We start from the raw sequence: 144179 nt of genomic DNA, 5'->3' as shown, positions 1-144179 counted from the left end.
GTATACAGCTGTTCTGTAAAGCCCTCAGAGGTTTGTTAGAGAACCTTAGAAAACAAACAGCATCATGAAGGCCAAGGAACACACCAGACAGGTCAGGGATAAAGTTGTGAAGAAGTTTAAAGCAGGGTTAGGTTATAAAAAAATATCCCAAGCTTTGAACATCTCATGGAGCACTGTTCAATCTATCATCCGAAAATGAAAAGAGTATGGCACAACTGCAAACCTATCAAGACATGGCCGTCCACCAAAACTGACAGGCCGGGCAAGGAGAGCATTAATCAGAGAAGCAGCCAAGAGGTCCATGGTAACTCTGGAGGAGCTGCAGAGATCCACAGCTCAGGTGGGAGAATCTGTCCACAGGACAACTATTAGTCGTGCTCTCCACAAATCTGGACTTTATGGAAGAGTGGCAAGAAGAAAGCCATTGTTGAAAGAAAGCCATAAGAAGTCAAGTTTGCGAGAAGCCATGTGGGGTACAGAGCAAACATGTGGAAGAAGGTGCTCTGGTCAGGTGAGACCAAAATTGAATTTTTTGGCCTAAAAGCAAAATGCTGTGTGGTAGAAAAATAACACTGCACATCACCCTGAACACACCATCCCCACTGTGTAACATGGTGGTGGCAGCATCATGTTGTGGGGATGCTTTTCTTCAGCAGGGAAGCTGGTCAGAGTTGATGGGAAGATGGATGGAGCCAAATACAGGACAATCTTAGATGAAAACCTGTTAGAGTCTGCAAAAGACTTGAGACTGGGGCGGAGGTTCACCTTCCAGCAGGACAACGACCCGAAACATACAGTCAGAGCTATACACCCTGTTCCAAATTATTATGCAAATTCTATTTCAGTGTCACAAAGATTAAAATTTTTGTTTTTCAGTTTAACTCATGGATGGCTTTGTGTCTCAGGGCTCTTTTGGTCACTGAAAACAATCTCGGACACCTGTGATAATTAGATTGACAGGTGAGCCCAATTAAAGGAAAAACTACTAAAGTAGGGTGCTCCACATTATTAAGCAGAGCACCATTTTCAAGCAATATGGGGAAGAAAAAGGATCTCTCTGCTGCCGAAAAGAATCAAATAGTTCAATCCCTTGGACGAGGTATGAAAACATTAGATATTTCACGAAAACTTAAGCGTGATCATCACACTATTAAGAGATTTGTGCTTGATTCAGAGCATAGACGGTTTCGTGCAGATAAAGGCACATTGAGGAAGATTTCTGCCAGATCCATGCCTCGGATCAAGAGAGCAGCTGCTAAAACACCATTACATAGCAGCAAACAGATATTTGAAGCTGCTGGTGCCTCTGGAGTCCCACGGACATCAAGGTGTAGAGTCCTCCAGAGTCTTGCAACTTTGCATAAACCTTCCTTTTGGCCACCACTAACCAATGCTCACAAGCAGAAACGGCTGTATTGGGCAGAAAAATACATGAAGACTAATTTTCAAATAGTCCTGTTCACTGATGAGTGTTGTGCAACCCTGGATGGTCCAGATGGATGGAGTAGTGGATGATTGGTGGACGGTCACCCTCTTCCAACAAGGCTGCAACGTCAGCAAGGTGGTGGTGGAGTCATGTTTTGGGCCAGAATCATGGGAAGAGAGCTGGTCCCCGAAGGTGTAAAGATGACCTCTGCAAATTATGTGGAGTTCCTGACTGACCACTTCCTTCCCTGGTACAGAAAGAAGAACTATGCTTTCCGTAATAAAATCATCTTCATGCATGACAATGCACCATCTCATGCTGCAAAGAATACCTCTGCATCAATGTCTGCTATGGGGATAAAAGGAGTGAAAGTCATGGTGTGGCCTCCATCCTCTGCTCACCTCAATCCTATTGACAATCTTTGGAGCATCCTCAAGCAAAAGATCAAATGATCGTCGGAAATATTTAGAACATGTTCCATTTCTAGGTCCGTCAGAATTTTAGAAAAAAAAAACAGTGCATTGTAAGTTTTTTTATTTTGAAAAAAAAAAAAAACTGTTATCATTAGGAGGTTTGTTCAATAAAATTTGAATTGTACTCTTAATAGTTGATAACATGAGATTTATGCTGACTGTTGTTTACATCAATTATTTAGGTAAATGAGAAAAATATCATTGGCATAATAATTTGGAACAGGGTGTAATGGAATGGCTTGGATCAAAGCATATTCATGCTTTAGAATAGCCCAGTCAAAGTCCAGACCTGAATCCAAATGAGAATCTGTGGCAAGACTTGAAAATTGTCCCTTTTTCGGGCACCAGGCACCTGAATTCCAGCAGCAGGGGTGTTTTTGAAGCACCTGATTAGAGCCATAGTCTCTAATAAGAGTAAAAAAATGTGACCTGCAAGCGCCATGCTTGGCCCTCGCAGTTCACCCAGGTGTGCTAGAACAGCGAATGAATATTCACTTTTCTAACACTGAAGAGCCTCTCTGCCAATCAGGTGCTTGGGTCTGTTAACCTTCACCTGATTGGCTGAAACAACAGGAGCTGTGATTGGATGCCTATCAGGAGGAGAGGAGGGGAGGGGATGCATGGAGGACACCGCTCGCCGCCGTCACCTGCTGCCCCACCAAGACAGGGTAAGTGCTGGGCAGACGGCGAGCGGGCGGGGGGGTCACAGTGGCAGCATTCGATGGTAGAGTGGCAGCGTTTGATGGGCACAGTGGCAGCATTCTATGGGCACAGTGGCAGCATTTGATGGGCATAGTGGCTGCATTTGATGGCACAGTGGCAGACTTTGATGGGGCACAGTGGTAGCATTTGATGGAGCACAGTGGCAGCACTTGATGGCACAGTGGCAGACTTTGATGGGGCACAGTGGTAGCATTTGATGGAGCACAGTGGCTGCATTTGATGGCACAGTGGCAGCATTTGATGGGCACAGTGGCAGCATTCTATGGGCACAGTGGCAGCATTTGATGGGCACAGTGGCTGCATTTGATGGCACAGTGGCTGCATTTGATGGCACAGTGGCAGCACTTGATGGCACAGTGGCAGACTTTGATGGGGCACAGTGGTAACATTTGATGGAGCACAGTGGCTGCATTTGATGGCACAGTGGCAGCACTTGATGGCACAGTGGCATACTTTGATGGGGCACAGTGGTAGCATTTGATGGAGCACAGTGACAGCATTTGATGGGCATAGTGGCAGCATTTGATGGCACAGTGGCAGCATTTGTGGGCACAGTGGCAGCATTCTATGGGCACAGTGGCAGCATTTGATGGCACAGTGGCTGCATTTGATGGCACAGTGGCAGCACTTGATGGCACAGTGGCAGACTTTGATGGGGCACAGTGGTAGCATTTGATGGAGCACAGTGGCTGCATTTGATGGCACAGTGGCAGCACTTGATGGCACAGTGGCATACTTTGATGGAGCACAGTGACAGCATTTGATGGAGCACAGTGACAGCATTTGATGGACACAGTGGCTGTGTTTGATGGCACAGTGGCAGCATTTGGCACAGTGGCAGCGTTTGATGGCACAGTGGCTGCGTTTGATGGCACAGTGGGTGCATTTGATGGCACAGTGGCAGCACTTGTTGGCACAGTGGCAGACTTTGATGGGGCACAGTGGCAGCATTTGATGGGCACAGTGGCTGCATTTGATGGCACAGTGGCAGCATTTGATGGGCACAGTGGCAGCATTCTATGGGCACAGTGGCAGCATTCTATGGGCACAGTGGCAGCATTTGATGGGCACCGTGGCTGCATTTGATGGCACAGTGGCAGCACTTGATGGGGCACAGTGGTAGCATTTGATGGGCATAGTGGCAGCATTTGATGGACACAGTGGCAGCATTTGATGGGCACAGTGGCAGCATTCTATGGGCACAGTGGCAGCATTTGATGGGCACAGTGGCTGCATTTGATGGCACAGTGGCATCACTTGATGGCACAGTGGCAGACTTTGATGGGGCACAGTGGTAGCATTTGATGGGCACAGTGGCAGCATTTGATGGACACAGTGGCAGCGTTTGATGGACACAGTGACAGCGTTTGATGGCACAGTGGCAGACTTTGATGGGGCACAGTGGTAGCATTTGATGGAGCACAGTGGCTGCATTTGATGGCACAGTGGCATACTTTGATGGAGCACAGTGGCATACTTTGATGGAGCACAGTGACAGCATTTGATGGAGCACAGTGACAGCATTTGATGGACACAGTGGCTGTGTTTGATGGCACAGTGGCAGCATTTGGCACAGTGGCAGCGTTTGATGGCACAGTGGCTGCGTTTGATGGCACAGTGGGTGCATTTGATGGCACAGTGGCAGCACTTGTTGGCACAGTGGCAGACTTTGATGGGGCACAGTGGCAGCATTTGATGGGCACAGTGGCTGCATTTGATGGCACAGTGGCAGCATTTGATGGGCACAGTGGCAGCATTCTATGGGCACAGTGGCAGCATTCTATGGGCACAGTGGCAGCATTTGATGGGTACCGTGGCTGCATTTGATGGCACAGTGGCAGCACTTGATGGGGCACAGTGGTAGCATTTGATGGGCATAGTGGCAGCATTTGATGGACACAGTGGCAGCATTTGATGGGCACAGTGGCAGCATTCTATGGGCACAGTGGCAGCATTTGATGGGCACAGTGGCTGCATTTGATGGCACAGTGGCATCACTTGATGGCACAGTGGCAGACTTTGATGGGGCACAGTGGTAGCATTTGATGGGCACAGTGGCAGCATTTGATGGACACAGTGGCAGCGTTTGATGGACACAGTGACAGCGTTTGATGGCACAGTGGCAGCGTTTGATGGCACAGTGGCAGCATTTGATGGGCACAGTGGCAGCATTTGATGGACACAGTGGCAGCGTTTGATGGCACAGTGGCTGCATTTGATGGGCACAGTGAGGCTGCAATTAATGTTTTTTTTTTTTTTTTTTTTTTTTTTTTTAGAGTTTTTCAGTTTGTTTGCACCCCCCCAAAAAATGTTGAGCACCAGCAGCCACTGCTCTCCATCCAATCTGACAGAGCTTGAGCTATTTTGCAAAGAAAAATGGGCAAAAATGTCACTCTCTAGATGTGCAAAGCTGGTAGAGACATCCACAAAAAGACTTGCAGATGTAATTGCAGCAAAAGGTGGTTCTACAAAGTATTGATTCAGGGGGGCTGAATACAAATGTACCCCACACTTTTCACATATTTATTTGTAAACAATTTTGAAAAACATTTATCATTTTCCCTCCACCTCACAATTATGTGCCACTTTGTGTTGGTCTATCACATAAAATCCCAATAAAATACATTTAGGTTTTTGGTTGTAACATGACAAAATGTGGAAAATGTGAAGAGGTATGAATCCTTTTTGAAGGCACTGTTCCTTTTTTTTTTTTTTTTTTTTTTTAAATATAGAGTTTCATAAACAAAACGAATTAAAATGTCAAACACGCCATATAATTGGATGCCACATAATTGCACCGAATCAACAAATGTATAAATATACATATAAGCCTTCTACAAGCCAGCTCTCTACATTCTTGCCTTAATACACAACGGGGGTTATTTACTAAAGGAAAATCCACTTTGCACTGCAAGTGCACTTGAAAGTAAAGTCACTGTAGATCCGAGGAGGACATGCAAGGAAAATAAAAAACAGTATTTTAGCTTGCACATGATTGGATGATAAAATCAGCAGAGCTTCCACTCATTTCAGATCTATCCCCCAGATTTAGAGCGACTGCACTTCCAAGTGCACATGCAGTGCAAAGTGGATTTGCCTTTCTTAAATAACCTCCAACGTCTCTTATTTCAGTCGGCCTTTTACCAGATATGCAGTACTGTTTAAAAGGTTTCAGGCAGGTGTGAAAAAAATCTGTAAATGGAGAGTGCTTTCAGAAATAGATGTGTTAATAGCTTATTTTTTATCAGTTAACAAAATGGAAAGTAAATGAACAGAAGAGAAATCCAAATCAAATCAATGTCTGATGTGACCACCCTTTGCCTTCAAAACAGCATCAATTCTTCAATTCTTCTAGGTGCACTTGGAACTCTGCAGGTAGGTTGTCCCATACATCTTGGAGAACTAACCACAGATCTCATGACTAAAATCCTTCGGTCTTTTCATGTAATCACAGACAGACACCATGATGTAGAGATCAGGGCTCTGTGGGGGGCAAACTATCACTTCTAGGACTCCTTGTTCTTCTTTACACTGAAGATAGTTTTTAATGCATGTTTGGCTGCAGGATTGGGGTGGTTGTCCTGCTAAAGGATAAATATAGGGCCAATCACATGCCTCCCTAATGGTATGGCATGATGGAAATTATCTGCCTGTATTTCTCAGCATTGAGGACACTATTTGCAGAAATACAGCCCCCAACGTGCAGGGAACCTCTACCATGCTTCACTGTTGACAAATATTTCAAATTTTGAACCATCGGTCCAAAGCACCGTGTGCCATTTTTTGGCACCGCAGTTCCTATGTTTTTGTGCATAAGATGTGGATACAAGGCTAAGCGGCTCATCTATGCATGAAAAGATAGGAACTGGGGTGTCAAAACAATGGGAGCCGGTGCTCTGGACTGATGAGTCAAAATTTGAAATATTTGGCTGTAGCAAAAGGCAGTGTGTTTATGAAGGGCCTAAAGACCATTACCTGATGATGTACAGAAGGATCAAAGACCCCCGATGGGGCAACTTTTTCATTAGAAAGTGTGAATACCCAAGAAAATCCATAATGGAGCAGATGCACCATCTGTATCATATCTGCTGTGAAAGTAAGGTGAGTTATGCTGTCTCTTCTGCACTGAAATCCCAAGTAGTGTTGTCAGCCCTACCTGAGTTCTCCTCTGCTAGATTACAACATACCTCCTCTTGGAGTAGAGCTGAGGTGGGAGGGAAGTAATGTGTAGTCTTTTGCCGCGTACACACGAGCGGACTTTTCAGCATCAAAGGTTCGACGGTCTTTCCGACGGACTTTCGACGGAGATACAACGGACTTTCGGACGACCGGACTTGCCCACCCACGAACGGACTAAAGTAATTCGAAAGTTCGTTGGTTTGAACGTGATGACGTACGAAGGGACTAGAATAAGGAAGTTCATAGCCAGTAGCCAATAGATGCCCTTGCGCCCTTTTTTGTCCGTCGGACTAGCATACAAACAAACAGATTTTTCGACCGGACTCGAGTCCGTCGGAGAGATTTGAAACATGTTCCAAATCTAAAGTCCGTCTGATTTTCGACAGAAAAAGTCCGCTGAAGGTCCGATGAAGCCCACACACGGTCGGATTGTCCGACGGATTCGTTCTGTCGGACCAGTCCGGTTGAAAAGTCCGGTCATGTGTACACGACATTACAGGAGAGAACTGAGCAGGGCTGACAACAGTGCTTTGGATTTCAGTGGAGCAGGAAGAGTTGTCAGCTTGTAGGTGGGGTGCGGTGTGGTGCGGCGGCAATAATTCACAAAGTCGGAGGCAATGTAAAAGTCGTATTGAGGTATGAGGTAGTGTCTGCTGAGAGGGGGCAGAATGTTGCCTGGCCATCTCATGCCCAATTGGAAAGGTGTACATAAGAAATGCAACCCAAGCTTTCCCTCATCAGGAACCTTTCTCTAGCACTAGTTCTGTCCCTCACAGACGGGGTACCAGTTCCTACTCTACCAACTCGCCAAAAATGCGCCAAAACCTGGGGTGCCAGGGCCTTAAAAAGGGGTGGCGGCAGCATACATTCGGATCGCTTCGCCAGTGACCCAGGAAACCATAGAGGAACCATATTCCTCCTGACTTCCTCTCCATCTGCAGTGCTGCTGTGGATAGCACCAACTACAGTGGAGAAAGTAGACTGCACCTGCCTACAAGCTCATGCAGGAAGTTAGGAGCTAGTCATTTTTGACAGGATCAACAGAAAATTTTCTGTGAAGCATTCCAAAAAAAGACAAAACGTGGGGAAATGTCTGTGTGTTGCAACAATGTACAGAATATTTTTTTTTTTGCACAGACATACAAAAAATATATTCTCATCTTCTCTTCACCAGGCATTGGTGACTATATTACTTCCCTCTGACTAGCTTGAGAAAGATATCAAATTGTTGGAGTCTCGTCTGGACAATGTGGGACAATCAATCAATTGCACTATTCTGGAACCTGCCGAGGTGCTCAAACTCTTTGATGGGACAAAGACCAAAGAAGACCTGTTTCCCGGGGATCTCCTGGTGCAGAACTGGCTTCCTCTTACCACCCACAGATCCAATTTGGAGATGCTTTTTGAAAGGGGAGTCATTTGGATCTACTCCGAAGCATGTAATACGAGTGGATCTTCGGAACTGTCTGCTGAAACCTCGGCTGGCAGTGCAGACGGATATCAAACTAACGATGAAAACTTTGTGAGCAGAGGGCCATCAACTCAGCCACCTTCTTCTGCTGGGTTCCTCAGCCTTGGCACCCCAGCTTTTCCAGTGGCTTATGCAAATGCCACATATGTCTTCCACACTGACTTGTATGGCGTTGACCCAGCAAGTCTTAAAAGACATGTCTTAGAGCAGATTAAGCTGTGTATACAAACCTTACCTGCAGGGAGCAATATGTTCTGCTGCATGTACACCGAGCAGAGTCTCCGAAGTGAACTCATCCACCTGTGTGAAGGACTGAAGTCTTTCTTTTTACTTAAGGAGCAGATGATCCTAGAAATGGACATTTAAAGCACTTTGTGACAATTTCCCAATTATCATGGGACTCTTTGAGTAAACCTAAAACAAAAAACTGAGGTATGGGGCATATCAGCCAATAGGAATCAGGAATCATTTTCCAATCTGATTGACTGCTATGACCCATCTCACCTATGGTTTTTACTCTGTATGTGTCTGTTAAACCTTTTAATGAACGGAATAAATGGTTCTTGGCTAAAGACAGAAGGAAAACCACAGAAAATCATCACCAACGCTTAAAGCGTTATTAAACTCAAAAGCAAACATTTATTATTATTTTTACCAATTCTTAGATGTGACGGCTGCTTTAGTTTTCTTTTTTTAGGCTTGCTTTCTTTTATATTCACCTGGTGATCTGTCAGTAAGTCTGTTGTTTTTCAAAAGAACAAGCTCTCCTGCAGATGTGGCAGTTATTGGGATGAGACAAACCATTTACCACTGACTGGGGTGCTTACAATTATTAGATTTTATTTATTCATGTAAAACCCTTAATCCAAAAGGAAACAATTTCCCGTAACTACTTATAAAGTATTAGCTGGAGTTTGGCTTTAATTTGTTAGTGTATTTAAATGTGCTAGTACATCTAACACTCCCCTCCCCCTGACTGACAATGCTGCTGTCCAAAGGTGCCCCCTGTGCTCCTTCATCCAGAATGGGGGCACTCTAATACAGGAGGTGTGTTACTGACCAGATCAGCAGGTGAAAAAAGTCTAAAAAAAAAAAAAAAAAAAAAGAAAACAAATGCAGCCACCACATCGAATGATTGGTAAGCTGCAATATATTACATTTTGGGTTTTGGGTTTAATAATACTGCCACAAAACTGCTCAAACAACGTGTCTCAGCTCTCACACCTGTGTACACACCCATCTACTAGAGCAATTTTTACATTTATTCTATGGGCCTATTGATTTTGCAATAACGTTTTGATTACTTTAAATAACAAACAAATAGATACAAATTATCTTTTATTTTAACACATTCGTTTGGTCTTGTACCTTTTATGAAATTTATCACAAAACGAAAAAACAAAAACAAAACAAAAAAAAAAACATTTTTTTCTAAATTGATTAGTGTTAAAAAAATAGCATTACTGCAGGTAAAAAGTATAGACTTTATTATATCATTTGTTCCACTTAAAATGATTGTTTTATTAATATTCTGATACAAAGCCTTGCAAAGTTATTTTACAAATAAATCAAAGTGTTTTTTTTTTTTCAGTTGCGTGGGTTTTGTTAGGCAAAAAAAAAATGAATAAACAAAATGAGTAAAAATGTAAAAAGTTTACATTTTAATGGCTAGAATAACAGAAATAAAAGATCATCAGGAAAATGATAGTTTTACGTGTTACTAAACCCACAACGGTAACATCAGTCTGTACATGCGTTTTATATTCACTGTGGAACCTAAGGGGTTAATACTCCACATTTTGTAAAAAGGCTGTTTAATCCTGACCTCCCCTTCTTTTACTGTCCCCAATACATCTGCTGATAGTACAGAGCCTTGGGTGTACTGTGCACATGCTCAGTTTGATGTGTATTGCTAGAGAGTTTTCTTTTTTTTTGGGAAGGGTGCATGTGATCAGCACAGGGCTAATCAGCACTGTCCAGACAGAGGGTCAGGGGTCATGCAGCCTCATAGGATAGTCAGAGGAGAATGAAAACTCATACAAGATTTAACCAGAGCCCAGCCGGACACTAATAGAAGTCACAAGACTGCTATATACTGCTGATGAGAAAAGGCATTTAGCAGTTTATATTTACTAAAATAATTGCATCTCCATGTTCTGTGTACTGCGGGAGACCAGATATAGCGAATGCAGGGTCCTGGGTTTAGTAACACTTTAAGGGGACAAGGGGAAGAAGGAGTTATTAAGGACTGATTAGGGTTAATAGGGGTTAAATAGAAACACACATTTTTTTTGCTTTTTTTTCATATTTTTACTTTTCAGGTTGCTTTAATTGACATTATACAGTGGATATAAAAAGTCTACACACCCCTGTTAAAATGTCAGGTTTCTGTGATGTAAAAAAATGAGACAAAGATAAATAATTTCAGAACGTTTTCCACCTTTTTAATGTGACCTATAAACTGTACAACTCAATTGAACAACAAAGTGAAAACTTTTAGGTGGAGGGAAGTAAAACTAAAAAAATAAAATAATATGGTTACATAAGTGTACACACCCTTAAACTAATACTTTGTTGAAGCACCTTTTACTTTTATTACAGCACTCAGTCTTTTTTGGGTATGAGTCTATCATCTTGGCACATCTTGACTTGGCAATATTTGCCCACTCTTCTTTTCAAAAACACTCCAATCTGTCAGATTATGAGGGCGTCTCCTGTGCACAGTTCTCTTCACATCACACCACAGATTTTCAGTGGGATTCAGGTCTGGGCTCTGGTTGGGCCATTCCAAATCTTTAATCTTGTTCTGGTGAAGCCATTCCTTTGTTGATTTGGATGCTTTGGGTTGTTGTCTTGCTGAAAGATGAAGTTCCTCTTCATGTTCAGCTTTCTAGGAGAAGCCTCAAGGTTTTGTGCCAATATTGACCGGTATTTGGAACTGTTCATAATTCCCTCTACCTTGACTAAGGCCCATGTTCCAGCTGAAGAAAAACAGCCCCAAAACATGATGCTGCCACCACCATGCTTCACGGTGGGTATGGAGTTCTTTTGGTGATGTGCAGTGTTGTTTTTGCGCCAAAAATATCTTTTGGAATTATGGCCAAAAAATTCAACCTTGGTTTCATCAGACCAGAACACATTTTTCCCACATGCTTTTGGGAGACTTCAGATGTGTGTTTGCAAAATTTAGCCCGGGCTTGGATGTTTTTCTTCATAAGAAAAGGCTCCCGTCTTGCCACTCTACCCCACAGCCCAGATATATGAAGAATACAGGAAATTGTTGTCACATGTACCACACAGCCAGTACTTGCCAGATATTCCTGCAGCTCCTTTAACCACTTGCCGCCCGCCCACCGACAAATGATGGCGGGCGGTGCGGCTCTCGTTCTGGGTGGATGTCATATGACGGCGCCCAGAATGGCCGCTCTCGGGGGCGCAAGGTGATCACAGCCACGCTGTGTTGCTAGGAGACGGCACGACCCCGATCTCTGTAAAGAGCCGCGGCTCTTTAACCATGTGATCGGCTGTGTCCAATCACATCCCATCACATGTAAACACGGAGATGCCGGTAATCAGCTGACAGAGTGTGAGGAGAGGAGAGCCGATCAGCGGCATCTCCTCACAGAGGACATCTAGGCAAGCAATCAGGGCACTGATAATCAGTGCCCTGATTACAATAAAGCACCCACAGTGCCAGCAGTGTGCCCACCAGTGCCATCAGTGTGCCCACCAGTGCCAACAGTGAGTGCTCACCAGTTCCAGCAGTGAGTGCCCACCAGTGCCAGCAGTGAGTGCCTACAAGTGTAAGCAATCAGTACCCATTAGTGATGCCAGTCAGTGCTGGCTATCACTGCTGCCCACCACTGCTGCCCATCAATACCTATCACTGCTGCCCATCAATGCACCCATCAATGCCCATCAGTGCCGCCTATCCGTGTCACTTATTTGTGCCCACCAGTGCCGCCTATCTGTGCCCATCAGTGCCCACCAGTGCCACCCATCAGTTCCCACTAGTGCCCCATCTCAGTGCTCATCAGTGCCCATAAGTGCGGCATATTTATGCCTCCTCATCAGTGCCACCTAATCAGTGCCCATAAGTGCCATCTCATCAGTGCCCATCAGTGAAGGAGAAAAATTACTTATTTACAACATTTACTGACAGAAACTAAGAAAAACTTTTTTTTCAAAATTTTCAGTCTTTTTTTTTTTTTTTTTTTTTTTTTTTTAGGAAAAAATAAAAATACCCAGAAGTGATTAAATACCACCAAAAGAAGCTCTATTTGTGTGAAGAAAATTATAAAAAATTTAACATGGTTACAGTGTAGCATGACCGCGCAATTGTCATTCAAATGCCCCGTACACACGATCGGACTTTCCGACAACAAAACCGTGGATTTTTGTTCAAAGGTTGTTGGCTCCAACTTGTCTTGCATACACACGGTCACACAAATGTTGGCCAACAATTCCGAACGTAGTGACGTACTAGACGTACGGCGAGCCGATAAAAAGGAAGCTCAATAGTCATGTGATATCTCCATTACGAACGCTAGTCTTACAAGACCGAGCGCTTCCGGCTCGTACTTGATTCCGAGCATGCGTGGACTTTTGTGTGACGGACGATCGGAAAGTCAGACAACAAAAATTTTTTGGCGGAAAATTTGAGAACCTGCTAGCCAACATTTGTTGGCGGAAATTCCACCAACAAATGTTCGATGGAGTGTACACACACTGCAAGACTTTCCGCCCACAAGCGGAATGTTAACAGATTCCATTGGCCAGAGTATTCATTTATTCTGGCCATTGGAATGCAATAATGCTCAAATGCTTGCCATGCCTAAACCCAGCATTCAATGCGTTTAGGCACATCAAGTGTTTTTTGTAGGTGTAGGGTTGGTGGCGATGCCCGTCACCCGAAGAGAGATCCTCCACAGTGAATCACTCTTTTGGGGTGAGTGTGCAAGAAAGAAACGGCTCTTTCCAATGCCAGTCATTGCCAGACCATTCCAAATAGCCCCCAGACTACATAGCAGGCCCTTGGAGGGGTCTGTGTTCTGTTGAAGCTGGCAATGAATTTAGTTTGCCGGAAATGTAAAACCTTTTTTCCTTTGTAAATGGCAGTGCTGCTTCATCACTTTCTGTACATCAGAGATGTGCCTCCTGTACAGGCTGGGTTAGGGCACTCCCAGCCATGTTATCTATGTCTGGTTCACACTGAATGCAACGTCAAAGTGGTGCAATTCAGTCCAATTTAAGTGCAACTTCAATGCGATTTTAATGTGATTTTTGACGATTTCAGTCTTCTGCGACTTGGCTATGTTTAATCAAAAAAGTACAGTGTGTGACATAATTCCAAAAATGAGAAAAAAAAAAACTGTGTGGGTATGGTGTGGATTTTAAAGGTAAACCGCACCAAAATTTGAAGAAAAAAATGGCACGAGGTCCCCCCAAAAATCCATTCAGATCCTTGTCCGAGCATGCAGGCTGGCAGGCCAGGAAAGGGGGGAGGGGACAAACGAGCGCCCAACCCCAACCTCCCCTGAACCATACCAGGCTCCATGCCCTCAACATGGGGGGGTGCTTTGGGGTAGGGGGATTCTAACCCAAAGCACCCAACATGTTGATGATGTTTTTTTAAAAAAAAAAAACATACCCGCACAGCGGGGGATTAGCCCATTGGTACACAGAATTGGTCCCCACCCATTGGTCCCCACTCGCTTTAACTTGAGCCCCCCACTCAGGCTACAGAGTCCGGCCAGGACAGGGGGCTGGAGGATGGTGTGGTATAAACGGTGGGGGTGGAGATGGGGGCAGAATTGGCAGCTGGTGGGAGGAGAGGAGGAGGCGGGGAGCGGAATCTCCAAATAGGGAAAGGTTTCTTCACAGTAAGAGCTGTGAAAATGTGGAATAGACTCCCTCCAGAGGTGGTTCTGGCCAGCTCAGTAGATTACTTTAAGAATGGCCTGGATACTTTCCTAAATGTACATAATATAACTGGGTACTAACATTTATAGGTAAAGTTTATCCAGGGAAAATCCGATTGCCTCTCGGTGGATCAGGAACAATTTTTTTCCCCTGCTGTAACAAATTGGATCATGCTTTGCTGGGGTTTTTTTTGCCTTCCTCTGGATCAACTGTGGGTATAGGATTGGGTATTTGGGATTGTATATTTTTTATTTTATTTATTTATTTTTTTTTTATAGTTGAACTAGATGGACCTGTGTCGTTTTTTAACCTGATTAAGGCCCCTTTCACACTTATACGACTTGTCCCACGATTTTGTACTGCAAAATCGTATGACAAGTCATTCTCCATGATTTTCAATGACTACCATTCATATTGGCACGACTTTAAGTCGTGCCGACTTGAAAGTAGTCCCTGCACTACTTTGGTCCAACTTCCATGCGAGTTGTACTCCATAGACCTCAATGTTAAACCCTGAAGTAGCATGCAAGTCGTGCCTGAATAATTTAGACACGACTTCAGTACGACTTTGTAAGCACAAGCCTGGCTCGCTATTCGGGAAAGGAAAACTTTTTTTCCTTTCCCGATGAGCGACAGGCAGTGCTGACAGCTGTCTGGTATGAATCCTGAGGGGGAACACCGCGCCAAGTTTTAAATGAAAAAACCGGCGTGGGTTCCCCCCCCGGGAGCATGCCAGGCCCTTAGGTCTGGTATAGATCTAAGGGGAACCTCCTACGCCGAAAAATCGGCGTGGGGTCCCCCCCAAGATCCATACAAGACCCTTATCCGAGCACGCAGCCCGGCCGGTCAGGAATGGGGGTGGGGACGGGCAGACGCCCCCCCCTCCTGGACCGTACCAGGCCGCATGCCCTCAACATGGGGGGGTGGGTGCTTTAGGGCATGGGGGGGCGCCCTGCCGGCCCCCCCCACCCCAAAGCACCTTGTCCCCATGTTGATGAGGACAAGGGCCTCTTCCCGACAACCCTGGCCGTTGGTTGTCGGGGTCTGCGGGCGGGGACTTATCGGAATCTGGGAGCCCCCTTTAATAAGGGGCCCCCAGATCCCGGCCCCCCACCCTATGTGAATGAGTATGGGGTACATGGTACCCCTACCCATTCACCTAGGGAAAAAAGCGTCAATAAAAAACACAGTACACAGGTTTTTAAAATAATTTATTAGGCAGCTCCGGGATCTTCTTCCGACTTCGGGGGTCCTCTTCCGACTTCGGGGGTCTCTCCGCCGTCTCCTCCCGGTGTCCGCATCTTCTGCCGGCTCCTCCGCTATCTTCTGCAGCTCAATTGCTAGCGGTGGTCCGGACTTCTGCCTTCTTCTTTTCTTCCAGAGATGTTGACACGACGCTCTCTCCAGCCAGAATGGTCTCTGTGCGCTCCGCAAGGGACTTATATAGGCAGTGGCCCCGCCCCCTTATGAGGTCACTGTCCCGGGGCATGCTGGGACTGTGCCGTCATAAGGGGGCGTGGTCATCACCCGGTGACCACGCCTCCTAAAACGTCACAGACCCAGCATGCCCAGGGACTGTGACGGCATAAGGGGGCGGGGTCACCGCCTATATAAGTCCCTTGCGGAGCGCACAGAGACCATTCTGGCTGGAGAGAGCGTCGTGTCAACATCTCTGGAAGAAAAGAAGAAGGCAGAAGTCCGGACCACCGCTAGCAATTGAGCTGCAGAAGATAGCGGAGGAGCCGGCAGAAGATGCGGACACCGGGAGGAGACGGCGGAGAGACCCCCGAAGTATTATTTTTCCCTAGGTGAATGGGTAGGGGTACCATGTACCCCATACTCATTCACATAGGGTGGGGGGCCGGGATCTGGGGGCCCCCTTATTAAAGGGGGCTCCCAGATTCCGATAAGTCCCCGCCCGCAGACCCCGACAACGGCCAGGGTTGTCGGGAAGAGGCCCTTGTCCTCATCAACATGGGGACAAGGTGCTTTGGGGTGGGGGGGGCCGGCAGGGCGCCCCCCCCATGCCCTAAAGCACCCACCCCCCCATGTTGAGGGCATGCGGCCTGGTACGGTCCAGGAGGGGGGGGGCGCCCGCCCGTCCCCACCCCCATTCCTGACCGGCGTGCTCGGATAAGGGTCTGGTGTGGACCTTGGGGGGGACCCCACGCCGATTTTTCGGCGTAGGGGGTTCCCCTTACAATCCATACCAGACCTAGGGGGCTGGTATGCCCCTGGGGGGGAACCCACGCCAGTTTTTTTATTTAAAACTTGGCGTGGAGTTCCTCCTTATGATTCATACCAACTAATGTATGTTTTAATTTGTTAATGCCAAAAATGTGACAAAGTAGCACTGCTCCCAAATCGCGGCAAAATCGCGGCCGCAAAATCGCGGTAAAATCGTGCGACTTTGAAGTCGTATAAGTGTGAAAGGAGCCTAACTATGTAACTGTAACCAAATGAAATTGTCATCATTTTTTTCCCCACAGATAGAGCTGTCTTTTGGTGGTATTTGATCACCTCTGGGTTTTTTATTTTTTGTTAAAAAAATGAAAAAAGACCGAATGATTAAAAAAAAAAATACAAAACAGTTTTATAATTGGTTATAAAATTTTGCAAACAGGTAATTTTTCTCCTTCATTGATGTACGCTGATGAGCACTGACAGGGTGCACTGTTGGGCACCGATAGGCTGCATTGATGGGCACTGATAAGGCAGCACTGATGGGCACTGATAGGCGGCACTGGTGGACACTGATAGGCGACACTGGTGGGCACTGAGAGGTGGCACTGATTGGTGGCACTGATGGGCGGCACTGAAGGGCATTGAAAGGTGGCACTAAAGGACACTAATAGATGGCACTGATAGCTGGCACTGATGGGCACTGATAGGTGGCAGTGATGGGTGGCAGTAATGGGCACTGGTAGGTGACACTGATGAGGCATTGTTTGGCACCACTGGTGGGCATTGATAGGTGACACTCATGGGCATTGATAGGTGGCACTGATATACACTGGTGGGCACTGATATGCACTGTGGGCGCTGGCAGGTGGCACTGGCAGGCAACACTGGTGGGAACAGATGAGGTGGTTGTGCCTCTTTCTCTTCAAGACAGATGTTCCTTACACAGAAGCCGATGATCAGCTTTTTTTTCTCCTCCTGACAGCGTGAGGAGGAAAAAAAATTATTAGCAATCTTCTATTTACATCATGTGATCAGCTGTCATTGGCTGACAGCTGATTACGTGGTAAGGGGCCGTGATCGGCCCCTTACTCCCATCTGTGATCTTCCGAGTCTCATTGACTCGGTGATCACAGAGCGTGCCGCGCGTGCCCTGCAGGGGGTGCACGAGGAGCGTGCAAAGGGGAGGACGTCTATTGATGGCCTCCTGGCAATGTAGGTCCGCGCTGTAGCCATCATTCAGCTATAGCGCGGATGGAAAGAGGTTAAGGATGCTCGCTCGTTAACAAACGATAATTGCCGGCTTGCTTTTCTTTACATTTTTAGCTGTTAGCGGGGAAATTCCACTGACAACTGAAAGAACTAAACCAGAAGGTATCAGTTTCGAGTATCTGACCATTTGCACAAGTACCAATACTAGTGTAAATGCTTAGTATCACTAGGGTATCGGTGCAACCCTAGTGGATGGGTGGCATTTCTCTACATCTACGGTACAGCATATATTCCTTTACCGATTTAAAGTGTATGTATAGCCATAATTCTTTAGTCGGGTAGAGTAGGGAAGAGTTCAAACCCCTGCCCTGAGTTGTGAAATCTACACAAAGTGAAGGTAATTATCACCTTGGACAGTTGTCCCTGTTCCAACATTTCCTCTTGATGGTCTTGATGGTCACCCAAGGTAGTCACAGGACAAATAAGAAGGGTGAATGCACCCAGTGGTGACAGAGATTAAATTAGGTGACTTCTGAAGGCAATTGGTTCCACTAGATTTTAGTTAGGGGGTATCAGAGTAAAGGGGGCTGAATAGAAATGCACGCCACACTTTTTAAATATTTAGTTGTAAAAAACTTTGAAAACCATTTATCATTTTCCTTCCACTTCACAATTATGTGCCACTTTGTGTTGGTCTATCACATAAAATCCCAATAAAATACATTTACGTTTTTGTTTTTAACATGACAAAATGTGGAAAATTTCAAGGGGTATGAATACTTTTTCAAGGCACTGTATGTTGGCCTAAGTGAAAACTGTGGAAATGGGAGTGTGTACCTGTCAGAAAAGGGTACCCAGACAAAAAAACACCACTAAATTTGGTGTGTGGTGAGTGGGAGAGGATGAGGGGAACTTTAAATGGAAGGTGTAACTGTAGAGAGACACAATGGGGGTTATTTATGAAAGGCAAATCCACTTTGCACTACAAGTGTACTTGGAAGTGCAGTCGCTGTAGATCTGAGGGGTAGATCTGAAATGAGGGGAAGCTGTGCTGATTTTATCATCCAATCATGTGCAAGCTAAAATGCTGTTTTTTTATTTTCCTTGCAAATCCCTCTTGGATTTACAGCGACTGCACTTCCAAGTGCACTTGTAGTGCAAAGTGGATTTGCCTTTTGTAAATAACCCCCAATGTGTGTAGCTAGTACAGATCTGCCAGAACAGCATCGTGGAAACAATCGCGATCCCTATTAAAGAGAAGTGAAATATCTCAGTTGCTAAGATTTAGGTGCATTCTCCTTTAAGTACAGTCAACACTTTTTTTTTCTTACATGTCTGCTAATAATAATTCTCCAGCTACAATGTTTTACTTGTCATACTTTAGCTGCACAAAACAAACTTGTGGTGCTGCAGAGCCACCTAGTGGTTGCTATATATTATTAAAAGATTGTTACATTGGCGTCAAGCCAATTCAATTATTATAATGCCATTTGTTAATTTATGTAATAATATATTTTTTTTTCACTGAGAGGCTTAGTTCTCAAACACAAGTGTAACATTGCGGAATTGTTATTCTTTCACATTACAGTGGTTCTAAAGCCTTAAAATGATTGTAAAGTCTTGTTTTTTTTGTCAAAAATAACAAACATGTTATACTTACCTCCTCTGTGCAGTTGGTTTTGCACAGAACAGCCCAGATCCTCCTCTTCTCAGGTCCCTCTTCGCTGCTCCTGGCTCCTCCCTCCTGCCGAATGCCCCCACAGTAAGCAGCTTGCTATGGGGGCACCCGAGCTGAGCCGCAGCTCCCTGTGTCCATTCAGACGTGGAGCCATGACCTGGCCCCGGCCCCTTTCTCTTCTTGTTGGCTGACGGACTTTTATGGACACCAGTGGGAGCCAATGGTGCTGTTCTGCTGTCTCAGCCAATGAGGAGGGGAGTCCTGGGCAGCAGAAGCACTCCCACAACATCGCTGGGGGGCTCAGGTAATTATTAGGGGGGCTGCTGCATACAGGAGGATTTTTATCTTAATGCATAGAATGCAGTAGCCACCCCCTGCGTCCGGCCCCCTAATCTACATACAGGGCACCATGCGCCAGACGCATGGATTCCAATGGGGGGGGGGGGGAGGTTTAAGAACATGATTAGAGCCAGAGGCTCTAATAGGCTTCAAAGAAAGTTGGGCTCTGGGTGCAGAGCACTGCGCTCTGAGCCCACCCAGTTGTATGAGAATCGCTATTCTCACACTGATCCTCCTCCTGGCCAATCAGGAAGCGGGTCCTGAGACCCATCACCCGATGGGCTGAAAGGACTGGCGATCCTATTAGATGCCTAGGAGGAGGAGATGCACGGCAGAAGCCGCTGTGATGGAGAGGAGGAGGAGACGCCCGCCCATTGCCCATAGGAGCACTGCCCACCTGGAACCTAGATGGGGTAAGTACAGGGCTGGATGACCCACTGACCGCGAGACCCCAGCCACCACTGATAGAATTCATTAAGATAAAAAACCTTTTGCCTTTACAATCCCTTTAAAGGTTTTCACCTTAATGCATTCTATGCATTAAGGTGAAAAACTTTCTTTGCTGCAGCTCCCCCACAGACCTCCCTTTTCCTTACCTAAACCTGATCTGATCCAGCGATGTGTACCAGCGCAGCGGCTCCCGTTGCTGTCTCTCTCCTCATTGGACAGGTTAATAGCAGCGGGAGAATTAGCTGCCACTGCTGTCAATCAAATCCATTGACAGGGGAGCGGGGGGTGGGGCCGAGTAGTCCCCCTGTCTGTGTCAATGGATGCAGCAGCAGGACTCGGGAGCAAGCATGCAGGGTGCCCCCAAGCAAGCGGCTTTCCCTGGGGGCACCAGATGAAGAGAAGGGGCCAGGAGTGCCAGCGGGGGACCACAGAAGAAGAGGATTGGGGCTGCTCTGTGCAAAACCCTTTTACAGAGCGGGCAAGTATAGACATGATTGTTATTTTTATGAAAAAAAAAAAAACTCAAAGCTTTAGAACCACTTTAAAGCCTGAGTTTATAAAAAAAAAATCAACACAAAAGAAGATCTGAAATTAATCAGAATGTACCAATAATGTTTGATTTTAGCATCCAGCATAGACAAGTAGAAAAAATCATCAAGAAACACTGGGGAATATTAAAAGCCGATCGGCATCGCATCTGGGACAGGTACTGCCGAACATTCCAAAATGTACTTATAGGAGGGCACTCACCGTTAGGGATATTATAGCTAAGAATATGGTAGACCAACCCCCGAAGAAGGGATTCAGCTTCTTTAAAGGAAAAGGTTTTTATCTTTGTAAAACGTGCTACACATGCAAGCACACAAAGGGGAATAAAAAGAAAAATAGAAGACTTTAATGCTACTTTTATGGGTAGGAACTACAAGATTAAAGAATTTATATCCTGAAAAATGGACGGTTGTATATGTATTGAAATGTCCAAGCTGCCTCCGATATGTAGGAAAAACAAAGAGACTGGAAGCGGCTAAGGGATATGCAAAATATAAAGAAGGATATCCAAAGTTTGTCCGAATCATGTTGGATATACGAAATGCAGACCCTGACACCGCTGGGTCATAATGTAGAATTCAACATTAGTTGCTTCATTTCTGATTTTAAAACTTCAGTAGTTTACTCTCCTCTTTATGTCCTCTCATTAAATGTGTATATAATAATACTCACTACTAATCTCTTGGTTGACTGAGATAACATTTGGTTTATGATTATTATGAGGTGGTAGTATTATTCAATTTATCCACTAGATGGCGTTATCAGCATACACTCTCTAGAGATGTATTATAATCTTGTTTTTTCAAAATTTTTATCTACTAGATGGCATCTATCCTAAGTTCTTTTTATAACGTTTATCCATTAGATGGCATTTATCCGTCTTTTTAGATCACAATTATTAACATTTTACATCAGAAATGATGTATGTTTTTCTTTAGTATGTTTAATATGGTATGGCTATTATGTTTCAAGTGGTGTATTTAAAAACGTATTAAGTAATACATTCAGCACGGATATCACGTTTTGGGTTTTCATACTTGATCTATATGTACTATTATGATTATTTAGCTTGCTTTCCATATTCATGTGTAATTGCTGTGAGGGATTATTTGATGAGAATCATGTTATTTGAATTGCGGGGTACTGTTTATGTTGGTTACTATGGTAACCTCACTTATGTATAAGTCCTGACAGCCCTTGAGAAGGTCACGTATTTGTGACGCAACATGTCAGGAGGAGCCGGGTAACGTCACTCCTGGTCGTGGCCGAGAACGGAAGTTTGGAAAAGATAGCGATTGTACCCTGGAGGACCCTCGCAGTTTGTTACGCTCGCTGATGAGTGTTATTTTAAATGTGAGTTTTCACAATTTTTTAATGAAATTTTAAAGAATTACTACACTATAAGGATCTTTAGCAATATTACATGTGATGGCGAATTGAGAGGAGAATCTGTGAGCCTTACATCGCTAAATTGTGTATGAAGACTTTTTATTATCTATAGAAAAGCGCAATGTGACCTGTATGCGATTATGGGTCCACTTTTCAGGTGAGCTGCTACTTTGCACATTGGTGGGGCGCAGAATGAATTGGAGTAAAGTCACATAACTAAAGAATCATTATTCCACCATTACAATACACAGAATCTGATGGGACTTTTTATTAGGGATGCACCGATACCATTTTTTTTAATAGCAAGTACGAGTACCGATATCAATTACTGATACCTACCGCAACTGTTTTGTTTACACTTCAGCTGTCAGCAATGGTACAAAGCATTGGAAAGTTACTTACAAATTAAATACATATTTTTTATAAAATGTTGCATTTTTTTTTCAATGTGAAACGTGTAGACATATGTTAAAGGTGTAAAAATATTAACAAACAAAAAAAAAAGTTTTAATTGTTAATGGTTTAGTTTATAAAATAGAAGTGAACAAAAAAAAAAATCAGCAGGAAAATAATAATTAAACGTTGAAGGAGAATAAGGAGTTAATTAGGGCCGATTAGTGTAAACTAAGGGTTAATAAGAGGTAAAACAAAAGAACATTTAATTTAAAAAAATATTTTTTTTACTTGACAGGTTGCTTTAAACGAACTTCATCTGCAGATTGAAGTTCATCACTTTGATCTGTAGATAAATAAACAGAAAGATACAAGATGATACAAGGTTTCTTTTTATCCTTCTCCGTCTCCTCTTTTAGTGACTGAGCAATGTTGTTGATAAACATTGCCTGGCTGCTTTTTTATTTATTTGTTTGACAGCTCCAATTGCCGGGACTTTCTTTACACTTCAGCTGTTTAAGGGGAACCCCACTGACAGCTAAATGAGCGGGCCGCTGCTTCCTTAAAAGAGAAGTAAAGGATTTTTTTTTCAGTTTCCTACTTACCTAGGTGGATACAGCATGGGTCCGATGCTTCATCTGTCCCCCGGTGCCTCCACACTGAAAACCGAGCAATCGAACATCGCCGGTTACTCGGTTCTCACAACTCCCTGAGCAGAGAGCTGCTGACTATCAATCAGTAGTTCTCCTCTTTGCCCCCTCCTCGCTCACTGGAGTGCTAAGCTGTGGAGGGGAGCGGCCGGCGCAGTCTCTCAGAGGTTTTTTGTGAGGCTGAGACGGTCCAGGCACCTGGTGGATCCAGACTTCCATTGTCAGGATGACGCGGTGCCTGGACTGATTCCTGTGACGTCAGCAGCGAGTGGACTGCAGACCATTCTCTGCTGAAAATGGGTCACAGGAGTACAAAACGAATGACACTCCTGTGACCCAGAGGAGAAGTACAGACAACAAGCTTTGGCTATACTTCTCCTTTAACAACCGATAATTGCCAGCTTTTTTTTTTTTTACATTTTAGCTGTCAGTGGGGGAACCCCGCTAACAGCTGAAAGAACCGAGCCTGAAGGTTTCAGGTATTGGAGCATTTGCACGAGTAACGATACTTGTGCAAATGCTTAGTATCAGTGCAACCCTACTTTTTACGTTTATGAACTTTTTGGAATTACAGAACTGGTGACTGGGGTCACTGCCCAGTAGTGCATTTGAATATTTATATATTTTTAGTATTCTTTGATGTTTATTGTATTTATAGTTTAACTACTATTTTGTAACTATTTTGATTTATTTAGAGCACTAATGTTCGTTTTGGTGTTACCATGTCTAGTATATAACTTAACTTATGCATACGTTCCGCCAAATTTATCACATACCTTAGACTATTATCCAAATAATATTTTTTATCTTATTGGTGGTTTATTGGGGATTTAGCACCACACTGTATATCTTAATTCAGTGATTTGTTTTGTATGTAAGGACACATCAAGTGTTGCCAGCGATATCCTTTATAATATTATTTAAATCTAATATTGGGCAGCGCATAAGTGATCTCTCTTCCCTTTTTCAGTCTATTAAGGAATCACCCCCTTTAACCACTTCTCGCCCAACATATAGCAATATGACATGCGCAAAGTGGTTCAGTTATCCTGAATGAACATTATATGACGTCCAGCAGGATAAGCCACGATCACGCGCCCGCAGAGGAGCGCAGCGTGGCGATCGGTGGTGTGGTGTGTCAGTCTGATACACCGCATCTCCGATCTGGGTAAAGAGCCTCTGATGGAGGCTCTTTACCACGTGATCAGCTGTGTCCAATCACAGCTGATCAGTGTAAACAGAAAAAGCTGTGTATCGCAGTCCCATCATGCTCCGGGACTGTGACATCATAAAGGTAACAGCACCCGGTGACCATGCCCCATGCCTATATAAGTCATTGCGCACCGCTCAAACGGCATTACAGCGGGAGACAGCGTCATGTCAACATTTTAAGAAGAGAAGAAGGAACAAGACGGCGAAGACCGGGCCACTGCTAGCAAAAGAGCTGCAGAAGATAGCGGAGGAGCCCGGCAGAAGAAGCGGACACCGGGAGAAGAGGCCGGAGAGAGCGGAGAAGTCGGAAGAAGACCCCCGGAGCTGCCTAATAAATTACTTTTAAAACCTGTGTAGTGTGTTTTTTTTATTGACACTTTTTCTCTAGGTGAATGGGTAGAGGTACGATACTCATTCATATAGGGTGGGGGGCCGGGATCTGGGGGCCCCCCTTTAAAGGGGGCTCCCAGATTCCAATAAGCCCTCCGCCCGCAGACCCTGACAACCAACGGCCAGGGTTGTTGGGAAGAGGCCCTTGTCCTCATCAACACAAGGAGCCCCCTGCCCCAAAGCGCCCACCCCGGGCTGCGTGCTCGGATAAGGGTCTGGTATGGATTTTGGGGGGGGGACTCCCACGCCGTTTTTTTATTTAAAATTTGGCGCGGTGTTTTTCGGCGTAGGGGGTTCCCCTTAAAATCCATACCAGGCCTAAGGGCCTGGTATGCACCTGGGGGGAACCCATGCCATTTTTTTATTTATAATTTGGCGCGGTGTTCCCCCTCATGATTCATACCAGACATCTGTCAGCACTGCCTGTCGCTCATCGCGAAAGGAAAAAACAGTTTCCCTTTCCCGATGAGCGGGCCAGCGCGAAATGTACAGTACCCCGTCACCGAGAACCAGCACGATGGGATTGCGCTGGAAACACAATCTCGCGGTCAGGTACTGTATCAGTGCCGCCTATCAGTACCCATCAGTGTCACCTTATCAGTGCCCATCAGTGAAGGAGAAAACTTACTTATTTACAAAATTGTATGATAGAAACAAGGAACAATTTCAAAATTTTCGGTATTTTTTTTGTTTATAGCGCAAAAAATAAAAACCGCAGAGGTGATCAAATACCACCAAAAGAAAGCTCTATTTATGGGAACAAAATGATAAAAATTTTGTTTGGGTACAGCATGACCACGCAATTATCATTTAAAAAGCGACAGTGCTGAAAGCTGAAAATTGGCTTGGGCAGGAAGGGAGAAAGTGCCCTGTATTGAAGTGGTTAAAATAATCACATTTTTTTCAACGTATAACATCCAAGTGAAAGATATAACACCAACATGTAAAAAAAAATAAAATAACATTCAAAACAGAATGACTAAGGAAAAAGGATCGTCCGCTCCTACAAATGAATTGTAAACTCAATCAGGTAAAGCTATGCGCCTTCTCAATGGCACACAAAGCCATTTGACTTTCAACTGTGATTAGCTTTGGTCATTTTGATTATCTCAGCATGAAAAGAGCTTTCCTGGAGCATTTCATTCCCTCATAGTGAAACTGAAGCAAACAATCAAGTGGCAAGGAACTGTCAAAAGATCTCCGGGATAAAGTTGTGGACAGGCACAAGTCAAGAGATGGATACAAAAAAAGTCAAAGGCTTTATCAATGCCTAGATGCACAATGAAGTCTATTAAGTGGAAGGTATTTGGTACAACACAGACCCTCCCTGGATCAGGATGTCGCTCCAAACTGGATGAAGGAGCCAGGAGGAAACTGGTCAGAGAGGCTACCAAGAGGCCTACAGCAACTCTGAAGGAGTTTATGTCAAAGAGTGGTCATTGTGTGCATGTTGACGACAATATCACAAATTCTCCAACCAAATAAGGCTTGTATGGGAGGGTTGAAAAAAAAAAAGCCATTCCTCAAGAAAGGACACATGCAGTCACGACTGAGCTTTGCCAAAACACACCTTGAAGATTGTGAGGCCACATGGAAAAAGGTGTTCTGATCAGATGAGACTATAATTGAATTATTTGGCCTCAACACCAAACAATAAATCCAATAAATACAGCTCACCATTCAAATAACACCACTCCTACAGTAAAGCATGGTGGTGGTAATATCCTGTTATGGGGTGTTTCTCTGCAGCAGGGATTGGAGCACTTGTCAGAATAGAAGGAAAAATGGATGAGGCAAAATACTGTCAAATTCTTGAGGAAAATCTGCTGCCCTCTGCCAGAAAGTTGTCAATGGGAAGAAGGTTTACCTTCCAACATGACAATGACCCAAAGCACACAACAAAAATAAGCACACAGCAAAAATGAGCACACGGTGGTACAAGAAGAAAAAGGTGAATGTCCTTGCATGACCTAGTCAGAGCCCAGACTTAAACCCCATTGAAAATCTGTGGTATGACTTGAAGACTGCAGTCCACAAACAGTCACCATTAAATTTAACTGAACCTGAGCAGTTCTGCAAAGAAGAGTTGGCAAATACTTTAGATGTGCAAAGTTAGTAAAGACATAGCCCAACAGACTAAAGGCTGTGATTAAAGCAAAAGGTGGTTCAACAAAATACTGACATAAGGGGGGGTGATCCTTTTACCAACCTGTTTTTGAATTATTTTTATTTTTTTCTGACAAGTTGATACTATATCTTTCACTTGAATGTTATAAGTTGCACTAATAAATATAGCTGGATAGGATAAAACAAAAACTGTGTCTGTTGTCATTTCAGGCTGCAAAGAAACACAATGTGATTATTTTTAAGGGGGGGGGGGGGGGGGTTTATTCTTTTCTATACCCACAGTATCTGTTTAAAGATATTGCTGTAGGTAATAGTCCCGTCTAATATTTGCCCACCATAAATTTTTAAACTCCTTTCTTGGCAGGTATGCTGCTATGTCCCTTAATATGAGCCCATCTTCTGTCGGTTGCAATGGTCTGTCCTCTTTGAGAGATGGTCCACAATCTCTTGCCTTAGTTATGTAGTGCCTACCCAACTATTTTTACTTATGTAATGCCTGATGGTGACTACCAGAGGTAGGTAGACATACTTCCTCAGGGTACAGGTTACTAGGCATAGTGGGCGATGAACAAGAAAGAAAGTTTATTTCTCAAACAAGAAAAATGTGGGAGAGAGGGGATAGGGCACAGGACACACTTAGTAACGATCAGCAAACAGGCAGATTGGCAGACTCCTTAGACAAAAGGTGAGATAAGGTAGACAGCAGTACAGGAAAAGAGCCTTTAAGCTGAACCAGCACATCAGTACTTCGTAGAATAGGCTGTCTCCTATGATAACTGAACTTAACTCATGGAAGGTGCAGGAATTTTATGGATGATTCTGTCTTGATGCTTTCCCAGGCTCTCCATTGGTCCTCAGTCCATGCAAGAGTCACCTCTGGTACTTCATCTCAGGTCGCCATCCTTTCCTTCATGCTTCCGAGTAGTGAGCAGACTCTCCCTTGCAGAACCTTGAGCACATGGCTAGGCCTCAGGCCTACCCAGCAGGAGATGTTCCACACGTAGCCACCACAGCCTGGGCGGGGAAGACCTAGATCACCTGACTTCTTCTAAATAAATAACCTCTTCCAGTATTCAAAGCAGCCAGTCTGATTGTCTGGAAAAAAGTATGTTTATCCATAATCTGAATTAACTGTAGCTCATCATACTAATGTCAAAGGCAACAGTGCCACCTACTGACAAAAGGGAGAAGCCACAACTGAACAGGATTAGGAAGGAAGCCATTTGACCACTAAACACTACCAATTAGCCAGGCTAGCTACCACCTAGCAAAGCTAAATTTATGAGGATTTTCATAGCTGCTTTTACTTATCAAAGACAAAACCTGTTCTTTTACCTGGAGAAGGTATGCCATACCTCTGTCCTCTGCATTGCATACTTCTTCTCCATGCAGGCGTTTCATGATGTACTCACAGATCTCCATCTTACTTGAACCTGTGGCCTGAAGAATCACTTCACCTTCTTTTTCCTGCATCAAGATAGCCAGTGAGTGCAGCTGACTCTCAGACAATGCGTGCAATAGCTTCTGAATGTGCCACTGCCGCTTCTTTACTGATGTTGAATTAGCCATTTTGTGTTCTGTGCAGCTTCCCTGAAGTCTGTCACTTTACTGTAATAACCGCTTCCCTTCTCTGTGACCTGTGGCACTGTAATAGCACCAATCCCGGATGAGCCCCCAAATGTTACAGGATTATCAATGATCTGAGTGCAAGGTATGGCAGCCTGCAATATCTGTATCAAAAAGGAGACAAAAAACAAACTGTTGCTCACTTGCTTCCCAAGTTTGTGTTAAACAGAAAAGGTTTACATTACACAGAAGATTACTTTCTTTATGCAGTGCAGGCCACATGGAAAAGCACATCAATTTGTCTTAGTGAGTTACCAGTACTAACATATAAGATACTAACAGAGAAAGTGAATGTCAGAATAAACACACTACTGAACAAAGATAGCATAAACAAAGTGTGACTAACCTGTATCAAAGAGGAGACACAAAACACAGTGGCTCACTTGCTTTCCATGTTTAATGTGAACTTGTTGTTTTTCAGTCTCCTGAAGTCACACTACAAATCATTGGAGCTCCCTCTAGCTGCAGCCTAGTAATATCATTACTGGGAGGTTTATTTATTTACTTGCTACAATGATATTAACAATGGTCCATCTTAAAGTGGAACTTTACCCATAACAACCTGATAAAAAAATAATGTTCTTTAGCAAGGAACATATATTCCACATTAATTACGCTACCAAAATTAGCGTGTGCTGTAAATTTCCTCCAGCGTTGCTCCTGTTGCTTCTTGCTGGAGGCTGCCATTTTGCTGAAGCCCGGAGCCCCTGAACAGCAGTAAATTATAAAGTGGAACTAAACCCATCGATTCAACATTTAAAAAAAATAGTTAGCAATCACAGAATTCCAGGAATGTAACTGTCACATTTGCTTGTGTCCTCAACCAAACTGTCAAACCATCAAATGGCTAGTGTCATAACTGATCACATGTGCAACACCATGGCAGTTGCAGATCAAACAGAAGCAGCTTCCTTGGATGTAAAGGATAGAAGGGTTTATTTCAAGGCTGTCAGCAGGTCAGCCTCTACAAACTCGGCAGTGCCTAAAAATGTCTAAAATGGAGAGCAACTGAGCATGTGCAGAGTAGGGTGAGGCAGTGTATTACTGGATTTTAAACAGTATAGGCACTTATTTTTGATGGTTTACATAGCTATACCTGCAGCCTGAAGTGATCTAGCAGGACTTAAAGTAATTGTAAAGTCTCGTTTTTTTTTTTTAATAACAAACGTGTTATACTTACCTGCTCTATGCAGTTGGTTTTGCACAGAGCAGCCCCGATCCTCCTCTTCTCGGGTCTCTCTTCTGTGCCCCCTGCCCCTCCCTCCTGTTGAGTGCTCCCACAACAGGCAGCTTGCTATGGGGGCACCCAAGCGGAATCACAGCTCCCTGTGTCCATTCAGACACGGAGCCATGACCCAGCCCTGCCCTCTCTCCTGATTGGCTGACTGATATTGATTGACAGCAGCGGGAGCAAATCACGCTGTGCTGCTGTCTCAGCCAATGAGGAGGGGAGTCCTGGGCAACTTAGACACTCCTGCAACATCGCTGGATAAAGATGGGCTCAGGTAAGTATTAGGGGCGCTGAGGGGGGCTGCTGCACACAGAAGGTTTTTTTAACCTTAATGCATAGCATGCATTAGGATAAAAAAAACCTTCTGCCTTTACAATCCCTTTAATTTTCTGACCAAAATTTCACTTTAACTGTGGGTCTACAACCCGCTCACCACTCTCTCTCTCACTGGAATCCTCCTGTGGCAGTTGGTTGGAATGATGGAGGGGCCCTTTGGTTGTTGACAGCTACTTGTGGCAGGAAAGATTACAAATACCTTGGTGGTTCCTCCAGCTTGCCCAAACATCAGTGGCCTGGGCCACAAACTGGCGATTCAGTACAGGTACCGGAGCAGCCAATTCCGCAACAAAACTTTTATCAGTCCAGCCACCCGGATCAGGATGCAATAACATACAGCCACTCGCCAGGTCTCTCGTCTTCCAGCAAGACACATCACAGCACTTCTTCTCAGCCTCTCTCCAGTTGGCACCCTCCTGCTCTCATGTATCACTGGATATTGTAATTGATTTCCCAGTGATGGCAGTTATTCCGATCTTCCTCCAGACTACACCTCCTAGAGTGATCCAGCCCAAAGTAAATCACAGGCTAAAGAAATGCACTTGCTGCTGCCATCTTGTGATGAAAAAGAGTCCTGCAGAGTCAGAAACATTAGCCTCTGTTACATATATGATAGCTTCCCACACAGTACTGTACCACTGACCGAATTCAGCTGTTGGCCAACAGATTCCCCAGCTGAAAGCTAAATGTAAACAAAGGGGCTGGAGATAGTGGTGATGTCATTACCCTAATAAGGCAATGTCTGTGTTTTGGAGATGACTTGCCTTGGGTGGGTGGAGCCCGATGAAGAACTGACATGCCAACCTCAGTTCGGGCACTGACAGTTTTGTGTACCTGGACAGGTACATGAATCAAACTCAAGCATCAACACTTTGGTGTTTCGCCCTGATGAAATTGTAAAGGGTGTCCCTTTACAATTGTCCCTCCTAAAGGGACACCCTTTATGAGTGCCCCAGATTATGTTATGTAGGTATCTCTTCAACCATAGGTTCCCTCTCCCTGCTAATGGACCTTGGGTAGAACCTGAAGTGTCCATCTATCTTTATGCTTAATTTAGGAATTAAATCATGGTTGGGCAGCCAGGATTTGCCATTATATACAAGTATACAGAGCATACCTGCACCTTATGACTTATTCACTTCTGGGCCTGCTCTCTTCCAGCGATGTAAGGTCCAGGATCCCCACATCAACTCCACCACCCCCCATTGTCACCATGTTATTCTCCGCTTCTAGAAACACCGGCTTGCTTCACTGACTGAGCAGGAACTGATTATGTCTGAACATGCATGCTGGGATTTCATTAGCCTGGCACCTGGATCCTTGGAAGGACATGTGCAATAAAGTGTAAAGTCCCAGCATCTTGAAAATATCGGGACTGTACATTGTACTACACATACACAGAAGTCAGTATACAGATTTTAAATAAAATTGCCAGTGGGTAAGTAAAAACATTTTTTTGGCCCAAAATACCTATAGATCCTCTTCCTTCAAAAGACCCTCCCTGCTGAAAATACTTAGTTTAAAAGGTTTACATCCACTTTAAATGGGACTTTTACTAGGCAGTTATCAAGAGGTTGAAGGGATTGGTTAAATCTCCAAGGGAGGAAGGAAGCCACTTTAATGCTATTCAAAATTCAACTTTTCAGGCAGAGATAGGTTCGGATTCTGGGAATCAGCCTGGCTCCCAGGAGATCAGCTGTTTGCATGCCATCTTTTTTCAGAAGACATCTGTGCGCTCTCGAGATCAGTCTGGGAGCAATCAGATGCTTTATTTGCAACACTAGGCTGTCATTATTCCTGATGAGCTGTTTGTGGCTTCATCTGAAGGGCTCTATAGAGACCTCTTATTTCTGGCACTGCGGCTTCTGAAATAGGCTCTGCCGCGTCATGTATAGCTAAGACGTCAGAGGTACCGGGAGCCCCATTCATGGCCCGGGTGGTGAAAGTAAAGGGCTCCTAGCAGTGAAAAAGATATGAATAGTTCAGTCATTCATTTAATCATCTCAGAAAATAATGTCTTACAGTTGGAGGCCACGTTCTTCAGGAAATGTTATTTTAGGTGAATCTCATGATGTAGGTTACAATTTCTCTCTTTGTTTGTGTACATGGGTAACAGTAACGTAAAAGCTTTCCTGATAATCGGTAATCCAGAGAAAGACAAAGCAAAAAGTCCAACAGGTCTTCTGCATAACAAAACAGCAAACAAAACAAACCTATCCCATTTGGACTTTTGCACATGGTCTTGCTTTGGCTTATGGGGGGTGTTACCACGCATTCTATATCTCCATTTTAATTAATGACTTTAAATTTTTTACTGTTATTGTTATGATTAATGCTTTTCTTCCTTTCTATTTGTAGTATGATAATGATCTCTGTTCTATAACACCATATGCATGAAAAAAAGCTTCTGAAGAAGCGGTGACTATTTCCATGAAACATGTCAAGCATGCTAATGTACAGTTGTTATAGGGTGAATTGGTAATATCAGCCTTTCCAGTGTCACCTTATCTGTGAATTTACAGAGTTACATACCCTTTTCTTTTTTCTTTTAAATAAACTATGTATGTTTTTCATATGTTGTTGTAAATTAAATAAAATTCTACTTTTTATATCTATTCTGTGTATCCCAAGCTTTTGTATGGTACCATAAAATTCCATTGTCACCTCAATTCAAATTTCTTTATACATGACTGTTAGGTCGTAGGTACCCTTCACTTTTTCTTTATATTTACAAAATTTTTGGCACTCCATTTAACAAACAAAACAGAAAGTGTTGTATGAACTTTGGGGGGGGGAAAAAAAAATCAATAGATAAAATGGTGTGGGGGGGCCCTAAAATCCATACCTGAAATGTTTGCTATGAATCCTTGGAGGAACCCCACACTTTTTTTGTTTTGTTTATTGTTTTGATATGCAGAAGACCTACTGGGCTTTTGCCTAACAAAACTATCACAAACCGAGAAATAAAAAAAAAATTGGGGTTACCTCCGATTGGGGTTAGTTTCTAACTGTCCCTGATTTCGAGGTACTGTCCCTGATTTGAGACAAAGTCCCTCTGTCCCTCTTCATTTTGGTCTGATCTATATAGTTGTATATAAAATGCACTATTTTTATCTTTCAAAATGTGTTTCCTAGTGCTAAACTTTTCATCTAATTTTTAAATTGCTGCATTTGTAAAGGTCAACAGTCAGTATAAAGGAATAGTAGTGGTAAAAAAAAAGCACTATTTTTTTTTTTTTTTGCACAATTGTCCTTTAAGGGGGATATGGCAGGGTGTGTGTCTTAAGCCTACATACTATATGTTTGTGGGACAGCAGTGTGGTTGTTTGTCACCTCCTCCATGTTTTCCCATTAACTCATTGGGTGTCAAGTGCTGGGTCACATGGAAAGGCCTACCCCACGTCGGTTCTTCTGGGTTACGTTAGGCACTTGGTTACAGAGTCACTTTACACACACATGGGGTACCTTTGCTTTGTGCCCTGTTCACCAATGCCTTGGGACAAGGCTGAAGCTGTAGTGGGGGAATACTCTACACTTAGAGATGAACGTACACCAGGTACACTGTAACTGTTCTCTAGTTTAACTTTCAGTTCCCTGTGACAAGGTACACCTTCTTTGTAATGTGCATTTAGGAGGGATACTCTGAGCCTTGTCCACAACCACCTGTCCAGTGTTCCAGTGGGCCCCTCCAGTCCAGTCTGCCTCACCACTGTACCCCCTGCACATCTGCCCCACCACTGTAACCCCCTGCACATCTGCCCCACCACTGTACCCTGATGCACATCTGCCACACCACCGTACTACCCTGCACATCTGCCCCACCACTGTACTACCCTGCACATCTGCCCCACCACTGTACACCTGCCACACCACTGTACATCTGCCCCACCACTGTACCCCCATGCTCTTCTGTCTCATTACTAAATCACGTTCTCATCTGTCCTAACACTGAACCCATCTACTCATCTGCCACACCAATGTACCTCCTGCTCTTCTGCCCCACCACTGTAACCCCCTGCTCATCTGCCCCACCAATACACCTCCTTCCACATCTGCCCCACTGCTTTACCCCCCTGCTCTTCTGTCCCACTGCTGAACCCCCTTTTCATCTCTTCCACCACTGTACCTCCCTGCACATCTGCCCCACCGCTGTACCTTCTTCTCATCTATGATATGTGTGAAATGAAAAGTGGTGAAAGGAAGCAGAGATGAGACACATCTACCTGTCCTGGCACACTCATTCTGCTAATCCACCCATCGCATCCAGCCCATGTGGATGTATGGGATGTCACATACAGAATGGATGCGCAATGATGAGCTCAGGCCAGGAGCATTTTCTGAAAGCAGTGGGCCTGTGTGTAGGATCATAAGTTGGGCCCCCTGCAGCTGAGAAAAGGTGGGGCGCTCTGCGCCGCAGCAAACATTGGGTGTGATTTTCATCGTACTGAATAATGGCTCTGGCTTAAAGGGACACAGAGTTCAGGGGTTCAGTACTAAGTAAGGCAAAGGTTCAGGAATAATTTCAACAAAGTTCCCAGAAGCTCAACAGTAATTCCTGATTGTGGTTTTCTCAATCACAGTGAAATCTCTTCTTTCTGAGATTGGTAGTGGCAACCAAGCAAGTCATCTTCCTCCAGATGGTGGGCGGGGCTAGCAGGACTGTGATTGGCTTTAGCAGTGGCCAATGACAGTCCTCTTCCTGGAAACAGGGACCACCCCCCCCCAGCAGAACTGCACCCAATCTCTTCCCCATCACAAAAGCTCACGATCGCAGCTACAGCAAAGTTAGAGAACCAAACAATGTTTCCCATCTTTTACAATGTGTGGGGCCACAGTGCCTTCCCCTCAGTGCAGTGTGGGGAATTCTGAAATTGGAATGTATTAGTGTCTCACTGACACTTCCCTGCACTGCTCTGCTGATGGGGAGGGAGTGCCGGTGTTCTGCCAAGAAAGTTCCCCTCGGCGGATAAGGACCCCCCTCTACTGCGCAGGCGCAGCGCTTGCACAGTAGGAGCCAGCGGAAATAGGCGAAGCCGAATAGTTGTAAATCAGCAGTACACGGCGCCTGTAAGAGGGCCGCTCACCACCCTTCGGGCATGGCCTTGCTTCGCTCGGCACTTTTTTATTCTCCTTCTAAGTCCACTTGGAAGGTGGGGCTTGAACCTGGACCCAGGGCGCAGGCACTGTGTACAGCTGATTGAAGGTTTTCAGCTTAGGCCATTTTCGGCAGCTCCTTAGTCGTTCGTACTGCGCAGTACAGGGGGGTCCTTATCCGCCGGAGGAACTTTCTCGGCAAGACAGGCTTTGTGTCCCGGGGGTTGCCTACCCCTGTTATATGTGATCGAGGCAATGAGAGCTTTCTGCTTGGGCTGGTTTCACACTGCTGTGCTGTGGTATGACCGCAGCGTTGGTGTACTCGCGGGTTTTGTGTGGTTAAGCTGCAGCTTCTCATAGACTTTTTATTAGGTTGTGTGTTTATGGCGTGTTTTCTGAAAGCGCACCAAAGATGAAGCACACAGAACTTTTTGGTGCGCTTTTAGAAAACACACAAAGTTTGTGACCTAATAGAAAATTTATAGGAACTCATGGGTTAACCGTACAAAAATCACAGGTACATCTGTGCCGTGGCCAAACTGCAGCACAGCAGTGTGAAACCACCCTTATATTTTCACATGGAAGGACAGAACTATTCAGAGACATGGACAGAGTGACGTCACATCATAATTCATATACTAACTAGACATGTGCACTGTCAAAAAAAGTGTTTGTTTTCCTTTCATTTCTTTTGTTTTTTTCCGGGTCATTCGTTATGATCGGACATTCGAAAATCTGAAATTCAAATATCCGAAAATTTTAAAATACAAAATAGTTAAACTTAAATTATTGGTATTGGAATTTCCTTTCAAATTTGTCTGTTAGTGAACGTAACGAATACGAATTTATCTGAAATTACAAATTATCCGAAAAATCAAATGTCACATCTAAACGAATGGAACATAAATTAATAATAATAACAAAAAGGTTTTATCATTATTATTTTGTGAAGTTCCATTCATTTAGATGCAGCATTTATTATTTCCCATAATTCGTAATTTTGGATAAATTCTTATTCGTAACGTTCACTAACAGCTAAATTTTAAAGGAAATTCCAATACCTATAATTTAATAGTTATTATTGATTATTTTTTCGAATTTTAGGGTTTTCAAATTTTTTTTTCGAAATTTTCATTCCTTTGAATTTTCGGATTTTAATTCTTATTTTCGAATTTTTGAATTTCTGGAAAAATTCGTTAAACGGGTTTCCGTTAATTTGAATATTTCCGAGTTAACAAATTTGTTGACTATCGTCTAAAAACAAATTCGGAACAAAGCGAATTGCACATGTCTAATGCCCTGTACACACGATTGAACATTCCGACAACAAAATCCGAGGATTTACACACGGTCACACAAATCTTGTCAAAAATTCCGATTGCCAAGAACACAGTGAAGTACAAGACATACAACGAGCCGAGAAAAATTAAGTTCTATAGCCAGTGCGGCTCTTCTGCTTGATTCCGAGCATGCGTGGAACTTTGTGCGTCGGAATTGTCTACACACGATCGGAATTTATGACAACGAATTTTGTGGTCGGAAAATTTGAGATCCAGATCTCAAATTTTGCTTGTCGGAAATTCCGACGAAAAATGTTCGATGGAGCCTACACACTGTCAGAATTTCCGACAAAAAGCTCCCATCAAACATTTTCCTGCGGAAAATCCAACCGTGTGTCCAGTCACAGCTGGTCATATGTAAACAAGGAGATGCCGGTAATCGGCGCTCCTCACACTGACAGAGTGTGTGGTGAGGAGAGACGATCAGTGGCATCTCCACACAGGGGGAAATCTACACATGTAATAAGGGCACTGATATAGTACCAACAGTGTCACCAATCAGTGCCCACCACTGTCCGCAAGTGCCACCAATCAGTGCCTATTAGCGATTCCAGTCAGTGCTGGCTATCAGTGCCGCCCATCAGTGCTGCCCATCAACGCCCATCACTGCTGTTGCTCAATGCCCATCAGAATTGCCTATCCATGCCCACCAGTGCCGCCTATCAGTGCCCACCAGTGCCACCTATCAGTGCCCACTCATCAGTGAAGGAGAAAAATGACTTAGTAACAAAATTTACTGACAGAAACTAAGTAAAAACAATATTTTTTTTTCAAAATAATTTTTTTTTTTGTGTAAAAAATAAAAAAACCCAGCAGTGATTAAATACCACCAAAAGAAAGCTCTATTTGTGTGAAGAAAATGATAAAAAAAAAAAAAAATGCGTGTTTGTGTACAGAGTAGCACGACCGCGCAATTGTCATTCAAAGTGTGAGAGCGCTGAAAGCTGAAAAATGGCCTGGGCTGGAAAGGGGTGTCAATTGTCTTAGTTTTTAATAGGAATAGTCATTTTTGAGGGTGTCAGGGGGGGAAAAAAAAAAAAAAAAAAAAAAAACTGCTCTGTCAGTAAATGTGTCATGTTTTGTTAGTAAAAAATGCTGTGGGAGGTTGGCAACACTGCTCACCCCTCCTGCTCTGGAGAAATGTCTGCCTTAGCCCAGGTCTCTGAAAGGGACATGGGCAGTTAAGCTAAGCCTACATCTTTTTGGTGTTGAAGGCAATTTCCAGGCATTTGGAAAAGCATATAAAGTGCATGAAACACTTTCAAATTGTCTGCAATCAGGCAGGCCCTTGTGCTAGGTGTTAAAAAGGTAAATGTCTAAAAAAAAAAAAAAAAAAAATTGAATTACCACCTTGGATAATGTACGGCCAGCCTAGACACTATATAGATAAAAAAAAAGGGGGGGGGATCTGCGCTAAACCTTAATTATGTGCATAATAAAATTTTAAAAAAAATTGAAAAAATGTGCAACAATGAATGGGGGAAGGGAGGTGCAGCATCAAACAAAAACCAGAATATCCAGCTTATAGAAAGGTGTACAAAAAGGAAAAAAGCACAACCAAAAATATACAAGTAAGAATGTGACAATAGGCTATTAACTGTGTAACTGTGATAAAACACTTAATGAAAAGAGGGGAAATAAAAAACTCTTGTATTTTGTAGTCCAAAGACTACTGTGATGATGATGTCCAAAAGGATAAACAAAGATTACCAACAGTGTAACAATGTAGCAACCTGTCAGTTTTTTAGGCGGATCTGAACGGTCGCTCCATACAGCTCTATGGAGTGACGGATGTCAGCAGTGACGTGTCTGCTGACATCTGATCAGCCCCAATCCGATCCGCTCCACAAAATCCAGACGGATTGATGTCCTATTTTCCATCCGTCTGGTGGATTGGATGCAAATGGACAGGCGGTCCGTAATCATCCGACCCCCCCATAGGGGAGAGCGGACCCTCTGACAGGTCCGTCCCTGCACAGAGTGCAGAGACAGACTTGTTATCTGCCAGCTCAGCGGGGATCAATGGTGCGATCCCCGCTGAGTAGTGAAAATGGACAGCCCCGTGTGAAAGTGGCCTTAGTGGAAATATTGTTTCCTATATAAATATAGTCCACAAGCTGCTGTAATTGTTATATCCACAAACTTCATGAGGCATCAGGGAAACATTAAACAATTAAAACGATGATGTTCTGTTCCTCAAATAATCAAAAGCAAACAGCGCCTCTTACCAGATCAGGTGGATCTCAAATTATAGAGATCATACAGGCATACACAGGAGGGATGGGATCGCCCAGCAGATGAAAACGATCAGTGATGACAGAAATCTTCCTCCTTCTCCACGCTGTTGCAGTATTGATTTCCTGGGTCTTCCAAAGGTAAAGTACTCCCGACAAGGGTATGTGTCATAAGATAGAAGAGAGAGGCTTAATGGTGCAGTACTTTTAAAACATCTTTATTCAAAAAAGTTTCTCACAGCACTGACATCCAACACGAGCGGCATGCCAACAATTAAAACACAGCTCAAACCAGCCGATGCGTGATGATGTTACGATCCAAAGCGCCACCCGACGCGTTTCCCCGTAGAAGGCCTCCTTTCCCAGTTGATGCCTTATAATTTGAGATCCACCTGATCTGGTAAGCGGCGCTGTTTGCTTTTGATTATTTGAGGAACAGAACATGATCGCTTTAATCGTTTAATGTTCCCCTGATGCCTCATGAAGTTCTGGATATAACAATTACAGCAGCTTGTGGACTACATTTTATAGGAAACAATATTTCCGCTAAGGCCCCTTTCACACGGGGCTGTCCGTTTTCACTACTCAGCGGGGATCCCTCCATTGATCCCTGCTGAGCCGGCAGATGACAAGTCCATCTCTGTACTCTGTGCAGGGACAGACCTGTCAGAGAGTCCGCTCTCCCCTATGGGGGGGGGGGGGGGGGGGAAATCGGACGATTACGGACCGCCTGTCCGTTTTCATCCGATCCACATAGGGTTTCCATGCGTCTGGATTTTGTGGAGCGGATCGGATGCCAGCGGACATGTCACCACTGACATCCGTCACTCCATAGAGCTGTATGGAGCGACCGTTCAGATCCGCCTTAAAAAAAAAAAAAAAAAAAACACTGACAGGAGGATCTGAACGGTCCGCACATGTGAAAAGGGCCTAAGTGTTTTTAAAAAAAAACACAGCTATGTTGTTACACTGTTGGTAATATTTGTTTATCCTTTTGGACATCATCATCACAGTAGTCTTTGGACTACAAAATACAAGTTTTTCATTGCCCCTTTTTTCATGAAGTGTTTTATCAGTTACACTGTTAATAGCCTATTGTCACACTGATACTGATACCAATGGTGGTGCACCATTACTCCCACTCAAACAAACGATGGGGCGTTATGTTCTTTCCACTGATGTTGGGACCTTTTCTATTCCCAATAGCCACAGTCTGGCCCCCCTAAAGTCTGAAGGACAGTAAACTGGCCCTTTGTTTAGAAAGTTTGAAGACCCCTGGTCTAAATAAATAATGGTGTAGGTTTCCATTTGACTGTGCTCATCTGAAAATTAGTTTGAAAAAAAAAAAAAAAAAAAAAAAAAAAAGCACATTTAAGGGATCGTCCTTGGCCCACAACAGAGGTCAGCTTTAGGATCTTCTTAAAGCGGAGGTCCACCGAAAAAAAAATAAATGTAAAAGCCAGCAGCTACAAATACTGCAGCTGCTGACTTTTAATATACGGACACTTACCTGTCCAGGGCACCTGCGATGTCGGCACCTGCGATGTCGGCTCTCGGGTGCTGCCGCCACCATACTCGGTAAGGGAATCAGGAAGTGAAGCCGTGCGGCTTCACTTCCTGGTTCCCTACTGTGCATGTGCGTCCTCACTGGTCCCTGCTGTCTCCTGGGACCCGTGTGTCTCCCAGAAGACAGCGTGGGGAGGACAGAGTAGGCTCCGGAAGTGGAGTAGGTCACCGCAGTGATCTATGCCAGGAAGTGGGAGCAAATACCTGTATTAGACAGCTATCTGCTCCCTCCTCCCCTGAAAAGGTGCCAAATGTAACACTGGAGGGGGGGGGGGAGGATTCCAAAGAGTGGAAGTTCCATTTTTGGGTGGAACTCCACTTTAAATGCTATGGCCCATGCTGGTCTACATTTTGAGAAATCAGATTTTGTATTTAACCACACCCCAGAGAATAAAATGGCGGTCATTGCAATACTATCTGTCACACCGTATTTGCACAGCGGTCTTACAAGCGCACAATTTTTTTGGGAAAAAACACACTTTTCTGAGTTAAAAAAAAAAGAAGAAAAAACAGTAAAGTTAGCCCAATTTTTTTTATATTGTGAAAGATAATGTTACACTGAGTAAATTGATACCCAACATGTCACGCTTCAAAATTGCGCCTGCGTGGAATGGCAACAAACTTTTACCCTTAAAAACCTCCATAGGCGACGTTTAAAAAAATTCTACAGGTTGCATGTTTTGAGTTACAGAGGGGGTCTAGGGCTAGAATTATTGCTCTCGCTCTACCGATCTCAGATCTCATATTTACACTAAAATGCAATTTATTTATTTATTTTTTTTTAAATGACATCAAAAATTTAAAAAAAAAAGGCCCTTTAACTGCTTCCCGACCAGCCGCCGCCGTTATACAGCGGTAGGTTGGCTCCCCTGCGAGAGACGGCGTTTAGCGATAGCAGGTGCGCGCCCATGCCCGCTGTACAGCTGGGGTGCTGATGCCCGTGGTCGACGGTCGCGATGACCGCCGGCCACGAGCGATCGCAAGCCACGAGGGACAAAACAGGGAAGTGTGTGTGTAAACACACACTTCCCTGTTCTGAGAGGAGTAACAGATCGTGTGTTCCTATTAGCTAGGAACCAGATCCGTCACTTCCTCTAGTCAGTCCCCTCCCCCTTCAGTTAGAATCACCTTCCAGGGAACCCAGTTAACCCCTTGATCGCCCCCTGGTGTTAACCCCTTCCCTGCCAGTGACATTTTTACAGTAATGAATGCATTTTTATAGCACTGATCGCTGTATAAATGGCAATGATCCCAAAAATGCATCAAAATTGTCCAATGTGTCTGCCATAATGTTATGAAGGGGGAAAAATAAATAAAATCGCAGATCGTCACCATTACTAGTAAAAAAAAAAAAAATATATAATAATAAAAATGCTATAAATCTATCCCCTATTTTGTAGACTCTATAACTTTTGCGCAAACAAATCTATACGCTTATTGCGATTTTTTTTTTAGCTTAAAAAGCTAAAAAAAAAAAAAAAAAAAAAAAAAAAAAAAAATGGGGATGTTTATTCTAGCAAAAAGTACAAAATATTGTGTTTTTTTTCTTAAATTGTCAGTCTTTTTTGTTTATAGCGCAAAAAAAAAAAAAAAAAAAAAAAAAAAAAAAAAAAAAAACGCAGAAGGGATCAAATACCACCGAAAGAAAGCTCTATTTGTGGGAAAAAAAGAACGTCAATTTTGTTTGGGTGCCACGTCGCACAATAGCAAGTTAAAGCGATGCAGTGCCGAATCGCAAAAAGTGCTCTGGTCAGGAAGGGGGTAAATTCTTCCGGGGCTGAAGTGGTTAAGAGCTATGGGCGGAAGTAACGTTTTGACGTCGCTTCCGCCCTGCAGTGGTATGGAGATGGGTGGGGGCCATCTTCCCCTCCATGCCAAACCAGGGACAGGACACGATCGCCTCCGCCGCTACCGATGGCTCGGGTAAGCGCCAGAGGGCACCGGAGAGCGGCAGGAGGGGGGGTGGCCCCTCTCCCGACACCGATAAAAGTGATCTTGCGGCGAATCCGCCACAGAGACCATTTTTATCTTGAAGCGGACCGTCCACTGAAGAGGAGGATACCGGGGTTATGGTAGCTAGCTGCTGCCATAACAATGACATTCCTCTTTAGAATTAGCTATGTAAAACGACGGTGGGCGGTATGGAAGTGGTTAATGTATTTCTCTTGGATCTGATTGGATATGTGTCTATTTGAGATGGAGAATGCTCACCCAAATTCCCAGCCCTTTGCCAACACAGGGCACCTCCACCTTTAGAAAGAAGAAGGTCTCTGATGTCCATTCCAGGTTATTTTTTTTTTTTAATTTTAAAGACAGAAGCAATTAAAGACATAGCAATATAGAGGAGATGGATGGGGAAATAACTGTGCTGCTCCCAAACCACCTCTGACATGCCAGGGTGTTTATACAGGTCCAAGATGCCAGTTCTTGTCTTGTGCCACAACGTGTCCACTTTTCACAAATGAAGGGGAGTGGAGGATGTGAAGATGGCTTCCGCCCAACAGGATCCGTAAGCAGGACCCCTCCTGTACAATGACATTAAGATAGGAGTCACATTTCAGAATAGACTTTCACTTAGTGCAGGCTTCATAAAGTTTGGGAAATCACTTTATCATAGTTCAGGAGTGAAACAAACATATTGGTTGTAAACACATGCGGATTACCACGGTATCCGCATGTGTTTACAACCTGCAGGCCCCTCCCACCCCAAAAGCACCTTGTCCCCATGTTGATGAGGACAAGGGCCTCTTCCCGACAACCCTGGCTGTTGGTTGTCGGGGTCTGCGGGCGGAGGGCTTATTGGAATCTGGGAGCCCCCTTTAATAAGGGGGCCCCCAGATCCCGGCCCCCCACCCTATGTGAATGAGTATGGGGAAAAAAAAAAAAAAAACAAACACAGTACACAGGTATTAAGAGTAATTTATTAGGCAGCTTCGGGGTCTTCCGACTTCGGGGGGGGGGGGGGGTCTTCTTCTGACTTCTCCCGGTGTTCCCCCTCTTCTCCCAGGCCCCTCCGCTATCTTCTTCCAGCGGGGGCCCGGTCTGCTGCCACTGTCTTGTCGCCGCTTCTTCTTCTGATGTTGACACGACGCTCTCTCCGGCTGGAATGCTGTGTGCGAGCTGCGGAGCCATTTATATAGGCGGTGACCCCACCCCTTGTGACGTCACAGTCCCAGAATGCGCAGGGACTCTGGGGTCACGCCCCCTTATGACGCCACAGTCCCTGCGCATGCTGGGCCCATGACGTCACAAGGGGGCGGGGTCAGCGCCTATATAAATGGCTCCGCAGCTCTCACACAGCATTCCAGCCGGAGAGAGCGTCATGTCAACATCAGAAGAGAAGAAGCGGCGACAAGACAGCGGCAGCAGACCGGGCCCCCGCTGGGAAAAGAGCTGGAAGAAGATAGCGGAAGGGCCCGGGAGAAGTCGGAAGAAGACCCCGGAGCTGCCTAATAAATTACTCTTAATACCTGTGTACTGTGTTTTTTTTTTTTTTTTATTGACACTTTTTTCCCCTAGGTGAATGGGTAGGGGTACGATGTACCCCATACTCATTCACCTAGGGTGGGGGGCTGGGATCTGGGGGCCCCCTTATTAAAGGGGGCTCCCAGATTCCGATAAGCCCTCCGCCCGCAGACCCCGACAACCAACAGCCAGGGTTGTCGGGAAGAGGCCCTTGTCCTCATCGACAAGGTGCTTTGGGGTGGGGCGGGCCGCAAGGTGCCCTCCTCCCCCAAGGCACCCACCCCCCCATGTTGAGGGCATGCGGCCTGATAAGGCTCAGGAGGGGGGGGGGGCGCTCGCTCGTCCCCACCCCCTTTCCTGACCGGCCGGGCTGCGTGCTCGGATAAGGGTCTGGTATGGATTTTGGGGGGACCCCCACGCCTTTTTTTCCCGCATGGGGGGTTCCCCTTACAATCCATACCAGACCTAAGGGCCTGGTATGCCCCCGGGGGGGAACCCACGCTGGTTTTTTCATTTAAAATTTGGCGCGGCATTCCCCCTCAGGATTCATACCAGACAGCTGTCAGCACTGCCTGTCACTCATCGCAAAGGGAAAGGAAAACTTTTTTTTTTTCCTGATGAGTGAGCCAGTGCGACATGCACAGTACCCTGTCGCCGAAAACCAGCGCGATGGTATCACGCTGGAAACACAATCTCGCGGTCAGGTACTGTATTTGATTTTTGTTGATGTTAGCAGACAATTACAAAGTTAAAAAAGATGTTCCTAATTTATGGAATTACAAACAGCTTTGCTTCCTTTGAGAGGGAGCTGTGATTGGGCTCCAGGTATCACATGGGTACTGGTTAAGGCACACACACCTGTGACTCCAGACAGTCCTTCTGAACGGGTTTTCCAGGGTCCAACTTTTACACAAAAAGCTCATGTGGTTATTCGGCTAAAGAAAAAAAAAAAAAAAAAAAAAAAAAAAAAAAAAAAAAAAACACACATTACAAACACCAAAAACCATAGCAGAAGTCATTTTATAATATCAGTGTTAATTTTGGCAGCAAATTTTGTTTAAGGCTCCATGCACACTGAAGCTCAAAAAAAGCTTTTTCTGGACGCCAGATTGCTGGCAGAAAACTCAGGTTGAAAAACGTGCTTTTGACAGCGTTTTGTACTAGCCTTTAGCGTTAACATTTATGGGCGTTTTTAATAAAAATACACAGAGGACACTCCAAAAATCCCACAATGCATTGAAAAAAAAATAGAACACCGAATGCTAATTAACGCGCGTTTATCGGCGTTTGGCTTTTTTTAGCGGTGAAAAACGGCACTTTGAACGCAAATTTCTGGTGTTCAGAAAAAAGCCCATAAACGGCACTGCTCATTAAAGCTAAAAAACGTCCATGTGTGCATGGACACATAGGATAACAGAGTGGAGTTTATGGGCTTTTAAAAAAAAAAAAAAAAAAAAAAAAAAAAAAAAAAAAAAAAAAAAAAAACGCCCCAACGCCAATAAACTGCAGTTTATCTGCTCCAGTGTGCATGGAGCCTTAGTCTTAGGACTAAAATGGCATTTTAGTTTTAGTCCCATTTTAGTCTTCTGCAATTGTTTTAGTCATATTTAGGTCGACTAAATCTCCAATATGTTTTAGTCGCCTAAAATGTCCCACGTTTTAGTCGACTAAAATGTCCAGTACATTTTAGTCGACTAAAACTAATTTCAGTCTAAAATCGAATGGGTGCAATTAAATTGTAATGCTATAGTTAACATTTCTCTACAATTCCAAACTTCATTATAAAAAAAAAAAAAAAAAAAAAAAAAAAAAAAAAAACACGGCGGAAATTCAGTCATTTAGACCGCTTGTTTTTTTTCAGCCAGTTAATGGGCACAAAATCAATAATCGTTTGGACGTTTTTGAGCCAAAAAAAAAAAAAACGAAGGACAAATTTGGAAATTTTCTAGCGGGTGAACGATAAATTGAGAGGTTAATGTGTTTCCCGTCTGAACTATGTATATGTAAAAAAAAAAAAAAAAAAAAAAAAAAAAAAAGAAGAACCAAAAATGTATTTATTTATGTCTAACGAACGATTTATCGGTCATTAGATGATGGCACCATCGTTTGCGCTCATGGCGGAACTTTCTTTTTTCGAAAATGGGTTTGGCCGATTTTTCGTATAGTGTATGGCCAGCATTAGTCTTTTGACTAAAATGGCATTTTAGTAAGTAGGGAAGGGTTTCCGCGCTCACGGACTCAGGTTGCAGCCTCCCCTTAGACACACCCCCTGGGGGGTGAGATATATTAGTGAAAAATAATTTAAGGATGGGGTAAGTGGCGCTACCTATATTGGGGTGCCTAATTAGATTTAATAACTGTGCTTGTGTTAACAAAACCAGGAAAAAAAAAAAAAAAAAAAACTCAGCAAAAAAACTCTTTGGTTTTTGAGTGTGCTCCTAATGGAGATTAATGAACCGTGCTAGTGTATATAAACCAAAAGGAATGCATATATATATATATATATATATATATATATATATATATATATATATATATATATATATATATATATATATATATATATATATATATATATATATATATATATCTATCTGAGGTATAGCTACCATCCAAACCAGTGTAGTATATGGTAAAACTGGACTCAATTATACAACACACACTCCCATCTATTGCGTGGAGAGGAATCTGATCAGTGATGATTCCCCCTGCAGGTGGTGTGGTGCCCAAAAAATTATTAATCAATACATACAAAAGTGATATCTCATATGAATCCAAAAACGTGTTGAACCCCTCTCCCATCCACAATCCAAAGAGAAAGGAGGCGGTACAGATCTTACATTAGTTCATCATGTGTTGTAAACATAAAAATATATATAAATATATAAATATTAGTTATAAAACTGAAAAATGTAAAAAAAAAAAATCTGAAAAAACATATATAATATATAGTTCCAGCATAGGAAAAAAAAGGTGTGTAATTTTCCAGCAAATTCTTGTAATTAGAGACTTCGTGAGAAAAAACAGCTGATATCCGGTGACTTGCGGTGCTCCCCCTCAAGGATCCCCACTCACCAGCTCCCTACACCCCTGCAGGGGTAATAGGCATGTAGTACCGGGCCGTAGAGTAGCGTCCTAGATTCCAGTAGGGCTGTCCCCGGGTGCTTCCGCTCCAGATGTAATAACCCGTCCGTGGTATGGTCATCCACATAGGGAAGAAACAGGGCTCCCGTAGTGTATTACGTTTAAAATTACTTTATTAAAAATATGCCAAACATCAAGCTAAATAAATAAAATAAATTAAAATAACTAAAAAGTCCAGGCTCCTTAAAAAAAGGATGCCATATGATCACACTGCGTATAAGTAACATACACGGAGAGAGCTCGTGGATCGCAAGCCATCAGCTGAGTGGCGTGCGCCTCAAGCAGCTGATGGCTTGGGATCCACGAGCTCTCTCCGTGTATGTTACTTATACGCAGTGTGATCATATGGCATCCTTTTTTTATTATTTAGCTTGATGTTTGGCATAATTTTTAATAAAGTAATTTTAAACGTAATACACTACGGGAGCCCTGTTTCTTCCCTATGTGGATGACCATACCACGGACGGGTTATTACATCTGGAGCGGAAGCACCTGGGGACAGCCCTACTGGAATCTAGGACGCTACTCTATGGCCCGGTACTACATGCCTATTACCCCTGCAGGGGTGTAGGGAGCTGGTGAGTGGGGATCCTTGAGGGGGAGCACCGCAAGTCACCGGATATCAGCTGTTTTTTCTCACAAAGTCACTAATTACAAGAATTTGCTGGAACACTACACACCTTTTTTCCTATGCTGGAACTATATATTATATATGTTTTTTCAGATTTTTTTTTACAGTTTTTCAGATAGATATAGATATAGATATAAGCATTCCTTTGGTTTATATACACTAGCACGGTTCATTAATCTCCATTAGGAGCACACTCAAAAACCAAAAAGTTTTTTGCTGAGTGTTTTTTTGTTCTGGTTTTGTTAACACAAGCACAGTTATTAAATCTAATTAGGCACCCCAATATAGGTAGCGCCACTTACCCCTATCCTTAAATAATTTTTCACTAAAATGGCATTTTAGTTATCTCAATTGTATTAGTTTTAGTCGTATTTAATAGTATTCATTTAGTCGACTAAAATGTTTTAAGTCAACGAAATTAACACTGCATAGTATACAGGTTAGCTCTCTCTAACAGGGGCACACACAAAAACACCTGACAGCTGTTCTACTCCCTCTCCACTCCATGTCAGAAAAGAAACCGTGTTTGCCATTTGTCTTGGGGTTGTGCTGCCCAGTGGCATCATGTAGATGACAGACTCCATATAATGCAAAGAACAGATGTCAGATATTTCTTAGTGTCTGGGTCCATGTCATGGAGAGATTTCAGTGTGTTTTTTTTATTAATAATTTACAACTAGGTATGATTACTTACATGCAAGGTATCTGCTGACCAGCCAATCCTGCCTCAGTACTCGCCCTTCTGGGGACTGCCCGCGGCCGGACCTCAAGCTCCCTATCCTCAGAAGGCTCCCAGGATTCATTTCTAAACAACCATAAGTTGTGTAAAACACAGCAGGCAAGAATGATCCTGGCCTCCTGAGGAGAGTCCAGGATTTCTCCCCCAGGCACAATAATCTGCTTTTTAGCAGGCCAAATGTGGTCTCCACAATGCTCCGGGTTTTTTTATATGCCTTATTGTACAGGCGCTCTGCCTGGCTCTGGGGGTACCTGACTGGAGCCATCAGCCACGCCAGCTGCGGGTAACCGGAATCCCCTGCCAAAAGAAAAATCTAAATGAGTAAATATGTTTGCAATGGACCTTCCCCACCACATCACCCACAAAAAGTGAACTTCAAGGGTTAGGTTCTTTCAATGAAGTTCAAAGCTTACACTATACATGTACCTAAGGGCAGACATCCCAACCTGCAAAAACTCATTCCAGGGAGGTGGCAAACTCATTCCAGGGAGGTGACGCTTTGCGCCAGCAACCCCAACCCCCCCCCGTGGCAAAATATTTTTGAAATCACCTTTAATATTTTTCCACAGTGCTTCTGGGGAAGGGGTGGGTGGTATGTGGCAGTGGACGGTGCAGAGTATTGGCAGGGTATGGCAGAGTATTGGCACTGCTGCCATCCGATCTCTCCCCTCCACTGTACAGATCAGTACACAGAGGAACCGGCGTCATGACACGACGCCGGTTTGTTTACACATGATCGCTCCGTCATTTGACGGAGCGATCATGTGGTAAACGGCCGATGGGTGTACCAAGATGGCCACCGCTCCGGAGCTAGACCGAAGCCGTGGCCTTTCCTAAGGCCGAGGCAGCGGCGCGCTCCGCGGAGCGCATGTGTGCCATTATGAACAGGTTGAACCGTTCGGATCACGGATCAGTGACGATCCATTGCACCCCTACTAGAAACCAATCCGCTTCCAGGTTTTATTGCCAACACTTAATTGAACAAGCTGAGGCGTGAAGCTGATTGGCTACCATGCACAGCTGCAGCAGATTCTGAGTGCACCAGTTTTAGCTACCATATATACTAGAGTATAAGCCGAGTTTTTCAGCACATTTTTTGTGCTGAAAATGCCCCCCTCGGCTTATACTGGAGTCAAGCACTTTTCTGCAGCAGAGAATGACATTTTCCGAACTGACTTTGTGCTAGGAACCCCAAATTTGGTATGCAAACCCAGTTGAACTAGCACTACAACATATCCAAAGCTAGAGTTCCTAGCCCCAAGTGGCCCCTAGATACAGGGCCCCAACATCGGTTCGGAAAATGTCATTCTCTGCTGCAGAAAAGTGCTTGACATTTTCCGAACTGACTTTGGGGCCCCGTATCTTGAGAACCCTAGCTTTGGATATGTTGTAGTGCTAGTTCCACTGGGTTTGCACACCAAATTTGGGGTTCCTAGCACCAAGTGGCCCCTGAGGCACGGGGCCCCAAAGTTGGTCAACTATGTCCTGTTGCAGCAGTGTCATTTCCGGACCCTTTGGGTCCAGAGACCCCAAATTTTGGCTGCAGCTAGGGGGGCATCTAGGAACCCTTAACTACCGAGTTTGAAGTTCGGGGGACCTATGGCTGCAAACGGGCACAGTGAGGCTGCAAATGGGCATTGTTGACCCTCTTTTCCACTTACAGTAGCTGCGCATTTCTCACCCTAGGCTTATACTCAAGTCAATAAGTTTTCCCGTTTTTTTTGTAGTAAAATTAGGTACCTTGGCTTATATATTTTAACCCCCGCTAGCGGCCGAAAAAGGGTTGCAGCAGCGCTATGCCGGCGGTATAGTCGCGCTGCCCCATTGATTTCAATGGGCAGGAGCGGCAAAGGAGCGGTGTATACACCACTCCAAAGATGCTGCTAGCAGGACTTTTTTCAACATCCTGCCAGCGCACCGCTCCAGTGTGAATGCCCTCGGGGCTTTCACTTTGGAGAGACTGCAGCGGCTGTTTCAGGGTACTTTTTTTTAGCACTGTAGCGCCTGCAGAGCGCCGCAGTGTGAAAGGGGCCTAAGCCTTTCATGTCAACCTAGCAGAACTAAATGATGCACAATACACCTTGTTCTTTGGTGTGTCTTGTTGTACAGGTACTCTGCCTGGCTTTAGGGGTACCTGTAATTGAAACTAAACCTGGAAGTTTATAATAGGGACTAGGGGTTTATTTACTAAAGCTGGGCCTGGGTTACTTCCAATGACATGTTATGTGATCTGTTCTCCAAATAACAAGCACAGCTCATTTAAATTTAGGCAAACAAATATGTCTCAACATTATACATTACCAAGGAGCCATCCTGAGGGCATTTGGCTGCTCTCAAACTTCTCATATAGCGCCGTCTGGTGGAGAATAAATGCATCAGGACATGACCCTGGAAAACCCGTCCATGCACTCATGATACTCCGTCTGACATCACACACAACTTGCACATTGAGAGTGGTCCTGCTTACGGTTCCTATAGTCCACTTCACATCTCGGGGGGGCTGATTGCAACATGTGTACATTCACTGGCCCCCCAGGATCTGTGGAAATTGTGCACGCTGGAAGAAAGCCACCTTCACATTGGTCTACTCATCTTCAGTTTGTGGTCAGAGGATAAATTATGGCACAAGTTCAAGAATGGCATTAATGACCTGCATAAACACCTCGGACACAGTGGGTTGGCTGATTCCCAATAGAAGGGCAGAGGTGGTTTGGAAACTGCCACGGCCCAAAATATAAAGTGTGGTCAGCAACTTGACCATCCCAGGCACTGCATGGCTTTGGGATGTAGCTGGCTCCAGTTTATCCTCTAGGAACCCATAGAGGTAGAGAATTGCTCCTCTGGTCAACCGGAATCTGGTCCAGACATCTGAGTCCCGCATGTCTCCCAAAAAGGCCCGTGGCATAAAGAGCTGTGGTTGGCGAAGGCGGGGTGGAAGAGCCACAGCATGGTCTTCTGCTTCATCTCTCTGCAGTAGCTCATCTGCTACTGCTCTGGAAACCAAAAAAAATTCCCAATAGAACCACATCAGCATAATTTAATCGATTCAGAGAGTACACCATAAGATCCACAACTGGCTGTTTTTGGTCCTCTTGCTCCTGCGCCATAATATCTGCAAACAGAAAGGATGAGCAAATGACCATAAGTCCATTCCCACATTTATGCATGCTACGTTCAAGCGCCACGCCCAAGCACCATACCCGTGGGCCACGCCCTACTATTAAATAAATAGAGCAATGGCTGCTGGTCATTCTCTCTTTTGGATGCAGAATGTGACACAGAATTGAGTTCTATACACCGACACATCACCACCTTCCTTATAAAGATAAGTCACATATTTAAAACTAACCTGCTACAAATAATTCTTTAATTAGGATGTGCTGCCAAAGAACATTTTCCCTAAAGGGTTTGTGGAGCTCCAAATTTGTAACTGTTTGTTACCCACCCCTCACTCCTGTGCTTGTAATTAGCATAAATCAGACTTGGTGAGCATTACTACCCCCCCCCCCAAAAAAAAAAAAAAAAATGGTGTGTTTGAGCCTGGTTGGTAGTCACATTTTAGACAAATCGGCTTCTTTATACAAGCTTGGCCTGTGTGTTTGGCAGGCTGAGCTCCACCAGAATCAGCAACATGCAGATTTAGACTTCATGTACACGGGACGTTGTTTAACCTTTCCTCAACAATTTAACTTGACAGCTAGAAACCGACGTCTAAAAACGTCCGTTAAACCGCGTTTAATATTTAAAAAATTTTTTTGTTAAAATTGAAAAAGTCTGTAAATGAAACGCTGCTAAATGCGACTTACTGCGTTTAGCAGCGTTTACAGGCTGTTACAGGCATCTGGCCTTTCAAATGCTTCTGAACATCCGTCCTGAACGCATTTAGTTTGCATTCCAAAAAATGCTTCTAAACTCAACTGTCTAGAAACGACCCTGTGTACATGTACCGATAAGATAACATGGAGGAGAGTTCAGGGGCAGCTGAAAAAAACACCCAACTGCTCCTAAATGTCCGTTTACCAGCAGCAGTGCACATGAGGCCTTAGGCAATAATGCAAACTGTAACTATCTCCTTGCTGTGAAATATCGAACCCTCCCAAACATGCCTGTTTTGGCCTAGACAATATAAGTTAGGTTGATTTATTTTCAAACTTACCTTGTTTGTGTGAAATGTGCCTCATTGCAGACTCCCAAATAATATGCCAGTGTGAGCAGACCCAGTGTAGTTTCTAAACAAGCCTTTGACATTGAGCAGCATGCTTTCATTAAATTAATGGCTGCAGGTGTTAGATTTTCACCTCCCACCATTCTTTTTGTGTTTGCATCCCTTTGCCTGTGAATTTACATAGTTCTCAGGCCAGGACAGTGGTTAAAGGGGTTGTAAAGGTTTTTTTTTTTTTTTTTTTAAATAACAAACATGTTATACTTACCTCCACTGTGCAGCTCGTTTTGCACAGAGTGGCCCCGAACCTCGTCTTCTGGGGTCCCTAGGCGGCTGTTTCAGCTCCTCCCCGCAAGGACTCACCTATCCCGTGATAAGGCCGGTGGCTATAGCCGCTCACTGTATCACTCGGCCCCGACCCCGGTGCGCCGCGTCATTGGATGCGCTAAACCTTTCATCTGCTTTCCAAATTGTTGCATTTGTAAATTCCAAAAGCCAATATGAAGGAATAGTAGTGGTAAAAAAAAAAAAAAAAAAAAAAAAAAAAAGAAAAGCAGCACTTGTGGGTTTAACCACTTGACAACTGGGCACTTAAACCCCCTTCCTAACCAGACCAATTTTCAGCTTTTGGTGCTCTCACATTTTGAATGACAATTACTCAGTCATGCAACACTGTACCTATATGAAATTTTTGTCCTTTTTTCACACAAATAGAGCTTTCTTTTGGTGGTATTTAATCACCTCTGGGTTTTTTATTTTTTGCGCTATAAATCAAAAAAGACTGAAAATTTGATAAAAAAAAAAAAAAAAAATTCTTTGTTTCTGGTAAAATTTATTGCACAGTCTTGGCAGAGTATTGCACAGTCTTGGCAGAGTATTGCACAGTGTTGACACTGAGCAGCGCTGTGGGCACTAAACATCCAGCCCACAGCGCTGCTGCAATCTCTCCCCCCTCGCACTGTACCGATCGGTACAGAGAGGGGAGGGAGGAACCGGCGTCATGACGTGACGCTGGTTTGTTTACAAGTGATCGGTCCGTCATTTGACAGAACGATCACGTGGTAAAACGGCTGCGATCAGGGGCTATTTACTGTAATCCGCCGGGTCCAGAGGACGGAGCAATCACTTGTAAACAAACCGGCGTCACGTCACGCGCGGTAGCAACATTCTGGAAGGACGTGCACCCAGAATAAGCCAACCTTTCGGCTATGGCCCGGTCGGCAAGTGGTTAACCAACCTTGCTTTTTTGTACAATTATAATTTAAGGCGACGTGGCAAGGGATGTGTCCTATGCCTGCATACTTTTGCTGATAGGTGTCCCTCATTCCCATCTCAAAAAGTTGGGAAATATATATTAGCCGTGTGGCTTTGGGTTGTACAGGAAATCTCTTTGCCTCTGCAAATCTCCAGACATGCTGGCTAAGAATTAAGACTCATGTCTAAATGTCCCCTAGTATACTTGCGTATGAATGTGAGTTAGACAGACAAGTTTGTTCTTTCCTTGAGGGCAGCTCAGGGACAATTCTTTACAGCTTTTCGGCCCACCTTTGAAGATTCTTTGCAACAGGGTGGTTTTAGGGGGACCAGCAGCACATGCATTGTAACCACTTGCCGACCGCCTCACGTCTATATACGTCACGGGCAGGCAAAATCACGTACCTGATACGTGATGCCTTCCCGCGGGGGGTCCGATCGGACCCCCCCCCCCCGGTGCCAGCGGCGGTCGGCATTTGTCTAGGAGCGATCAGAGATGAGGGGGAGGCCATCCGATCGTGGCCCCCCCCTCGCGATCGCTCCCAGCCAATGAGAAACATCCCCTGCCTGTGTATAGTACACACAGGCAGAGGATGTGATGTCATCTCTCCTCGGCTTGGCAGTTTCCGTTCCGACGCCGAGGAGAGAAGACAGGCACACTAAACACCCCCGATCCCCCCCCAATCACCCCCCCCCCCCCGTCACAAACTGACACCAAGCGTTTTTTTTTTTTTTTTTCCTGATTACTGATTGGTGTCAGTTTGTGACAGTTAGAAGTGGTAGGGCAGTGAGTATTACCCCCCTTTAGGTCTAGGGTACCCCCCTAACCAAGTTTTAACCCCTTGATCACCCCCCGTCACCAGTGTCGCCAAGCAATCATTTTTCTGATCGCTGTATTAGTGTCGCTGGTGACGCTAGTTAGTGAGGTAAATATTTAGGTTCGCCGTCAGTGTTTTATAGCGACAGGGACCCCCATATACTACCGAATAAATGTTTTAACCCCTTGATTGCCCCCTAGTTAACCCTTTCACCACTGATCACTGTATAACCGTTACGGGTGACGCTGGTTGGTTTGTTTATTTTTTATAGTGTCAGGGCACCCGCCGTTTATTACCGAATAAAGGTTTAGCCCCCCGATCGCCCGGCGGTGATATGCGTCGCCCCAGGCAACGTCAGATTAGCGCCAGTACCGCTAACACCCACGCACGCAGCATACGTCTCCCTTAGTGGTATAGTATCTAAACGGATCAATATCTGATCCGATCAGATCTATACTAGCGTTCCCAGCAGTTTAGGGTTCCCAAAAACGCAGTGTTAGCGGGATCAGCCCAGATACCAGCTAGCACCTGCATTTTGCCCCTCCGCCCGGCTCGGCCCACCCAAGTGCAGTATCGATCGATCACTGTCACTTACAAAACACTAAACGCATAACTGCAGCGTTCGCAGAGTCAGGCCTGATCCCTGCGACCGCTAACAGTTTTTTTGGTAGCGTTTTGGTGAACTGGCAAGCGCCAGTGGCCTAGTACACCCCGGTCGTAGTCAAACCAGCACTGTAGTAACACTTGGTGACGTGGCGAGTCCCATAAGTGCAGTTCAAGCTGGTGAGGTGGCAAGCACAAGTAGTGTCCCGCTGCCACCAAAAAGACAAACACAGGCCCGTCGTGCCCATAGTGCCCTTCCTGCTGCATTCGCCAATCCTAATTGGGAAACCACCGCTTCTGCAGCACCCGTACTTCCCCCATTCACATCCCCAACCAAATGCAGTCGGCTGCATGAGAGGCATTTTCTTTATGTCCTCCCGAGTACCCCTACCCAACGAACCCCCCAAAAAAAGATGTCGTGTCTGCAGCAAGCGCGGATATAGGCGTGACACCCGCTATTATTGTCCCTCCTGTCCTGACAATCCTGGTCTTTGCATTGGTGAATGTTTTGAACGCTACCATACACTAGTTGAGTATTAGCGTAGGGTACAGTATTGCACAGACTAGGCACACTTTCACAGGGTCTCCCAAGATGCCATCGCATTTTGAGAGACCCGAACCTGGAACCGGTTACAGTTATAAAAGTTACAGTTACAAAAAAAAAAGTGTAAAAAAAAAAAAAAAAAACACAAACAAAAATAAAAAAAAATAAATAGTTGTCGTTTTATTGTTCTCTCTCTCTATGGTTCTGCTCTTTTTTACTGTATTCTATTCTGCAATGTTTTATTGTTATTATGTTTTATCATGTTTGCTTTTCAGGTATGCAATTTTTTATACTTTACTGTTCACTGTGCTTTATTGTTAACCATTTTTTTGTCTTCAGGTACACCATTCACGACTTTGAGTGGTTATACCAGAATGATGCCTGCAGGTTTAGGTATCATCTTGGTATCATTCTTTTCAGCCAGCGGTCGGCTTTCATGTAAAAGCAATCCTAGCGGCTAATTAGCCTCTAGACTGCTTTTACAAGCAGTGGGAGGGAATGCCCCCCCCCCCACCGTCTTCCATGTTTTTCTCTGGCTCTCCTGTCTCAACAGGGAACCTGAGAATGCAGCCGGTGATTCAGCCAGCTGACCATAGAGCTGATCAGAGACCAGAGTGGCTCCAAACATCTCTATGGCCTAAGAAACCGGAAGCTACGAGCATTTTATGACTTAGATTTCGCTGGATGTAAACAGCACCATTAGGAAATTGGGGAAGCATTTTTTTCACACCAATCTTGGTGTGGTCAGATGCTTTGAGGGCAGAGGAGAGATCTAGGGTCTAATAGACCCCATTTTTTTCAAAAAAAGAGTACCTGTCACTACCTATTGCTATCATAGGGGATATTTACATTCCCTGAGAACAATAAAAATGATAAAAAAAAAAAAATATATAATATTGAAAGGAACAGTTTAAAAATAAGATAAAAAAGCAAAAAAATAATAAAGAAAAAAAAAAAAAAAAAAAACCCTGTCCCCCCTGCTCTCGTGCTAAGGCGAACGCAAGCGCCGGTCTGGCGTCAAATGTAAACAGCAATTGCACCATGCATGTGAGGTATCACCGCGAACGTCAGATCGAGGGCAGCAATTTTAGCAGTAGACCTCCTCTGTAAATCTAAAGTGGTAACCTGTAAAGGCTTTTAAAGGCTTTTAAAAATGTATTAATTTTGTTGCCACTGCACGTTTGTGCGCAATTTTAAAGCATGTCATGTTTGGTATCCTTGTACTCGGCCTAAGATCATCTTTTTTATTTCATCAAACATTTGGGCAATATAGTGTGTTTTAGTGCATTAAAATTTAAAAAAGTGTGTTTTTTCCACAAAAAATGCGTTTGAAAAATCGCTGCGCAAATACTGTGTGAAAAAAAAAAAAAAAATGAAACACCCACCATTTTAATCTGTAGGGTATCTGCTTTAAAAAAAATATATAATGTTTGGGGGTTCAAAGTAATTTTCTTGCAAAAAAAAATATTTTTTTCATGTAAACAAAAAGTGTCAGAAAGGGCTTTGTCTTCAAGTGGTTAGAAGAGTGGGTGATGTGTGACATAAGCTTCTAAATGTTGTGCATAAAATGCCAGGACAGTTCAAACCCCCCCAAATGACCCTATTTTGGAAAGTAGACACCCCAAGCTATTTGCTGAGAGGCATGTCGAGTCCATGGAATATTTTATATTGTGACACAAGTTGCAGGAAAGAGACAAATTTTTTTTTTTTTTTTTTTTTGCACAAAGTTGTCACTAAATGATATATTGCTCAAACATGCCATGGGAATATGTGAAATTACACCCCAAAATACATTCTGCTGCTTCTCCTGAGTACGGGGATACCACATGTGTGAGACTTTTTGGGAGCCTAGCCGCGCACGGGACCCCGAAATCCAAGCACCGCCTTCAGGCTTTCTAAGGGCGTGAATTTTTGATTTCACTCTTCACTGCCTATCACAGTTTCGGAGGCCATGGAATGCCCAGGTGGCACAAACCCCCCCCCAAATGACCCCATTTTGGAAAGTAGACACCCCAAGCTATTTGCTGAGAGGTATAGTGAGTATTTTGCAGACCTCACTTTTTGTCACAAAGTTTTGAAAATTGAAAAAAAAAAAATTTTTTTCTGGTCTTTCTTCATTTTCAAAAACAAATGAGAGCTGCAAAATACTCACCATGCCTCTCAGCAAATAGCTTGGGGTGTCTACTTTCCAAAATGGGGTCATTTGGGGGGGTTTGTGTCACCTGGGCATTTTATGGCCTCCGAAACTGTGATAGGCAGCGAGGAGTGAAATAAAAAATTTATGCCCTTAGAAATCCTGAAAGCGGTGCTTGGTTTTCGGGGCCCCGTACGCGGCTAGGCTCCCAAAAAGTCCCACACATGTGGTATCCCCATACTCAGGAGAAGTAGCTAAATGTATTTTGGGGTGCAATTCCACATATGCCCATGGCCTGTGTGAGCAATATATCATTTAGTGACAACTTTTTGTAAATTTTTTTTTTTTTTTTGTCATTATTCAATCACTTGGGACAAAAAAAAATTAATATTCAATGGGCTCAACATGCCTCTCAGCAATTTCCTTGGGGTGTCTACTTTCCAAAATGGGGTCATTTGGGGGGGTTGTACTGCCCTGCCATTTTAGCACCTCAAGAAATGACATAGGCAGTCATAAACTAAAAGCTGTGTAAATTCCAGAAAATGTACCCTAGCTTGTAGACGCTATAACTTTTGCGCAAACCAATAAATATACGCTTATTGACATTTTTTTTACCAAAGACATGTGGCCGAATACATTTTGGCCTAAATGTATGACTAAAATTGAGTTTATTGGATTTTTTTTATAGCAAAAAGTAGAAAATATCATTTTTTTAAAAATTTTCGGTCTTTTTCCGTTTATAGCGCAAAAAATAAAAACGGCAGAGGTGATCAAATACCATCAAAAGAAAGCTCTATTTCTGAGAAGAAAAGGACGCAAATTTCGTTTGGGTACAGCATTGCATGACCGCGCAATTAGCAGTTAAAGCGACGCAGTGCCAAATTGTAAAAAGTGCTCTGGTCAGGAAGGGGGTAAAACCTTCCGGGGCTGAAGTGGGTAATGTGCTGCTGGGTGTTTCATGCAGCAAAAAGGTTCCTGCATCATTTTTGCTCTGCAGGGGCTGGTCAAATGCATGTTGCTTATCAAACATGCAGTTTCATTTTGCTTGCAGCAGCTGAGGGGGAAGGCTCCTTGGAGTTTAGGAACTTGCTTTAAATATGGGGTAGCCAGCAGTGGAGGTGCGTCCATAAGGGCGCACCGGCGCAGCCCCCTCTCTCCAGCCACCTCTATCTATGGCCACCGCTGCCACCCTCTATTCAGGTGCCCAGCCCCTTTTCAGGTGCCTGAATTACAGTGGCAGGTGGTGTTTTTGAAGCACCTGATTAGAGCCAAAGGCTCTAATAGGCGTCAAAAAAGGCGATTCAGCTGTGTTAGAAAAGCGAATGAATATTCGCTTTCCTAACACTAAACCGCCTCTCCGCCAGTCGGGTGCTCGGATCTGTTACCCGTCACTTGATTGGCTGAAATGACAGGCGCTGTGATTGGACACCTATCAGGTGTCCAATCATAGCAGAGGACAGGAAGAGAGGATGTGTGAAGACATTGAAGAGCTGTCCAATCGCCACCGAGACAGGGCAAGTAAAGGCGGGGGGGCACACTGGCTGCGTTCGATGGGGCACAGTGAGGCTGCGTTCAATGGGGCACAGTGAGGCTGCGTTCAATGGGGCACAGTGAGGCTGCGTTCAATGGGGCACAGTGAGGCTGCGTTCAATGGGGCACAGTGAGGCTGCGTTCAATGGGGCACAGTGAGGCTGCGTTCAATGGGGCACAGTGAGGCTGCGTTCAATGGGGCACAGTGAGGCTGCGTTCAATGGGGCACAGTGAGGCTGCGTTCAATGGGGTTTTTTTTGTTTCAGAATTTTTATTTGCACCCCCTAAAAAATTTTGAGCACCAGCCGCCACTGTTGGACACAGTGGGCTGCGTTTGATGGGCACAGTGAGACTGTATTTGATGTTTTTTTTTTTCAGAATTTTTCAGTTTGTTTGCGCCCCCCCAAAAGTTTTGAGCACCAGCCGCCTCTGGTAGCCAGCCTTATCACCTGCTCCCTCTATTACACCTTCCCCAATTATTCCCTGTAGCAATTCTGCCTTGGTGTTCATTAGAATTTTGCCTTGAGCTGTTTGCGTAGCCTCTTCAAATAATGGCTTCTCTGACATCCCTTTAGCTGTGCTCATTTAAACATCCCCATGGGTCCGCTCTGCTCTAAAACTTTCTGGAGACATGGCATCATCTGCACCCCCCCCCCCCCATAGTATGTGCTATCTACTTCTGTCTGCCCCAGGCTGTACTCACATGTGTTGCATGTGGGCTGCAAATTTAATCACCATGATGTCAAGTGAGCTTTGCACTTTTTGGTCAGAAATATCTTCAAACAAGCACACAGTTATACACAGCCTTCCCGCCTTCCCCCAGATGTGGCAACCCCCCCCCCCCCCCCCCCCCCCGCATTTGGTTGGCAGCAGAGCTAACAAACAGGGGGAATGTTCTAACCCAAACAGCAAAACCCATTGAAGTCTATGGGAGCCAAACAGGAAAAATCAAAGGCTTTGAAGGCTTATATGCAAGTAATTGTCCAGAAAAGTGGTATTGGGGGTCTGGGTACTGCCCTGGGGGCCATGTCTGAATTCAGACATTAAATAATAATTGTATTTTCATGAGCGGTGTTTATTAATGATGCTTACCTGCTTGCTGACCAGCCGCCGCAGTTGTACTGCTGCAGAATGGCACAGGCAGGCGAATCTCCGTTGTTACGTCGGTTAAGGCGGCCACTAGGGGTGCCCGCTGCTCGCCCCAGGAGCCGATGCGAGTGCCCGGTGGCTTAGATGGCGATCGCTCGTAACACGGCGAGAACCGGGATCTCTGTGTGTAAACACAGAGCTTGCGGTTCTCTGAGGGGGAGAAGTGACAGATCGTCCGTTCATACAAAGTATGAACAGCGATGTGTCATCTCCCCTACACAGTCCCCTCCCCCCTTCAGTTAGAATACACACTAGGCAACACAATTAACCGCCCCCTGGTGTTAACTCCTTCACTGCCAGTGATATTTTTACAGTAATTAATGCATTTTTATAGCACTGATCGCTGTATTAATGGCAATGGAAAAATGCGTCAAAATTGTCCGATGTGTCTGCCATAATGTCGCAGTCGCACACACACAAAAAAAAAAAAAGTCGCAGATCCCCGCCATTACTAGTAAAAAAAATAATAATTATAAAAATGCTATAACTATCCTTTATTTTGCAGACGCTAAAAGTTTTGCGCAAACCAATCCATATATGCTTATTGCGATATTTTTGTAAAAAAAAAAAAAAAAAAAAAAAAAAAAAAAAAAAAAAAAAAAAAATGTAGAAGAATACATATCGGCCTAAACTGAGAATAAATTAGCTTTTTAAAAAAAAAAAAAAAAAAAATATTTGGTGTGTTTTTTTCAAAATTGACGCACTTTTTATAGCGCAAAAAAATAAAAACCGAAGAGATGATCAAATACCACCAAAATAAAGCTCTATTTGTGGGGGGAAAAAAAAAAAAGTCAATTTTGTTTGGGTACAACGTCACACGACCGCGCAATTGTCAGTTAAAGAGGAAGTATACTCAGCACCTCAAATGCTCCTTTTTAACCACTTAAGGACTGGCCTTGTTTTGGAATTTAGGTGTTTACATGTTTAAAACAGTTTTTTTTGCTAGAAAATGATTTAGAACCCCCAAACATTATATATTGTTTTTTTTTTCTAACACCCTAGAGAATAAAATGGCGGTCATTGCAATACTTTTTTTTCACACCGTATTTGCGCAGCGGTCTTACAACGCGATTTTTCTAGAAAAAAAAAAAAAATCACTTTTTTGAATTAAAAAAAAAAAAAAAAAAAAATTAATAAGACAACAGTAAAGTTAGCCCATTTTTTTTTATATTGTGATAGATAATGTTAAGCCAAGTAAATTGATACCCAACATGTCACGCTTCAAAATTGCGCCCGCTCGTGGAATGGCGTCAAACTTTTAACCTCAAAAATCTCCATAGGCGATGTTTAAAAAAATTCTACAGGTTGCATGTTTTGCGTTACAGAGGAGGTCTAGGGCTAGAATTATTGCTCTCATTCTAACGATCGCAGCGATACCTCACATGTGTGGTTTGACCACCGTTTTCATATGCAAGCGCTACTCACGTATGCGTTCACTTCTGCGTGAAAGCTCGTCAGGACGGGGGTTTTAAAAAAAAAAAATATTTGGGTCACTTTTATTCCCATTACAAGGAATGTAAATAAATAAATATGAGATCTGGGGTCAAAAAGTCCTCAGATCTCATATTTGGACTTAAATGCAATTAAAAAAAAAAGTGTCATTTGAAAAACTGACATTGAAAAAAAATGTGGCTTTAAGAGGTATGGGCAAAAGTGACGTTTTGACGTTGCTTCCGCCCAGCAGTGTCATGGAGATGAGTGGGCGCCATCTTCCCCTCACTCGTCTCCAGGCACAGCTAGGGAACGGACGCGATCGCCTCTGCCGCTGTCGACAGCTCCTGTGAGTGGCAGAGGGCACCGGATCGCGGCGGGAGGGGGCCCTCTCCCGCCACCGATAAAAGTGATTTTGCGGCGAATCCGCCGGAGAGACCACTTTTATCTTGTAGCCGGCCGAAAACGGGGATACCGGGGTTATGGCAGCTAGCTATGTGTTGCCATAATGATATCCATAGGGTTGCCACCTCATCCCTTTAAAACCGAACACATATTAATTACACAGGTTCTGTGGCTAATTAAAGTGGTAATTAGACTCACTTGGTGCCTTATCTGCATTAAATCAGCCTCAGAATCCATGTAATTCATATGTGTTCGGATTTAAAGGGATGAGGTGGCAACTCTAGATATCCGTCCTCAAAAAAGGGACGTACATCGGCGGTCGGCAAGTGGTTAATAAATCCTGTCTACTACACCTTCCCATAACATTCTGCATTACTCTTTGCCCCTTCAGATGTTTCTTACTGTTTTCCCAGGTGGTTGTAAAATCTTGCTTCCTTGTAGCAGCCAGCGCCATCTCAGCTACTGTCTTCCGAGGCCGCAGTGTAGATTACTTCCGCCCTTCCTGTTCCTTCTGCGCTGCTGTTATCTCGCACATGCTCAGTTATGTTGCAGCCAAGCCTCGTTTTCACTCGAGATTGCTATAGCAACCATCTCCTGCTTATTGAGGCACAGACAAGTGGGTAAATATTTCAGCACTTTTTAACTGTGTAGGGCTTTTTTAACCCTGTAAAATGCAATTGATTATATAATTCAGCTGATCTTCTTGCTCTGGGATGCTTTGTAATGTGCTGATGTTTACACCCTTGTGACGTTGCAAGTCACATGGGGTGTTTCAGGGACTGAATGACACTGTAATCTGGTGAGATCTCTGAACAGTGCCGCAGAGAGAAGATGCACATTTATGAATGGACTGACGGCACAACGAGCGTGCCGTTAATGAGGGGGGGAATCTGCGCATGCCGCAGTGATGTCATGAAAATGAACCTGACAGATTACAAGCAAACTGAGCAGGTTAGGATCAATCCATAAAGAGCAATGTGTACAGTGCTTATTGATGATTACATCTGGGAAAACTTATCAAGGAGGGTTTACAACCACTTTAAAATGATGGAGTGCCGAATCGCAAAAAGTGCTCTGGTCAGCAAAGGGGGTAAAATCTTCCGCGGGCTGAAGAGGTTGAAGTGCACCAATGAAGGCAAACTTCTTTGAAATATCATGCATGGGGGTTCCCTTAATGCACACTTACCAATTGTCCCGAATTTCCTGGGACATTCCTGGGATTTAGACCCTTTTCCCGGATTTCGCCATTCCCGGGAAATTCTTATTTTCTCGATTTTTTTTTTTTTTTTTTTTAAATTTTTTTTTAATTTTATTGTTTTTTTTTTCCGCCGCCGCTAGAGGTCCGTGGCCAACGGAGACAATGTATCCACCGGCCGGAATTTTCCCAAAGACCACAACAAACAATTACTGTTTAGTAATGGCCGCCAATAGAATTTGAGCTGTGGCACCGCCCACCTCCTGCCCCGCTGCCGTCTGTCTGTAACCTGATGTGGGAAGGGGCGGGGGTGGGCGGCGCCGCAGCTCAACTGCTATTGGCAGCCACCCGGCTATTTTGTCCCATTCTGTTTAGTAATTTTGTCCCATTAGTGTTTAGAAAGGGGTGGCTCCATTTCAGGATGCCTGGTGTAAGAGAGGACTCTGCTGGCAATGTCTGATGTAAGGGGTACTCCGCTGGCAATGTCTGATGTAAGGGAGGAATCCGCTGGCAATGTCTGATGTAAGGGAGGACTCCGCTGGCAATGTCTGATGTAAGGGAGGACTCCGCTGGCAATGTCTGATGTAAGGGGGGACTCCGCTGGCAATGCCTGATGTAAGTGGGGACTCCGCTGGCAATGTCTGATGTAAGGGAGGAATCCGCTGGCAATGTCTGATGTAAGGGAGGACTCCGCTGGCAATGTCTGATGTAAGGGGGGACTCCGCTGGCAATGCCTGATGTAAGTGGGGACTCCGCTGGCAATGCCTGATGTAAGGAGGGACTCCACTGGCAATGTCTCATGTAAGGGGGGACAGCGCTGGCAAAGTCTGATGTAAGGGAGGACTCCGCTGGCAATGCCTGATGTAAAGGAGGACTCCACTGGCAATGCCTGATGTAAGGGGGGACTCCGCCGGCAATGTCTGATGTAAGGGAGGAATCCGCTGGCAATGTCTGATGTAAGGGAGGAATCCGCTGGCAATGTCTGATGTAAGGGAGGACTCTGCTGGCAATGTCTGATGTAAGGGGGGACTCCGCTGGCAATGCCTGATGTAAGGAGGGACTCCACTGGCAATGTCTCATGTAAGGGGGGACAGCGCTGGCAATGTCTGATGTAAGGGAGGACTCCGCTGGCAATGCCTGATGTAAAGGAGGACTCCACTGGCAATGCCTGATGTAAGGGGGGACTCCGCTGGCAATGCCTGATGTAAGGGGGGACTCCGCTGGCAATGCCTGATGTAAGGGGGGACTCCGCTGGCAATGCCTGATGTAAGGGGGGACTCCGCTGGCAATGCCTGATGCAAGGGGGGGACTCCGCTGGCAATGCCTGATGTAAGGGGGGAATCCGCTGGCAATGCCTGATGTAAGGGGGGAATCCGCTGGCAATGCCTGATGTAAGGGGGGACTCCGCTGGCAATGCCTGATGTAAGAGGGGACTCCGCTGGCAATGCCTGATGTAAGGGGGAATCCGCTGGCAATGCCTGATGTAAGGGAGGAGTCAGCTGGCAATGCCTGATGTAAGGGAGGAGTCAGCTGGCAAAGCCTGATGTGAGGGGGGACTCCGCTGGAAATGCCGGATGTAAGGAGGGGCTCCGCTGGGAATGCCTGATGTAAGGAAGGACTCTGCTGGGGACTCCTGATGGCATTTGGTGGCAGGCGACGTGGCAGGACACGCTGAGGGCTTCCACTGATTCTGCATTATGGTGAGTTGAATAATTTCATTCTATGTTACAATGTAATAATAGAAATAATGCACTTCAATCATCCTGACACTATAACAATCATGGTGCCGGGATGATTGGAGCGCTAACACCAGGTATTTGGAGTATCTTCATCTGCTGATTGTTAAACTTTCTAGAATACACATTTCTATTGTGGTGTAGGATCTGGGCCTGCTATCCCTCCATCCCTCTTTCTTTCTCTTTCTCTCTCTCTTTCTTTCTTTCTTTCTTTCTTTCTTTCTTTCTTTCTTTCTTTCTTTCTTTCTTTCTTTCTTTCTTTCTTTCTTTCTTTCTTTCTCTCCCTCTTTCTTTCTCTCCCGCTTTCTTTCTTTTTCTCCCTCCATTCCTCATTCATCTCATACCACACCCTTTCTGAGCCATGCCCATTTAAGACACGCCCACTATTCCATGCAAACCACACCCATTTTCCGCCACCACATTGTCTGTTATGTTATGCCCCGCCTACAAACGAATGCCACGCCCCCTAATTATAGCAATGCTCCGCCTACATGCAAAAAAGTGTCCCAAATTTTTTTTTTTGGTTTTCCTCCTCCTAATTTCTCCATTCCCTTTTATTGGTGGTTCCCTTTAGTTTGAAATGTGACTATCCCCTCCTCCCCCCCTTGGTGGCAAGTTGCATTTGCAGAAATCCATTGTTGCCCTCTTTGTTGTTTTTTCATTGCAGAATCTCGTTTGTCTGGGGTGGCACACCAGATTGTGGCCTTTCCCTTGCTTGGCAGCTCCATTTTGTGCCCAAAGTGAGTATTTCTTGATTCTTTCTCCAAGCTGGCTCTTTTCAGATACCCTTGTTTTGCCTCTTGGTTTAAAACACCCCTACATGACTTGCCTGCTGCTGTGTTCTTCTTACCTGCCTGCCGCTGATTACCACTATCCAGACCTCCTGCCTCCTTTTCTAGTTTTGCCATGGCCCCCACCAGAAGGCCTGGGGGTTCAAGGTTGTCTGGCCGTGGTGCAGTTAGGACTCCAGCTGTAGGCGGGAGGGGTGAATCTTCCTCCCGAGGGCGGCAGGTGGCTGGGGCGTGGACACTCCCAGCCTCATGGATGTCCCCAAGCTCGGATTCACCAGCTTCACCAAGGGAGGGTTCACCCAGGCAGGCTGGGAGGCCACAAGTCCATTTACTGTCGTTCTCCAGTGAGGAAAACCAGGTCCTGGTCTCCAAATATTTGGAGTACTACTCCAGAATCTGGGGCCTGGGCACTTTCGGCTAAGGGGCTCCTCAAACAGACCTCCCGTGGGAGGAAATCGCTGTGGCAGTAAATGCAGTGGGAGGTCATGCTCGCCATACTGCTGAGAAAGTACAAAAGCATGTGACTGACCTGGTGGGGTGGACCAAGAGGTTGCTGGGAAGTTGGGCTTGCGATGGGTATGTGACCAGGCAGGGTGTGGCTCCATCTCACCTGAGCCAACTGAAAGATTATCACTGGGCACTGCTGGATATCATCAGTCTGGGTGCTGTTTTTGGTGTGGATTATCGGGGTGACACTGATAATAATGTCCAGCATGGTACGTAAAAATCACATATACCATTTTACGTGGGAGGGAGGTTGCTGGTTACTGTTTTTTTTTTTTTTTTTGAAAAATCTTTTTTTATTGAGTTTTCATTCAAAACAGAACTAGCCCACGCAGGGGCCAAACATTGTTTGCCCACGCAGGGGCAAGTCTCATTTCATAGTAACATGCCTTAACATTGATATTATGTTCAACTTAACACAAACAACTAAAACTACTACCCCAAGGTGGGGAGAGGCTCCAGCTCAGGGGAGATCTGTGCTCAAACTGGTGTTAGCAGGATACTTAAATGAAAGATTATCTGGGTTCATTCACTGGAAATATAGTTTTAAGCTAACTAGGTCTTTCTTACTTGCTGTGGTGTCATCATCTAACCAACATGTCCACACTTTATCAAACTTTTGTGGGCAACCCCTGTTCGAATGGGTGGCCCTGTATAATGGTAAGCTGGCATTTATCAGGCTTTTCCAAAATCTAGCAGGGGGGGGGATGATTGTTTCCAGGTCATTGTGATGGCTTTACGAGTGTAATACAATAGTAAGGATATAAGTATTTTTCATGCTCCAATCATTGGCATTTGTTCAACCAACCCCAGCAGACAGTATTTAGGATCATAAGGAACGTGGGTCTTTGTGACTTTTACGATCACCTGAATAACCTCCTGCCAGTAATGCTGGATTGCTGGGCAGCTCAAAAAATGTGAAAAAACTATCCGGGCTGGTGTGAGCAACACAACGGAGAGTATGCCGCCGACATCCTATGGAGCCTGTGGGGTGTGTAGTGAGCTCTGTGCAGAATTTTGTACTGGACCAGTTTATCTCTTTCTGAAACTAGATAGGAGAAGGGAAAGTCCCAAATCTCTCTCCAGTCATCATCATCACGTTTCTGACATGTCCTCCACCCATTTCCTGCGGAGGGAGGACAATTCGGGACTGGCTGCTTGTTCCTGTTTAATGCTTTATGCAAAGTATGTCTTGATAAGAAAATTTTAGGAAATTCACCAAACTTTACGTACTTGAATTGTAGCCCCTTCATCAAGTCCTGGGTTATCTACCCCTGCCAGCCCCTGTGGCCAACAGCAACATGCTGAAGAGGCCCACACACATGCTGATGTGGAATCTCGAGCCCCTCCTGGTAAGTAATCAAATGAGCTATGCTTTGTTTCTTTGGCAAAAATACAATAGTAAGAGGAAACTAAAAATATATCTTCACAGCAACACACCAGCAGGAGGAAGAGGCAGCGGCACCAAGCACAATCCCATTGCAGAGAAGACAGGAGGAAGATCTAGGTAGGATGTTTTAAAGCTGGCAACAGTTGGGAAAAACGTCTCTCTATGGGAAAAGGACAGGAACAGAAAACAGTGTAGTCATAATTAACCACCTCAATACAGGGCACTTACACCCCCTTCCTGCCCAAGCCATTTTTCAGTTTTCAGCGCTGTCGCACTTTGAATGACAATTGCGCGGTCATGTTACACTGCACCTTAATTAATTTTTTATAATTTTTTCCCCACAAATAGAGCTTTCTTTTGGTGGTATTTGATCACCTCTGCGGTTTTTATTTATTGCGCTATAAACAAAAGAAGAGGGACAATTTTGAAAAAACACAATATTTTTTACTTTTTGCTATAATAAATATCCAATTTTTTTTTTTTTTTTTTTAACAAATTTTTTCCTCAGTTTAGCCCGATATGTATTCTTCTACATATTTTTGGTAAAAAAAAAATTGCAATAAGCGTATATTGATTGGTTTGCGCAAAAGTTATAGCGTCTACAAAATAGGGGATAGATTTATAGCATTTTTATTATTTATTTATTTTTTACTAGTAATGGCGGCGATCTGCGATTTTTATTGTGACTGCGATATTGCGGCGGACACATCGGACACTTTTGACACATTTTTGGGACCATTCACATTTATACAGCGATCAATGTTATAAAATTGCATTGATTGCTGTGTAAATGTGACTGGCAGGGAAGGGGTTAACACTAGGGGGCGCTCGAGGGGTTAATGTATGACCTAAGGAGGTGATTCTAACTGTGGGGGGAGGGGACTGACTGGGGGAGGTGACCGATCGCTGTCCCTATGTACAAGGGACACGCCATCGGTCTCCTCTCCTCTCTGACAGGACGTGGATCTGTGTTTACATGCACAGATCCACGGTCCTGCTCTGTTACCCGGCAATCGCGGGTGCCCGGCGGACATCGCGGCAGCCGGGCATGCGCACCGGGTCCCGAGCGACGCAGCGGGACCTAGTGGCTCGGGAGGGCGAGGACGTCATATGACGTCCTCCCAGAACAACAGAAGCCTCGTCCAGCCGTCATATGACAGTGGGCGGTGGCTTAGTGGTTAAAATAAGAAGACCATAGTGGTTTGTGGCCAACAAATGCCCAATCATGCACAAATACATCAAACACATAATGTCAACTGGCAATGCCCCATATGCTTGTAGATTTTCACGAATTGGGGGGGGGGGGGATTTAGGTGGGTGTTCATGCTTTAGATCCAGAATAGACTATATGGCTTATACAATAGGGTGTCCTGCTAGTAAGACCTCCATTGCAAAGCACACACTCACACATATATTGAGGGCAAAGGCCTCTTTACCACTACACTGGTATGTTTGTGATGGTTTGCCAGTGGCACAAGTTGCATTTGAAACCTCTGCCAAGCTAGGTCAAATTCCACTATTTTGCCACATGTTTGAAGTATCCAAACTGGGCAAAATGCTTGTTGGTAATGAAAGAATAGTTAAAGAGGATGATTACTTTAATTTTTTTCTTGTAAATGCAGCCCCTTAGTTTAATATCATGCCTGCAGCTGGAGTTGGGGATGATCCTGCATCCAATGTGGGGGTATGTGCGGAGTGCGGGGAGGACTTCTGCCTCCTAGGGACATCGCTACTCAGCCTACACTTACAGATTTTTCTGATGCCCCCTTTCTTGCCTTAATACAGCTTTTCCACTGGCTCAATTACTCGGTGCTATCCTAAACTGCAAGTTTTTAATGTGATTTAACGAAGCATTATAAAACTACCTCACCATCTAACTTAATATGAACCCCTCTTACTTTCTGAAGGACTAGACTATATACCGAAACGCGTTGAGTGTGAGGAGGTTTTTTCATGCACATATTTTGTATGGTGATAGAAACGTATTGTTCAGATAAATCAATGTTTCGTTATAACCTTTTAATGTTGTTTTTTCATAAATAAAATTAATTTACTATTACATGATCTTGTATACTCTGCTACACTTTTTATATACAATATAATTGAGTGCCTTAAAAGTCCATTTAGGGGAACCCCTCTTGCTTTTGTTTCTACAATAAATTACCAATTTTTATATTCAATTGTTTAATTTTTGGGTACTGAGATGTCCATACATTTTTTTTTTTTTTGTCATAGGGCAATAATTGGAGTAGCCAAATATCCCCCTGACATATCCCCCTATACCTCATCACTGTTAATATAAGGATTATGGTACCCACCCCTACCTCCCTATACCGATTGAGGCACTTTTTTCCTTTGGTTGTAACATGCCAAATGTGGAAAATGTAAAAGAGTGAATACTTTTTCAAGGCACTGTAGGTAACTTTGAAAGGACTGTTTGTTTGGATGGCACTGCCAAGGGAGCATTATGCACCTAATTTGCCAAGACCTTTTGGAGCATAACTGTGATTATATGCCCTGCTTGGTGTTCCTCTAATTCTATGATCCTATTGCTGTGTGAACCTCCTGATCCTATCCTGCCACCTATACCTGCTTCAAGTAAACCTCGCCCCCATTCTGACCCTGTTCCTGACCTGTTTGACACACTGCTTCTTGTACCCCCTGCCTGTCTCTTTTTCTTCTCATCCCGTTTGTATATAAGATCGTCTATACTTTGGCATGTGTTCACTGGTGTTATATGGGTTGCTGTTTTTTTTACACACTGCTGTGTGTTCAATAAACATCATGGCTTTTTGCATTGTTTCAAGTTCGGTCCCCTCTGTGCAGACATACAGTGTATCAAAGATCTGGTCACACCTGCTTTACAGGATGCCAACATGGGGCATCCTAATAGGGAGTGATGTATCTGTTAAACGTTGCACATTCATATATGGTTCTCTCTCTTGAACAGCTGCCACACATCTCTCAACATGTCGGAATCACCCATGATACTCTTAGATTTTGTACCGGCCACTGCTGAAGACTATGAAGAGCTGATGTCTATCTCAGGTGGTATACACAAAGGAATGGACTATCTGCCTTACAGTTAACATGCATGGCTGAAGGATCATCAAAGACACATGTATGTGGCCAAGATTGAGGGGCAAACCGTGAGTATTTAAGACAATCTCAGAATGAAATGCTTTTTGTTGTCCTACAATATGCAATAAAATGCCAACTTTGATCTTTTGCTTTTGCCATTTCCATTGAAGATTTAAATCTGGATGATGACCAATGGACATAACTGAACATCTGAGTGATGATTACAGGACATGGCTTAATGTTCCTAATCCTGACAATGAACTATTTTTCCTTTTCCTTTTGGCCATTTTCTGTTAATATGTGGCCATTAAAAATTCAATTGAAAGCATTTTGTTATATCTGTTTGATAAGAACAAAGAGAGACCCATTCAGCCATCCAGAAATGGAGCTTTGAGCTGATAAATATAAGGATACTGCGCTATAAATAGAAACAAAAGGAGCTGCGACTAAAAAGTGTTATACTACACCACACAAATATAAAAAGAGCAAAAAGTCGCGCTAATCAATGAATAATGCGTATTGATGAGCATAAACTTAAGATATGAGTGACAAACAACCTATAACATAAATTGATAATACAAATAAATATCCAAAAAATGAAACTAAGGTGCATCTAACGGCACATATCAAAATTGTGCACCAAATGTGCGGGTGCAAATACTAAATGAATATAAAAATTGTGACATAACAAAAAATCAAGATAGCAAAAGTCCATAAATGAATTGTGAAAACAAAAATCAATCCGTAAGTGAAAAAATAAGATCCATATTGAAAAATCAACCATCAGAAAATCCAATAGTGAAGGTGAGTCCACAGTGATGTATAGTGAGGGTCCACACTGAAGTGATAGGTGCAATATATGTATCTCCTCCACCACTGAAAAGTACTGCCGCTTACCAGAAAACGATGGTCCCTTATTACAGGGGACCACACTGGGCAGATGGCTGTAAACCCAACCCGGGATCTCCCTGGCAAGCACTGGACTCCAAAGCATCAGCAGAAGTAGTCAGCAGAAGGATCGATATTGTGGCAGTATTTATACCAAAAAAACTCCACATAGTGTAAATCCTTATACATTTATTCAAGGTAAAAAGACACGTGGTAACTTACAGAGAGATGGATAAAAATGCGCATAAGGGAGGAGGAGCTACGTTCTGACGTCACCGTTGTAGTCCCGGAAGTATACGGGCTTTGTGGAAGCTGGCCGTCTCGTTATCTTTTACTTATGCGCATTTTGATCCATCTCTCTGTAAGAGATACATATATTGCACCTATCGCTTCAGTGTGGACCCTCACTATATATCACTGTGGACTCACCTTCACTATTGGATTTTCTGATGGTTTATTTTTCAATATGGATTTTATTTTTTCACTTACGGATTGATTTTTGTTTTCACAATTCATTTATGGACTTTTGCTATCTTGATTTTTTGTTATGTCACAATTTTTATATTCATTTAGTATTAGCTTTGACCTGATAACTTCCCATAATCTTTGGTTGTGTTGACTCTTATCTGTGAGCATTGTTCCCATTTCTATACACTACAAAAAGCTAGCTCCCTTTGTTAGAGATCTGGAGTGAGAAGGTCTTCACAATGCTACTACTCATTAGATACCTGTACAGTGAGTGAGCGCTGTAACTCTAGGGCAGGGGCGCCCAACTGCTGGCCCACGGGCCACATGTGGCCTGCAGCACCCATTGAAGTGGCCTGCCACATCCTGCTCTGGGATGGCGGGGTTGGCAAGCCCAGATCGTGGGTTCCTGACCCGCCATCCCTGAGCATCCGTATGAAGAAAGGAGACTACACTAGAGGAAGCAGAGCTGATGCTTCCTGTATAGCGCCAGCTCCTGTCACAGGCGGAGTGTCCGTGTCTGCTCTGCACATGTAGAGTGGACACAGACCTGTCATCTGCCTGCTACGCTTATTGTGGCCAGCGACCGGTTACCAAGTTGCTAATGTGGCCCTGGCTCTTCAAAAGGTTGGGCACCCCTGCTCTAGGGCATAAAGTGTATTACTGGAAGAATCACCAGTTGAAAATAAAGGAACAAATATCTAAAAAAAGAACACTAATGCAGCTACCACATGTAAGGACTAATATGCTGCATGGTTCCTATAACAGCAAGGCTTTCTCAAGCCTATACGCTATAACATTAGAACACAGTTGTTTGCCGTGGGCCATTTTAGACTGTCTCATGCACTTCTTCACAGTAATGGTGATAAATGAAATCTTTTGGGTTGTTGAAGGTGCAGTATAAATCATTTCTTATTTGGCAGTCCTCACACATCCAAATAAGAACTCCAGCACACTGTCATCAGAGGTTTATCAGAAGAAATGTAGAAGTGTGATGGCAGAAAAAGACCAAGTGGTTGAGTTTGCCCTCTTTTAGAATTTTTTTGGGCTAATTTTCTTTCTTTTTTTTTTTTTTGGACATATAGATCCATGTTTATTCCAAGTATGTTTAAATTCACTTACAGTTGATTTAGTACCTCTTCTTGAAGTCTGCACCAGGTCATCAACTACTCTTTTGAATAAAATAATACTTTCTAATGGTAGTTTTAATCTTTCCTCCTGTTTGAGGTCCTGTCACTGTGTACTTGGCTTTATAATGAAGATACTGCCCTCCTCAACCCAATTCAGACCCTACTGCCCTGGGTGACATATACCAAAGCAAAAAACAAATTCAGTTGGCTGAATTTGGCAGTGATTTTAGCAATGCAAAACTCCATTAAATAACATTCCTGGGGGGTGCCTTGACCCACCCTGTGCAGTGGTGCATATTTACGATGTGCATATAACCTACAGCAACACTAACCTTTACAAAGAAAAATTGTGCTTAACCCCTTAGAGCCGGTGCCTGCCGGCCCTTTAAGGGGTTTAGAATGCCAGGGGCGGGGCTTATGGTTATGTGATCACCATGATTGGCTGTCATGTAGGCAATGACGCAGACAGCAAGGCAAAACATGGCTCCAGAACACATAGCAAGCTTACCTTTCTCAAGCTTCTGTGTTTTATCCAAACTGGACCACCCTGGAATTACTTGAGCTGTGATTTCCTCCCAAGCTCTATTCTTCCAGTCACAATTTTTAGATTGAGGATCTTTTGGGTCATAGACACATGGATGTGTCCTGACCAGTGCAATGAAGCTTTCGGCTTCCAAAAGGAGAGTGCTGTCCTCCATCTTGCTGAGCATGTGGTTTCAAAAGGGGTGTAACAAGGGGCGGGGATCACTTGTGTGACTGAAATGCTCATGTCGTGCTTTTCCGGAGTTTACATTCAATTCTATGGGACAAAAAATGGCTGTAATCTGTCAAAAAGTAGCTCCTGTACTTTTTTGAGCAACAGGTGTTTCATAGCTCCCAACTGTCCCTGATTTGGCACAATGTCCCTTATTCCTCCTCATTTGTCCCTCATTTTGGTCTGATCTATATAGTTGTATATAAAATGCACTTTTTTTCGATCAAAAAGTGTTTCCCAGTGCTAAACCTTTCATCTGATTTCTAAATTGCTGCATTTGTAAATGCCAAAAGCCAATATAAAGGAATAGTAGTGGTAAGAAAAGCTAAACTTGTGGGTTTAACCAATCTTGTTTTTTTTTTTTTGTACAATTCTCCTTTAAGGGGGCGTGGCAAGGGGTACGTCCTATGCCTACATACTTTTGCCGATAGGTGTCCTTCATTCCCATCTCAAAAAGTTGGGAGGTGTGAGAGAGATAGGGATCGAGAAGAGAGTAGAAGAGAGTCTGGCAAACTGGCTACATACTTTTTTTTAACATAAGAGTCACGTTACTACATAGTAATGATACTAACAATCATAAACAATGAGTAAATAACACGTGCAATTTTTACCAAACAATAGGTAAATAAACAAAGTTAAGTCCAGGTGCAAATACAGATTAGTCATAACTCCCAACTGTCCCATATTCTGAGGGACCGTCCCTGATTTGGAACAATGTCCCTCTGTCCCTCTTTCCTCCTCTGTTGTCCCTCATCTTGATCTGATCTATATAGTTGTATATAAAATGCACTTTTTTATCTTTTAAGAAGTGTTTCCCAGTGCTTAACCTTTCATATAATTTCTAAATTGCTGCATTTTAAATTTCAAAAGCCAATATAAAAGGTATAGTAATGGGTAAAAAAAAAAAGTGGGTTCACTAATCATTTTTTTTTTGCAAGTCTCCTTTTAAGGGACTGTGGCAAGGAGTGTGTCCTATGCCTACATACTTTTGCTAATAGGTGTCCCTCGTTGAACTCTCAAAAAGTTGAGAGGTATGGTGTTTTGCTTCAGGCGACAGAACACTTATGTGAAAACAGGGATGATTGAAATAAAAGGAATTTGGCTTGTTGGGAGTTTTAGAGCTTCAAGCTTCAGGCGGAAAATCACTCACGAGAGTCATTAAAGTAAAAATCCAGTTACATTATTTTTAGCTCCCCTCAGTGTTAGATTTTTTTTTTTCCCCATGCTCATGTGATGTCCCTGGCTTCTTCCTCAGTCCAGCACCAGCAGTGTTCTTCAGGCATTCTGGCCATTTTCCTATGAGCCCAGCCTGCCATTAACACATCCCCCTTACCCCTAGGGGTGCGCCATCATTCAGACTGGGCTCATTGTACTCCAGGACAGGTCAATATGTGGGTGCTCTATATAGCGTTAACCCCACATTACCACTGAGTGTGAGGTATCTAGCTACATGTGCTGCAATCAGCTACCTTCATGGCCCATACTGCAAGATCCATTTAAAGTCTGTTATTAGCACTTCGCGGGGTGGACCCCCATTATTTATGGCTGCACACACCTACCCCCCCTGTTCCATCCAGTATTTCTCAGAAACATATCCAGAAGACTGTCTTTTTCAATTTTTGACCCAGATGGGTGTATGTGTGTGTTTAGTGGTGGCCATCTGTGTGTTGTTCTGTTTTTAGACAACGTTGTCTATTTTATTTTTTAGTGGAGGTTTTTGGTTCACTTATTGTCACATTGTCTGATTTTTTTTTGATTGGTGTATATGTGGAGTTACTTTTCTAAAATAAACTCATTTATATTTTTGCTATATTGCTGGTTCCTTGTTGAAGAATTCTTTCTTGGGTGGAACTGGTCTTCTATCCCGTTCCTTCCCCATGTACCCCCTTTTTTGATATGCTCCCTAATTCTGAGGAACACACCCCTTCGCGATCCATAGATCCCCTGGGTGTTCGCAAATAGCTTTATGTGCATACAGGTGGTGTAAGTTAATTATCCTCACCTGTTGTTACTTACACTGAATCAAGCAAAGTTTTTTTTTTGGTTCATATATTCTCTCTTGTTTGTTCAATATGTGGGTGCTGCTCAGTTCAGGAAGAATGCTGCCTGCCACTGGAGGAAGAAGATGAAACTGCCATGCCATTGCCTGACTGGCTAAAAAGACTGCAGGAAAAGTGTATGTATAGGGTAAAAAAACAAAATGCTACAGGTTGAGGGGGTAGGATTCGGGCTAAATGCTGAAGTTCCACTTTACATCTGTGTAAGAGATTTTATAAGACCAGGTACTGGTGTTGGACGAATAGACCATACTGACAATCCATTTTCCAATTCATCCTAAAGGTGTTCAGTAGGGTTAAGGGGGTCCTGCTCAGAACACTGTAGTTCCTCCACACCAAAGTCATCGAACAATGTCTTTATGGAACTGGCTTTGCTTAAAGTGTCATAATCAGGGCTTTTTTTCTCAGAGAATAGGTACAGGAACTCCTCCCTTCTGAATAACCCCTTGACTCTGCCCCCTATCCACCTCCGAGCACCGTTCCTTTTAGGGAATACAGAACCAAGTAACATTTTGTGGTGCTAAGTATTTTGTATGGAATTGGTAATGATAACAAGAAAGGCAGTAAAATAGATGTAGCAACAATGGACACCCCAGTGAAAATAGATCCACCCCATCAACAGTGGACTCCCAACAGCCAGCATCATTAGACCCTCCAGCAGCCAGCAACCTTAGACCCCTCTCTCAACAAGTACACCCCTCCCAGCAACAATTGAAACCCTGCATAAGACCCACCCCCAGCAACAAAAGATCCCCACTGAGCTACAGAAGATCTCCCCAGAAACAATAGATCCCCCTGTAAAAATAGATCCCCTTTAGCAACAATAGATTCCCCAGCAGCCAACATCAGTAGACCTTCCAGCAGCCAGCAACAAACAACCCTTCCTCCACAGTAGATCCATCCCAGAAACGATTAACCCCCCCCAGCAACATAAGACCCACCCCCAGCAACAATAGATGCCCCACAAGCAACAGAAGAAGATCTCCACAGCAACAATAGATCCCCTTCCTCTGCAAAAATAGATTCCCTCCAGTAAAAATAAATCTCCCAGCAGCCAGCATCAATAGACCCTATAGCACACCCCAGCACCCCTTGCCGTTACATACATTCAGTCCTAGAGGTGCCGGAACTGCGTTCCCCCCGCGTTCCTGCTGAAAAAAAGCCCTGGTCATAATCATACATCATACGTCACTTTCTGATGCTCTTGATTATTTGCCTGTAGTCCTGTGTGCTCTTTAGGGAATGATAGAAATCATGAACCCAAGCAATTGTAATTTATGAATTATATGATGTTCTAAACAATGCACATGTATATTTTCTGGTGAAAAAAAAAACGCCATTCATTTTGTTCTCTTTTCCTGAACATGTCTTGTTGATGTCTTTTCTTCAGGTGGGCTTTGAGTTTTTCTTACTGGTTGATAGCGGTGAGACAGCTATGATGCAAGGTCTTTGTGTGGCCCCCTGGATGAGAGGAAAAGGTTTAGCCAGGATATTTATAAAGTTTCTCTTGGACAAACTTCATTCTGACCACCCACAAGGGAAAAGACTCTGCTTTGCCCGTGAAGAGGACCCTCCGCTGAGGATGCTGAAGAAGTACAAAGTGATCACCTCCAAGGTCCTCTTTGTGTTCTAACTCTCACTACCATTGAACATATTACCACATTGTCTACTCGTTACAGGAGAATACAGCTGTATTTCAAGATGTACTGATGGTTTTTCTCAGAGAGGAGGTCCAGCATCCCCATGAAAAAATTGAGTCAGCGGCGGGGGGATGGAGGAGGGGTGCGGAACTTCCGGGCGAAGCCAGATCTCCCAAAAACGGGGACGGGTACCTGTCAAAACCAGGTACCTGTTCCCCCCGATAAGGTGCCAAATGTGGCACCAGAGGTGGGGAGGAAGCAGATAAGAGGAGCTTCCCCTTTTGGGTGGAACTCCGCTTTAAGATTCCTTACATTTGGAAAAAATTTAGATTTTTTTTTTTTTTGTCTGGCTGGAGTTCACTGAAGTAAACCATGTTTGTTTTACTAGTATATTGGATAGGTGATAAATAATGCAATATTATTATTATTATTATTATATATTATGCAAATTATGATGATCACATATTCTTTAATCTAGTCCCCTCTGCTAGATAAGGAATGCTTCCAAATAATATTAACTGGGTGCCCTTAAAAGGATTATCATTGCTTGATCTATCTTTATTGTTTTACCCACGTCCTAGCTGCATGCAAACTAGGCCATGCATACATGAGTATTAGGGATGAGCTTCATGTTCGACTCTAACATCAGCTGTTCGCCAGTTCGCTGAACAGCGAACAATTTGGGGTGTTCGCGGCAAATTCGAAAGCCGCGGAACACCCTTTAAAAGTCTATGGGAGAGATCAAAAGTGCTAATTTTAAAGGCTTATATGCAAGTTATTGTCATAAAAAGTGTTTGGGGACCTGGGTCATGCCCCAGGGGACATGGATCAATGCAAAAAAAGTTTTAAAAACGGCCTTTTTTTTCAGGAGCAGTGATTTTAATAATGCTTAAAGTAAAACAATAAAAGTGTAATATCCCTTTAAATTTCGTACCTGGGGGGTGTCTATAGTATGCCTGTAAAGGGGCGCATGTTTCCCGTGTTTAAAACAGTCTGACAGCAAAATGACATTTCAAAGGAAAAAAAGTCATTTAAAACTACTCGCGGCTATTAATGAATTGCATGTCCGACAATACACATAAAAGTTCATTGCTAAAAATGGCATGGGAATTCCCCACAGGGGAACCCCGAACCAAAATGTAAAAAAAAATGATGTGGGGGGTCCCCCTAAATTCCATACCAGGCCCTTCAGGTCTGGTATGGCTATTAAGGGGAACCCCACGCCAAAATTTTATAACAAAATGGCGCGGGGTCTCCCCAAAAATCCATACCAGACCCTTATCCGAGCACGCAACCTGGCAGGCCGCAGGAACAGAGGTGGGACGAGAGAGCGCCCCCCCTCCTGAACCATACCAGGCCACATGCCCTCAACATTGGGAGGGTGCTTTGAGGTAGCCCCCCAAAACACCTTGTCCCCATGTTGATGGGGACAAGGGCCTCATCCCTACAACCCTTGCCCGGTGGTTGTGGGGGTCTGCGGGCGGGGGGCTTATCGGAATCTGGAAGCCCCCTTTAACAAGGGGACCCCCAGATCCCGGCCCTCCCCCCTGTGTGAAATGGTAAGGGGGTACAAAAGTACCCCTACCATTTCACAAAAAAAGTGTCAAAAATGTTAAAAATGAAAAGAGACAGTTTTTGACAATTCCTTTATTCAAATTCTTCTTCTTTCTTCTCTCTTCTTTCTTCTATCCCCTTTCTTCTATCTTCCTTCGGTTTTTTCCTTCATCTTCATGCTCTTCTTCTGGTTCTTCCTCCGGTGTTCTCGTCCGGCATCTTCCTCCACGGCGCCGGCGTCTTCTTCCCTTCATCTTCTGGGCCGCTCCGCATCCAGCATGATGGGATGGGAGGCTCCCACTGTGTGACGCTTCTCCTCTTTTGACGGTTCTTAAATAACAGAGGGTGGGGCCACCCGGTGACCCCGCCCCCTCTGATGCACGGTGACTTCCCTGTCCGCCCCCCTCTGACGTCACGGGGATCGCCACAGGGAAGAGGAGAAGCGTCACACAGCGGAAGCCTCCCATCCCATCCTGCTGGATGCGGAGCGGCCCAGAAGACAAAGGAAAGAAGACGCCGGCGCCGTGGAGGAAGATGCCGGAAGAGAACACCGGAGGAAGAACCAGAAGAAGAAGATGGAGGTAGAAACCGAAAGAAGAGAGAAGAAAGAAAAAGAATTTGAATAAAGGAATTGTCAAAAACTGTCTCTTGTCATTTTTAACATTTTTGACACTTTTTTTGTGAAATGGTAGGGGTACTTCTGTACCCCCTTACCATTTCACACAGGGGGGAGGGCTGGGGTCTTGGGGTCCCCTTGTTAAAGGGGGCTTCCAGATTCCGATAAGCCCCCGCCCGCAGACCCCCACAACCACCGGGCAAGGGTTGTGGGGATGAGGCCCTTGTCCCCATCAACATGGGGACAAGGTGTTTTGGGGGGCTACCCCAAAGCACCCTCCCAATGTTGAGGGCATGTGGCCTGGTACGGTTCAGGAGGGGGGGGCGCTCTTTCGTCCCCCCTCTTTTCCTGCGGCCTGCCAGGTTGCGTGCTCGGATAAGGGTCTGGTATGGATTTTTGGGGAGACCCCACGCCATTTTGTTATAAAATTTTGGCATGGGGTTCCCCTTAATATCCATACCAGACCTGAAGGGCCTTGTATGGAATTTAGGGGGACCCCCCCCACATCATTTTTTTTTTACATTTTGGTTCGGGGTTCCCCTGTGGGGAACTCCCATGCCGTTTTTATCAATGAACTTTTATGTGTATTGTCGAACCGGCAATTCATTAATAGCCGCGAGTAGTTTTAAATTACTTTTTTTCCTTTGAAATGTCATTTTGCTGTCAGACTGTTCTAAACACGGGAAACATGCGCCCCTTTACAGGCATACTATAGACATCCCCCAGGTACGAAATTTAAAGGAATATTACACTTTTATTGTTTCACTTTAAGCATTATTAAAATCACTGCTCCCGAAAAAACAGCCGTTTTTAAAACTTTTTTTTGCATTGATCCATGTCCCCTGGGGCAGGACCCGGGTCCCCAAACCCTTTTTATGACAATAACTTGCATATAAGCCTTTAAAATGAGCACTTTTGATTATTCATGTTCGTGTCCCATAGACTTTAATGGTGTTTGCGTGTTCGAACAAATTTTTTGCCTGTTCGCATGTTCTGGTACGAACCGAACAGGGGGGTGTTCGGCTCATCCCTAATGAGGATGGCAATGACCATGCGTTTCTTGTCTGTCTACCCAACAACACATGTGAAAGTGTAGAATGACTCAGCATAAGAAAATTCCAGACTTGTTCAAGAAAGCACTCGTCAATGCATATTGCTGTGCCTTAAAGAGTAAGTTCACCTTTATGTGAGCCAACTCAAAATATCTTGGGTACCCCTGTGGACTCTGCTGCACATAGCAGTCGTGATGGTCCATGATGCCGGTGTGGTGGTCAATAGGGATGGGCCGAACACCCCTGGTTCGGTTCACACCAGAACACCTCAAACAGGCAAAAAGTTTTAGCGAACATGCGAACCCTATTAAAGTCTATGGGACACGAACATGAGAAACCAAAAGTCCTTATTTTAAAGGCTTATATGCAAGTTATTGCCATACAGTGTATGGGGACCCGGGTACCGCCCTAGGGGACATGTATCAATGCAAAAAAACTTTTTAAAACAATCGTTTTTAAAGGAGCAGTGATTTTAGTGATGCTTAAAGTGAAACAATAAAAATGAAATATTCCTTTAAATATCGTGCCTGGGGGTCCCCTTAGTCTTCCTGTAAAGTGGCGCATCTGTACAATGTATAGAACATGCTGCAGCAATAACTTTAGTGGGGAAAAAATAGCAAATAAAGAAAAAATAATATAGCACATATAATTGTGACACTAATCATATGGTAATTAAATGTTATTAAAAATGACCTTTCCCATACATCTCAACCTGCAAAAACTAATTTCGGGGAGATGGCAAACCCATTTCAGGGAGGTGACGCAATGCCCCCCCCCCAACACGTTAGTATATGTGAACATTTTCTGTGTGTGTGAATAATGTCACTCACATGCAGCCTATGTCACACATATACACCTCATATCACTCACACACAGCCTATGTAGGCTGTTTGTGTAAGTGATGTGAGTTGTATATGTGTAAGACCCACTACAGGAGATGGTCAGAGACTGAGGACATGATACAAGAGATGATCAGGGACTGCAGACATGGTACAAGAGATGATCAGAAACTGCAGATATGATACAAGAGATGATTAGAGACTGCAGACATGGTACAAGAGATGATCAGAGACTGCAGCTATGATACAGGAGATGATCGGAGACTGCAGACATGATACAGGAGATGATCAGAGATTGCAGACATACTACAGGAGATGGTCAGAGACTGCGTTTATGTTTGAACTCAGTGTACAAGTATATAGTATCGCAGGGCTGTGCCACTCTATTTAAACCAGCTCTGCAAGATCAAGTCAGTAATCCTCCTTTGAAAAGTACAACCAAGTGACAAGGCAGCAGCACATTTAATTTCCAAAATAAAATTTTTCTTACAAATAGTAACTCGTCAGGATTAATGGAGGACAATAAACAGTTAATGGGTCTGTGAAGCTTCTAGCCTGAATCAGCAGTAAATCCTTCACAAAAACATCAAACTATGCAGCACACACAGAGCTCTGGCTAAATAGCTGAGCTGAAATGGTTAACAACCAACTATGTGTGACCAGTGGCGGCTGGTGAAGTTTTAGGTTGGGGGGGCGCCAGACCCCGTCCTTCCTTTTTTGACCCCTCCCACTCGATAAAATGGGCGTGGCTTCAGTGAAATAGTGGGTGTGGCTTAAAGGGTGTGGCTCTAAGGGGGTGTGGTTAGCGTCTGAGATGGGGAGAGAGGGAGGGACAGCAGGCCCACAACAATAGAAATATGTGTATTTCAGAAAGTTTAACAATCAGCAGATATAGATACTCCAAACACCTAGTGTTAGCACTTCAATTATCCCGCACCATGGTTGTTATGGTGTCAGGATGATTGAAGCGCATTATTTCTATTATTACATTGTAATATAAAATGAAATCATTCAACTCACCATAATGCAGAATCAGTGGGAGTGCTGAGTGTGTCACCTGCCACCAGATGCCATCAGGTGTCCCCAGCGGAGTCCAACCTTACATCAGGTTCCCCCAGCATAGTCCGTCCTTGCATTAGGTGCCCCCCAGCAGAGTCCCTCCTTACATCAGGTGCCTCCAGCAGAGTCCCTCCTTACATGCTCAACATGGTCACTTGGCCTTGCTGACGAATGAGTGCTTACCATTGTGAGCATGGGTTGTGAATTATAATGTACAGATTGCTACATCATCAGCATGGGGCATCACAAGCATTCCGCGGCCAGGATATTGGAATTAGTCCTTCTTTTAATTCTTTCATTTTCACATATTTTCAGGACACTTTCTACTGTATGTCAGCATGCGTCATAACGCACATTACACTTTTTTTTGTGCATTGTGTCACTTCAATGCATGTCATGTTGCGTGCTTTTATTGCGTTTCAATAAAAATCGAATAAAGAAAAAGCGTAAAAAAAAGCAACTCCTGGATCTCGGAGGCAGGGCGTGCAAGGGAGTCAGGACTTGGGACCCACAAGACTGGCTCGGGCTGCAACTTTACCTGACCCCAGCTCCCAGGACAGGAGCATCACCCCCCTAGGACTGGAGGTGACCGTGCGAGGACCTGCTGAGCTGGCACTGGCAGCTGCCATTGCAGAGGTAAGAAACCCTGACACCCCCAGGGCCAGATGACCCCCACATCCCATCGATCTACCCCCCAATACACCCCAATAGCCCTGCTCTAGTGCCCACCCAGTAACCTCAAAATAGTCCTCAACACCATGAGTCCTGCTTGGAGCTGGCCATGGCCTGTGGATGCTACTGGCCACTGGCCTGTAGGTCCTGCTGGGAGCTGACCATGGCCTGTGGCCCACAGGCCATGGCCAGCTCCCAGCAGGACCCACAGGCCATGGCCAGTGGCCGGCAGGACCTACAGGTCCGCGGCCGGTGGGACCCATAGGTCCACGGTCAGCTCCCAGCAGGACCCACAGGCTGTGGGAGCTGGCCACAGACCTGTGGGTCCTGCTGGCCATTGACCTGTGGTTCCTGCTGTCCTGTTGGGCCTGCTGGCCACTAGCCTAGAGTGGCCAGACATCCCCAGTTTCTAGGGACAGTCTCCAGACTGAGGACACTGTCCCTGGACCAAGTCCGTCCCTGGTTTTGCAAGGCTGATCCTGAGCGGGTGCATCGCAAGCTGGGGCAGAGGGGGAGTCCCCCTGGACCCATTGGGCTGCCTCAGAGGGGAAGGGGAGGGGCGAGTGCCGCCAGATTACACAGCGGGGATCTCCCGCTTATGGACGCTGTCATATGAAGTCCCGCATCCTGGACCGGCTCCTATGATAGACAGCACACTGATGACGAGATCTCCACTCTGTGTAATCCAGCGGCTCTCCTCTCTCTACATTGCAGGCTGCATTGGATTGGCACTGGTGAGGCTGCATTGGATGGGCACTGGTAAGGCTGCATTGATGGGCACTGGTGAGGTTGCATTGATGCTTTATTTTTGTTAAACCTCCTTTGTTGCTATTAACATTAAATTGTGTTACCACATTGTATCTTGCTTCATACCATCAATATCCGTTATAAAACCAGGTGGGCATGTATGGCGAGCTGATTTGGTGATTCAATGGGCCACTTTACTGGACTTTCCACCCAGGCCTAAGACTGCCAGCCCTCCCCTAGCTTGAAACCTTTGATTTTGGTGAGAGTGAACTTTTCAGTATGAAAAACACAATACGCTATTCCTTTGAGAAAATGTTTCCCTATTGCTCCTTCAAATTTTTTCGTCACTGAGGTTGAAAATTAATGTTGATTTGACCCCACTGGTCATGAAAAAATCAAATATTTTTGAAAAATTAAAAATTTTGAACAAAATTCCTATATTAATCATAGAAAATTGTAGGATTTGCCACTAGAGGAAGGTCTCTGATCAGTTATTCTGCCTCTCCTTAATAAAAGGTATTTTATTTATTTATGCAAGACTTACTTTTTTTTTTGGTCTGTGAGCGATTTAAAGTGATTGTAAAGTCTTATTTATTATTACAATTTTTTTTTTTGTTAAAATAACAAACATGTTATACTTACCTGCTCTGTGCAATGATTATGCACAGAGTAGCCCCGATTCCTCTTGGGAAGATGCGCTTCCTCTTGTGTGACCCTTCCCCCCCGCCGATGCTCCTAGCTTGCTGTGGGGGCACTCGCGGATGCTCGCTTCCAAGCCCCGCTTTGTGCATCCATAAGACACATAGAGCAGGGCTCAGCCCCGCCCCCTGCTCCTTCGTCACTGACTATGATTGACCGCAGCAGGAGCCATTGGTATCTGAGCCAATGAGGAGGGAGAGAGCCAAGTGAGGCTTTTTAAAAAAAAAAGGATTTTACAGGTAAGCTGTTATAAAAATCCTATTTTCTTATCGTACATCACGGGACACAGAGCCATAGTAGTTACTATGTAGGTTGTCCCATAGCAATGCCAACTGAAGGGAGGGAGACGCAACAAAAGTAGGGCACTAAGAGACTAGAGGACTTTTACTGCAGCCTGCAGTACACTGCGCCCAAAGGCGATATCCTCATGACCTTTTACATTTATTTGATAGAATCTGGTAAATGTATGAACTGAAGACCAAGTTTCGGCCTTGCAGATCTGAGACATGGAGGCTTGGTGATGCACTGCCCAAGAAGCACTAATAGTCCTGGTGGAGTGCGCTTTAATATGAAAAGGAGGAATTTTCCTTTTAGCTTGAACAATCACTTGACAAATCCATTTAGAAATAGTAGATTTCGATGCTGCCTGTCGTCTCTTAGGACCGTCTGGCAATACAAACAAAACATCTGTTTGACGAATCTGAGCAGTCACTTTCAAATAGACCGTGACCGCTCTGACCACATCAAGAGAATGTAGTGGCTTTTCTTCCACAGAACAAGGTTCTGGGAAAAATGAAAGCAGAACAATATCCTGGTTTAAATGAAAACCTGACACTACTTTCAGTAGGAAATTAGGATGAGGACGCAATACAACCTTATCCTTATGAATAATCAAATATGGCTCTTTACAAGTGTAGCAATAACTCTCTGTGGAGCTGCTGGTTTAAGCGGGCTTGTTACCTTCACTCTCGATACCTCCGTTGAGTTTACCTCTGGACCATATAAGCACCAAACACTTGAGTGGGTTTTCCAATGCTTTAATAAACGAACAAGGGAAGTAGCAGGAAAGAGGTAGAAGGAAAAGCTGCAGGGAAGCTCAAATACCTTTCTGTATTATTCTTCAGAACATTCTTTGCAATTGAACACTTGTAATTGAATAGTCTCCCTTTTTTGTAGGATTCAATATTTGCCCGTCTGGATATGACATCTCTCACTTGCCTAGCAGCCAGCACGCAGCACGAACAAAACCCGTACGATCCTCTGCCACAGGATGTATTGGTTTGTGATGAAAGTCAGATACAGTACTTGAACCTTTAAGCCAACCCGGCAGTACTATACTGTAAGATTACTTCAGAATGTGTCCTCCAACCGAGTCACCAGGCCCCTCTCCAGACCAGCACTCTGCGTGATCCTTCCATGACGGGTCCTCCCCTGGGATCTTCTTGGTTGTCCAGCTTCTTCACTCAGGATAGACAGCTCAGGACCATTCCTCTGCTGCTGTGGTAGGCCCCAGACAGGCTTCTGGGCCCACCCCCACGCCGCAGCGATGCGGGCCTCTGGAACGGAGGACCACGAGGTGATATTCCTAGTGCATACCTGTTGGCCAGGAGGGCCAGCAGGTGGCTGAAGAAAGACCCTAAAACATGGCGTCTGTCCCTTAAATACCCTCTCCCAGAATGCAACTAGGAGGAACACCTCCACCGAGTTATCTCCGGGACAGAGGAGCACTCATCCGCTTCAACGCGTTGCTTTTCCAACCCCAGGCGATGGTGACGACACCCACCGGCATAATGTGGAACTACACGCAACGTCAGCCAAGCTGGAATAGAGGAAAATCTAACTCCCTCTAATAAGCGACCCACTAAATTTACCTGTCAGCGGTAGATAGAAATCTACAAGCGCTACACAAGAAAGAGCAGCCAACTCTGATACTCTTCTTGCAGAAGACATGGCAACCAAGAATATTATTTTCCTCGTCAAGAGGACCAAGGGAATATCTTGAATTGGCTCAAAAGCCTGTTTTTGTAAAGCCGACAGGACTAAATTTAAGGCCCAAGGGTTCAGGGGTGACCTAACTGGGGGAATAATCCACGTTACCCCCTGAATAAAATTAGGAACTAGAGAGTGTGAAGCAAGTGGTCGTTGAAAAAACACTGATAAGGCCGACACCTGGCCTTTGATAGTACTTAGGGCCAGCTTCATTTCTAATCTGTAGGAATTCAAGGATCCTACCTATGACATATTTTCTGGGGTGCCAACCCCTGGATTCACATCAAGAGACATATGCCTTCCAGACTCTATAGTATATGACTCTGGAGGCTGGCTTCCTAGCATTAACCAAAGTAGAAACTACTGAAGCTGACAGCCCACAGTCCTTTCGAATGTGGGTCTCAATAGCCAAACCATTAAATTTAGCGTTTGTAAGGTAGGATGGAATACCGGATCTTGCGAGAGAAGGTCTGGCCACAGTAGTAGGGTCCAAGGGTCCCCTACCGCCATTTTTATGATCTCGGCAAACCAAGATCTCCTGGGCCACCAGAATCACCTCCTTCCCTTCTTGCTTGATCCTGCGAAGAAGACGCAGAAGCAGCAGAACAGGAAGGAACGCATAGATCAGTGAAAGTTGATCCCACGGAAAGACCAAGGCATCTGTTCCGTATGCCATCGGATCCCTTGTCCTTGACACAAAGTTGTTGATCTTGTTGTTGAACCTGGACGCAAACAGATCCACGTTCGAAACTCCCCATTTTTGACATATTGACAGAAAGATGTCGGGATGAAGGGACCATTCTCCCGGGAACAATTGTTGGCGACTCAAGTAGTCCACCAATTCTCCATCCCTGGAATGAAAATTGCTGATAGACAAGGAATGTTGTTTTCTGCCCAAGAAAGAATACGATTCACCTCTTTCTGGGCCGCACGACTTCTCGTGCCCCCTAGGTGATTGATATAGGTCACCGCTGTGGCATTGTCGGATTCGATTCTGACAGGACAATTCTGTAGTCTGGACGCCCAGGCCTCCAGGGCCAGGCGTACTGCCCGTATCTCTAGAATATTGATGGGCAAGGTCATCTCTGATTTGGACCATTTCCCTTGGACAGACGCTTCTTCCAGGACTGCTCCCTAGCCCAGAAGCCTGGCATCTGTTGTTACCACCTTCCAGGTAACTGGTAGAAAGGATTTCCCTTTTTGAAGATTCTGGGATATCAACCACCAATTGAGGCTCTGACGCACATTGAGGGATAAACGCATTGGGAAGTCCAGAGCTTGGACCTTCTTGTTCCAAGTTGAGAGAATACTGTTTTGCAGCAGTCTTGAATGAAACTGCGCTTAAGGAACGGCCTCAAAAGAAGCCACCATCTTTCCCAACAATTTCTTGCAAAGTCGAATAGAAGGATTCTTCTTTGTCTTGACCAACTGAATCAGTTCCTTTATGGAACTGATCCTTTCCTGGGGCAAAAACACCCTCTTCTGAGCTGTATCTATGATCAGACCCAAGTACTGCAATTCCCTTGATGGTTTTAAGAAGGATTTCTCTAGGTTGAGAATCCAGCCTAGGTATTCCAGGTAGCTGACTGCGGTGACCAAAGTTTGATTTAAGCGGGCTACCGATTGATCTACAAAAAACAACACAAGTGACCACACTTGCACCCCACGCCACTGGTATAGTGGTGGTTACTCACTCACTGCCACTCCTCTAAGTAAAGGGCTCTAGCCATAGCCCATAAACAACATATAAAAAAATATAACTATTCCAAAGAGAGTCACTAGAGGGGATCTCCCTGGAATATAGACAGCTACTAGTGGCCGGAGAGGGCAATGAAAACAGAGTGAGTAAAAATCTGTACAAAATTTATTGAAATATCAAAATCACAAAATTATAAAAAGTTTTCAGCTTCCTATGATGCTTGGGGAAATGCTGTGGCGGCATCCGCACACCGCAGTTACATCGACGCGTTTCTCAACGTCATGTCACGTAGCCTCAACTGGACGTGGAAGGGGCGGACACACACCTCTCCCTTATAGTGACTCGAGGTGTAGTCGCCCCTCCTCCTACTATTTTCTTCATTGAGCAGTTTAACCGGGACAAGCTGAATAGAAGCTCGGATAGATTCCTGCCATGTATCTGTTACACGTCTATTCTTTACCAAGTACTTTTTTATAGATATAATCTAGCAAGCCCTTGCTTAATGTTATGAAAAGCGCTTATATTTTTAGCAGCTCACATCTTCATCTTCTAACCCCTTTCAGTCAACATAAACCTTAAACAAAAAAGGCAAACATTAAAAATAAATATGAATAACTGCTGATGGAAGTAAATACTATCACCAGGTCTAAGGGGGAAGAAATTACGATAGGGATGGAATAGTGAGAGGAAAAGAAGCGAAGGTCCATAGGACCAAAACAGTACAAGTAAAAGAAAAACGAAATAAATGATTATATGGAGTTCCAAGGGAGTAACAGAAAGATAGGGCCTTTTAACCATTAGTGACCAAAAAGTACTTAAAAAGAAGTGAAGTGAATTGAAAAAAGAGAGAAGGGGGGGAGGGAGAGAGGGAAAGTATTTGGGAGTAAACTGGGGAGAGGAAAGAGAAGAGGGAGATTAGATGGAGTGGCAAAGTCATACCCTGGTATGGGCAAGTTTCATTGGTCCAAAAATGGTTGCATATTGAGCTCAGTATTCATGCCCAGAGGTGCGAGGGACTTCAAAGTGTGTATCCACCACTTCTCTTTCTGCAAAAGGATGCGGTCAAAGTCCCCCCTCCTCGCTGGTAACTTTAGTAACTTTTATGCACCCAATACTTATAGTCTTTCAGCTTCACTTCAGTAGGAGACAGAAGAATGACCTGAAATGGTCCTTTCCACTTAGGAGACAAAGTAGTCCGGGGTGTGTGATTCTTGATATACACCCAGCCTCCTAACTTTAGTCCATAAGTTCCTTCACTCGTGTCCACAGGTTGTCCTGCTTTCGCTCTGGAAAAAGTATCAGAAAACACATTTGCCAATTTGCAATGTCCATTCATTAAAGTCACTGTCTCTGGCTGCACAAGAGATGAATGCAGTCTTTTAGGCGGTCGCCCAAATAATATGTCAAAAGGTGACAGTCCATGCATCTCTTTAGGGGTAGTCCTAAAGGCTATAGGTAACGCTTCTACCCATGTGCTTTGTCCATTAGCAGTTATTTTGGCCAAATACCTCTTCAGGGTTTGATTGCTGCGTTCCACCATCCCACTAGCCTGAGCTCTATAAGGAGTATGCAAATGCTGTTTCATACCCAAAATACTCACTACTTCTGCCATGAGTTTATTATCAAAATGTGTACCTCTATCTGAGGAAATTATTGACCCTATACCAAACCTTGGGATCAATTCCCTCGACATTTTACCACAGTTTTGGCATCATTTTTGGACGTGGGCCAAGCCTCTGGCCAGTTCAAAAATTGATCAATACAAACAAAAAAAATACTTAAATCGACCACAAGGGGGCATATCCGAGAAGTCAATTTGCACAATTTGAAATGGCTCCTCAGTATGTGGAATATGCTTCATGGGAGTGGGCACTGACTTTCCAATATTATGCATATAGAACATTCAGTAACTTTTTTAGCAACATATGCAGAAAAACCTAGAGCCCACCAATCTCTGGCTACCACCCGACTCATCCCTCCTTTTGAGACATGGCAAGGCCCATGGCTCAAAGCAAACAAAGAAGGAAATAATGTCGGAGGAGCAACCAGTCTGTGTTTTAGTTTCCATACTGTATATCATCTGTCCCACAAACAGCTCCCTTTGTGGTCCAAAAGGACGTATGAGGCGAGCTTGCCTGTAGAGCTGATACAATATCCAGATCCACTTGAAGATCTGTGAGCAGGAATGTTGAAAGCGCTGTATTTGGCTCATAAGAATGTATAGCATCTTTGAATCTATTCCAGTAGTCCAAAACATCCTCACCTTTCTTTTGCACAACATCCATCAATGCTCGCATATCTTGCAAATACATTCCATACATCCACATACTTTTCTGACACTGCACAATCAATCAAGATCCACATATCAATATATGCAGCTTGTTGCATTTTCTCTATCCACATCAACTTTTTATACCATTTCTTTGGACATTTCTCTAAGTTGGGTAGATCAGCAATAATTGCCCTAATTTCATTAGGTTTCCAGGGGACATACACTTTTCCTATTCTTGCGGTGTAATTACCCTGGTCATCTTCTTCCCCCGGTAAAGCTACCTCTCTCAAGGGCATTTGCCCAAATGGTTCTAATTTGGATTTAAAATACTCTTTTGTCCTTAGTCTATCTTCTGGGGTATGCTGGGGTAGTAATCCCAAGCGTTTTACCTGTTGCCTAGTTAACACAGGCGAGGCATGATCTCTAGAACTCCTTACTGGAGGAGTATTAGTATCCAATTTACTTAATTTATTAAATCTTGCTAAAGCATCTGCTCTTGCTGGAGTATACTGCCACAGTTTCCCATCTTTTTCAAATGTCATTGTATTATCTACATCATAGAATGATTGTTCTCTACGGTAATGTGGGGAATACTGTTTATTAACAAGTTTACCTATGAGTCTACACTGTGGAGTTTCTGTCATAATACTTGGAGTGGTCTCCTGTATCCCCATTAGCTGACTCCCCTTCTGTAGTCTCCACTTGCTATACCATAGGTGCAGATGCTCCTAATAATTCCCTTCTTATTGAGTCATAAGGGGAAACCCAAGCATTGGGCATTTCATCATCATCATCTTCTACCTGTAAAGCAGCTTTCTCTGAGCACATTTTATAGGGGGGTGGTTTTATATTTTTCCTAGATAACTCTTCCCAGGCTGCTAAACATTCAATCCCCCCACAATCAGACCTTTTAAAAAGCAAATTAAACAATGCATCAATTGTAGGTGTATTAGGGGGACCCCTCTGGTGGCCACCGTTTAGATGGGTCCCTCCCATACTCCTTTTTGTTAATTTACACCATTTTACCATTTTACATGATGTTTCAGGGCATCTGGGTCTCCACTCACCATCATTTTGATGATAGGAGCACTTGGTTGCAATTTAACAATACTTAGCCCTGTTGCTTTTGCTATTTTCAATAACTTTTTTTTCCTTTTTTGTTAACCCAAATGTATTCATGACAGGCAAAACATTTTTTTTCCATGCAAATTTCCCATATTTATCACAATTTCTCATTAATCTCTTCAGAAATGACAATCATTTGGAACTCCGGGATCCAGAGCTCCACCGTTTAACATTATGGCTGTGTACCAGCAGCACAGTACATAAGTTGAGATATCTCACTCGTTCTACTCTCAGAAGGATGTCTCCTTTCTGAGTGGTAATAGGCTAGTCCCTATCTAGACTCCCTATTCCAGAGAACACACAGTAGGTCATTCACCTCACTTGTGGCTATCCGCTGAAGGCAATATCTATCCGCCTTAGGACCACAAATGCGCAAAAAAAATCATGCACAAAAAAAACATACACAAAGAAAAACAACACCACCACCAACTTCTATTCACTCTCTAGAAATTGTGGTACCTGCACTTATACATCTCTTCACAAAATATATATATTGTCATTTCTGGAGACAAGGAGAAAAAGGCAAGCGCTTAAAATGATCATTCTTTAGCATGCTTTAACTTATAATAGGTACCTTTAACATTCTTTAGTAACCATACAGAGACAAGTATGCAGGCAAAATCAAAATAGGAAACGTGTTACCTTCTGTGGCTGCACTCCCCCAACCGGTCCCTCAACACCGCACAGAAAAGACAGTATTTATCATGAGAAAATAAAAGTTTTCTCACCTGAGGCCTCATTGCTGCTGTCTGTCCTGGAGAGGGTGGAGAGCAGGTGGTGGAGATGTAAACAAGAAGAAACGTTCGGGGTCACCAAATGTAAAGTTGAACTTTGAAATAAAGGACATCAACGCCAACAGAGCTGCATCGTCTCATATAGGTTTACTTCAGAATGTACGCTGAACAGCGGACCACTCCTCAGTCAGGAGTGATCCCGATTACAAATGATTTCAGATATTTATAGAGAATGGTTATACAATAATCTTATGGTGGGCACAAGCCCAAAGTTACACATCACAAGTACGCATTTCAATAAGCATTTCACTCAATATTTCAACACAGTTCTTGGCCAGTGTTCTGAGTTTTCTGGGTTACTTTGACCTGGCTAATTTCAACTGTCAAGTTATTTTGACAGAAAGGGAGAAATAATTGTAAGAATAATTACTTGGAAAGAAGTTAAGTTGACTTTTGGACAGGGACTTTCTATGTCAACATCTTTCCCTATCTCATCTTTTCCGAGAATTGTGTCATATCATTGGCAGAACATTTTAATGTCAACTGGTCAACCACATGTGTTGCAATACCAAAAGAATTCAGAAACAGAAAAACAAGTTAAATGAGAATACAATTTCATATTGAAGAGGAACCCTGAATTTATAAAAAGATATGGTTTCTATATTTCCTATATCTTCACAGTATAAATGCCCTTTACCTTCAGTCCATCAGTTTTTCCCTGGTGGTATTGTACAAAATGTTTGGCCACCGGTCTCTCCTCCTTTTTCTCCTTCTCCAAAACTTTCTCTCTCTCCCTTTTAACATCCCTCAAGTGTTCCCCTATCCTGACCTTAAGGGCTCCTTTGGTCTTACTGATATAGATTTTGGGACAGGGACAAGTGATCATATAGACCACCTTGGTGGTAAAACAGTTGATTAAGTCCCTAATTTCATATTTCTTTTGTCCCATAGCATCCTTAAAGACATTAGTCCTCTCGACGAAGGGGCACACTTGACATTTTGTACATGGGACCATCCCCTTACACCGCGGGTACTCAGACAGCCAGGTGGGATCCTGCTGTCTGGTAAACTCAGAGTGAATGAGGATGTCCCCCCAAGTTCTTAGATCTGCGTGCCACTATTTTGGGTCCATCGCCCACAATGTTTGCCAGACCTTTGTTGTTCATTAAGATGCTCCAGTTTTTCTCTAAAATTTTTCGCACGGAGCCCCATTGGGCACCGTATGCAGTAATAAGTCTCACTGGGCCTGGTTCCATTGTCTTTTGTGCTTTTAACTTATGATCTATGAGGAGCAGACTTTCTCTAGTTCATGCCGCAGCCTTACGTTTGGCCTTCCGGATCTGTCTGTGAGAATATCCTCTTTCTCGGAATCTCGCATACAGATCTTTTGATTCCCTGTGCAAATCGGTAGTATTGGAACAGTTGCACTTTATCCTCATAAATTGCCCTGTGGGGATTCCATTCTTTAACCAGGGAGGGGATGGCTGTCAGCTTGTAGCAAAGTATTTGCTGCTGTCTCTTTCCGATAAGTACACGTACTGACCCTACCATCTTCCAATTTGATGACAAGGTCCAAGAATGACAGCTGGAGTTGGTCGTACGCATAAGTCAGGCGTATATTACACTTATTAGCATTAAGTTCATTAATAAACTCATGAAGAGAGTCAATATCGCCTGTCCATATGACCAGCACGTCATCGATGTACCTCAGCCACGTGTGTACGTGGCCGAGGTACATCGGATGACAGAAAACCTCCTCCTCCCAACTGCCCAGATGGAGGCACGCATATGCAGGTGCCCATGCTGCCCCCATCGAGGTGCCTTTTATCTGTTGATAGAACCGTGAGGTAACACTTTCTGTTAAGATGTTTAATCAATAATTTCTTACGTTCTCTAAATCCATCCCTAATCTCCTCATCTCTATTATGGGACTGGGATACATCTCTTTCAAATGTTTCTTTAATTTCTCTATCAATATCCTCTCCCAAAGTAAAAGCCATCATGTGAGGTACTAAAACACTACCAATCTACAAATACACAAAAGTATAAAGCAAAACAGTTGATAACAGAAGGACCAAATGGGCCGGAGGTGAAAGGTGGTTTAGATAAATCAACTAGGATCCCTGCTTATACACCACAAAAAACAACACAAGTGACCACACTTGCACCCCACGCCACTGGTATAGTGGTAGTTACTCACTCACTGCCACTCCTCTAAGTAAAAGGCTCTAGCCATAGCCCATAAACAACAATGGGACTCCGTGCGAAAAATTTTAGAGAAAAACTGGAGCATCTTAATGAACAACAAAGGTCTGGCAAACATTGCGGGCGATGGACCCAAAATGGTGGCACGCAGATCTAAGAACTTGGGGGACATCCTCATTCACTCTGAGTTTACCAGACAGCCGGATCCCACTTGGCTGTCTGAGTACCCGCGTTGTAAGGGGATGGTCCCATGTACAAAATGTCAAGTGTGCCCCTTCGTTAACAGGAGTAATGTGTTTAAGGATGCTATGGGACAAAAGGAATATGAAATTAGGGACTTAATCAACTGTTCCACCACCAAGGTGGTCTATATGATCACTTGTCCCTGTCCCAAAATCTATATCGGTAAGACCAAAAGAGCCCTTAAGGTCAGGATAGGGGAACACTTGAGGGGTATTAAAAGGGAAAGAGAGAAAGTTTTGGAGAAGGAGAAAAAGGAGGAGAGACCGGTGGCCAAACATTTTGTACGATATCACCAGGGTAAAACTAATGGAGTGAAGGTAAAGGGCATTTATACCCTAAAGTTACCAGCGAGGAGGGGGGACTTCGACCGCATCCTTTTGCAGAAAGAGAAGTGGTGGATACACACTTTGAAGTCCCTCGCACCTCTGGGCATGAATACTGAGCTCAATATGCAACCATTTTGGACCACTGAAACTTGCCCATACCAGGGTATGACTTTGCCACTCCATCTAATCTCCCTCTTCTCTTTCCTCTCCCCAGTTTACTCCCAAATACTTTCCCTCTCCCTCTTCTCTTCCCCCTCCTCTCTTTTTTCAATTCACTTCACTTCTTTTTCAGTACTTTTTGGTCACTACTGGTTAAAAGGCCCTATCTTTCTGTTGCTCCCTTGGAACTCCATATATTCATTTATTTAGTTTTTCTTTTACTTGTATTGTTTTGGTCCTATGGGCCTTTGCTTCTTTTCCTCTCACTATTCCATCCCTATCATAATTTCTTCCCCCTTAGACCTGGTGATGATAGTATTTACTTCCATCAGCAGTTATTCATGTTTATTTTTAATGTTTGTCTTTTTTGTTTAAGGTTTATGTTGACTGAAAGGGGTTAGAAGATGAAGATGTGAGCTGCTAAATATATAAGCACTTTTCATAATAAGCAAGGGCTTGCTAGATTATATCTATAAAAAGTACTTGGTAAAGCATAGACGTGTAACAGATACATGGCAGAAATCTATCCGAGCTTCTATTCAGCTTGTCCCTGTTAAACCCCTTCCCGCCGACCGAACGCATATATGCGTACTCGGCTTTCCGGGGTTATACTGGGATGATGCCCGCAGCTGCAGGCATCATCCCGGTACCGTTGTTTTCAGCGGGCGATCGGCTACCTGAGTATAACAACCGATGCGGCTAAAAGCCGCTCGGTTGTTATACCGGAGGAGCGGGAGGGGACATCCCCCCCTCCCACCGCCTCCCGCCGCTGTTACCGGGCCTCCCGGCCTTCGGCGGCTGGGGGCGGACTGGAACGAAGCTGCGAGCAGCTTCATTCCAGCCTTCTTGCTGTAAACGCGGAAGCGACGTCATGACGTCACTTCCCGTTTACTCGGCTGCCAATGGCGCCGAATTTAAAAAAGTACACAGTATTCAGAATCGCCGTTTTCGGCGATCTGAATACTTTGAAGTGTAAAGGAGGGATGGGGGGTCTTTTAGACCCCCCATCCCTCCATAAAGAGTACCTGTCACCACATATTACTGTCACAAGGGATGTTTACATTGCTTGTGACAGCAATAAAAGTAAAAAAAAAAAAAAAAATTTTAAACACAATTTATAAAGTACAAAAATAAATAAAATAAATAAAAAATAAAAAAAATTTTTTTTTAAAGTGCCCCTGTCCCCGCGAGCTCGCGCAGCGAAGAAAACGCATACGGAAGTCGCGCCCGCATATGTAAACGGTGTTCAAACCACACATGTGAGGTATCGCCGCGATCGTCAGAGCGAGAGCAATAATTCTAGCCCTAGACCTCCTCTGTAGCTCAAACCTGGTAACCGTAAAAAATTTTTAAAGCGTCGCCTATGGAAATTCAAAGGTACCGTAGTTCGTCGCCATTCCACGAGTGCGTGCAATTATAAAGGGTGACATGTTTGGTATCTATTTACTCGGCGTAACATCATCTTTCACATTATATAAAAAAATTGGGGTAACTTTACTGTTTGGATTTTTTAAAATTCATGAAAGTGTCACTTTTCCAAAAAATTGCGTTTAAAACACCGCTGCACAAATACCGTGTGATAAAAAATATTGCAACAATCGTCATTTTATTCTCTAGATTCTCTGCTAAAAAAATATATATAATGTTTGGGGGTTCTAAGTAATTTTCTAGCAAAAAATATGGATTTTAACTTGTAAACACCAAATTTCAAAAATAGGCTTAGTCATGAAAGGGTTAAACTGCTCAATGAAGAAAATAGTAGGAGGAGGGGCGACTACACCTCGAGTCACTATAAGGGAGAGGTGTATGTCCGCCCCTTCCACGTCCAGTTGAAGCTACGTGACATGACGTTGCGAAACGCATTGATGTAACTGCGGTGTGCGGTCGCCGCCACAGCGAACCCCCAAGAATCATGGGAAGCCAAAAACTTTGAGTGTAACACACTGTCCACACAGCAGAAGTTGTCATCAGTAAAGCTGGAAGCCGCTACGAGATATAGCCGCAGTGCGGCCGACAAACGAGTGGAGAATCGGCGAACATACAGCACAGCTAATCTTACAGCGCCTGCCGGTCTATCCTCCTCTGGGGAATGGGAACATTATGAGTCTGCCACACTCCTGAAATATCTGAGTTCACGGCCAGCACCCCTGCATTGAGAAGGAAGGCGGTAACGTTATCATTAAAACATTCACTTATACATAACAACTTTCAAGTTTTTGACACTCTGCTATATACGAATGTGTGGCCTGGAGATAGATGCCGATCCCAGGATAGTTTGTTTTGATGTGATGGACATTTAGTCAGTGCTAGCTTTATGCTGGGGATAGCCAAAGATGATTACTGAAACAGTATTATTTATATCCACTTCGATTCAGGCTATCCTTCTTCTGACAACTGTCACCTCAGCACCACCAGACTACTAATTGCCTTTGTACTATGCCTACAGATATTTGAGTGTTGCTCTAAGTACCATCTTACCTTGGATCTGGGACATTTTTAGGACATGCCTCCTGCATGTGCATGCAACAGTATAGTTTGAATTAACTCCAACATATTCTATCAGGTCTCTACATCTGAACTATTTGGAGATTCCACAGTCGGTTTATTCTCTGGTTGGCAACTTATCCCTGGCGGCATCACCCCAGTTAGGTTTAGTTTTTCTGCTCCCCTGGGGACCACACATGCATAGTCTCCCCTGCATTTTTTTACAATATTTCCATTAATCTTATTCGCATCGGCGATTGGCCTATGGGGTTTCTATGCATGTGTGGCTATATAGGCACCTGCACCGCATGTGTTCTTTGTTTGTTATTGTCTGTCTACTGTCTGTCTATCTGTTTCACTGATACACCATATGTAATTTGCACTTGGTGTACTTTTTTATGGTTGACCATAAGGACCAGGCATATTCAGCTTCCTTGGTGAAGCAACATGTTTTTTATAATTTTGTGATATTGATATTTCAATAAATTTGTACTGATTTTTACTCACTTTGTTTTTCATTGCCCTCTCCGGCCACTAGTAGCTGTCTATATTCAAGGGAGATCCCCTCTCCCTCCCCTCTAGTGACTCTCTATCAAGAGTAGATCGTCTAAGTAGGCTACTATCATTATACCTTGAGCTCTTAGCCTGGCTAAAGGAGGAGCCAGGACCTTTGTAAACACTCAAGGTGCAGTAGCTAGACGGAAAGGCAGAGCTACAAACTGTAAATGAAGATTTTCTACCTTGAAGCGTAGAAATTTCTGGAGAGCGGGGAAAATCAGTACATGGAGATAAGCATCCTTGATGTCGATTGACACCAGAAGTTCTCCCCCTTGTAGGATGGAGACTACTGATCGGATTGACTCCATGCAAAAAGAACGGATATTCAAAAACCAGTTTAGATCTTTGAGGTCTAAAATGGGTCTGACATCCCCGTGGTTCTGGAACCGTGAACAGGTTTTAATAAAACCCCAAACCTTGCTCTTCCAATGGGACCACCGATATTACTCTTTGAGACAAGAGATGATCCAAAGCTAGAAAGAGGCTTCTTTTTCACTGGATCTCTGGGAACGTTTGATCTGAGAAAACGAGGAGGCGGGAACTCTCGGAACTCTAGTTTGTATCCTAGAGAAATTGAGGAAGCCACCCATCTGTCTGTAGAAGCCTTCCCCCCCACTCGAGCGAGCGCACCTTCATAAGGAGGCTTTAGTATTCTGTTTTGTGGGTTTCTTCCCCCGGGTCCTTTTTTAGCCCTGGGAATGACCCTGAGGTTTATCTCTTGAACCTGATGGTGGAGGCCGTCGTGACTGCCTGGAGGCTGATGCCCCTGGCACTGGAGAAGAAGCACTTTTAAAAGAAAAATACTTGAACTTCTTTTTAACCGGTAAAAGGGAAATTCTTTGGATATACTTATCCAGATCGTCTCCAAACAACCGTTCACCTTGAAAAGGGAAACTGGCCAAGAGCTTTTTGCATAGCGCTTTGGCTGACCAATTTTTCAACTATAGAATTCTGCGCACATGTACCAGCCCTAGCATGAGCCATGAGGCCTGGAGAATAGAATCTTTCATAGCATCTACTGTAAAACACAACGCTTCTGATATCCCGGTCAACTCCTGGGCCTGCTGATCAGGAGTACCTCTATAAACTGGTCCTTCAGGACAGAGATACTCCGATTGCTGCCAGTGCAGGTTGAACGACTGAACCTGCCAGCGCAATATAGTTTTTAAAAAGGAATTCCAACTTCTTATCCCTTGGATTCTTTAGCATATGAGCATTATCTACTGGACAAGGCATATTTTTATCTACAGATGATATAGCAGCGTCAATTGCTGGAATTCCCCATTTCTTATAAAACTCTTCCTCCATAGGATAAAGTATTGAAAACTTTTTCAGGAGGAAAAAAATGTTTATCTGGGTGCTTCCACTCAGAATACATGAGCTTCCTTAGCCATGAATGAATAGGAAAAGAATGAACAGATTGGGGAGGCTTTAGTGAACCCAAACCAGAAGTGGGCTCATCAACTGACTGCGTTATTGGCAGTAAAAATGTGGAGCGGACCAATTCAGTGAGCGACTGTACCAACAATCTTTCCTGCGAACCTGACACTTCTGTATCAGGTTCTTCAGAAGAGGAGACTTCAGCCTCTTCCTGGTCCTTTGAAAGGAATTCATCATCTCTTGCTCCTTGTTCCTCAGCAAGAGGGTCCTGAGCAATGGACGGGGATCTGCTTAGTCCCACTCTGGGATGCAATTAAAGCATCAATTTTTTGCTCCAAGCTTAAAATGGTTGAAGAAAAAACCTCCTTAGTGATATACATAGGGGCTGCAGTGTTAAGAGCAGCTGTAACACTTGCCCCTCCTGATGGCTCATTCTGACCAGCCATATTACTCTCAGGGGAGGATGCCATCTTTTTTACAATGGTTCTAGGCTTCCATGTGACTGTAGCAGTCCTTCTAGAGCCCTTTTTTGAGGTGTTTTTCACCCCCCTCCCGACCATAGCCCAATGCACAAAGTAGAGGTACTACCAGAAGGAATGCATCCACTGCTTGAGTAGTAGTCCAGCCCTGTTGCTGCTATTAATGCTCAGTCTGATGCAGTAGTAAATGTGTCAAATGTGCTCCTGATCCTATGGGATCCACAGAGAGGAAGGAGAAATAGCGAGGGCATGCCGTTCGTGCCATTTTTTTTTTTTTTTTTTTTTTTAATTCTTGTGGTGCTCTTTCCCCGAGAAGAGGGGAAGAAAAAACAGCATAGGGGGGTGTCTGGTGGGGAGAGGGAACCCCCTCAGACTTACTGGAGGTCTGCTGCTTGGCTGGAGAAAGAAGAACTGCTGCTTCCTAGACACAATGTGGGCTTTCTGAGAAGCATGAGATGGTAAGTGCTCAATAAAGCCCCTAGTGGTGACACATAGGCACGACAACACAAATTTAAAGGATACATTTCATAAGACAATTTTAAAAATTTCTTAGAAAACTCCACTTACCTTTCCCGCTGCAGGGTTTTCTGTGGTAAACCAACAGACCCAATCTTCACCCTTCACGATGGGTTCTGTTAAACCTTCAGGAGCTTGGGATCCCCAAGGAAACCCACAATCCTGGACCTGTAATAGCACCACCGCCAGTAAAAACTTTATGGCCTTAATACCAAAAAGTAATTGATCCCAGGGTCCAGCTCTCTAAAAAGAGAAACGTTAAAGGCAAGACCTCGTTTCTTCGAATACGAGGCCCGGGTACCATTCAATTCGGCCAAAAAGACAATTTGAATGTATTCTGCTAAATGTCTTTGATAAAAAAAAAAAAAAATACCAATAAGTGCACATTAATTGGTTTGTGCATTGGGTTGTGTGTTTTTTTTTTTTTTAATATAATATATGTATATATAATTGGAATTTGTGCAGCTATAGACGCTACACTATAATGGTGGTGATAAGGCTGCAGGCAATCTGGCGCTAACACATTATCTGGGAGGGTCACTAACTGACACTGACATCGCTAGGGAAACTATTACAGTGAACGGAAATAATACTGTACACTGACTCTGTACTGACACTGTCTGGGGTTAACATCTTGGGGCAATCAAGAGGTTGACTGTATGCCTAACCATGTGTAATATATGCTACTTTTCCTTCACTATCTGGCTGTGTTTTTTTTTTCTCCCTGACAAAACAGTTATATTGGCTGTGTACAAAAACACAGGGAACAGCAAATTGGCTGACTTCAGACAATCATTGGCTAAAACCAGCTGCCAAACCCATGCAGGTATGCACGCTGCCAAACCCAAAAGAATTAGCTGACGTACAGGTACGTGAATGTGACATACCGCTCAATTGCAGTATATTTACTGTGAGCGATCGGCAGGTGGTTAAAGGAAGTGGAAAAATAAAATGGCTCTCTTGGCAGGATTGAATAGTAATTTTCTGAGGGGAGCTCAGAAAAACTAGACTGCTGTCTTAATACTAAGGGCAGACCACACCATAAATGTAATTTTTTATTTTGCCCATTGTTCTACTGAAAGGCTTCCTACATCCTGATGCATTCACTCTCTTTTCTCCGCCACGCTGTGGTGTCTATGATCCTTCCCTCTGACCAGATTGAGGAGGCTATCAGACTGATGGAGGCTCGTCTGGACAATGTGGGCCAGTTGAATAATTACACCATTCTGGAACCTGCTGAGGTTCTCAAACTCTTCAATGGGACAAAGACTGCAGAAGATCTGCTTCCTGGGGGTCTCCTGATCCAGGGATGGCTTCCTATTGCCACCCAAAAGGTCCAATTCGGAGATGCTTTTTGAAAAGAAAATCACTTGGATCCACTCACAAGCACAAAATACAAGCAGCAGTGCAGAGCAACAACAAACTAACCATGAAGAGAAACTGAGCAGAGGATCACCATCCCTACCACCCTCTTCTGCCAGGTTCCTCAGCCTCGGCACCCCAGCATACCCAATGCTTTATGCAGATGCCACACATCGATTTGATATAGACCTGTTCGGCATTGACCCAGCAAGTGCTAAGATTCATGTTGTACAGCAATTTAAGTTGTGTATACAGTCCCCGCCCACCGGACACAGTATAATCTGCAACATGCATGGAGAAGAGAGTCTGCAAGCTGAACTAAGTCAACTGCAGGGGGGACTGATGCCATTCCTTTCAGCAAAGAAACAGATGGTCTTAGAAATCGACATGTAAAGTCAAACTGAAGGCAATTGTTTTGTTTCCCTGGCTAGAGTAAGCCCTTATAACCCTTGTCAGGTAATTTTTGCCATCTGCGTCCCATTGGAAAGATTTTCCTTCACTTCCTGTCCCATAGCCAAAACAAAGGGAGAGGAAACCCCTCCAAGGAGAGGGAATCCCTGGTCGTCACAAAGTTTATCAGAACGAGACATTTCTGGACAACCCTTAAATTTGTTTAAATTTGTCCAGTCAAGGGTACTGTTAATGTTACAACATAAAAAGACATTTCAGACAATTGTATGCTTGGGGAAGCTCATTTCCTGTTCCTGCAGGACTTGGCACCTGTACACAAAGCCTGTTCCATAAAGAAAACTTGGTTTGAAGCGTGGAAGGTCTGCACAGAGCCCTGACCTCAACTCTAATGTTCACCTGTGGGATGAATTAAAATTCTTATTGCCAGTCAGGTCTCCTCATCCAAAATCCGTACTCACACAGACACTCCAAAATATTGTGGAAAGCCTCCCCCGAAGAGTGGAGATTATTTTTATTATGGTTTATTTGCAAAGGGTAATGCCTCATATTAATGCTCATGGTTTTGGAATAAAATGTCCAACAAACCTATTTAAATATGATGGTCAACTGTCCACAAAGTTTTAGCAATATAGTAGTAAATTAATTACTGTGGTATTGTACATATCCATGAAGTTTCCAGCTGCTGTTTTTGACTGGTATGGACCGCACCATTTTTCTTTTCCTTTAAAGTAAAAAGCCAACCGAAATAATATAGTAAATGAATAGCTCATTAACCACTTGAGCCCCGGAAGGATTTACCCACTTCCTGAACAGACCATTTTTTTGCGATACAGCACTGCGTCGCTATTACTGACAATTACATGGTTGTGCGACACTGTTACCCAAACAAAATTGATGTCCTTTTTTCCCACAAATAGAGCTTTCTTTTAGTGGTATTTGATCACCTCCTCTTTTTGAAAGGAAATTTTTTTTTTTACTTTCTGAAACAAATTTATTCATCAGTTTAGGTTGATATGTATTCTGCTACATATTTTTTGTAAAAAAAATGCAATAAGCATATATTGATTAGTTTGCGCAAAATTTATCGCGTCTACAAAATAGTGGATAGGTTTGTGGCATTTTTATTATTTATTTTTTACTAGTAATGGCAGCGATCAATGATGCGACATTACGGCGGACAAATTGGACACCTAACTGACATTTTTTATACTTTTTTGGGAACCAGTGACATTATTACAGTAATCAGTGTTAAAAATATGCACTGTTATTGTACTAATGGCACTGGCAGGGAAGGGGTTAACACTAGGGGGCGATCAAAGAGTTACCTGTGTTCCCTCACTGTGTGTTCTAACTGTATGGGGGATGGGCTCACTGGGACAAAACACAGAGCCATCTTGCTGCATAGCAGAAAGACAGGATCTGTGTGATCTCCCCTGTCAGAACGGAGATCTTCCTTGTTTACGCAGGCGGATCCTTGTTCTGTCACTGTGGGGGAACAAACATCGAGTCTGCCAGACCCGCGGATTGGCTTCCCCCACTGGCCAATGGGAGCACGTGAGCCCACAAAAGCGAGTTCCCAAGCCGATGCACAGCTACGGAGATTCGCGGGATCGTGCCACCTTGCCGCAGTATAATGATGGCGGGTGGTCGGCAAGTGGATAAATATAAAATAACAAAACCAGCTTACAACAAATACACCTCCAATGCAGAAATGTGCCCTTTCTTTTTTCTGCCATTAGATGTCCACAGTCTGAGGGGTAGCATCACTCAAACCACCTTCACTAAGCCTGGATCGTCCTGGACCAGTAAAAAGGAAAGCGCCACGAACACTGGAGAGTGCAAAATCTGGTGCAGCTGTGCATAGAAACCAATCAGCTTCCAGGTTTATTTGTCAAAGCTTCATTGAACAAGCTGAAATTAGACGCTGATTGGCTACCATGCACAGCTGCAGCAAATTCTTAGTGCTCCAGTTTTAGTAAATCTCCCTCAGTGTTGAGTTAATCTGTCAGTCTGATCTCTCCTATTATCAGCGTGCCTCTTGTCAGCACGTGAACTGGCTCCCTGTGCTGCTTCTTCCCTACTGCAAAGAGACTGCAAAGGCTGATACCAGGTCTAAATCAGGTACTAATGCTACTTGCATTGAAATAACACATTTCATTATATATTGACAATTACAGAACTGTTAAATTGAGTTTGTTATACTTTTCTGGTATTCAGCTTTCTACAAAATCATTGCCATTTTTCTGTCATAACTTGGGTCTGCAGTACGTCTGGAGTAAGTCTTAACCACTTAAGGACCGAGTCTCTTTTTTTTAGATGTGTTGTTTACAAGTTAAAAACATTTTTTTTGCTAGAAAATTACTTAGAACCCCTAAACATTATAATTTTTTTTCTAACACCCTAGAGAATAAAATGGCGGTCGTTGCAATACTTTCTGTCACACCGTATTTGCGCAGCGGTCTTACAAGCGCACTTTTTTTTGGAAAAAATACACTTTTGAATTAAAAAATAGGAAAACAGTAAAGTTAGCCCAATTTTTTTTTTATACTGTGAAAGATAACGTTACGCCGAGTAAATTGATACCCAACATGTCACGCTTCAAAATTGCGCCCACTCGTGGAATGGCGACAAACTTTTACCCCTAAAAATTTCCATAGGCCACGCTTAAAAAATTGTACAGGTTGCATGTTTTGAGTTACAGAGGAGGTCTAGGGCTAGAATTATTGCTCTCGCTATATATATTATATAATTCTACATATTTTTGGTAAAAAAAAATTGCAATAAGTGTATATTGATTGGTTTGCGCACAAGTTATAGCGTCTAAAAACTATGGGAAAGATTTATGGTATTTTTATGAATTATTTTTTACTAGTAATGGCGGTTATCTGCGATTTTTAGCGATACTGCGACATTGCAACGGACAAATCGGACACTTTTGACACATTTTTGGGACCATTGACATTTATACAGCGATCAGTGCTATAAATATGCACTGATTACTGTGTAAATGTCACTGGTAGTGAAGGGGTTAACACTAGGGGGCGATCAAGGGGTTAAATGTGTGTTCCCTAAATGTGTTCTAACTGTATGGGGATGGGACTGACTGGGGGAGGAGACATATCACTGTTCCTACTTAGTAGGAACAATTGATAAGTCTCCTCTCTCCTGACAGAACAGGGATTTGTGTGTTTACCCCCTCCCCCGTGCAGCAGGCGTGCGCGCGCCCTCTGGTGGCTCTTAAAGGAAAGGACGTACCCTTACGGGGTTTCGTCCAGGAGAGCCATTGTGCTGCAGTATAAGTATGGGAGACGGTCGGAAACCGGTTAATTAGCAAATTTTTTTTTGGACACCTGATCATTAGTTTATAAGCTTGTTGAACCGTGCATTTTCAAACCATAGGCATTATTATGGAGTTGGCTGCTCTTTCCAGCTGTAACAGCCTCCACTCTTCCAAAAAGATTTTTCACAAGATTTTGGAGTGTGTCTATGTGGATTTGCGCCCGTTCAACCAAAAGAGCATTTGTGAGGTCAGGTACTGATGTTGGATGAGAAGATGGATGATAGGGCTGAGGTCAGGGCTCTGTGAAGGCCATTGGAGTTCCTTTACACAAAACCCATCAAACCATGTCTTTATGGAGCTGGATTTGTGCACAGGGGCACAGTCAACCTGAAACAGAAGAGTCTTCCTTAAACTGTTCCCACAATCTCATAAGTATGCAATTGTCTTTGTATGCTGTAGTATTAAAAAAGCATATCAAAGTCTCCAGCAGGTGGCAACCCTCCACCAGGTGGACAAGGAGGCTGTGTAATTACGCAGGTGGCACCTGCGCAGGTGGCACGTCACATGACACCATCACAGCAAACTTGTGGGCCTACAAGACTTCCTTGCTGTCCACAGTGGTTCTCGTTCTTGTGATAGACACAGAAAGTATGCTGCTTCTGTTGGCTCTTCCTGGTGTTTCCCTGGTTAACTTTCTGGTTCCTGGCAACTTACATCACATGGAAGGGCTTGCCCTCCATCAACCACCTGGAAGGTTGCCACCTGCCGACGACTTATCGATAAGCTTTTTAAAAACGTGAATGCATATTTATTGTTTTTCATTACATAAATATGTTTTAATAAATGCTACACTTTAGTGGTGTTTTTCTGTCCTTATTTAAGTTTGAACAGTATTGCTGAATTTCTCTTGTTGGTGTTTCATCTTCGGGTGGGCTTTGAGTTCTTCTTGCCAGTCGATAGGGGGTGGCACTGCTGCATTGCAGGGTGTTCATGTGGCCCTCTGGATGGGAGGACAATGTATGGCTGGTATAATCCAGATAGACTTCATTGTGCTCACCTCCAAGTGATCAACTCCAAGGTCATTGACATCTGAATTTTATAATTCTGACCCTTTTTTTTTTTTTTTTTTTTTTTTTTTTTTTTTAGCACTGCTGAATAATTTTATGTTTTTTCCTCTTACAAAACAATTCCAATAAGTAGAAACCATGAAAATGGTAAATCACTTTCACCTCAACTTTAGAAGGTTTGCCATTCTCGATGTACCAACTCATTCAGAGCTCTAGGCAAACAACTAAGTACACTGTTGAAATACAGTCGTGTGAAATGGCCTACCTGCCTAAATATAGATTATTCTGCTGAACCAGTTTTGTGATCCGGGTACACAAGATAGCTTGGAGACAATTGAGAACCTGAGCCTTTGCAGTGTCACCTTACTGCCTCCAGCCTGTTCCATGTACTGTGATGGGAGTATATATTTTTTCATAGGTGCAGTTCCAATTTAGGTATACAGTATATGTGATCAGAAGACAGGTAGACAGCACCCATAAATAAGTGATACAAAGCCCATAGGTGGTCAGGTCCATAATACAATATCCAAATCTGAAACATTGGTGAGGCTTTTTTTTTATCAAGACACAGATACTTTATGATGTATGATAACAGTTAAAGTATATGTAAAGCCAATCACTAAAATCTCATAAGCCTTAACATGTTATGACCACTTCATAATTAATTTTCAATATTTTTAAATCTGCTTCTTTCCTTTAAATAACATCTGGTAATCCTACCATAAAGGTCTTTGTGCAAGCATTTCCTGTTATAGGGTGACAGCACTCTGTCCTTGTCTACCAGTTGTGTTCCTGTGTAGTTACCATTATGCATGGGCTTCCGGGGACAGACGGACTACAAGTGGTTGTATCAACACACATGATGTAGCATGGTCCACTATAGTAAACCATCACCTTAAGGGGTATAAAGGGAATAAAGCTTCCATTGGGGGGGTTACGTAACCTTTCTGATTACCTAAATAATTTCTATTCCCGCTTTGACCATTTAAATAAGGATTAGCCGGTGAAATTGCCCTTAACTCTAGGGGACATGCCTCTTGCAGCATACATTCTTGGCTCTGCAAGGAGTAAATGTGAGGAAGGCTGCTGGGTCTGATAATATCAATTAATGCTTTCTGAAGGGCTGTGCTTTTCAGCTAGCCCAGGTGCTTACAGATGTATATAATAAAGTATATAATGCTACCCTTGAAAGAGCTGTAGGGTTAAGATGGGTCCTCTGTTTCTGACCTTGACCTTCTCAAAGACCTCAGCCCTTCTGACACACCAATAAAAAAATATTGTGGTGGATCTACCGCACTATTAGCATACAACTATTTAGATATTTAATATAGTAATTACTTCAACCTTTCACAATGTAGTATCAACAACATGGCACAGTCCATGCGACCAAAAAGACTGCATATAAGAAAAAATGAAAGGGCAAGGCCTTCCAAAGGGGTCGCAGTAACTGAACACTACGGTTGAATTTTATTAAATTTTATTTAGAAAAAACACACCATGATATCAAATGTGACAAAATACCAAAAATAGCGTTCTGAGTATAACCTTCCAAAACATTAAAAAAGACAACGTTGTAATTTAAAAAGAGGGATCGCAGCTGCAGGTACATCCACACAATCAGACTTACACACAGCTCAAAGGATGGGAGTTGATTAAGTATTGTTGATCAATATATTGCATATACTATCGTCGTCCTTCCTAATGAAGCAGCGGATTGTGGTCATCCCAGACAGGATATGTAGCTGTAAACTGAGGGCCGTCCTAAGTCATTAGTACACAAACTCAACTGTGGCACCTAGGATTAGGGGCTCTCATTTGTCTATTGGAGGCACAGGTGGCCTAATTATATAGGCTGCAGTGTCCAGTAAGCAAGGCTGTGGGGGTAAAACTTCTTAAAGGGGTTGTATGGGTTTGTTTTGTTTTTTTAAATAACAAACATGTTATACCTCCACTATGCATTTCGTTTTGCAGAGTGGCCCCGATCCTCCTGTTCTGGGGTCCCTCGGCGGCTCTCTCGGCTCCTCCCCGCAATAGCTAACCCCCCTCTGGGAAGCTCCATCCCGAGGGGGTTAGCTTGTGGGCGCGCTCCCTGTCATACACGCTGCGTCCATAGAAACAGAGTGTATGACTCGGTCCCGCCCCCCGACGGCCACATCATTGGGTGTGATTGACAGCAGCATGAGGCAATGACTGTGCTGCTATCAATCTATCCCATCTATCCAATCAACAGTCAGATTCTGTGGAGAAGAGGATGCCGGGGGACAAGCACAGTAGGTGAACAGGATGCATTAAGGTGAAAAAACACGAACCTTTACAACCCCTTTAAGAGTAATACTCATTTAAAAGTTCACTGATCCATCATAAGTAGGTTTGGGGAGGGAGGAACACAGCAGGGGGAGTTGGTGTTGTCAGTCCACAGCTAATCAGCAAGTTCAGCTGAATGACAGCAATGTAAGATACTCTCACCCACGTCTGTGTCTCCTCACACCTCCACCCATCCTTTCTGACCCGAGCTCCACTCCTGAAGTCACCGGATTATCCCCTTGGGAAGTTGATCTAGGTGTTGAATCCAGTGTCATCTCCGCCTGCATCGCCACTGCCTCAATACATTGTTTGTGTTAGTGCTACGACCCCTCTGTCATCACAAACGTGCTGACGGAGGTATGTTTGGCGTTGTTTAGTTACTTGGATTCCATCAGTGAAGCCCATAGGGTGTATGGGGGCATAGCGTGGGACCGTCGTTGCGATAGGATCACAAAGACATTGGCTTGTGGATGAAACTCATGACACAAGCGAGAGTCGCACCGCCTCCCTTTCTTGGGGGGGGCCGGGGTGCCCAAGCCTCTTCACCATCAGCCACAAAGTGCAAGGGGTTCTGTTAGCAGTTTAACAAGGGCACCTACAAATTTTGAGGCTCCTGCTGTTTCCGGCATGAGTGTTCAGGATGCGGAGGAGCTCACCCCTTGTCAAAATGCTTCAGAAAAGGAAAAATTGGCCAACGCTGGAAAGGGGGATGACTCCGGTGAGGGTGGAGAAAATGGCGCCGTATCTACGTTTTTATTACAACTGTATGTGACACTGTAAAAAATCTTTTATTCATGTTTTCTATTAAAATGTAATTTTTTATATTATGATTCTTTTTTCTACTTTTTCTTACTGAATATTTGATTATATCTAGTACCGCAATAGTCCCCCCCCCCCCCCCCTTTTAGGGGTTGGTCCTCCTTGCATGGGGTACTGAGACACTGACCGACAGAAGCAGCTCACTGCGGCCGCTCTCTACCTCCTGCCTTTTGTTTTTACACTAGACATTTGGGATGATGGTACTTGTATTTGGTATTTCAATTTCTCTGATCTAGACGCTCTTCTTTCATAATAAAAAAGCAAAATAAATTAAAAAAAAAAAAAGCACCCCTGTCCCCCCGTGCTCACACGCAAAGTCTAACGCAAGTATCGGTCTGGTGTCATATGTAAACAGCAATTGCACCATGCATGTGAGGTATCGCTGCAAAGGTCCGATCGAGGGCAGCCATTTTAGCAGTAGACCTCCTCTGTAAATCTAAAATGGTAACCTGTAAAGGCTTTTAAATGCTTTTAAAAATGTATGTAGTTTGTCGCCGATGCACATTTGTGCGCAATTTTAAAGCATGTCGTGTTTGGTATCCATGTACTCAGCATAAGATTATCTTTTTTATTTCATCAAACATTTGGGAAATATATTGTGTTCTAGTGCATTAAAATTTTAAAAAGTGTTGTGTTTGAAAAAGAATTGTGTTTGAAAAATCGCTGCGCAAATACTGTGTGAAAAAAAAATTCAACACCCACCTATTTAATCTGTAGGGCCTTTAGTTTAAAAAAAAATTATAATGTTTGGGGGTTCAAAGTAATTTTCTTGCAAAAAAATATTTTTTCATGTAAACAAAAAGTGTCAGAAAGGGCTTAGAAGAATGTGACATAAGCTTCTAAATGTTGTGTATAAAATGCTAAGACAGCTATGACCCCTTTTTGGAAAATAGACACCCCAAGCTATTTGCTGATGGGCATGTTTTGCCACAAGTTTCGGAAAAATTCCACTTCTTTCTTTTTGCACAAAGTTGTCACTAAATGATATATTGTTCATTATGTATGTAACTATGTTCAAACATGGCATGGGTATATGTGGAATCACACCCCAAAATACATTCTGCTGCTTCTCCTGAGTGCGGGGATACCACGTGTGAGACTTTTTGGGAGCCTAGCTGCGTACAGGACCCCAAAAACCAAGCACCGCCTTCAGGCTTTCTAAGGGCGTACATTTTTTTATTTCACTCCTCACTGTCTATCTCAATGAAATACAACAGCAAAGCCAAGCAATCCTGCATGGAAAAACAACCCCTGACCGAACTTACCAGTGCGGACCACTCACCCCAAACTGACGAATATGCAGCCCAGGTACCCACACACACAGAGCGACGTAAGCGCTCCCCTGCTACTCCAACGCCAGTCTTCACAGACGCACAGGACAAGGATTCCCCCGGTGTTCTGCCTCTGGTGCCAACCTCCGTAACCTCTCCCACTGAAAACGAGACAAGGAATCGGCAATGGAATTCAGAACACCCGGGACATGAATAGATTGCACAAAACGATTCCAATTTAAACACCGCAAGACCGGGTGACGCAGTATGCGCACCACTGGCGGTGAAGAAGCAGACAGGTTGGACACAACCTCCACCACCCCCATATTGTCGTAATGAAAAAAAATGTGCAGATCCCGTGTTGTGACTTCCATTTCTTAAAACATTTGGCGTAACTTTGGGAGCCCCCACAACCAGAGCACCCATGGTGGAAACATCAGGCCGTGCCAAAACGGCAAGACCCCTCGTTGAACTGCCAACAAACTCCTCTTTGAGTGGCCGGCACCCGAACCTGCCGCCCCCTCCCCTCCCCCCCCCAATAAACGTACGCAAGGCCTTGCACTGGTGGAACTGCTCGTCATATCGCAGTCAAGCAGTACCCCCGTAAATTCTATACGCTTCTCCAATGGCAGCCAGATAACAAAAAGGCGGAGAGCAATTCTCTGCGCTTTTTCAACAATTACGCTGGCCAAGAAGGCAAATGCCTGAAGCCAATTGGAAAAAGTGCAGGGGATAAGTCGCCAGTGGCGCTTCTCCTCCTCCTCCTCCTCTTTCTTGCTTTTGTCTGCCTTACCTTTTTCTATATTAAATTTCTCCAACGGCAAAAGGGAGAATATTTCAACATATTCCCCCTTCCAGATCTTTTCACTGATGTCCTGCTTTAGATGGACCCCCAGCGAGCCCTCAAAACACACGTTAATCTTGCACTTCACCTCATCCGCCAACCTCACCCTATCTTCAGTGGACTCCTTTGCCTTGTGAGGTTGAGGCCCCCCTAGCCACCTCCGCCTGCGACGCGAATGTCACGCTGGCAACAGAGAATGCGACTGCCCCAGTCTCGGGGGCTGTGGCCCTGCGAATCAGGCTCAACCGCGGACGACTCTCCCACAGAAATTGGCCCAGCTGAGGGAGGCAGAGATGGAACCACTAAGCCCGCACTACCCGATGGAGTAGTTGTCTTCAGCCTGCTGCCCAGGCCAGACTCCGCTGGTTCTCTGCCTGCTGCCGGCCAGACTCCGCTGGTTCTCTGCCTGCTGCCGGCCAGACTCCGCTGGTTCTCTGCCTGCTTCCGGCCAGACCCCGCTGGTTCTCTGCCTGCTGCTGGCCAGACCCCGCTGGTTCTCTGCCTGCTGCCGGCCAGACCCCGCTGGTTCTCTGCCTGCTGCCGGCCAGACCCCGCTGGTTCTCTGCCTGCTGCCGGCCAGACCCCGCTGGTTCTCTGCCTGCTGCCGGCCAGACCCCGCTGGTTCTCTGCCTGCTGCCGGCCAGACCCCGCTGGTTCTCGGCCTGCTGCCGGCCAGACCCCGCTGGTTCTCGGCCTGCTGCCGGCCAGACTCCCCTGGTTCTCGGCCTACTGCCGGCCAGACTCCGCTGGCTGGTTTCCCACGATGTGCTGCGGTTTGACCGCAGCATAGGCGTACCCACGGGTTTCCTACGGTTAAGCTGCGAACCGAACCGGGGGTGTTGGGCTCATCCCTATTAATTAGTATACAAACTAGTAGCTCTATGGCAAACATTTCCTTCATTTTAAAAAGTGTTCAAGGATTACAAACTCCCATTGCTATCTGGGGCTGCATTACAAGTAGTCCTGCGGCTGTACAAATTCATATGAATTTGCCCGTGTTTGTGAACCTATCCCCTTGTGTGGCTCTCCCTGCAGCAGCCAAAATCTGGCTACTCTTCTTCTCCCTCCATCCCACCAGTTTTCATCTCCCGTACGGAGAGCCGCACAGGGGATCTGTTGCTGTAATTGGGCCCCCCATCAAACACCAATATTTTTGGTGCTTCACCCTGATAAAATTGAAAGGATGTCTGACACCCTTTATCAAATTCCCAGCATATATTGCTTAGGCTTTTCCTCAACCACAGGCAACCGCCCCCTGCTAAGAGACATTAGGGTTGATTTACTAAAGGCAAATAGACTGTGCACTTTTGAAAGTGCAGTTTCACTCTGCAAGTGCGGTTGCCCCGAACTTAGTAAATGAGGGAGAGCTCCATCATTGTCAGGTCACCTGAGTCCAGGTGAAAGATGCACCCCATGGGGGTCTGGAGTGCACCGCAAGGTAGTGGACCCTACGGCTGACTGCTGTGGATGGAGCTCTGGGTGGTCCAGGAAAGCAGGTACTCTGGAGCATTAACACTGATCACACTGGGAGCTAGAGCATGAGATTTCCCAGGGTGCGGAATCTAAGAGCCAGCACGTGTTCACCAGGGACCCTGATGCCGGGGATGGACTTTACTGCAGTCTGGCTCCAGATCGCGTCTCCCAGCTCACGCTCACAGTAGAGTACAGGAAGGTAGAGAGGAAGCAACAGACTGCGACAACAAAGGATAGTCAGGAGATAAGCCAAAAGGTCAGGGCAACAAGCAGATAGGGATAGTCAAGGAACACGCCAAAGGCCGGGATGTGAAGCAGACAAGGACAGTCAAGAACAAGCCAAGGACGGTAAACAGGATCAGACGTGGGACACAGAGCAATGAGCACACGGAAGCCAAAACAATATTGATCAGCAGAGCTGGCTTGCAGTGCACAGGTTAATATAGAGTTCCCTGATAGGGGCTGGGGTGGAGCCATGCTTTTGAGGAGAGATTACTTAAGCAGCCAGATGAGTGGCTGGCCTCTCAATCTGAACACATGGAGAGGTAAGCTGACAGACAAACATTACTGCATAACCATGACAGTGGCTCCTCCTCCCCTGCCTGGGCCCAGGCTTAGAGGGAAACTTCAGATGAAACCTCCTCAACAGATGAGGTGCAAAGGCCTCAGATGCAGTGATCCAAGACCTCTCCTCAGGACCAAACCCTTTCCAATGCACGAGGTACTGAAGAATGCCTCTACAGAGCCAGGAATTCAGAATTTGACTAACCTCGTACTCCTGAGTATCCTCAGAGACCAGGACCATGGTAGAGATTGGAAGAGAGAACTTATTGAGGACTAAAGGCTTCAGAAGGGCAACATGGAAAGAGTTAGAAATTTTGAGGCTTTTAGGAATCTGGAGTTTGAAATAAACTGGATTCAGTTTAAAGGTTATAGTGTACGGATCAATGAATCTTGGAGCAAACTTCAGAGAAGGAACTCGGATCTTGATGTTCCTGGTGGAGAGCCAGACTTTGTCCCCTGGCTGAAGAGAAGGCGGTTTACGCCTGCGGCGGTCGGCAAAGCCTTTGAATTTGTCAGCAGCTGCCCGGAGGGAGTCCTGAACGTCACCCCAAATAGAATTGAAAGACTCCTGAGCCGTAGCCAAAGCTGGAATATCTGGAGAACAGGTCACGGGAAGAGGGAGTTGAGGGTGTTTTCCATAAACTGGGAAAAAGAGTGTCTTCTGCGAACTGGTATTTACATGCTTGTTGTGATAGAATTCTGCCCGTGGGAGAAGAGGACCAGTCGTCATGATGAGCAGAGACTAAGGTGCGAAGAAAGACCTCTAACTCCTGATTAACCACCCTCAATCCAATGGGAGGGTAAGAAGAGGAAAAATCCAAGACAATATTGAGGTATTTGCAAAAGGCTCTCCAAAAACGAGACTATATTGATCGCCCCTGTCGGAAACAATATGAGAAGGAACCCCATGAAGGCGGAAAATTTCTCGGACAAAAATGGGAACCAAGGCAGGAGCAGAAGGAAGACCAGGAAGAGGAACAAAATTAACCATCTTGGAGAACCGATCGATTACCACCCAAATGACCGTATTATTCTCGGACAGTGGGAGATTGGTGATAAAATCCATGGCAATGTAAGATCAGGGCTCCTTAGGGATGGCAAGGGCATGAGAACCAGCATGGGCTTGTGTGGAGGATTTAGAATGAGCACAGACATGACAAGCCTTAATGTAGTCTTTGACATCCGAGCGGAGATTAGGCCACCAGTAATGACGACTGATGAGCAGGAAGGATCAGAGGAATCCAGCATGACCTGCCACTTTGGAATCATGTCTCCAATGAAAGATCTTAGCTCTTAGCCGAGTGGGGACAAAGGTCTTGCCAGGAGGAATTTTTGACTCCAGGGTGATAGAATGGGCAACAATGCATGAGGTCGGGATGATCAGCTCAGGTTCAGGGGTGGACTTCTCGTCCAAAGTATCAAATGTCAAATGACCTAGAAAGTGCATCAGCCCGACCGTTGCAGGAACCAGGTTTGTACGTAATCATGAAATTAAAACGGGAAAAGAAAAGACTCCACCTGGCCTGTCTGGGATTCAGACGTTTAGCATTCTGTAGGAACTGTAGATGTGATCAGTAAAAATTGTTATGGAGTGAGGGGAACCCTCCAAGAGATGATGCCACTCCTCTAACGCTATTTTAATTGCGAGAAGTTCCCGATCACTGATGGCATCATTTCTCTCTGCCTGAGAATTTTTTTTGGAGAAGAACGCATATGGTTGACGTCGCTTCTTAAAGGATTGAAGAAGCACAGCTCCCACCCCCATTGAAGCGTCCACTTCAATAAAAAATGGGTCCCCAGGATTTGAGAGGTCCAGAAACAAAGGCCTGTTTCAGGTCGTGAAATGCAGAGACAGCTTCAGGAGGCCAGGCCTTGGCATTCACACCCTTGTTGGTCAAAGTGATAATAGGCGCAGCAATGGAAGAGTAATTCTTTATGGACTGCCTATAATAATTTGTGAAGCCAAGAAAGCGCTGTGTGGCCTTGAGGCAAGCAGGAAGAGTCCAGTTGGTAATGGCCAGAAGTCTCTCCTTGGGCACCACCTTGAGAAGGCAGGACGAGAAACGTGAGGGTCCCCAAACTAGGACCTGCCCAGAGACCCAGTCCACATGTGGAGAGTGGAGCTGTAGCCAAGGAAGGCCCAATACAATGGGGGTAGAGGCCTTGGGTAGAATGAGGAAGGATATCAATTCTTGGTGGCATATCCCTACAGACATCCTAATAGGTAGAGTCTGGAAGCAGATAGGACCCCCTGGCAGAACAGTGCCATCAATTGCCAAGACTACCAGTGGCGTAGTGAGGGGCAAAAGGGTAAGCTTCATGGAAGAAGCGGTTCTCCGATCCATAAAATATATAAAATAAATAAAATATATAAATAAAATATGGGCTACCTTTGCTCGATCAGACAGGAAGTTTTGAGGCTGGAGCTCCAAATGAATGGTGCATTGGCTGAGGAACACCCTGCAGGCCTTGGGTTCCCCAAAGAAACGGGATGGAGCTGGCAGTTGTAGTGAATGTGTGGCTGTGACTGGAATAGGTGCAACCACCGATTGTATTTGAGGTTTCTGACTCGGGGCTCCCAAGGAAGCCTGAAGCTGCTTGAAGCAGGAAGCCAGATCCAGGAGGAATGGCATCACCTGAGTCTGATTCGATTCCTGGGTCTCAAGTCTGTGGAATATGCCCTGCAATGGATCATCTGCGGGTAGCGGTACGTCAGCCGGGTCCATGACTGATCCAACTGTCAGGTCACCTGAGTCCAAGTGACAGATGCACACCTTGGGGGTCTGGACTGCACCGCAAGGTAGTGGACCCTATGGCTGACTGCTGTGCCCTGGGTGGTCCAGGAAAGCAGGTACTCTGGAGCACCAACACGGATCACACTGGAAGCTAGAGCATGAGATTTCCCAGGGCGCGGAATCTAAGAGCCAGCAGGTGTTCACCAGGGCCCCTGATGGTGAGGATGGACTTTGCTGCAGTCTGGCTCCAGGTTGCGGCCCCCAGGCTCTCCCAGCTCACGCTCACAGTAGAGTACAGGAAGGTAGAGAGGAAGCAGCAGACTGCGACAGCAAAGGATAGTCAGGAGATAAGCCAAAAGGTCGGGGCAACAACCAGATAGCAGACATCTCAAGTCTCCCGCACATCTCACGGGATACTCGCGCATTTGACGGCGGGCTCATGGACACCCGCGAGTGTGGCACGATCTCCTGGCTGAACCTGTACTGCCACTCAGCCTGGAGTAATCACAAACAACGGGTGTCTCCCGCTGTGTCATCCAGCTGTTCACCGGCCGTCCACTGTAACAAAACCCCGCCTAATCATCCATGATAGACGGAATACTGATTCAATCTCCCAGCATTGTATTAGTCTTCAGTTGACCGCCTATCATGGATGAGGAGGCGGGGCTTTGTTACAGTAGACGACTGCCAAACAGTTAAGACTGCAGCTGCATGACACAGTGGGAGACACCCGCTGTGTGTGTGTAATCAAGCTACTGGCAAGGCTGCAGATGGGAACTGATGAGGATACAGATGGGCACAGTGAGGCTGCATTGTTGGCCTAGTGAGGCTGCAGATGGGCACTGACGAGGATACAGATGGGCACTGATGAAGATACAAATGGGCACAGTGAGGATGCAGATGGGCACTGATGAGGATACAGATGGGCACAGTGGGGCTGCAGATGGGCACTGATGAGGATACAGATGGGCACAGTGAGGCTGCATTGTTGACACTAATAAGGCTGCAGATGGGCTCAGTGAGGCTGCATTGATGGCTCAGTGAGGCTGCATTGATGGGCACTGACGAAGCTGCATTGTTGGCACAGTGAGGCTGCAAATGGGCACAGTTAGGCTGCATTGTTGGCACTGATGAGGCTGCAGATGGGCTCAGTGAGGCTGTATTGATGGGCACAGTGAGGCTGCATTGACGAGGCTGCAGATTGGCACAGTGAGGCTGCATTGTTGGCGCTGATGAGGCTGCATTGATGGGCACAGTGAGGCTACATTGATGGGCACTGACAAGGCTGCAGATTGGCACAGTGAGGCTGCATTGTTGGCACTGATGAGACTGCAAATGGACACAGTGAGGGTGCATTGTTGATGAGTGTGACATAACATTATATTTTAAAGTATTATTTTATTATGGCATTATATTATTAATTATCTTTAAAGTGTTATTCTATTATAGTATTTTATTATGAATGGGGGGGTTGTTGGCACAGAGCGTGACCTCCCTGAAATGAGCTTGCCACCTCCCTGAAATTAGTTTTTGCACGTTGGGATGTCTGAGATAGGGATAGCCAAGGAACACGCAGAAGGTCGGGATATGAAGCAGATGAGGACAGTCAAGAACAAGCCAAGGTCGGTAAACAGGATCAGCCATAGGACACAGAGCAATGAGCACACGAAAGCCAAAACACACAATATTGATCAGCAGAGCTGGCTTGCAGTGCACAGGTTAATAGAATTCCCTGAGAGGGGCTGGGGTGGAGCCATGCTTTGAGAAGAAATTACTTAAGTGGTCAGGTGAGAGTGGCTGGCTTCTTCATCTGAAGACATGGAGAGGTAAGCTGACCGACAAACATTACTGCAGAATCATGTGCAAGAAAATGTTTTTTTTTTTTTTCTGCATGTGATTGGGTGTTTTGTGTAAAGTGAAGCTTTAGCTCATTTACTAAGCTCTGAAGCAACTGCACTTGCAGAGTGAAACTGCACTTTCAAAAGTGCACAGTCTATTTGCCTTTAGTAAATCAACCCCATTGAGTAGAACCTGAAGTGTTCATCCATCTTTATGCTTAACCACTTCAGCCCCGGAAGATTTGGCCGCTGAATGATGGGGCCATTTTTTTGCGATTCGGCACTGCGTCGCTTTAAATGACAATTGCGCGGTCATGCGATGCTTGGTGGTATTTGATCACCTCTGCGGTTTTTACTTTTTGTGCTATAAACAAAAAAGAGCGACAGTTTTGAAAAAAAAAAAAACAATGGGGGTTATTTACGAAAGGCAAATCTACTTTGCACTATAAGTGCACTACAAGTGCACTTGAAAGTGCAGTCGCTGTAAATCTGAGGGGAAGATTTGAAATGAGGGGAAGCTCTGCTGATTTTATCATCCAATCATGTGCAAACTAAAATGCTGTTTTTTATTTTCCTTGCATGTCCCCCTCGGATTTACAATGACTTCACTTCCAAGTGCACTTGTAGTGCAAAGTGGATTTGCCTTTTGTAAATAACCCCCAATGTTTTGTACTTTTTGCTATAATAAATACCCCCATTTTTTTTTTTAAAAAAGCTATTTTTTCCTCAGTTTAGGCCGATATGTATTCTTCTACATATTTTTGGTAAAAAAAATCGCAATAAGCGTATATTGATTGGTTTGTGCAAAAGTTATAGTGTCTACAAAATAGGGGCTAGTTTTATGGCATTTTTATTATTTTTTTTTTTTTTATTAGTAATAGCGGTGATCTGCAATTTTTATCGGTACTGCGACATTATGGCAGACACATCAGACACTTTTGACACACTTTTGGGACCATTGGCATTTATACAGCGATCAGTGCTATAAAAATGCACTGATTACTGTAAAAATTTCACTGGCAGGGAAGGGGTTAACACTAGGGGGCAATTAAGGGGTTAACTGTGTTCCCTGTGTGTGTTTCTAACTGTAGGGGAGGGGACTGACCTAGAGGAAATGACAGATCATGATTCTTAGCTATTAGGAACTCATGATCTGTCACTCCTCACAGAACAGGGATTTGTGTGTTTACACACACTTCGTGTTCTGCTTCTCGTGCCCGCGATCGCTCATGGCCGGCAGTCATCGCGACCGTCGGCCACGAGCATCGGCACCCCCACAGTGCAGCAGGCGCGTGCGTGCCTGCTGTCCCAATCCCATGAGCTGACCTATAGCTACGAAGGCTCGCGAGATCATGCCAACCTGCCGCAGTTAAATGACAATGGCTGGTCAGCAAGTGGTTAAAGTATAATTAAATTGTGGTGGGTCAGCCAGCATTTGCCGTAATATGCATGTATTCATGGCATAGTTGTGTTAAATACTCGTTTTTGGTGTCCCACAAATGCAGGCAGCCTGTGTCCCACCACATGCAGCCTTGCCTGTGTCCCACCACATGCAGCCTTGCCTGTGTCCCACCACATGCAGCCTTGCCTGTGTCCCACCACATGCAGCCTTGCCTGTGTCCCACCACATGCAGCCTTGCCTGTGTCCCACCACATGCAGCCTTGCCTGTGTCACATTGAACCCCCCTCCATGGGTGCACAGCGGTACTTACCTTGGTGTGTGGTGTCCTCTCCTACTATGTGGGCACTGGCAGCAGCGATGGAGGAGTCTGCTCCTCTCATACTTCCTGTTTCCTCTCTCCTGGGTGCAATGGGAGAGAGAAAACAGGAAGTGACATCAAACTGAAATGTCAACCAAACCACCCGGCCTTTCAAATAGATACTACGAGTGCCGGGCGGAAGCTACTCGGCACTTCGGAAAGCGGCGCAAGGCGGGATAAACGCTCGCAAATGAATCGCCGCGTCTGCAATCTTGTGATCGCATCGACTTGACGCTTCCCATAAGTGCACTGTGTCCGGCGTCCGAACACAGTGCACTTAAGGATCCTTTTTTGTATTTTTGTTTTAAAGGGCCAGTATTAAAAAAAAATTTTCTTTTTACTTTTTTTTTTTTGACTGCCTGGAGGGGGGGGTGGCGCCCATGCGCCCCCTATGGATGGGCTGCCCAGGTAAAATATAAAAATAATAATGATGTATTATATTCTTAAGATGAAGATTGAATCAGATAGGTGTGTATATGTATGAGAAGCTGTCCCAGCTTTCTTCAATGTCTCGTGGTGGAATGTGCATCAAAATCCTCTGTTCAACTCCTTTTTACTCCTAAATTCAGCCCCACCTTCTCCTAAAAAGGCTGGCTTGTCTTATAGATTCACAGACTTGGTGGCAAATGGTTTTCTAACTTTCAGTCTAATGCCAGATGTTGAAATACAACATCATCTCTATTCACATCATTCCATGGGGATGGGCAGAAAAGTTATTCAAAAGCTTTTAACTTCTACAATATAAGTTTATTTTAGGTTCAATAAGTTTTTTTATTGTTTTTACACATATTTAAACAGAAACAGAAAGAAGCCGGAACAGGGCCAGTTGCCTGACATCAGGCGTCCTGGTCTACAACTTTGAATTATACATACTGTATAACAAATATAGTGCATTCTATTGCTTGTGCTTAGGTAACTTGAAATTATATCTTTGAGGTAACGTTTCAAACATATGTCTGACCTTCGTCTTAGTGCCATTTCTCTCGGTCTGGACGCACCTTTGGGAACCTGCTGCGTCCAGAAGCCGAGGAAATCCATGTGTTTAGACTAGAACAATGATGATTATCAGAACCATAGTGGTGAGTAGGGATGAGCTTCGAATTCGAGTCGAACTCATGTTCGACTCGAACATCGGCTGTTCGCAAGTTCACCAAACAATTTGGGGTCTTTGCGGCAAATTCGAGTGCCGCGGAACACCCTTTAAAAGTCTTTGGGAAAAATCAAAAGTGCTAATTTTAAAGGCTTATATTACATGGTATTGTCATAAAAAGTGTTTGGGGACCTGGGTCCTGCCCAAGGGGACATGTATCAATGCAAAAAAAAGTTTTAAAAACGGTCGTTTTTTCGGGAGCAGTGATTTTAATAATGCTTAAAGTGAAACAATAAGTGTAATATCCTTTTAAATTTCGTAGCTGGGGGGTGTCTATAGTATGCCTGTAAAGGGGCGCATTTTTCCGATGTTTAGAACAGTCTGACAGCAAAATGACATTTCAAAGGAAAAAAAGTCATTTAAAACTACTCGCGGCTTAATGCATTGCCGGTTCGACAATACACATAGAAGTTCATTGATAAAAATGGCATGGGAATTCCCCACAGGGAAACCCTGTACCAAAATTAAAAAAAAAAAACTGCGTGGGGCCCCCCAAAAATCCATACCAGACCCTTATCCGAGCACGCAACCTGGCAGGCCGCAGGAAAAGAGGGGGGGACGAGAGAGAGCCCCCCTCCTGAACCGTACCAGGCCACATACCCTCAACATTGGGAGTGTGCTTTGGGGTAGCCCCCCAAAACACCTTGTCCCCATGTTGATGAGGACAAGGGCCTCATCCCCACAACCCTGGCCGGGGTGTTGTGGGGGTCTGCGGGTGGGGGGCTTATCAGAATCTGGAAGCCCCCTTTTAACAAGGGGACCTCCAGATCCCGGTTCTTTCTTCCCCATGGGGTCACCGGGTGGCCCTGCCCCCCCGTTATTTAAGAACCGTCAGAAGAGGAGAAGCGTCACACAGCGGGAGCCTCCCTCCATGCCAGCATGGATGCGGAGCGGCCCAGAGATGAAGAGAAGAGCGGGAGCCTCCCTCCATGCCAAGGATGCAGAGCGGCCCGAGGAGAAGAAGGGAAGAAGACGCCGCAGAGGAGATGCTGGACGAGAACACCGGAGGAAGAACCAGAAGAAGAAACTGAAGGAAGAAAGAAGAAAAGCATTTAAATAAAGGAATTGTCAAAAACTGTCTCTTGTCATTTTTGACAGTTTTTTAGTGAAATGGTACATTTCACACAGGGGGGAGGGCCGGGATCTGGGGGTCCCCTTGTTATAGGGGGCTTCCAGATTCCGATAAGCCCCCCGCCCGCAGACCCCCACAACCACCGGCCAGGGTTGTGGGGATGAGGCCCTTGTCCTCATCAACATGGGGACAAGGTGTTTTGGGGGGCTACCCCAAAGCACCCTCCCAATGTTGAGGGCATATGGCCTGGTATGGTTCATGGGGGGGGGGGGGGGCGCTCTCTCATCCCCCCCTCTTTTCCTGCGGCCTGCCAGGTTGCGTGCTTGGATAAGGGTCTGGTATGGAATTTAGGGGGACCCCCCCCACGTCGTTTTTAAAACATTTTGGCCGGGGTTCCCCTTAATATCCATACCAGACCTGAAGGGCCTGGGATGGAATTTAGGGGGACCCCCACGTCATTTTTTTTTTTTTTTTAATTTTGGTTCGGGGTTCCCGGTGGGGAATTCCCATGCCGTTTTTATCAATGAACTTCTATGTGTATTGTTGGATCGGCAATGTATTAATAGCCGCGAGTAGTTTTAAATGACTTTTTTTTCCTTTGAAATGTCATTTTGCAATTAAACTACCAGGATGCTCCTCCGAATACTTTCCCCTGGGGAGAGGTACTAGGCAGGGCTGCCCGCTCTCCCCTCTTCTCTTCGCCCTCGCGATAGAGCCCCTCGCTAGACATATCAATAGCAACCCCAATATTAAGGGTTATATCAGCAATAATCAAGAAATTAAGCAGAGTCTTTACGCCGATGATGTCCTTATGTTTCTATCGGATCCTTTAATCTCCTTGCCCAACCTATTCTCAGCATTAGACAGCTTTGCCCATGTGTCAGGTCTGGGTGTCAACCCCTCCAAATGTGTGGCTATGCCCAATAACTTACCACATTCCTTAATATCTTCCCTAAAAAGCAGCTTTGATATCTCCTGGAATATGGAGTCTCTACAATACCTGGGCATATGTTTAGCACCTTCCCTTACGATAATATACACTCAAAATTACCCCCAGGCTTTTTCAAATATCACAAAATTACTGGCCCAATGGTCCCTATACCATATCTAATTTTTAGGCCGCATTCAAGCGGTTAAAATGTCGGCCCTTCCAAAATTACTGTTTTACTTTAGGGCCCTACCTATCTACTATCCAAACCATTCAGAAGGCCTTGCTGAATTTTATCTGGCAGTGAAAACACCCACGCATGGGTAGGTCATTGATGTTTAGGTCCCGAGATAGGGGGGGACTGGGATGCCCAGACATATGGAAGTATTACTTAGCAGCTAGAATGGTACAATTGGCCCAATGGCACACCTCCCCGGCTCATATTCCATGGTTACAATTTGAGAGAGCTTCGATTTAGACCCTATTATCTCCCAGGCCTTCTATGGACAAATGCTGGGAACTACAGATGTATCTCCCAGCTCAACAGGATAGTTGGGCAGTCCATAAAATCTCTGGACCTTATATAAAGATAAATTTACTAAGCCCCCTCGTCTGGCATCATTTTTGGGAGAACCTAAATTCCCAGCAGCTTTCCATGCTGAAATAGATTTTGCATACTGGTCAGCACAAGGATTGGTGACGCTGCATTCTCTGCTACAAGGCAACACATTCTGTTCTTTTGAACACCTGACCCAAAACTTTGCCATGCCCAACTCGGATCTATTCAAATATTTACAGATTCGCCATTTCTTCCAAACAGCTTTCTCCCAGTTGGGAGCTGAAGTTGGAACACCCTTCGAGGGTCTGTGCCATGAGGGGTCCAGAGATAGGGGGACGATCTCTACATTGTATAGGTACCTCAATGACCATCGCACTGACGCTAAATCTCAAGCAATGCTAGGTTGGGAGTCTGAGGTAGGCCAGGAGTTCTCGGTAGAGGACTGGAACGATATGGTCTCCAATATGCATAAATGTACCCGCTCGGTGGCCATTAAAGAAACATTACTTAAATTGCATACTAGATCGTACTATACACTATCTAGAATTCATAGAATGTTCCCAACAATCACGGACAGATGCTTCAGGGACTGTGGAGAAAGGGGAACTCTCCTCCATACTTTCTGGAGCTGTAGGGTTCTGGAGTCTCTCTGGCAGCAGACTGCCTCAAAAATATTATAAATCACTGGGTCTAGCATTACCCTGACATATCAGATGTGCGTTATGTTTGCTGACCTCCCGCTGGTAACTCCCTCAGAACAAAAACTGGTCCAAACACTATTTAGCGCTATACAGTGAGCTATAGCCTTGAATTGGCGTAGACCCTCAGTCCCATGGTCCCAGGTTCTTACTCGCATGGAATCGATAAAATTGATGAAACGCATTCACCACATGCTGGGGGATACTATGGGAATATTTGAAAGAAAATGGAACTCCTGGCCGGCTTCCTAGCTGGCTCGGGGCGATGGTTGTTCCCATGGGTTCCAGTACACATTTTTGACTCAAACTGAAGCTCCTGTTCATGGTTTGTCTACCTTACAGTTTAGAACCCCTAGCATCACGACTTTGCGGAAAAGTTTGCTGATGTCCTATACATGAGTTACAAAACTAGTTAGATGTGGTACCAATAGCACTAGAAGCAGTATGTATTTCATTCAATTGTTTTAGTTTTTTCATTGTGCGCTTTTTTTATGTTGTTTTTTTATTGTTCTTTGATATAAAGTAAATGTACAGCATCCCAAGAATTTGAAAACTATGGGTGCTCCCTATGTAAGTTTGAATTCCAGCATTCTATTCTATGGAATATTAATATATACAATGTTCGTGATTATGTAGGCTGCTACCAATGTGGATATATGTTGCTGTATTATCTCTCAATGTAACTGATTGAATTCTTTTCAATAAAGCTTTTGTAAACAAAAAAGAAATGTAATTTTGCTGTCAGACTGTTCTAAACACGGGAAACATGCGCCCCTTTACAGGCATACTATAGACACCCCCCAGGTATGAAATTTAAAGGGATATTACACTTTTATTGTTTCACTTTAAGCATTATTAAAATCACTGCTCCCGAAAAAACAGCTGTTTTTAAAACTTTTTCTCAAGTCGTCTTCCAGGACGGCACCCTGAGAGATGACTGGTCCTCCTGGCAGGAAACACAATCAAGAAAGAGGTTAAAAACCCCGCCCCTCCCTGCACGCCTCAGTTTTTGATTGTTTCCCCACAGCGAAACAGTCTGTTTTTTTTCTTAAGACCTAAGGCCATGGGCTGGAAGTCTCCCCCTGGGAGCCAGACTGCAGGTTTTTGGAAAACCTTTGGGTCTGGTAGGGCTTGCCCTTCCCGGGGGGTTCGTTTCCCCTATTTTCTCAGGGGGGCAATGAAGAGCTCCCCATGAGAACTGGAGGACCCTGGGCACTGTGAGTCTCCAGAACTCCAGGGACCACTTTCCTGCTCCCCCCTCTCCTTACCTGACGGTTTTTAGGAGAGGATTTGCCAGATCTGCCGTTTTTTTCTGCTATGCAGGTGTATGCTGAGTCTCCTGGCTGCCTCAGCGCCGGCGGCTGTGTGTGTGTCCGGCGCCATTTTGCGGTGGATCTTTCCTGGAGGAAATGTCACGGCGGCCCGGACACTAGAGCACGAATGCCTGAGACCTCGGCAAGATGGCGGCGGCGTTCGGAGCGCCATGAGGAGCCTGAAGCCAGCACAAGGACTACAGGTACCAGCTGGGCAGGACCCTTTGTATTATAAAGGGGGGTAGTTCCGGGCGGCAGAGGCAGCATCACAATAGACAAGGAGCAGGCGTCCACTACTCACTGGCTGCAATGGAGCAGGAGGAGTCTACAGCTATTGTGGAGGCCACCGGGGGTGAGTCTACCAGGCTGGAGGAGATAAGGGAGAGGGTGGCCCTCTAGCCTTACCCTCATAAGGGATCTCTGTTTTATTGTTACTAGCTAAACGGGCTTCTTGTTTTTGCAGACACAGAAACCCAGAGTGTTGCCAGTAGACCGAGACCCAAAAATCCTTCCCGAACTAAGAGGTGTGGGTACTGCAATGATAAACTAGCTGCAGAGCACACCAAGCCATTCTGTTATAGATGCATCCACAAATTGTCAGGGAAGGAGACTTCAGAAGTTATGAGGGATTTTCTCTCAGTACAATCTGAAATGCTGTCCACACTTAAAGCCTTTCAGGCTAGCCTCAATACTAGGCAGGATAGCAGAGAAGGCTCATCCTCCCAGGATAGTGCCTTCTCCAGTGTTAGACAGGTAAGCACCGTTCCGCAGAAACCGCCATCTTCTCTACAGGTGATATGGAGGGCCTCCTAGGAGCTATTAATGCTTCTGAGGAGATCCAGGAGCCAGAGGCACAGACTTCTGTACAGGATAGGCTGTATCAGGGGTTGTCTAAAGCTCAGTCCAAAGTATTACCTATCCACCAGTCTCTGAAAGACATTGTTTTAAGAGAGTGGATAGATATAAATAAAAAATTGTGCGCTAGCAATAATATACTTGGGATAATGCTCGGAGACACAATTTATATATGAATCCCAGCAAAAATTAATAAAGCAATGACAGGTGCATGAAATCCTCTCTCAAAGGTCAGAAAAAGATTTGAATATTCTGAAAATAAGATATAAACAGTCACACATCCGAAAAACACCTATAATCAGTCCATGAATAGGTTAAGCAAAATAAAATGAAAAGAAGGAAAAAAGTCCCTTTGGTGTATCACATCACAAAACCAGGAGAGTAGTAAGTTGTAAAGAACATTTCCGAATACACATTGATTGCAGAAGAGGAGTAATGGATGTACCCTTACCCCATTCGTTGGACCTCCTCTATGGCAAGGTCGTATGGGCTTGCAGATATAACCCTCTGCGGGGACAGATGGAATGTTGATGTCCGGGTCCTGTCAGCGTGCACCACCGACTTCAATCTGATCCGACTGGTCCAACTGCTCCAGCATCAGAGGGGAGACTCAGGAGTGGGAGAGTCCATATTTAAGAAAAACAAGGGGAAGAACTCCAATAGTGTAGTAATGTTAGGGATTTATTGGTTAAAATAAACCACAGATATATATGTAAAAAGTTCCAATATAGGAAAAAACGTTACATCTAAAAAGCCGGCATAAAAACAGAGGCTGAACGCCCGTGCAAACAAGAAATCAGGAACACGTGATGGCAAGCACTGCGAGGCCACGCCCTACATGTTTCGTCATACGTGACGTCTTCTACGGGGCACGGGCGACGCAATGGACCATCACCTTATATATAGACAAACAAAATATAGCCACGCCCCATCTCCGCCCATGTCTGTCGTGCGACAGGGCATGCGCAGAGATTCGACCAAGCCGTCATTGAAGACCGCCTTCAGGGCGGAACGTAAACAGAAAACCAAAACGAAAAAAGCAAAACAAAATTACAGCCAAGCCTCATTTCAGCGCCGGCCCGTTACACGACTGGGCATGCGCAAGGATATACCAAGTCTCGGTCTGGCTGTCATTGAAAGCCTCCTATAGAGGCGGGCCATGATTAAAAAACCGGAAAAGCTTGAGCGTGTACCCTGGGTTGGGAAATAGAGAGGATGATCCATGACACGCCAAAACATCCGGTATCTAATGAGTAAAAAAAACAGATTTAAAAAACTTGACACCGCAATTAAAGCTAAAAAAGCTACTCTGCAGCACATATGTTGTGCATGACTACAATATTAAAATGCACCATCCGCTTATTATAATGAAAAGGAATATTATAATGCACCATACGTTTATTAAAATGAAGGAACTCTGTGGTGTGAAAAACCCTTGTTTTGTCTTTTAATTTTTAATCCATATATGTAACAATATAAGAAATATTAAAAATAAAGATAAAATAAAATTAGCCTGGAACTTATGGAAGGACATATGAACTAGTGTCCAAATTTATCAATGAAGTTATATAAAGAATGGACAGATCATATTAGAAATGAACCCGTTATATCTTTAAAATTACACCTATAAGGTTTAAATTTGAACCTGACAGCCAGAACAAGCCTCAGCCTATCCCTTTACAATCTTCAACCTAAGGGAGGAAAAGATGGAGTCTTATAGGTACAAGGAGCAAAAAAAAAAAAAAAAAAAACAAATTTGAATAATCATAAACACACTAGAAAAAAGGTTCTAATTGGCCAATGAAGGTAGTTATAGTCACGAGAACCATATAAGATATTATGTCTGAAGTTTCCATCATGCGTTATCAATAAACGCATTGATTTCAATATCGACATTGAGTCCTCGTGGTTTAAGACATCCGATTTTGTATATCCATCCCATTTCTAACTTGGATATGGCTCGCCTTTTGGGCCCTCCTCTCCAAGGTACATTCAATCTATCAATACCTATAAATTGAGTGCCCTTGGGGTCTTTGTCGTGTACGTTAAGATAGTGTTTATATACCGGATGGCCTATGAAACCTCTCCGAATATTACTAATGTGTTCGTTTAACCTGACTTGGAGCGGGCGAACCGTGCGTCCCACGTATTGGAACCCGCACGGACAGGTTAAAAGATACACCACATGGGTAGTAGAACATGTGATGAACGATTTTATTGGGAAGGTTTGTGAAGTGCTGATGGAGTGAAAATGGGTCACCTTCCGATCTTTGATGGCATTAACGGTACAAACCACACATTTTCTACATCTGTAGTACCCAACTAAATTCTGAAAAAACATTGGTTTCCTTATCGGAGGGTCACATACACTGGGAGCCACCGATGCTCTAATGGATGGCAACCCCTTAAAAACTACTTGGGGTCTCTCAGGGAGTAGGGGACCCAATATATTGTCATTTTTGACGATATGCCAATATTTATGTATCAGTTTTCTGATTGTAAAATGTTGATGAGAATAGTTGGTTACAAATGGGCAAATAAAGTCTTTCTTTGTGGTATTCCATGTTTCTGTTTGATCTCTCAATAGGGATTCTCTATCTAATTTTTCCACCTCCTCAACTCGCTCTCTTAAAAAAGAGGCGTCGTAGCCTTTTTCAAGGAATCGCTCTGTAAGAACCTGAGACTGAATCCTGAAGTCCTGGATTCAGTCCCGAAAAGCCAATATGTCAGAATCAGACGCAACTGTTCTTCTATTGGCGACTTCAGGATTCAGTTTTAGGTTCTTACAGAGCGATTCCTTGAAAAAGGCTACGACGCCTCTTTTTTAAGAGAGCGAGTTGAGGAGGTGGAAAAATTAGATAGAGAATCCCTATTGAGAGATCAAACAGAAACAGGGAATACCGCAAAGAAAGACTTTATTTGCCCATTTGTAACCAACTATTCTCATCAACATTTTACAATCAGAAAACTGATACATAAATATTGGCATATCGTCAAAAATGACAATATATTGGGTCCCCTACTCCCTGAGAGACCCCAAGTAGTTTTTAAGGGGTTGCCATCCATTAGAGCATCGGTGGCTCCCAATGTATGTGACCCTCCGATAAGGAAACCAATGTTTTTTCAGAATTTAGTTGGGTACTACAGATGTAGAAAATGTGTGGTTTGTACCGTTAATGCCATCAAAGATTGGAAGGTGACCCATTTTCACTCCATCAGCACTTCACAAACCTTCCCAATAAAATCGTTCATCACATGTTCTACTACCCATGTGGTGTATCTTTTAACCTGTCCGTGCGGGTTCCAATACGTGGGACGCATGGTTCGCCCGCTCCAAGTCAGGTTAAACGAACACATTAGTAATATTCGGAGAGGTTTCATAGGCCATCCGGTATCTAAACACTATCTTAACGTACACGACAAAGACCCCAAGGGCACTCAATTTATAGGTATTGATAGATTGAATGTACCTTGGAGAGGAGGGCCCAAAAGACGAGCCATATCCAAGTTAGAAATGGGATGGATATACAAAATCGGATGTCTTAAACCACGAGGACTCAATGTCGATATTGAAATCAATGCGTTTATTGATAACGCATGATGGAAACTTCAGACATAATATCTTATATGGTTCTCGTGACTATAACTACCTTCATTGGCCAATTAGAACCTTTTTTCTAGTGTGTTTATGATTATTCAAATTTTTTTTTTGCTCCTTGTACCTATAAGACTCCATCTTTTCCTCCCTTAGGTTGGAGATTGTAAAGGGATAGGCTGAGGCTTGTTCTGGCTGTCAGGTTCAAATTTAAACCTTATAGGTGTAATTTTAAAGATATAACGGGTTCATTTCTAATATGATCTGTCCATTCTTTATATAACTTCATTGATAAATTTGGACACTAGTTCATATGTCCTTCCATAAGTTCCAGGCTAATTTTATTTTATTTTATCTTTATTTTTAATATTTCTTATACTGTTACATATATGGATTAAAAATTAAAAGACAAAACAAGGGTTTTTCACACCACAGAGTTCCTTCATTTTAATAAACGTATGGTGCATTATAATATTCCTTTTCATTATAATAAGCGGATGGTGCATTTTAATATTGTAGTCATGCACAACATATGTGCTGCAGAGTAGCTTTTTTTAGCTTTAATTGCGGTGTCAAGTTTTTTAAATCTGTTTTTTTTACTCATTAGATACCGGATGTTTTGGCGTGTCATGGATCGTCCTCTCTATTTCCCAACCCAGGGTACACGCTCGAGCTTTTCCGGTTTTTTAATCATGGCCCGCCTCTATAGGAGGCTTTCAATGACAGCCAGACCGAGGCTTGGTATATCCTTGCGCATGCCCAGTCGTGTAACGGGCCGGCGCTGAAATGAGGCTTGGCTGTAATTTTGTTTTGCTTTTTTCGTTTTGGTTTTCTGTTTACGTTCCTCCCTGAAGGCGGTCTTCAATGACGGCTTGGTCGAATCTCTGCGCATGCCCTGTCGCACGACGGACATGGGCGGAGACGGGGCGTGGCTATATTTTGTTTGTCTATATATAAGGTGATGGTCCATTGCGTCGCCCGTGCCCCGTAGAAGACGTCACGTATGACGAAACATGTAGGGCGTGGCCTCGCAGTGCTTGCCATCACGTGTTCCTGATTTCTTGTTTGCACGGGCGTTCAGCCTCTGTTTTTATGCCGGCTTTTTAGATGTAACATTTTTTCCTATATTGGAACTTTTTACATATATATCTGTAGTTTATTTTAACCAATAAATCCCTAACATTACTACACTATTGGAGTTCTTCCCCTTGTTTTTCTTAAATATGGACTCTCCCACTCCTGAGTCTCCCCTCTGATGCCGGAGCAGTTGGACCAGTCGGATCAGATTGAAGTCGGTGGTGCACGCTGACAGGACCCGGACATCAACATTCCATCTGTCCCCGCAGAGGGTTATATCTGCAAGCCCATACGACCTTGCCATAGAGGAGGTCCAACGAATGGGGTAAGGGTACATCCATTACTCCTCTTCTGCAATCAATGTGTATTCGGAAATGTTCTTTACAACTTACTACTCTCCTGGTTTTGTGATGTGATACACCAAAGGGACTTTTTTCCTTCTTTTCATTTTATTTTGCTTAACCTATTCATGGACTGATTATAGGTGTTTTTCGGATGTGTGACTGTTTATATCTTATTTTCAGAATATTCAAATCTTTTTCTGACCTTTTGAGAGAGGATTTCATGCACCTGTCATTGCTTTATTAATTTTTGCTGGGATTCATATATAAATTGTGTCTCCGAGCATTATCCCAAGTATATTATTGCTAGCGCACAATTTTTTATTTATATGTTTTATTACTTCATGGATATTTGGAGTTTTTTTGCAGCTGCATCTTTGTGAATTTAATTTTTGATTTATTATGTTTTGCTCATTAGCGCAAGTTTTTCCCACCATTTCTTAGAGAGTGGAAGGAGCCAGAAAATAAACTTCAGAAGTTTAAAACCTGGAAACGCAGGTGTCCATTTAAGGAAGAGGAGCAAGAGAAGTTTTTTAAACTTCCCAAACTGGATGCATCTCTGGCCCAGGTGTCTAAACAATCTGACCTGTCTTTTGAAGATGCAGGTAACATTCGGGACCAAATGGACCGTAGGTCAGAAACCCTTTTACGCAGGGCCTGGGAGGCCAATGCGGCTACATTAAGTCTGGCTTTAGCTTCAGCTGGTGTAGCTAGAAATACTAACATGTGGCTTAATAAATTGACAGATCATGTGGCGAGTACTTCCAAGTCCAAGGATCTTTTGAATTCCCTGGAGGTAATTGGTAAGGCGGTAGCCTTTCTCGCGGATGCTGCAGTGGAGTCGGTGCGGACTTCAGCTAAGACAGCAGCTCTTCTCAATTCTGCCAGAAGAGCCATATGGGTTAAGACCTGGGATGGGGACTATACCTCTAAGTCTAGGTTATGCGGCCTTCCTTTTGAGGGGTCTCTCCTGTTTGGTACAGGACTGGACCAGACCCTCTCCAGATCTACGGAGAAGGGAAAGAAATTTCCGGTTAAACCTAAAAAGGCCAAGAAATTTTTTCGAGGCCCCCAGGTTAATAACCGGTTTAAGGACCGTAAGGAAGGAAAGAAATGGGGTATTGGAAAAGCCTCTCCTTTTCTCTGGCCCCAAAGTCGCAGACAAAGATCCTAAGTGACGCCAGTACCAGGGTGGGTGAGAGGCTAGCACAATTTATCCCTCAGTGGGAGCAGATAGCCCGGAGCCCTCTGGTCCTTCAATGGATAAGGGAAGGCTACAGGCTAGAGTTTGCCTCCAGGCCTCCGCAGACATTTATACTGACCTTTCTACCCAGAGAAAAGCCAAGGGCCATAGGACTCATGGAAAATATCGAGCAGTTGGCGAGCCAGTTCCAGCGGATCAGCAAGGAAAGGGTTTTTATTCCCACGTCTTTGTTCCCAAACCATCAGGGAAATTCAGGTTAATCCTGAATCTAAAGAAATTAAATACCTTCCTGCGATACAAAAGATTTCGCATGGAATTGGTCTACACGGTCAGAAAGCTTCTGTTAAAGGAAGTTTTCATGGCCACCATAGACCTGAAAGATGCATATCTGCATATTCCCATTCTACCGCAACACCAGGTATTCCTTCGCTTTGCTATTCGCACAGATCTGGGTACCCAGCACTGGCAGTTCCAGGCCCTACCCTTCGGGCTGGGGGCCAGCCCAAGGGTATTTACAAAGATCCTTGCAGAGGTCATCTCCTACCTGCACCTTCAGGGGATCTCTCTGATACCGTATCTAGATGACCTGTTGGTCTACAACCTTTCCAGGGAATCCCTTCTCCTAGATCTGGACAAGGTAATATCCACCTTGGAGTCCCTGGGATGGTTGATAAGTCATGAGAAATCCTCCCTGATTCCTTCTCAGACCAAGCTCTACCTGGGCCTGTGGGTGCACTCGGTAATGCAGAAACTGATCCTCCCGTAGGAGAAAATAGAAGCACGGATTGCTTCAGTGTCTTCAGTCCGGCACCAGAAGGTAGTGTCCAGAAGAGTGATCATGAGGATTCTAGGTCTCATGACTTATTGTATCCCGGCAGTACCTTGGGCCCAGCTCCACTCAAGACCCCTGCAAAACTTCCTTCTATCCTCATGGGATGGAAAAAAGGAATCCCTGGATACTCTGGTGGCCATCCCTCAAGGAATAAGAAATTCCTTACTTTGGTGGTTCAACCCCCAAATGTTGGGGGCAGGTCATCTTTGGTCCCAGCTCCAGCCGGTCAGAATAACGACCGATGCGAGCTCGTGGGGATGGGGGCCCCATCTAGAAGAACTGCAAGCTCAGGGTGTGTGGGACACACGACAGAGAACTGCGTCTTCCAATTTCCGGGAGTTGTTAGCTGTCAGGGAGGCTCTAATAGCCTTCGAGAGCAGGATCAAGGGGAGAGAAGTTCAGATCCTCTCCGACAATTCCACGACAGTGGCCTTTCTGAACCGTCAGGGGGGTACGCGGTCGCTTTCCCTAATGAGTTTGACACAGGAGATTCTAGAATGGGCGGAGCAAAGGATACCATCCATTTCTGCGGTGCACATAAGGGGAGTTTTCAACATAAGGGTAGACTTCCTCAGTCGTCAGACAGTACAACAGGGAGAATGGGAGCTGAACCCCGAAGTTTTCGCCATGGTCTGTCAACAGCTAGGTACACCGGAGATAGATCTCTTTGCCTGCAGGGAAAACAGGAGAGTCAAGAGATACTTTTTCCTCTGCAGGGAACGGGGGTCCAAGGGAGTGGACGCATTAGCTCAGGAATTGGATTTCAGTCTGGCTTATGCTTTTCCTCTCTTAGCTCTGATTCCAAGAATCCTTCAAAGACTGAGTCGGGCCAGGGGCAATTTGATCTTGATTGCCCCCTGGTGGCCCAAAAGGTCCTGGTTTCCCACGTTGTGGAACTGGGCGGTTTTACCTCCAGTTCAGCTTCCAGAACGTCAGGATCTTCTACTTCAAGGCCCTCTTTACCATCCAAACCCCGGTTTCTTCAGGTTGACAGCCTGGCTGTTGAAAGGGAGAGCCTGCGCAACAAGGGGTGTTCAGAGAGAGTGATTGACACTCTGTTACTGAGTAGAAAGCCGGTAACGAGGCGCATTTATGCTAGGGTCTGGGGGGCTTTCTCCCATTGGTGTGAAGCGAGAAAAGTTCCCCAGAGAGAAATTCCAGTTATCTTAGACTTCCTACAAGAGGGAGTAGACCGAGGTTTAGCCACCAAGACTCTGAAGGTTCAGGTGGTGGCTTTGTCTAGTTTTCTGGATGTTAAATTAGCTCTAGATCCTTTAATTAGGAGATTCTTGTCGGCTAGAGAGAGACTTTCCCCGGTGCAAATGAAGGAATTTCCACCATGGGATTTATCTTTAGTCTTGGAAGCCCTGACCAGGGCACCTTTTGAGCTCAATCTTCAGTTAGACTGATTTCTTTTAAAATAGCCTTCCTTCTGGCTGTTACTACAGCCAGGAGGGTGGGCGATTTGCATGCTCTTTCTATGAAGGAGCCCTTTTTCCGCCTGTTAGAAGACAGAATTATTCTCAGGCAGGACCCTTTGTACCTTCCCAAGGTGGCTTCACGCTTCCATAGGTCACAGGAGATTATTTTACCCTCCTTCTGTCTCAATCCACAGAACGAGAAGGAGAGGGCCTTCCATACGTTAGATGTCAGGAGATGTCTGTTACTTTACCTAAAAAAAGTTAGTTTAGGAAAACTCAGCATCTGTTGGTCAATTTTTGTGGAGTTCGAAGAGGCGAACAGGCCTCTAGAATGACCATTGCTAGATGGATTAGACAGGCTATTGCCATAGCTTATGAGCATTCAGGTCAGACGGCTCCAACTAATCTTAAAGCTCACTCTACAAGGTCTCTGGCAACCTCTTGGGCAGAAAGAGCCGGAGCATCAGTAGATCAATTTTGTAAGGCAGCAACGTGGTCAAACCAGAACACGTTCCTGAAACATTACAGAGTAGAACTGCTGTCACCCCAGGACCTGGCCTTCGGCAGGAAGGTCCTGCAAGCGGTTGTCCCGCCCTAAGGTAGGCCTGAGCTACTTGCTCTTCTCTCAGGGTGCCGTCCTGGAAGACGACTTGAGAAAATGACCAGTTACCAGTAACGGTGTTTCTGGGAAGTCTTCCAGGACGGCAGGCCTACTTCCCACCCGGTTTGTATTTTTATATAGTGGTACATTGGAGGTGTGTTTTGTTTCACTTTCATGCACTGGTGTGGGTCAATACTTTTGCACAACTGAAGAGTGCAGGGAGGGGCGGGGTTTTTAACCTCTTTCTTGATTGTGTTTCCTGTCAGGAGGACCAGTCATCTCTCAGGGTGCCGTCCTGGAAGACTTCCCAGAAACACCGTTACCGGTAAGTGTAACTGGTCATTTTTTTGCATTGATCCATGTCCCTTGGGGCAGGACCCAGGTCCCCAAACACTTTTTATGACAATAACTTGCATATAAGCCTTTAAAATTAGCACTTTTGATTATTCATGTTCGTGTCCCATAGACTTTAACGGTGTTCGCGTGTTCGAACGAACTTTTTTCCTGTTCGCATGTTCTGGTGCGAACCGAACAGGGGGGTGTTCGGCTCATCCCCAGTCTCCTGAGTGATGAAGGGACTCATATTGGGAGCTCAGAATACATGTGGTTTGTGGTGTGGCCAAGAATGGCCGAAAAGAACGAGTTAGGGAAAGATGGAAGCAATAGTAAAGAGGAAGGGGCTAAGGAGGGGAGAGGCTGAAGGGGTACAGGATGGGGGGTGGGGGACGGAGGGGGGTGGATGGAGAGACAGCAAGCCTCAACCCACTGTGGGTTTTACAAGCCAGGTATAGGGACATAATAATGGGTTTATCATATATTTCTGTATAGATCTGGAAGATTTGTGTCCAAAATGGGAGAAGCACATCGCATTCCCACCAGATGTGAATGTACGTACCCTTCATTGAGTTACATCTCCAACAGATGTTGGTGGTTGATGGGAACATGATACTGAGGGTGGTTGGCACCTGATACCACCTCGATATCAGTTTGTAATTTTTTTCCGGAGTATAGCTCGAGATGGATGATTTGTGAGTAAAGAGGAAGGCTTTACTCCACTCTGCTTCTGTTACCTCTCTCCCGAGTTCCTCCGACCAGGTTTTAGTGTATTTATCTACAAATAAACGGTCTCCAAAGTATATTAACCCCCCTATACCTTGTTACCCACCACTGCGCCTCAGAGTAAACACCAACTTTAATTGATGATTAATGTTGATGCAAAAGTCTAACTAGAGCTGCCACGTTGTAAAAAAAATCTATTAAACCATATAATTTTTATCTATAACGTGTCTAATGTATGTGAATCACACGTGAAGAATAAAAAGTGGCGCTTCCTAAAAATTAAATTTCACCCTTACAGTGACTAATTATATTACTAGCCTATTAAAGTGTACATCATAAGTTATAACACAGTGCCAGTCCTGCAAAAAAATATAAAATATAAAAAATCTTTTTATATATAGAGGATGAAGATGTATATACTTTGACGTATATAAAAAAACTGTGATCCAGTGACAGAAAAAAAGTTCATTTAAATTCGTGCCAAAGAAAATTTGTGCCTTCTTTGAAAGAAGATTTTGCACATGGTGTTTTGAGGACTCTTTGGCACGAATTTAAATGAACTTTTTTTCTGTCACTGGATCACAGTTTTTTATATACGTCAAAGTATATTCATCCTCTATATATAAAAAGATTTTTTTATATTTTTTATATTTTATATTTTTTTGCAGGACTGGCACTGTGTTATAACTTGTAATTTTGCTCACTTGGTGCTCACCATATTTATATATATGTAATTTTTGTTATGATGTACACTTTAATAGGCGTTCACTAGTAGTATAATTAGTAGTATAATTAGTCACTGTAAGGGTGAAATTTAATTTTTAGGAAGCGCCACTTTTTATTCTTCACGTGTGATTCACATACTAATATATATATATATATATATATATATATATATATATATATATATATATATATATATATATATATATATATATATATATATATATATATATATTTCAAAGTGAGTACAAATCACATAGAGGAGACACTTGTAAAACCCTAGGTACCTTTTCATGTGGTGGATGCCCCTACTGTCAGTATATAGACCGACGTAGAGACATCCACCTGCCTAATGGACGGCCTTTCCACCCAAAACACTTTATCAACTGTAAGACTCCAGGTGTGGTGTATTTACTCACCTGTGAGTGCGGATGCTATTATATTGGAAAGACTATCAATCCCCTATGGAAAAGAATATACCAACATGTCTCAACAATTTCTAAACGTGATCCGGACATAACCAGTGGCAGACAGTCCTACGTCAATCCCCAAAATTTATTTTTTGGGACTCGATCGTATACATTTCAATTCCAGGGGTGGGGACTTTAACAAAAATCTTTTGCAATGCGAACTTAGATGGATCCATAACTTACGAGCCACTACACCACCAGGATTAAATGAGGCGTTTAACTTTAGACCCTTTCTCCCGGGCTTCTCGGGGGTCTGTGAACTTAATATGTGAACAATTAACCCCCTCTTTAAATACTGCAACTTTGGTATATTTTTTGAATTATTTCTAATACATGCTATGTAATGTAATTGCAATGTAATTTTTAAATTATTTTCAGCACATGTTATGTAATGTAATTGTTTTTTCATGCTTTATCATTTATTGTAATTTCTTTTCCCATTGTATTTGGTATATTCTTTAATTATATTTTAGTTTTATTTTCATTTCTCACATTTGCACTATTGTTGTTGTATGTTTTCCATTGGTCTCATATCCTGGCTGCTATCTTTTTTTTCTTCCACTAGATGGCGAGGTTGGGGTCCCTTTGGTTTCCTAGGATGCCGCTAGTGCGCCGACACCCAGCGGGCGAGCTTCCTTTGTGCGGCCTGGATCGGCTGGAGATGTTTTCTCCCGCCCCCGGTTGTTTGCGCAAGAGTGGAGCGCTTCCACGCTCTCACCGTCGTCTCCATGACGACTGGTGAAGCTTTCCCGCCGGTGGCGGGCCGGCGCGTGACGCGATCGTGCCTCCTTTGGGCGTGGTTTGCGCCGCGCGCCTCCACGCGTGAGGTATGCCCTTTGAGGTGCATCCACGGGCGGCGCCGTGGGTGGCCTCTTTGTTCTGCACTCGGATTGGCTGCTCATCACACACCCCTCCACTGTTTCTTTTCAACTGTGTTTGAACACAGCTGTGAGCAATACGAGTGTTTCACACTTTATTGGCCTATTGCACATATATAAAGGTACCTTGCTGCTCTCAGCCGGATGTCTTTTGCCATTCTCTAGGCGGACACCGGACTGTCAGCAGCAGATGGCTCTTGTGTTTCTACAACTAGCTACAATTACTCACTAATCAAGGTAGGAACACTGTTTTTTCAAGGTCCTGTTTCTTACACCTTACCACCTATTACAATGTAACATTATGTTACACTATGCTATTTATAGCAAGGTGTGCTCAATGTACATCTCTTTGCCCCTTCCCTATGTGCTACCTTTCTCTCTAATTGTGACATGTTTGCTATAGGGAGGATTTGGCGTCCCTTGTGAAAGTGCCCCTGCGGCTCTGTGTGTCACCATGGTTTTCCCCTCTCTTGCCACTGGTGGACCTTTACAGCCAGCCAGTGGTGTATTTAGGTTTTGTGCTGCCCTAGGCCTGACTAAACTTGGGCACCCCCTAATTTAAATATGACCCACCCCTTCCTGTCAAGGCCACACCCCTTCCTTTTTAAGACCCGCCCTGTCATCTTCATCTGATGAAGACAGAGGGACGTCGGGGGAGGAGGACAGACAGGGTTGTTGTGGTGGTCAAAAAGGCCTAGAGAATAGCAGGTTAGGCACGGCTCAGTCCGTAGGAACAGTAATGGATAATGGCCAACAGGCATTCTTACCAGACCCAGCGAAACCGCAACAGTGATCCTGTGGCTCCCTCTCTGGTGGTTCGGGTACAGCGTGGCTCTCTCTGGTGGTGCAGGTACAGCATGGCTCTATCTGGTGGTGCGGGTACAGCGTGGCTCCCTCTCTGGTGCGGGTACAGTGTGACTCTCTCTCTGGTGGTGCAGGTACAGCGTGGCTCTCTGGTGGTGTGGGTACAGCGTGGCTCTCTGGTGGTGCAGGTACAGCATGGCTCTATCTGGTGGTGCGGGTACAGCGTGGCTCCCTCTCTGGTGCGGGTACAGCGTGGCTCCCTCTCTGGTGCGGGTACAGCGTGGCTTCCTCTCTGGTGCGGGTACAGCGTGGCTTCCTCTCTGGTGCGGGTACAGCGTGGCTTCCTCTCTGGTGCGGGTACAGCGTGGCTTCCTCTCTGGTGCGTGTACAGTGTGGCTCCCTCTCTGGTTGTGTTGGTACAGTGTGGCTCTATATCTGGTGGTGCGGGTACAGCATAGCTTTATCTGGTGGTGCGGGTACAGCGTGGCTCTCTCTCTGGTGGTGCGGGTACAGCGTGGCTCCCTCTCTGGTGGTGCGGGTACAGCGTGGCTCCCTCTCTGGTGGTGCGGGTACAGCGTGGCTCCCTCTCTGGTGGTGCGGGTACAGCGTGGCTCCCTCTCTGGTGGTGCGGGTACAGCGTGGTTCTATCTGGCCTCTCCCAGCACAATCCTCTTTTTTTCTTCCCCTGTAGCAGTCTGCTGTTTGCCGGATTCCAGGTCCCCCCCAGTGCATGTATGTTGGGGGACTGTAGCCTGCTGTCTGTGGACATACTGGGGCCGTCAATCTTCTGGGACTAAGTTTCCCATAATGCCCATCCCCCGTGTGTCCTGATTGGCTCTCTGCTATGACCAATGGGGAGAGAATCAGAGCGGGCGCAGAGGGGAACATGAGAGCCGCTCTTTATCTCCTGTTCAACTTCAGCTGACAGGAGAAAGGAGGGGGGCGAGCGGGGGAATTACACAGCCGCTGTGTACAGCTCTCCCTGTCACAGCGCCGCTGCCTAAATTAACATCGCTTTGCCGCTGAGGGGGAGGGGGGGGCGGCGGCGACTGCACCCACTACAACTGCTTCCTAGTGTCACCCGGGTGCAGCCCGCCCCCCCCCCACACTCCCATAGCGATGTCATTGGGGGCCCTGCATGCGTGAGTCGGGAAGAGGATGCAGGTGTTTTTTTTTTCGTGGGGGGGTTGCCGCCCCCCCGCAAAGTGCCGCCCTAGGCCTGGGCCTTGTCGGCCTAGGCCTAAATACAGCACTGCAGCCAGCATATGATCCCTTCATCTATTTTTTGATCTATGATGCGAGTTTAACCATGTGAGTACTGTGTGCTTTTTGCTTACTTCTAAAAAATAATGGCCAGTGAATAGACCATCCCACAGTCTTTCCTTGCTATGTTACTTATTTATGTATATACTTATGTTCCAGAGACAAGAAATATTTTTCACCCGCCTGTATGTAAAATAATTCCCCTGAAGAAGGAATATACAAGTTTGACTACGGTCTTCTCCGAAACACGTCGGGATATATTTTCTAGCCACCTACCCCCACCATGCCTACTCTGACTGGGTTGGTCCTTTGGGGTTGATGGCACCGGGTGATATTACTTATTTATGCTCTGTATGGTTCATAATCAAGTATTTGTAAAGATATTGAATACTTTTTGTATGCTTGTTCTGTCTCTCAGACAATTTTATCTATATTTGTACAACAATAAAGTTGGCATTGATTTTGCCTTTTATCATTATCTACTTTACTTACTTATATGCTACCTTTAAAATCCAAAGGGGTGTCCCCCCACATGCACTTTGCTGCATATATTTTCTCTAATTCTATTTAGGATGATGGCAGTCTTCGCACACCAGTATATCTCATTTCCCAATAATTTTTTCATATTTATATATATGTAATTTTTGTTATGATGTATACTTTAAAAGGCGTTCACTAGTAGTATAATTAGTCACTTTAAGGGTGAAATTTAATTTGTAGGAAGTGCCACTTTTTATTCTTCACGTGTGATTCACATACATTAGACACGTTATAGATAAAAATTATATGGTTTAGTGTATTTATGTAGGGACCCATGAGTGTGATCTAGGATCAATTTATAGATCAGTGATGAGGTGTGGCGGGGAGTTTCTGAAAGTGTGCATAACTGTTCAAACCCAGTCAGGGGCCTGTGGATCTATTTGGAGTCGTGGAGGCTCTTACAGTAGGAAGTCAGGTGTATACGTGTAAGCCATGTTACCTTGAAGGTTGTATTATTTTGGTTAGTCACAAAGGTACCCAGGGTATTAACAAATTGTTGTGCTGTGGGCCAGGAGGCTCTGTTGTAGTCATCTATAATATGGGTTGAATTGCCTTCCGGGAGAGCTGGGTTGTCGAATAGGGGGGTGAGGGGGTTCGGTTCGGAGGATAGAAAATAGCTCTCCTTTCTACAGTACCAGATTGTCAGAGCATCTCTAGTAAGAGGGGACAACATTGAAAGTGATTTGTGAATCCGATCATAGCCCCATAGATGTGCTTGAAGATCGATCGAGGACAAGTCTTGTTCCACCAGGGTGGAGGCTTTGATCAGAGGGTGGGGGAACCACTCCAGGATACAGGAGACCACTGCTGAGGTATGATAAAGCTCAAAATCTGGTAGGCCTATCCGTCTTTAATGGTAAGGGAGCATAAGAGTTTGTTTCAGCCTTGGATGGTTCCCCCTCAATACAAATCGAATAGCCATAGATCGGAGGGTGCGGAAGAATGCCCTAGGGAGAGCAATCGGGAGGGCCTGAAATAAGTACAGTAGCTTGGGGAGTATGTCCATTTTTAGTGCGTTCATGCGACCAACCCAGGACATTGCTAGGTCCATCCGGCCTTCATTCAGGCGTCTGAGTCTTGTGAGTAGTGGGCTAAAATTCAGGGCATATATATCTGAGTTTGTTTTGGTATGGCTTTTCCTAGGTACGATATAGAGTTTGTTTTCCATTGAAATGAGAAGTTGGCTTTAAGGGAGGAGAGGGTAGACTGCGTCAAGGAAAGGTTCAATGCTTCTGTTTTAGAAATGTTTAACTTGTAATTACTGAAACAACCGAACCGGTCGATCTCTGCAAGTATAGAAGGTATACTAATATGAGGTTGAGTTACGTAAAGGAGCAGGTCATTTGCATATAGGGAGAGTTTACATTGGGATCAGGGGGTTTGTATACTGTGTATGGTAGGATTTGGTCTAATAGCTTGGGCCAGATGTTCAATTACCAGGGCGAACAGGAGTGGGGAGAGAGGACAGCCCTGCCTAGTGCTATTAGCGATCGTACGTTTATCTGATTGGGTACAGTTCACCAGAATCGTGGCAGAGGGTCTGGAGTATAGGGACATGATGCGTGCAAGAATTTTCGGGCCTAGTCCTAGCTGGGAGAGGGTAGAGTGGAGAAAGGGCCAACTGACCCTGTCAAAGGCCTTTTCTGCATCAGAAAGAGAGAAGGCAGGTCGGTATATGATTGCGTTGGGCATATGCTATAAGGTGTATGGTTTTGGTGGTGTTGTCCCTGGCTTCACGTCCAGGGACAAAGCCCACTTGGTCTTTATGTATTGTCTAGGGCAGTAAAGGCGAGAGGCGATTCGCGAGGATCTTTGTATTTAATTTTAAAT

General features: G+C 44.5%; 1 long non-coding RNA gene and 2 pseudogenes across 3 annotated transcripts; 2 read left to right on the top strand and 1 right to left on the bottom strand.

Annotated features, from left to right (window-relative positions):
• The window catches only part of LOC141134719 (probable N-acetyltransferase 16), a 15556-nt pseudogene extending 6918 nt beyond the window's left edge, over positions 1-8638 (top strand).
• Positions 8639-40931: 32293 nt separating this feature from the next.
• On the bottom strand, positions 40932-93522 carry LOC141133467 (uncharacterized). 3 transcript variants are annotated; one of them, XR_012243083.1, is made up of 7 exons: positions 92883-93522; positions 89697-90043; positions 62603-62794; positions 50472-51282; positions 48126-48467; positions 44515-44591; positions 40932-42716 (listed from the first exon to the last, which is right to left on the bottom strand). It is a non-coding gene; the product is annotated as an uncharacterized lncRNA (long non-coding RNA). The 3 variants fall into 3 exon arrangements; XR_012243084.1 differs by lacking the exon at positions 62603-62794 and having other exon boundaries at positions 92883-93520; XR_012243082.1 differs by lacking the exons at positions 62603-62794; positions 89697-90043 and having other exon boundaries at positions 92883-93514.
• On the top strand, positions 70786-102993 carry LOC141133466 (probable N-acetyltransferase 16; annotated as a pseudogene).
• The last annotated feature ends 41186 nt before the right edge of the window (positions 102994-144179 follow it).

The sequence above is a fragment of the Aquarana catesbeiana genome, linkage group LG03 (assembly GCF_042186555.1).
Source record: "Aquarana catesbeiana isolate 2022-GZ linkage group LG03, ASM4218655v1, whole genome shotgun sequence".
NCBI classification, from domain to species: domain Eukaryota; kingdom Metazoa; phylum Chordata; class Amphibia; order Anura; family Ranidae; genus Aquarana; species Aquarana catesbeiana.
This window is presented reverse-complemented; position numbering and strand designations above follow the sequence as displayed.